Here is a 144,179-nt window from a genome sequence, read left to right as displayed (position 1 = left end):
GGTTTACCTTACCGTTGTTGGTGAATGACGCTTCGTCGCTAAATAGAAAGGGTGCAAAAAGTCTGTCATCGTCCATTAATTTCTCTTGTGCCCAGTGGCAGAACTGTACACGACGTTCAAAGTCATCGCCATGCAATTCCTGGTGCACAGAAATATGGTACGGGTGCAATCGACGTTTTTTAGATTCCCGAATCTCGCGCAATTTGTCTACTACTAATGTGCGGAATAGCCGCGAAATTAGCTAAAACACCTATTTGGGCATTATCACTTGTTGCAGGTCGTGGTTGACGTTTCACATGTGACTGTACACTTCCTGTTTCCTTAAATAACGTAACTATCCGGCGAACGGTCCAGACACTTGGATGATGTCGTCCAGGATACCGAGCAGCATACACGGCACACGCCCGTTGGACATTTTGATTACACTAGCCATATATCCACACGATATCGACCTTTTCCGCAATTGGTAAACGGTCCATTTTAACACGGGTAATGCATCACGAAGCAAATACCGTCCGCACTGGCGGAATGTTACGCGATACCATGTACTTATACGTTTGTGACTATTACAGCGCCACGTTTCACAGAGCGAAAAAAGTGGTTCAACTAAAACATTCATATTTCTTTACGTACTACACGAATATTTAACAAAAAATGGGGGGTTCCTATTTTTAAAAAACGCCGATGATACGCTTTTGACCTATGGCAGCGCCATCTAGCGGGCCATCCATAGCGCCGTCTGGTTTCCCCCTTCAAGCTAGACGAGTTGCGTTCTTTGTAGTTTTTTCGATTGATGCTTATTTCGTGAGATATTTGACACGGTCACTATCAATGGACCACCCTGTATAAAGGGTGTCCCAGGAGTTTTGCGACGAACTAGGGGAAGTGGGCCACATCATAAAGCCTGAAAGTTGCAGAGCAACCCATGGCCGTAAACGCCGTGGTACGCTGCTAGGGGGTGCTGTACACGAGGGTACTGGAAGGGAACGTGAAGATTTCCTCATTCGAGCGGCAGCCGGCATACGAGGAGCATGGGGCGGTGTACAAAGGGAGAGCCTGCAGACATACACTTAGCTGAATGGAGTGGACGAACCACTGGACTCATTTATCGAGAGTTAGTTAGTTAGTTAGTTAGTTAGTTGGTTGCGTGTTCCATTGATTAATCGCATGGTACGGTAGCCATTATGATGTGGAACGTGTCAAGTGCACAATAAATGCACATATGAAACAAAAACTTATATATATATATATATATATATATATATATATATATATATATATATATATATATATCCCATTCCCTCAAACGGCACAAAATGCATATACTATATTTATAGGTTTATTTATTCCTGTTAAAGAATTCATGTACGGTTTAGAAGAAGTTGTCAAGGAGACATGATTTCAATTTATTTTTGAAACTATTACTGCTGTCTGTCAGACACCTTATTTCATCCGGTAATTTGGCAAAAAATTTTATAGCATTATATTTTACCCCTTTCTGTGCCAAAGATAGGTTGAGTACAGGATAGTGTAAGTCTTTCTTTTTCTGGTAGTATAATCATGAATATCACTGTTGTTTCTAACTGGCCCATGTTGTTGAGAACAAATTTCATTAGTGAGCAGATGTATTGTGAGGTTGTTGTAAGGACTCCCAATCTTTTAAAAAGATGCCTACAAGATGTGCGACCCCACACATTATTCTAACCACTTTCTTTTGAGCAGTGAATACATTTTATCTAAAAATATTATTCCGTATGACATCAGAGAGTAAAAGTATGCAAAGCATGTTAGCTTACTAATTTCTATATCCTCAAAATTGGCAATTATTCTGATCGCAAAAGTTGACGAACCTAGTCGCATTAGGAGATACAAAATATGAATTTTCCAATTAAGATTCTCATCTATCTGTACAACCAAAAACTTAGTATGCTCTACCTGTCTTCTGACTTCCGTTGATATGTTATATTTATTGAAAGAACTGTACTTTTTGCAGCAGAAAATTGGATGTAATGTGTTTTTTCAAAGTTTAAAACAAGCCCATTTGCAGAAAATCAAATAATGACTTTTCCAAAGACCTTATTTCCATCATTTTCAATTGGACTTTCTTTTACTGGATTAATAATGATGCTACGGTATCATCAGCAAGCAGTGTCAGTTCAGCTACCTGTTTCAGATAGGAAGGGAGGTCGTTCACATATATCAAGAACAGAAGGGGACCCATTATTGATCCCTGTGGAAGACCTAATGTAATTTCACCCCAGTTAGATGATGTGGCAAACGTATTTAAATCACTTGACCCATATAAGGAAACTAAGAAGGCTTCCCTGACAGACATCAACCATGTCACAGTTTGTTTGCACTTCTGCACCGAAATTTGTGCGAGTGCAGGTCATTAAGAATTGGCAGGGTTAGTGAGAGGTGGTCGCGATCTGAGCGAACAGTCGTCAGGGAAGAAAGTGTGTTGGATGCCGCGGAGACTAATCCAAGCACCAGTATACGTGCTGTTGCCTCGGACTTAGGACTGTCTTTTAGCAGCATACTACTTGTTTTGATCGCCGAGTCCTTACACGCCTTTCACCTCCAAAGAGTGCAGCTGTTGGACCCCAGTGACCATCCTGTACGTGTGCGTTCTGCATAGTGGTTTCTGCAACAATGTAGCCGAGACGTGCATTTCCCAGCTTATGTGTTGTTCACTGATTAGACCTCATTCACTAGTGATGGCGTATTCAGTCATCATAATGAGCATTTATGGGCACCAGAAAGCCCCCATGGTGCGTGGCATCACACGGCACAGCATCGAATCACAGTTGATGTGTGGACTGGTTTGGTCAGCGACTGCTTAGTGGCACGTGCCTTTTACTATCCCACTTGACCGCCGCGCATTACGAGACCTTTCTGGAACAGGTTCTTCCTGGCTTGCTTGAAGATCTTGCAGTATATGTGGGGTGCAGCATGTGGTTCCAGCATGATGGGGAGCTGGTTCATTTTGAACTGGCAGTCCGTTGGCATTTGGATAGATCATTTCCACTGTGCGGCTGGTCCCGGAGGAGGTTCGAGTCCTCCCTCGGACATGGGTGTGTGTGTTTGTCCTTAGAATAACTTAGGTTAAGTAGTGAGTAAGCTTAGGGACTGATCACCATAGCAGTTAAGTCCCATAAGATTAATAAAAAAAAGATAATTTCCGCATCGATAGACTAGGCGTGGTGGACCGTTCCCTAGCACCCGACGCTCACCGGATTTATCGAGCCATGATTTATTTTCATCTACATCTACATCACATTTCCCAAGCCACCTAATGGCGTGTGGCGGAGGGTACTTTCGGTACCACTATCTGATCCCTCCAACCGTGTTCCACTCGCGAATAGTGCGTGCATGGGAAGAATGATTGTCGTTAAGCCTCTGTATTGGCTCTAATGGGTAGCCATGAAATCTCTGATGTATCGCCATCCTGTGAAGTCTGAAATGGAGCTCGTCGCAACGACCATCTGCACCTGCTCAGCTGATACAATAGTATAAACTCCCGGTGTGTCCGGGCGTGTCCGGCAATCAATGCTCCCTCGGTGTCAGGCATGCGTGACCTCTGACTGTGCAGACTTCGAGCGTCTATGCGACACTAGAGCAGTATTCATGTCGTAGACCACGTGTACACATTGCGTGCCAGAAGAGTTTGAAATGAATCATTCTCTTGTTTCCTTTCCTGTCTTCGAGCCCCGCTACCACTTACATCTGACCTCTGCAGCCTTGGGTTGCAAAGCAATTCCCAATCCTTATGTTGTGCCCCACCTGCCTAGACCTTTGTCGCAACGTTTCTGGAAAAATCTAAGCATGTTTGATAAGTACTGACTGCAGTGGCCTCATTACACCCATGGAAACAGCATTGTATTAACCTTGGTGTCGTGCAGCTATTTCTAGGCGGGTTCGACTGCCGGAGGCGCTACGTCCTTTGACGGCCACCTCCTTTGGAAACTTGTGGTAAGATCTTATGGGACCAAACTGCACAGGTCATCGGTCCCTAAGCATACGCACTATTTAAACTAACTTATGTTAAGGACAACAACCACCCACACACACTTGCCCGGAGGAGGACTCGAACCTCCGACGAAAGGAGCCGCGCGCACCGTGACGCCTTTGACCGCGCGGCTTACCGACTTTCAAATGAAGTCGTTTTGTTGTTGTTGTGGTCTTCAGTGCTGAGACTGGTTTGATGCAGCTCTCCATGCTACTCTATCCTGTGCAAGCTTCATCATCTCCCAGTACCTACTGCAACCTACATCCTTCTGCATCTGTTTAGTACATTCATCTCTTGGTCTCCCTCTACGATTTTTACCCTCCGCGCTTCCCTCCAATGCTAAATTTGTGATCCCTTGATGCCTCAGAACATGTCCTACCAACCGATCCCTTCTTCTGGTCAAGTTGTGCCACAAACTTCTCTTCTCCCCAATCCTATTCAATACTTCCTCATTAGTTATGTGATCTACCCATCTAATCTTCAGCATTCTTCTGTAGCACCACATTTAGAAAGCTTCTATTCTCTTCTTGTCCAAACAATTTATCGTCCATGTTTCACTTCCATACATGGCTACACTCCATACAAATACTTTCAGAAACGACTTCCTGACACTTAAATCTATACTCAATGTTAACAACTTTCTCTTCTTCAGAAATGCTTACCTTGCCACTGTCAGTCTACATTTTACATCCTCTCTACTTCGACCATCATCAGTTATTTTGCTCCCCAAATAGTAAGACTCCTTCACTACTTTAAGTGTCCATTCCGTTCAGCTGCTCTTCCAGGTCCTTTGCTGTCTCTTACAGAATTACAATGTCATAGGCGAACCTCAAAGTTTTTATTTTTTTCTCCATGGATCTTGATTCCTACAACAAATTTTTCTTTTCTTTCCTTTACTGCTTGCTCAGTATAGAGATTGAATAACATCGGGGATAGGCTACAACTCTGTCTCACTCCCTTCCCAACCACTTCTTCCCTTTCATGTCCCTCGACTCTTAGAACTGCCATCTGGTTTCTGTACAGATTGTAAATAGCCTTTCGCTCCCTGTATTTTACCCCTGCCACCTTCAGAATTTAAACGAGTGTATTCCAGTCAACATTGTCAAAAGCTTTTTCTAAGTCTACAAATGCTAGAAACGTAAGTTTGCCTTTCCTTAATCTATTTTCTAAGATAAGTCGTAGGGTCAGTATTGCCTCACGTGTTACAACATTTCTACGGAATCCAAACTGGTCTTCCCCAAGGTCGGCTTCTACCAGTTTTTCCATTCGTCTGCAAGGAAGAAGATGCTGTGATATACAAATGATTAGCTTTTCAGAGCATTCACACAAGGTTGGCGCCGGTAGCGACACCTACAGCGTGCTGACATGAGGAAAGTTTCCAACAGATTTCTCATACACAAACAGTAGTTGACCGGCGTTGCCTGGTGAAACGTTGTTGTGATGCCTCGTGTAAGGAGGAGAAATGCGTACCATGACGTTTCAGAATTTGATAAAGGTCAGATTGTAGCCTAACGCGATTGCGGTTTATCGTATCGTGACATTGCTGCTAGCGTTGGTCGATATCCAATGACTGTTAGCAGAATATGGAATCGGTGGCTTCAGGAGGGTAATACGGAACTCCGTGCTGGATCCCAACGGCCTCTTATCACAAGCAGTCGAGATGACAGCCATTTTATCCGCATGGCTGTAACGGATCGTGCAGCCACTTCTCGATCCCTTAGTCAACAGATGGGGACGTTTGCAAAACAACAGACATCTGCACGAACAGTTCGACGACGTTTGCAGCAGCATGGACTATCAGTTCGGAGACCATTGTTGCGGTTAACCTTGACGCTACATCACAGACAGGAGTGCCTGCGATGGTGTATTCAACGACGAACCTGGGCGCACGAATGACAAAACGTCATTTTTTCGGATGAATCCAGGTTTTGTTTACAGCATCATGATGGTCGCATCCGTGTTTGGCGACATCGCGGTAAACGCACGTTGGAAGCGTGTATTAGTCATCGCCATACTGGCGTATGACCCGGCGTGATGGTATGGGATGCCATTGGCGACACGTCTCGGTCACCTCTTGTTCGCATTGACGGCACTTTGAACAGTGGACGTTACATTTCAGATGTGTTACGACCTGTGGCTCTACCCTTCATTCGATCTCTGTGAAACCCTACATTTCAGCAGGATAATGCACGAAGAGGGGCAGCAGCCTTTTCAGTAGTTGTAGGGGCAACAGACTGGATGATTGACTGATCTGGCCTTGTAACACTAACCAAAACGGCCTTGCTGTGCTGGTAATGCGAACGGCTGAAAGCAAGGGGAAACTACGGCCGTAATCTTTCCCGAGGGCATGCTTTACTGTATGATTAAATGATGATGGCGTCCTCTTGGGTAAAATATTCCGGAGGTAAAATAGTCCCCCATTCGGATCTCCGGGCGGGGACTACTCAAGAGGATGTCGTTATCAGGAGAAATAAAACTGGTGTTCTACGGATGGGAGCGTGGAATGTCAGATCCCTTAATCGGGCAGGTAGGTTAGAAAATTTAAAAAGGGAAATGGATAGGTTAAAGTTAGATATAGTGGGAATTAGTGAAGTTCGGTGGCAGGAGGAACAACACTTCTGGTCAGCTGACTACAGGGTTATAAACACAAAATCAAATAGGGGTAATGCAGGAGTAGCTTTAATAATAAATAGGAAAATAGGAATGCGGGTAAGCTACTACAAACAGCATAGTGAACGCGTTATTGTGGCAAAGATAGATACAAAGCCCACACCTACTACAGTAGTACAAGTTTATACACCAACTAGCTCTGCAGATGACGAAGAAATTGAAGAAATGTATGATCAAATAAAAGAAATTATTCAGATAGTGAGGGGAGATGAAAATTTAATAGTCATGGGTGACTGGAATTCGGTAGTAGGGAAAGGGAGAGAAGGAAACGTAGTAGGTGAATATGGACTAGGGCCAAGAAATGAAAGAGGAAGCCGCCTGGTAGAATTTTGCACAGAGCACAACTTAATCATAGGTAACACTTGGTTCAAGAATCATAAAAGAAGGCTGTATACATGGAAGAAGTCTGGAAATACTAAAAGGTATGAGATATAGGAACCAGGTTTTAAATTGTAAGACATTTCCAGGGGCAGATGTGGACTCTGACCACAATCTATTGGTTATGACCTGTAGATTAAAACTGAAGAAACTGCAAAAACGTGGGAATTTAAGGAGATGGGACCTGGATAAACTGAAAGAACCAGAGGTTGTACAGAGTTTCAGGGAGAGCATAAGGGAGCAATTGACAGGAATGGGGGAAAGAAATACAGTAGAAGGAGAATGGGTAGCTTTGAGGGATGAAGTAGTGAAGGCAGCAGAAGATCAAGTAGGTAAAATGACGAGGGCTAGTAGAAATCCTTGGGTGACAGAAGAAATATTGAATTTAATTGATGAAAGGAGAAAATATAAAAATGCAGTAAATGAAGCAGGCAAAAAGGAATACAGACGTCTCAAAAATGAGATCGACAGGAAGTGCAAAATGGCTAAGCAGGGGTGGCTAGAGGACAAATGTAAGAATGTAGAGGCTTATCTCACTAGGGGTAAGATAGATACTGCCTACAGGAAAATTAAAGAGACCTTTGGAGATAGGAGAACCACTTGTATGAACATCAAGAGCTCGGATGGAAACCCAGTTCTAAGCAAAGAAGATAAAGCAGAAAGGTGGAAGGAGTATATAGAGGGTCTATACAAGGGCGATATACTCGAGGACAATATTATGGAATTGGAAGAGGATGTAGATGAAGATGAAATGGGAGATACGGTACTGCGTGTAGAGTTTGACAGAGCACTGAAAGACCTGAGTCGAAACAAGGCCCCCGGAGTAGACAACATTCCATTGGAACTACTGACGGCCTCGGGAGGGCCAGTCCTTACAAAACTCTACCATCTGGTGAGCAAGATGTAGGAGACAGGCGAAATACCCTCAGACTGCAAGAAGAATATAATAATTCCAATCCCAAAGAAAGCAGGTGTTGACAGATGTGAAAATTACCGAACTATCAGTTTAATAAGTCACAGCTGCAAAATACTAACACGAATTCTTTACAGACGAATGGAAAAACTAGTAAAAGCTGACCTCGGGGAAGATCAGTTTGGATCCGTAGAAATGTTGGAACACGTGAGGCAATACTGACCCTACGACTTATCTTAGAAAAAAGATTAAGGAAAGGCAAACCTACGTTTCTAGCATTTGTAGACTTAGAGAAAGCTTTTAACAATGTTGCCGGAATACTCTCCTTCAAATTCTGAAGGTGGCAGGGGTAAAATACAGGGAGCGAAAGGCTATTTACAATTTGTACAGAAACCAGATGGCAGTTATAAGAGTCGAGGGGCATGAAAGGGAAGCAGTGGTTGGGAAGGGAGTGAGACAGGGTTGTAGTCTCTCCCCGATGTTATTCAATCTGTATATTGAGCAAGCAGTAAAGGAAACAAAAGAAAAATTTGGAGTAGGTATTAAAATCCATGGAGAAGAAATAAAAACTTTGAGGTTCGCCGATGACATCGTAATTCTGTCAGAGACAGCAAAGGACTTGGAAGAGCAGTTGAACGGCATGGATAGTGTCTTGAAAGGAGGATATAAAATGAACATCAACAAAAGCAAAACGAGGATAATGGAATGAGACAGCTTACACTACACTCGTTCGTCCTCTGTTAGAATATTGCTGCGCGGTGTGGGATCCTTACCAGGTGGGATTGACGGAGGACATCGAAAGGGTGCAAAAAAGGGCAGCTCGTTTTGTATTATCACGTTATAGGGGAGAGAGTGTGGCAGATATGATACACGAGTTGGGATGGAAGTCATTACAGCATAGACGTTTTTCGTCGCGGCGAGACCTTTTTACGAAATTTCAGTCACCAACTTTCTCTTACGAATGCGAAAATATTTTGTTGAGCCCAACCTACATAGGTAGGAATGATCATCAAAATAAAATAAGAGAAATCAGAGCTCGAACAGAAAGGTTTAGGTGTTCGTTTTTCCCGCTCGCTGTTCGGGAGTGGAATAGTAGAGAGATAGTATGATTGTCGTTCGATGAACCCTCTGCCAAGCACTTAAATGTGAATTGCAGAGTAGTCATGTAGAATTAAGTCGGGTGATGTTGAGGGTATTAGATTAGGAAATGAGACACTGAAAGTAGTAAAGGAGTTTTGCTATTTGGGGAGCAAAATAACTGATGATGATCGAAGTAGAGAGGATATAAAATGTAGACTGGCAATGGCAAGGAAAGCGTTTCTGAAAAAGAGAAATTTGTTGACATCGAGTATAGATTTAAGTGTCAGGAAGTCATTTCTGAAAGTATTTGTATGGAGTGTAGCCATGTATGGAAGTGAAACATGGACGATAAATAGTTTGGACAAGAAGAGAATAGAAGCTTTCTAAATGTGGTGCTACATAAGAATGCTGAAGATTAAATGGGTAGATCACATAACTAATGAGGAAGTATTGAATAGGATTGGGGAGAAGAGAAGTTTGTGGCACAACTTGACCAGAAGAAGGGATCGGTTGGTAGGACATGTTCTGAGGCATCAAGGGATCACCAATTTCGTATTGGAGGGCAGCGTGGAGGGTAAAAATCGTAGAGGGAGACCAAGAGATGAATACACTAAGCAGATTCAGAAGGACGTAGGTTGCAGTCGGTACTGGGAGATGAAGACGCTTGCACAGGATAGAGCAGCATGGAGAGGTGCATCAAACCACTCTCAGGACTGAAAACCACAACAACAACAACAAATTCACGACCCATGTTGCATGTTCTGGGTACTGATTTCTCAGTATCTATGCACCGACATTGCGTGAAACTGTAATCACATGTTAGTTTTAGTTAATATATTTTCCCATTAAATACCCGTTTATCATCTGCATCTCTTCTTGGTGTAGCAATTTTAATGGCCAGTAGTGTATATGTTTTATACATCAAACTAGAAAGATGCGCGGTACAAAATAGGTATACTTTTGAAAAATCAAAATTATTTTTTTTAATTTTTGACGTCCTACCCTCTCAAGACGCGAAACCAGAGAAGGTACTGATTTCGGACGTTGGGGCTGGAGCCAACTCGACATTCTATCTCATACGAAAGATGTTCCATTTCAGAAAAGTTATTGTCGACTAAATCATTGCCTCAGAGACGCTGCTTTATGACAGGGTGCATTGTCATTATCATTCAGACTATCATCTTCTCCGAACCGTTGCTCTGCTGTGCGCAGTACACAGTGCTCTAAAATGTGATCACATCCCTTCCACATATAGCCTTAAGTCCCCATTCACATTGTGCTTGCTGGACCGCTACTAGTACTTTAACTCACGAGTGCTTCCTTCCTCTGATTTCATGCGATTTTGTACAACCACCGTCTGCAATGCTCGACGGTCGCTGACCTCACAAGGGGACCTCCTCATCGCACCCCCAGCAGATTTAGTTATAAGTTGACACAGTAGATAGGCCTTGAAAAACTGAACACAGTTCAATCGACAAAACAGGAAGAAGTTGTGTGGAACTTTGAAAAAATAAGCAAAATATACAAACTGAGTAGTCCATGCGCAAGATAGGCAATATCAAGGACAGTACTCGCTCAGAAGCGCTGTGGTCCAGTGGTTATGAGCAGCTGCGGAGTGAAAGATCCTTGGTTCAAGTCCTCTATCGAGTGAAAAGCTTACTTTCTTTATTTTCGCGAAGTTATGATCTGTCCGTTCGTTCATTGACGTCTCTGTTCACTGTAATAAGTTTATTGTCTGTGTTTTGCGACCGCACCGCAAAACCGTGCAAGACGAAAGAACGTGCCTTTCCAATGGGAACCGAAAACATTTCATCGCAAGGTAATAGGTCAACCTGTTCCTCCACAGGAGAACACGTCTGATATATTCTATACGACACTGCTGACGGCATGTGCGTCACATGACAGGATTATGTTGTCGACCCACGTAACTTGTACACTTGGCGAATAGGGTAAAAAGATTGTTCTACCTTGCCCGATTTAGGTTTTCTTGTGGATGTGATAATTACTGGCAAAATAGTGATGAAAACATAAGAGTTTGTCACATAAACTGCAACAAATGAATGCAACAGTTTCACAGTCGCACAGTTTTCCCTGTGCTCTGTCAAAAAATAAGTTTTTAACGTTTTCAAATTTTTCCGTGTGTAGACCGTCAAATCCTGCACATGTCCAAGCAAATCTGAACATGTCCTGGAATTTTGGAGAGCGATGTTGATTATGAATAAGTGCCTGAACTTTGATAATTATCTGAAAATAAAAAACTAAACTACTCGAGGGAAGACTTGAATCAAGGACCTCTCACTCCACAGCTGCTCACGCTAACCACGGGACCACGGCGTTCTTGAGCTCAGGCTTTCCTGGATGTTGCCTGTCTTGCGCATGGACTACTCAGTTTGTATATTTTGCTTATTTTTTTCATAGTTCCACACAACTTCTTCCTGTGAAACGTCCCCTTAGAACTATTTATACACGACTGTGCTTAAACTGACACACAATAGGTTTTAGCGCAACGCAATCTGACTTTCAATAATCCCTACAAAAGAATGGCCCTGACTAACATTAACCTATACATTCCAAAAATCACTTACCTCACAAAAATCTTCGTTACTCAAGCTACTGCAACACAGCGAGCGCCACTACTGCCAGCTAAATAAAAGATTCAAACTACGGAAGGCACTGACTACTGATAGGCACAGTTAGCAAATGAAAGATTTTAATAGAGAACAAACAATGTATTTACCTTTATAGTCATAATATATATATATATATATATATATATATATATATATATATATATATATATATATATATATCAGTTCATGACATCCAGTCTTACAAATTACAAAACTCCGCCATCTCTCTCCCCACGTCCACCAGTGCTGGCGGCTCACCTCCAACTGCGCAACGCTACGCGCTGTTAGCATCCAGCTGCCGCTGCCCAACACTACAATGGCAGACAACAATGCAGACTAAACACAGACTGCGCACGGCACAGCCAGTGATTTTTATACAGAGCGCTACGTGGCGGCGGCGTTACCAATAAAAAAACCTAAACAGCTTACTTACATAGCCCCCATGCTCCCCACAAAAAAATGTACAAATTGTTTTGGGCAGTGGCCAATACAGATTTGAAATTTTTTTTCATAATTACAATAACAAAGAAATGAAATGCACACACTTATCGATACAATGTTGGTCAAGAGCTAAAATTTTCTCACAGTCCATAAAGACAGTCCTGATCATTCATCAAAGTAAAATTGCACTGTTTTTCTCAAGGTCTGAGTAGTAAAAGAAGATGCACACGGAAGTAGTGGATTTCCATGCACTCTTGAAGAAGTAGTGTTGTCCTTCCAAAGAAAAGACAGTGCTGACTTTTGACATGCAGACAGGTAATGGGCCACAACAGAGCAAACCCACAGCAGAGTCAGTCGAAGTAGAAGACTATCGGTACTTAGGTCATCACAGAGCAGACCCATTGTAGTCCTGGTAGAGATTAGGGTATTGATGGGCCACCAGAGATGCAGACCCACTGCAGTCCTTGTAGAAATAATGGTATTGGTGGGCCATCGAAGGTGCAGACAAACTGTAGTCCTTGTAGAGATGGCCAGCAGCCATCTGTTTGACTGTGCAGGCGCACAATCACCATTGAAGAGTCTTGCGGATAATACAGCAAGTCCATAACCACCACTTGTGCACTCACAAAAATTGTTTTTGAAATGTCCTTACAACCAGCAATGCTGTTATCCAGTCCCTTACTGAATTATTAACACACGTGCAAACACTATCAGTCCCTACTTCTCACATATTGTCCATCTACTATGACCAACAGAAACGTGTGCAGTGAAATGTAATTTACAAGTTACTTAATTTGATGAACTGGTGTCAGTTACAATTTTATAACATAAGAATGCAATAACAAAGGTACAAAATACATCTTTAAAGAACATAACAATACAGATAACATTTGCAGTAGTACAGGCTTTACAAAAGAATCGAAATAGCAAATACATCAGTGTTACAAAAATTACGACATAAGTACATACATAAAAGATCAGAAAAACTTTTCAAACATCAACTTCACACATGAGCATTAGAACAAAACAGAATAAATAATGTGTAAACATCTTTACGAAGTAAATAACATGTTATTAATGCAAATTATATTTGAGGATAACAGTATTCCTCATCATAGTGAATGTAACTTAGTATTAGAAGAGAAAAAATTCTATTAAACAGTACACAGAGACAGGAAGAAAACAAATACACAAGGGTACACAAACACATAGTGGGATAACACAAAAGGAAAGGACAGGGTTTGTTTTACTGCAGTATTTTGCAAACAAAACTTTGTTTTCTTCTCGGAGATCTCCCTTCGTTCTCCATTATTTCCAAAAAGTCCTATCTATACCTGCTTTCTGTACTTTTCTCATATAACCTCTCAGTGCATTTCTTCAAATCCATCACAACTCATTCTCTTATATAGGCTACCCCCTCTCAAGCTAACTTAAATCTACTGAGCTCAGATGCTTAACTAAGGGACGAGGCAATGCAGCAGCACAAAACAATTTACAAAAACAGCAATGATAAAAAAATGGAAATTGGCAAAAAAAGGTAGCAATATTACAACTAATATAAGGCAATGCGCAGCAAACAAGAAAAAATAAATCCGTAGTGAAACTGGCTTAACAGAGTAATACAAAGTCAAATTCAGTAACATTGTGCCTGGTAAACAGCAGCAGCAAATGCAACAGCTTATAACTAAACATGACAAAGCTCAAGCAGAAAGCAGTAAAGACAACAATGCAGAAAAGGACAATGTCTATTCACATCTTAATGTCTATGCAATTAAAGTGGTGCACCACAAAAACTAATGCTACAACAAATTACCAAGTACTTGAAAAGAAAATTATATATACAGTTACTGTTATTAGTCGCTTCTTATTGCTCTTTCCTTTCCAAGAGCTCCTTTTTCGAAGAATGTGGATCATAAAATAATTATTTAATAGATCTGTAGACAGAAAGTGTTCACATTAGCAAATGCATTTAATTTTATAAAACCAATGCTGCAACACAGCTGGAAAACAGATATCAAATGAAATAAGCAACTATGAAAAGCAAAGCATAAAAATATCATTCAATAGTCATGTGACATTTCATAAGTTAGTAGAATTCTCTCAACTCTCGTAGAAAGACGTTTGTTATAATCAGGTGTCAGATGTAAGTATCTTTCTCAATAATGAGCGTGTCGTATTTGCGGTGCTTTCTACAAAGGAATGTCAATAGCGAGGTTAATAGCCTCCTTTTTTTTTACCTGTGCCTCTGAAAGGCACACACTAATGGCTTTCTTTTATCAGGTGGTTGTCGCGCAGCTGGGTGCCCATGACGCATTACGTGCAGGTGGTCACTTACCTTTCTTACTGAAAAAATTACGACAGCAGTTTCCACTACAGTGACAGTCCCATATAAAAATATTTTCACAGGTTGAGAATTTGCGTTACAAATCTGTAGAAACAATATCCTATAAATATAACAGTGTCCAAAAAAATTTCTTCGGCATTGTAATACATTCACGCATTTACATACATATATAAAACAGATAAACTGCAAAAGCAACATTGTAAATTGTCACTCATTAGTAGCGTCGTGATAAAATCGTGTAGCTGTCACATAAACTAACCACTGTATCATCAGGTATCTCACAGAAAGTACTTTAAATCCAGAATGTATTTTCAAGTAAACCAAAATGTTGCATTAAAATCCCATTAGCAATACTGGTAAATGTTCTAAGTATGTGAGCCTTATAGTCGTTACGTAATCGTGCAACTAACAAGCCAGAATGTACACACGCAATAACACAGTGATGTCTGTTCACTATAACAATGCACTCGTAAATACTGTCTAAATATGTTCCGTAGGTTCTAGACTGGATAGTAAACTTCAAACATTGTTGCATGTTAACAGTTTCTCAGTGTGACAAAGCATACTAGAAATGTGAAGTGAAATGTTTTATGGCAAAGACAAAGTTAAAAAGCAGATTATCTTTCAATAAACGGTTTTACATGTGAAATGTGGTGTAGACCTTTACTCTTCCTAGTACGCAGAGTTTCAACTTCAACGCAATTATCATGTGGTATACGTCGGATTCTGTAAGGTCCATTGTAAACTAGAAAGAATTTGTGACTCAAGTGTTTCTTCTTATGTGACAATGGATGAGCTTTAATGAGAACTTTCTGATCAATGTATAATTTCTTTGCATTTGCTTTACCGTGTAATTTTCTCCTTTTGTCTGCAGCAGAATTTATATTTTTAATAGCCAAATCAATTATGTCTTTGTGTCGAAGTTTACGTGTATTCGGAAAAGGTACAAGCTCTCTGATTCTGTTTGGTGGTTCTTTATTCTTTAGTACAAGAACAGGTGGTAAAGCAGTGGAGTCATGAGGCATTTCATTCAGCACGTTTTGAAATAAGTGTAAATATCTATGCCAATGCTGATGCTTTCTGTGACAATAGTCTGCAAAGCTTATTGATTTCTTTCATAATCCGTTCAGACGGGTTACAATGTGGTGAGTACAATGAAATAAAAACAGATTTGATTTTATGGTTACGAAGCATGCGTGACCAAACAGCAGATCTGAATTGCGGTCCGTTATCTGAAATTACTTTACTAACGTGTCCAACTTCACGTAAGAAATTTCTAACAAAGGCGTTGGATACAGACCGTCCAGTGGCTTTACGTAACGGAGTGAAAGAAACAAATTTTGAAGTAAGTTCAACAGCGACTAGAAAGTACGAAAATCCATTAGATGTTCTGACAAGCGGTCCCAAGAGTTCAACAGCAGCAAATTCTTTTAATTTAGAAGGAATGATAGGAAACAATGGAGCACGATGAGAGACAGTAGATGGTTTCGCCTTTTGACAAAGTTTACAAATAGACAAGACTCTTCGAATTCTCTTTTCCATATTGTTAAAATAACAAGTCGTTCGAAGAATATGATAACATTTTCGTGGACCAAAATGTGCATAGCTGAAATGAATGTACCAAATGAGCTTATTAACAAAATCGTCTGGAATGCAAAGTACCCATAGCTTGTCATCAACAGTGCATCGTTTGAACAGTATGTTGTTTCTAACCAGATAATAATGCCGAATCTGTGTGTGTGTCTTTTCATGCCATTTACTTTTGATGTCTTTCCAAATCGGATCTTTATCTTGTTCATGAGCAATATCCTTTAAAGATGTGGTGATGAAGTTTTCAAAGGCGACTTTCTGAATGTAAATAATACTGAAATTTCTCTCGAGGTTGCTTTCTGTGTTACTTTTCTCAAGCCCAGCCGGTGCGCGTGACAGTGTGTCCGCAACAATGTTCTCCTTGCCGGGAATGTAGACTATTGTGAAGTGGAATTCTTGCAGAAACAATGCCCAACGTTTTAACCTGTCATGATTTAATTTTGAAGACATAAGAAATTGTAATGCACGATGGTCACTGTATACTTTTACGTGCTTACCATAAAGAAAGAAACGGAATTTGTTAAATGCCCAAACGATAGCTAAAGCTTCTAATTCAGTAACGGAATATTTTTTTTTCAGATTTTGTTAGAACTCGGCTAGCAAAAGCAATGGTTTTCTGAACAGTAATGTCATTTTCTGTGGCTTCTTGAAATAAATGGGCACCAAGACCGACTTTAGAAGAATCCGTGCTAAGGCAAAAATCTTGTGAGAGATCTGGATGAGCTAGTATTGGCGCGTTAAGTAGCGATTCTTTCAAAGAATTGAATTCCAACTGTGCTTGTTCGTCCCAGTTCCAAATAGTATTTTTTCCAGTGAGAGAACAAAGTTTTGGTGTAACTAGAATTTGCATATTCAGAAAACGACGGTAAAAATTTACGAGACCTAGAAAACTGCGGACTTGTTTTTTTGTGGATGGAACTGGAATGGCTCTGATTGCTTCTAACTTTTCAGGATCCGGCTGGATGCCTTCAGAAGAAATAATATGTCCCAAAAACTTCACTTTTGTCCTACCGAATTCAGACTTTTCCAAGTTAACTGTAATTCCAGATTCTGCAAAAATATGTAACACGCTGTTGAGGATGCGATTATGTTGTTCCCATGAGGCTTCTGCTATCAGAATATCGTCCACATATAAGGTGATGTGACGTTTTAAGAGCTCAGGTAATATGGAATTTAGCCCGCGAATGAATGCTGCCGAGGAAATGTTCAAACCAAAAGGAAGTTTCCGAAACTGATAACAAACGCCGAAACAAAGGAAAGCTGTATATTTTCTACATTCTGGATGAAGTTCGATCTGATAAAAGCTGGATCTGAGATCAATGGAAGACAACACTTTTACACCATTAAAATTTTGAAGAAGTTCTTCCAACGTTTGCGGCCTGTCTGTTTCAGGAATAATGATAGTATTGATTTGTCTCGAATCTAAGACAAGCCTGATCAATCCATTTTTCTTCTCAACAACATGTAATGGATTGTTGTATGAGCTTACTGCAGGCTCAATAATGCCGTCGTCAAGCATAGATTGTATTTCTGTTCTAACACGGTCCCTATAATGTGCTGGAATTACGTATGGTCTAACACAAAATTTAGTATGCTCACGAACACGAAATTGGTATTGAAATCCCTTGATTGTTCCTGTTTTGTGAGTAAAAACTGTGGAATGTGCTTGTAAAATCTCAAAAAGGTCCTGCCTATCAGTGTCATTACAATTCTCAATTGTTTGAATTTTATTCTGAACTAACTCATTAGTTTCAAATGTGCCGTCGATATCATCCCTGTCAGTACTTGCAGAGCGACTGTTAGTGTCTAGTTCCGTAGAAAATTCCGAACTGTTGTCTAACAGAAGGTAAAGCCGATTAATTTCCTCGTCATGGTTTGAGAGCCAATCTTCAAATTTCAAAGCTATTGACTTACCTTCTTTCTCTAAACTTATTTCAGCATCGTGAAAGTTTAAGATTGCTTTGTATTCATTCAAAAAGTCTACTCCCAGTATAATTTCCGTCGACAACAATGGAACAATAAGAAAGTTCATAGAGAAGCTGTGGCTCTGACAAAAGAATTCTAAGTTGGTTTGTTGGCGTACATCTACACTTTTTCCAATGACTGCACCTTGTAATTTAATCTTGCGTAACGGAAGTGTGGGGCAATCGTTCGATTTATTGCATTTGCTAAAAGCTGTTTCACTGATTACTGAAATGGGACTGCCTGAGTCAAGTACTGCCGTAAATTTTACGTCATTTACAGTAATGTGAATCACAGGATATGCAATGTTGTTATGTTTTACGTCGTGTTCCTGGAGTAATATGTCCCTAATGTCTTCCATTTTAACGTAATTACTAGCTACGGCAGCTGCGTCGTCAGTTTCATAAGTACGTTTTGAGGCTGCCAGCGGTATGAGTCATTGCCTATTGTGTCTTTGTTGGCGCGCGTCGTTATTGGGATTTGGAGACCTAACTTCTACAAATTCACCTTGTCGAGAGGGCCCTGCTCTGTTTGATTCCCGCCTGTTCTGCTGCAATTCAGGTCTGTCATTACGATCATATCGTCTGTCGTCATGTCGGTAGATTCCATAGTTTCTTTCTTGTCGGTCACGTGGTGGAGAATTTCTCTCTGAATCGTAACTGCGCGCTGGACCGTTGCGTCTAAAGTTATTCTGTCTCCCTTGATAGTAATTATTTTGGTTCCCATATTGTCTGTTTCTCTTATTGTCTCTGTGATAGTCATTACCGCGGAGAGGTGACCTTTCCCTGTAATTATTACTACTCTGCCAACGGTTGTCATACGGGTGGTGTCTGTTTTGGTCACGATTTGTATTGTGAGAATAGCCTTGTCGTCTCCAGTTATTATTTCTTTCATCGCGGAATTGCGACGGATGTGACCTGTAATTGTTGTGTTCCTGTTTTCGCGTTCCGCGATTGTCAGTGTCAATTTCTAATTCTTGTAAGAGTCCCTGAAAAGCTTCAATGTCGTCTTTGCAACGGCCTGCCAAAATAATCTGTCGTAAATGTTCAGGCAATTTGATTAAGCAAATGCGGATGAGTTCTGACGGGCTGTATGGGTTTGACAGGTACTGATTCTTGTGCAACATGTCTTCAAAATATTTCACAAGACTGGAAAATTCAGATTGTTCGAAATGTTTCATCATCATGATGCCATGTTTTACTCAGTCTTGTGTGGCTTGGGACCAATATGCTGAGAGGAAGGCATGGTAAAATTCTCCTTCACTGTGGCAATCGTGAATGACCGATCGCATTCTTACAGCTGGTTCATTCTCTAAGTAGCCACACATAAATTCTAATCTGTGCTCTAGTGACCAGTTGGGAGGAAAACAATGAGAGAATTGATGGAGCCACGCTTGTGGATGAATGTCGTTGCCAGAATTCTTAAATGTTTTGAATTTACGTGCAGTAATGAACAGCTTATAGTCAAAATCATCGTGTCGGCGGGTAGCATATCAGTCATTGTTACGTCGTATCGGCGGTTCCATCTCAAAATTCGGTGCACCTTGCCAATTACTTTCATGATTTCCGAAATGCCCTGTGTTATTATTTTGTGGTTGTTCTGTATTGCTATGTCCCTCTTCCCATACTGGGGCGCGAGTGTCCTCTGAAATATGTAATTCTTGTATTACTTGAGCCAACTGATCTTGTACTTCCCGCATTTCTCTTTTGTACTGTGTGTTGATTTGATTTTGATTCTGTTTGAATTTCCTAATTTGTTCATACTCTTCAGTGTCAGTGAAGGCTACAGGTTTTGTGTCATTCAGATCATCATCTACCTTCGTAGATAAGTTAGTGAACTGATCTGAAAGTTCGGCTACTTTATCCGACAGTGAAATTATTTCCTCTGTGTGTCTTTCTGAACCAAGTTTCAGAGTATCTACTGTGTCCTTTAAGTTCGCTTGAGTTTTTGCAAGTTGCGTAACCGAATCGGTAGATGCAACTGAGTCAATTTTAGCTTGCAAGGTCTCATGATTTTCATGAACAATAGTTTGCAGTTCTTTTATGGCTGCTTCGTGATTCTGTAATGCATTTTCATGCCGCGAAAAAATAGGTTGGAAATGCTCACAAATTTGTGTTTTTACGTCATTACAGACTTTTTGACATTTCGATTCGATGTTATGTAACTCATTAGTTAAATCTTCACGTGTTTGTTCAAGTGTGGTGTCTAACTTTTGAAGCTTTTGCTGTGTTTGTCTCTGATTTTGTTCCATTGTGTCTAACTTTTGAAGATTCTGTCCCATTTGTTTCTGATTTTGTTCAAACGTTGTGTCTAACTTTTGAAGATTTTGTTCCATTGTGTCTAACTTTTGAAGAGTTTGTTCCATTGTGTCTCACTGTTGCTGTGTTTGTCTCTGGTTTTGTTTCATTTGTTGCATTAATTGCAATAATAATGTATTAGTGTCTGGAATCTGATCATCTATGCTTTTCGGCAGTGCATTTGCACCGGCAACATTCACAGTTTGACAAGCAGAAAATGTGTCTCGGCTTATTTGAGAAAACGGTGAGGACGCAAAACCTGAATGTACAGTATTTGCAAGATTGTGTCCTGTCATATCGGATTCCTGACGCGAGCTGTTGCCGACCAATCGATCGATAATGCTTCCCTGTTCACTAACTGTTTCACTTCCTACACCATTATTTGCAGCCCGCTCCATTTCCCTATGCACTATTACCAAATTACTAATTTGAACATTTGTGAATTCATTACATGGTGGCGCTAACACATTGCTTCCGTCTTCACTGTCATTTCTCAGTTTACTTTGTAGCCTAGTATTACGTTTTTCACACGCCATTATTGTCACAATATTTCACGATAACACAGAAACACATAGCACTGAAAATAATATCTAGTTAATTGCAAGCGCAGCTGCGAAATACTTGGTGCAACTCTACATGCATGCCACAACTGTTGTACTGTACAACAATGAAAGACTACAACTACAAAGGAAATTCACTCTAAGATTACGCGCTAGCAACAAACAAAAGCTACACTAATTACACAAACTACAAGGAAAAAATCAGAAGATTCCAGTGAGGTATCATCGGCTAAGGGTCGACATATGAAACGTCCCCTTAGAAAAATTATACACGACTGTGCTTAAACTGACACACAATAGTTTTTAGCGCAACGCAATCTGACTTTCAATAATCCCTACAAAAGAATGGCCCTGACTAACATTAACCTATACATTCCAAAAATCACTTACCTCACAAAAATCTTCGTTACTCAAGCTACTGCAACACAGCGAGCGCCACTACTGCCAGCTAAATAAAAGATTCAAACTACGGAAGGCACTAACTACTGATAGGCACAGTTAGCAAATGAAAGATTTTAATAGAGAACAAACAATGTATTTACCTTTATAGTCATAATATATATATATATATATATCAGTTCATGACATCCAGTCTTACAAATTTCAAAACTCCGCCATCTCTCTCCCCACGTCCACCACTGCTGGCGGCTCACCTCCAACTGCGCAACGCTACGCGCTGTTAGCATCCAGCTGCCGCTGCCCAACACTACAATGGCAGACAACAATGCAGACTAAACACAGACTGCGCACGGCACAGCCAGTGATTTTTATACAGAGCGCTACGTGGCGGCGGCGTTACCAATAAAAAAACCTAAACAGCTTACTTACACCTGTTTTCTCGATTGATCTGTGTTCAGGTTTTCAAGGCCTATCCACTGCGCCAACTTATAACTAAATCTGAGGTGTGTGCGATGGGGAGGTTCCCTTGTCAGTTCGTGACGTCTACATGGTCTTAGTTTGGCACTCGTAGTTTCCATTTCTCATCACCAACAGTCAACTTATGCAGCTTTAGAACAACTGAAATGTCGTGATGGATTTGTTAGATGGCATCCAACGACTAGCTCACGTTCGAGAAAACTGATCTCTCCTGACCGACTCATTCTACTGTTACTGCTTCTGTGGTGCCAACACAATACTTCCAGCCTCCTTTTGTACTGGCGGACCCATCTCTCATGACGAGTAGTTTTCAACTGCGCGTTGCACAGGTCTGTCCAGATACTATTGATCACATACTGTATACATTGAGATGACAAAGCTCATAGGATCCCGAGTCAGACCTCTATTTGCCCGGCGTAGTTCTGCAACTCGACATGGCGTCGACTCAAGTCGTTGAAAGTCCTCTGCAGAAATATTGAGCCATGCTGCCCCTATAGCAGTCCGTAATTGCGAAAGTGTGGCCAGTGCAGGCTTTTGGACACGAACTGACCTCTTGATTATGAGCCATTAATGTTCGACGGGGTTCATGTTGGGCAGTCTGAGTGGCCGGATCATTCGCTCGAATTGCCCAGAATGTTCCTCTAATTAGTCGCGAACAATTGTGGTCTGGAGACATGGGGTATTGTAATCCACAAAAATTCCACTGTTGTTTGGGTACGTGGCCCCCCAGTACCTGAACATAACCATTTCCATTCAATGATCGGTTCAGTTGGACCAGTGGACCCAGTACATTCCATGAAAACACAGCCCGCACCATTATGGATCCACCACCAGCTTGAGCAGTGTTTTGTTTGACAACTTGGGTCTCTCGAATCCTACCGTCAGCTCTTATCATCTGAATTCCGGACTGATCTGACCAGACCACTGTTTTCCAGTCGTCTAGTATTCAACCAATATGGTCGCGCGCTCAAGAGAGGCGCTGTTATCAGATGCACTGGTGCCATAGCCCATTAAGGCCAATTGTTGCCATACTGTCCTAACGGATACGTTCATCGTACATCCCACGTTGATTTATGTGATTGTTTCACGCAGTACTGCTTGTCTGTTAGCACTGATAACTCTACGCAAACGCCGCTGCTCTCGGTCAGTAAGTGAAGACCGTCGGTCGCTGTGTTGTCTGTGTTGAGAGGTAGTGCCTAAAGTGTGGTATTCTCGGAAGGCTCTTGGCGCTATGGATCTCGTAACACTGAAGTCTCTAACGATTTCCCAAACAGAATGTCCCATGCATCTAGCTCGAACTACCAGTCGCGTTCGAAGTCTGTTAACTCCCGACCTGTGCCCACAATCAAGTCGGAAACCTTTTCACATTAATCAGCTGAGTACAAATGATAGCTCCGCCAATGCTCTGCCCTTTTATACCTTGTGTACGTGATACTGTCGACATCTGTATATGTGCATATCACTGTCCAACTGACTTTTTGTCACCTCAGTATACGAGGTGCGACAATAAAGTATTGAGACTGATTTTCTTTGCAAGATGTGGCAACCCTGCAGGCTTGCATAGGCACAATATCTTTGACCTTGGTCTCTAAGCTGCTTCTAGTCCAAGCGGCTCATCGATGCAACTGATCAGTCTTGAGTTGTGCTGTGAGAAGTTAACACGTGTTTCTGCCTCTCATCATGGAAATGGAACCGCATAATACTGCGCAACGGTATGCCATTTCTTTTTGCATTAAATTAGGTGCAAACGCGACAACAACTTATGGTAAGCTTCAGAAGGCTTTTGGAGAGGAGGTTATGTCAAGAGCTGAAGTCTTCCGTCTGCATAAAATGCTTAGTGAAGACAGAACGAATGTTGAAGATGAAGACTGCAGTGTACGACCATCAACCTCACGGTCAGATGTCAACTTGGCCAGGGTGCGTGAACTCGTACAGTCAGATCGAAGATTATCCATGAAAATGATTGCAGAAGAACTGAACATCAATCGAGAAACGGTTCGTCTAATAATAACTGAAGATCTTGGTATGAGAAAGATTTGTGCAAAAATGGTCCCCAAAAATCTCACACCACAACAGCGAGAAACATGGAAAAATGTGGAAACCGATCTGTTAGAGCAAACGGAAATCAATCCAGAATTGTTGAGCCGTGTTATCACTGGTGATGAAAGTTGGTTTTTTCAGTACGATCCAGAGACAAAACTCCGAAGTTCGCAATGGTGCCCAAAGGGATCACCCAGACCAAATAAAGCTCGCATGTCAAAGTCGAAAGCGAAATGCATGCTTGTGTGCTTCTTTGATTCCAAGAGAATTGTTCATAAAGACTGGGTGCCTCCTGGACAAAACAGTTAGCCAATATTACTATAAAGAAATTTTAGAAAAACTTCGTAAAAGAGTTCTTCGTGTCAGTGCCAACACTGCTGATAGTTGGATTCTGCTTCACGATAATGCGCCATCCCATACTGCTCTGTCAGTACAGAAATTTTTAACCTCAAAGCAAATTTCAGTGCTACCACAGGCACCTTATTCGCCAGATATCGCTTCGTGCGACTTTTTTCTCTTTCCAAGAGTCAAAACGGCAGTCAAGGAACATCTTTTTCAAACATCACAAGATGTCCAAAAAGCTGTGGCGAGGGCCTTGGAGAATATTACGGAAGATGAATTCCAGAAATGTTGCCATCAATGGCAGAAGCGCTGGAAAAATTGTGTGCAATCAGAAGGGAACTACTTTGAAGGAGACAACACTAAACTTGACTAAAACGGTAAGCAACTTTTTTTCACATCAGTCTCATTACTTTATTATCGCACCTCGTATAGTACATTGAAAGCGTAGAACAAGGATAACAGCTTCATCGATAAATTATTAGGACTGTCTGACTTTCACATGCGTGTCGATGCTACGTCTAAATATACATTCTGCAAGGAAATGAAGAGAGCGTGGTTGAGGGTAGTTTGTACCGATATTATCGACTTCCTGTCTTATTCCGATAGCGTGTTGGCCGAGGGGGAAAATGAACATCCATGCGCCGCAGTACACGACCTAACCTCTATGTGTCATAGACTTTGTGAGGTACGAGTTTAAAAAAAAAAAAAAAAAAAAAAAAAAAAAATATCGGCTCTTCACATTTAATCTTTATCCAGGCTTAGAATTGGCTGTGCACGTAGAACACTGACATGTCAAAAATATGTATTTACATTTTTACCTCTTTTATTTCTACGTTACTGGAGCAGATAATTAAACGTCTTGTGTTATTTTATGAATCTTAATTTCTCACTCATTTTTATAACAAAACCAGAGATTTTAAACATCTTGTAAATCCCCTGAGTCGTCATACAGGGTGTCCCAGGATGAACTGTCAATGTTCATGGACGTGACAGGATCGATCATTCAAAACAAAAATGTCTGGTAAACATGCACATTTGAAATTTATGAGGACTTCTTCATCTCTGATACGGTTCAACAAAACTCTTCTACTCCAAGCTCTTTGCTTTCCATATTTTGAGAGGAAACAAGAAAAAAATATCCAATAAAAATAGACTCTAAAATGCATACCTTAAGAGCTGGAAATACCTGTACATCTTCGCTACTGCGCAACACATCTCTTCTATTGAACAAGCGCTCATAGTTCTTAAATTATGCATTTTAGAACCCATGTTTACTAGACTATTCTTTCTTGGTTTGGTCCATACTACCTCTTTCCAAAATAAGAAAGCGAAGAACTTGCAGATGAAGATATTTGTTTCACAGTCTCGAATATGAAGTTTCGTAATAGGTAAGGTATGCGTTTTAGAGCTCATCTTCAATAGATTATTTTTGCCTTGAAAGATCATTCCTGTCATATCCCTCAATACTGATCATTCCTCCTGGAACACGCTGTATATTCTTACAATGTCTTTTGACCTCTTGTCAAAATCTGTGTGCTTGTTCTTCTGTTTTGAAGAGACAGACCAATGGAATCTTTCTTAACTTCAAATATAACGTTTAATGCTTCCTCCTGCAGCTTAATTATCAGAAAGTTTGCTTTCTACGTTAGGATGTTTTTGATTTATTGGAGAGTTTAGTTTCTTATGCCAGCCTTTCACATCATCCGTGGTCTTGTGCCACCGGTTAAAAGCACTCCAGATTCTAGCTGTTGTGCTAGGATTTCCCATCTGTTGATTGACCATACAGTCTGCGAATTTTATGAGCTTTTCTCCATTCTGGATTTCTTCTATTAGTACCATCCTCGCTTTGTCAACACTGATTGGTGGAAGATATGGCACTGCACCAGACATGCGGTACAACAGTCGGACCTCTTCTCTATCCCTTTATTCGTCCGGTGGTTCCATTCTTGTATCGTCTTGCACAGCTGTAGGTTGAAGCTAAAATTGCAACCGAGAAGGGATGTTTCGGGAAACACAGATCTCATAGCTTTAATTGTAGCTATTTCAAAGTGTAGTACTGCAGATTTCGGTAATCATTGAGACATCTTATTTTTCATTCCAGAAAAAAAAGGTCTTTCCTGTGTGTGCGAACGTTTGTCTGAGAAAAAAGCAAACAAAACAGGAAGTACGTTCCTCTCTTCATCTGTGCTTCCGATATCAACATGTATGGATTACAATTATTTCAAATGTTTTGAACAACTGTCATGTATCCCGTCCATAAGAACAGTTCTATTTTCACACAGGATTTTCTCCGCTCCGTCACAATCGAACACCAGGTTTCTACTGTTAGGAACAGATCTATCGTCAGTTTCCATAAAACTGTTACCTTCTGTTAATTTCAAAATATCTTCCCTAGCTGAATCTCCGATCTAATGCCAGTAATTTCCTTTCTTACTATACACAGTACAGTCTTAGGGTACTCATAATCTGACATACTTGCGACGAAATATATATCTTTCAGATCTCGAAACTTCTGTTTAAAAATCTGAAAAACAGGCACTGTCTTTTCATAGTGAGTTGTTTTTCCTGCAGTTATGCAGTCGTTTCGTAATCTGCACATGCGCTTCGTCGTCAGGTAGTAAGAGTGTTGCTGTTCAACCATGATTCAGAAATTTGCAATGTTTAAAGAATCTCGGTACTCTCTCCGTTCGGAATTCACACACGACCAATTCTTATAAACTTATAAGCCAAAACTACACTAATGGCCGTTAAAATTGCTACACCACGAAGATGGCGTGCTACAGACGCGAAATTTAACCGACAGGAAGAAGATGCTGTGATATGCAAAAGATTAGCTTTTCAGAGCATGCACACAACGTTGGCGCCGGTGGCGACACCTACAACGTGCTGACATGAGGAAAGTTTCCAACCGATTTCTCATACACAAACAACAGTTGACCGGAGTTGCCTGGTGAAACGTTGTTGTGATGCCTCGTGTAAGGAGGAGAAATGCGTACCATCACGTTTCCGACTTTGATAAAGGTCGGATTGTAGCCTATCGCGATTGCGGTTTATCGTATCGCGACATTGCTGCTCGCGTTGGTCGATATCCAATGACTGTTATCAGAATATGGAATCGGTGAGTTCAGGAGGGTAATACGGAACGCCGTGATGGATCCCAACGGCCTCGTATCACTAGCAGTCGAGATGACAGACATCTATCCACATGGCTGTAACGGATCGTGCAGCCACGTCTCGATCCCTGAGCCAACAGATGGGGACGTTTGCAAGACAACAGACATCTGCACGAACAGTTCGACGACGTTTGCAGCAGCATGGACTATCACCTGGGAGACCATGGATGCGCTGCATCACAGAGAGGAGCGAAGGTGTACTCAACAACGAACCTGGGTGCACGAATGGCAAAACGTCGTTTTTTCGGATGAATCCAGATTCTGTTTACAGCATCCGTGTTTGGTGACATCGCGGTGAATGCACATTGGAAGCGTGTATTCGTCATCGCCATATTGGCTTATCACCCGGCGTGATGGTATGGGGTACCATTGGTTACATGTCTATGTCACCCCTTGTTCGCATTGACAGCACTTTGAATAGTGGACGTTACATTTCAGATGTGTTACGTACGACCCGTGGCTCTACCCTTCATTCTATCCCTGCGAAACCCTACATTTCAGCAGGATAGTGCACGACCGCATGTTGCAGGTCCTGTACGGGCCTTTCTGGATACAGAAAATGTTCAACTGCTGCCGTGGCCAGCACATTCTCCAGATCTCTCACCAATTGTAACCGTTTGGTAAATGGTGGCCGAGCAACTGGCTCGGCCCAATATGCCAGTCACTACTCTTGATGAACTGTGGTACGGTCTTGAAGCTGCATGGGCAGCTGTGCCTGTACGCGCCATCCAAGCTTTATTTGACTCAATGCCCAGGCGTATCAAGGCCATTATTACGGCCTGAGGTGGTTGTTCTGGGTACTGATTACTCAGGATCTATGCACCCAAATTGCGTGAAAACGTAATCACATGTCAGTTCTAGTATAATATATTTGTCCAATGAATACCCGTTTATCATGTGCATTTCTTCTTGGTATAGCAGTTTGAATGGCCAGTATTGTATATAATTGGAGCAGACAGGGGGGAAGAAATGTGCTGCAAGTAGGGAAATCTATTGAGATAAGCAACTTTGACAAAGGGCAAATTATTATTACGCAGCGCCTGGAGCGAATATCTCGAAAATGGCGAAGCTGGTCGAATGGTCAGGTGCTTCTGTCGTGAGCACCTACGGAAAGAGATTGAAGGACAGTTAAACTACCACTAGATGCTATGTGGTTGGACGCCCACGATTCTTCACAAAGCGTGCTCCGTAAAGTAGGAAGATGGTGATCTGTGACATCTCTGCCGAAAGAGCACAATGCTGGTGAATGCACAAGCGTTTCAGAGCACGCCATTCATCGTACACTGTTGAACTTGGAGCTCCCCAACAGACTACCCTACATGTTCACATGTTGACCCAACGACGTCGTCAGCTGCGATTATAATGGGCGTGGAATCATCGGGATTCGACCGTCGATCAATGTTAGTAAACGTGGCGCCTCTTCAAGTGAATGACATTTTTGCTACACTAGGTTTAGATTAGATTAGATTTACTTTCGTTTCAATTGATCCATAGTGATCGATGGTCGTTTCCACAAACGCCGTCATCGAGGTGAACGGCGGTTCGAAACGTACAGCGTGTCACGGAAGCATGCTGGTGGGAGCAGTATTATGTTAAGGGAGGCATTCTCCTGTTCTTGTATGGGACCTATTGTAGTAATAGAAGACACGCTGATGACTGCGAACCACCTGCATCATTTCAAGCTTGATATCTTCCCCGTCGGCGATGTCGTCTTTCAGCAGTATAATTGTCCGTGTCTCGGAGCCAGAACCGTGCTACAGTGGTTTGAGGAGCATTACAGCCAACTAACATTGATGTCTCGGCGACTAAATTCGTCTAATGTACATCTTATGGAACCCATCTTGGTCGCTACACGAATTACATGGTCTGTGCATGGACATCTAATGCTACACACCTCCAAAAAGCTATCACCAAACTGTCGGACCCCCGTTACGCAGAATCAGCAATGCATTTCGTTCCAGAGACAGACAAATAAGCTATTGAGCAGGTGGTCATGAAGTTTTGGCCCATCAGTGTACTCATCAGAGTTTCAGTGCAGCTGGTACCGATGACCATCCTTGAGAACACACGGCTGCCCTGTCGTTGTTGTAATTAGGAGGGCTGGTACCTTAATAGTGGCAACTGTTTATTTACAGCTCGTACAAAATACACTCCTGGAAATGGAAAAAAGAACACATTGACACCGGTGTGTCAGACCCACCATACTTGCTCCGGACACTGCGAGAGGGCTGTACAAGCAATGATCATACGCACGGCACAGCGGACACACCAGGAACCGCGGTGTTGGCCGTCGAATGGCGCTAGCTGCGCAGCATTTGTGCACCGCAGCCGTCAGTGTCAGCCAGTTTGCCGTGGCATAAGGAGCTCCATCGCAGTCTTTAACACTGGTAGCATGCCGCGACAGCGTGGACGTGAACCGTATGTGCAGTTGACGGACTTTGAGCGAGGGAATATAGTGGGCATGCGGGAGGCCGGGTGGACGTACCGCCGAATTGCTCAACACGTGGGGCGTGAGGTCTCCACAGTACATCGATGTTGTCGCCAGTGGTCGGCGGAAGGTGCACGTGCCCGTCGACCTGGAACCGGACCGCAGCGACGCACGGATGCACGCCAAGACCGTGGGATCCTACGCAGTGTCTTAGGAGACCGCACCGCCACTTCCCAGCAAATTAGGGACACTGTTGCTCCTGGGGTATCGGCGAGGACCATTCGCAACCGTCTCCATGAAGCTGGGCTACGGTCCCGCACACCGTTAGGCCGTCTTCCGCTCACGCCCCAACATCGTGCAGCCCGCCTCCAGTGGTGTCGCGACAGGCGTGAATGGAGGGACGAATGGAGACGTGTCGTCTTCAGCGATGAGAGTCGCTTCTGCCTTGGTGCCAATGATGGTCGTATGCGTGTTTGGAGCCGTGCAGGTGAGCGCCACAATCAGGACTGCATACGACCAAGGCACACAGGGCCAACAGCCGGCATCATGGTGTGGGGAGCGATCTCCTACACTGGCCGTACACCTCTGGTGATCGTCGAGGGGACACTGAACAGTGAACGGTACATCCAAACCGTCATCGAACCCATCGTTCTACCTTTCCTAGACCGGCAAGGGAACTTGCTGTTCCAACAGGACAATGCACATCCGCATGTATCCCGTGCCACCCAACGTGCTCTAGAAGGTGTAAGTCAACTACCCTGGCCAGCAAGATCTCCGGATCTGTCCCCCATTGAGCATGTTTGGGACTGGATGAAGCGTCGTCTCACGCAGTCTGCACGTCCAGCACGAACGCTGGTACAACTGAGGCGCCAGGTGGAAATGGCATGGCAAGACGTTCCACAGGACAACATCCAGCATCTCTACGATCGTCTCCATGGGAGAACAGCAGCCTGCATTGCTGCGAAAGGTGGATATACACTGTACTAGGGCCGACATTGTGCATGCTCTGTTGCCTGTGTCTATGTGCCTGTGGTTCTGTCAGTGTGATCATGTGATGTATCTGACCCCAAGAATGTGTCAATAAAGTTTCCCCTTCCTGTGACAATGAATTCACGGTGTTCTTATTTCAATTTCCAGGAGTGTAGATACGTGTTTAAAAGTTTTACTAACCTTCAGAGTGTCACGAACACTGTGTATAATCCGTTGCCAGCGATGTGGAAGTCGTAGGAATCTCTTAGCAGTGCCAGTTGTGTTGACTGTTCGAGCTGCGCGGTCTATTGCCCGACGAGTTCGTAGCAGTTCTGAAGCGAATGCCGTGAAGTGTTTCCTTCAGTTTAGAAATCGAGTTGAACTTACGAGAGCTTAAGTCAGGGGAGTGCAGTGGGTGGTATAGCACTTAGCAGCCCCATCAGTCAAACAAATCAGTAACAGCTTGCACTGAACATGCTTGAGCACTGTCCTGCAAAATGATGGTCAGGTCCTGCAGAAAGTGTCATCACTTCTGTATCCATGCTGCTCATTTTTCAGAAAGTGTCATCACTTCTGTCTCCATGCTGTTCATTTTTCGAACAAAACCTACGACAAGCGTAGAGACAAAAGTGATGACACTTTCTGCAGGACCTGACCTGCATTTTGCGGGACAGTGCTCAAGCACGTACAGTGCAAGCTGTTACTGATTTGTTTGACTGATGGGGCTGCTAAGTGCTATACCACCTACTGCATTCCCCTGACTTAAGCCCTCGTAAGTTCAACTCGATTTCTAAACTGAAGGAAACACTTCACAGCATTCGCTTCAGAACTGCTACAAATTCGCCGGGCAATAAACCGCGCCGCTCGAACTGTCAACACAACTGGCACTGCTAAGAGTATCCTACGACTTCCACATCGCTGGCAACGGGTTACACACAATGCTGGTGACTACTTTGAAGTTCAGTAAAACTTTGAAACACGCATCTATTTTGTACGAGCTGTAAATAAATAGTTGTCACTATTAATGTTCCAACCCTCCTATTTCCATTAGTCTCAGTGATCAGAATTCAAAGCCGTACAGAAGCGAAGGCCAGCGGCGTGAGCACTACATGACTGACGGTGACGGCACATCCGATGTTGAACGACTGGCGTGCATCAGTAGTGGTGGAGACTCTGGTCGTAAAACCCACGGTGAAAAATTGGTTGTTCGGAAGTGCCACGGTACCGGTACCAGAAACGCCACGGTCGGAAAGACCACGCAGTCGTGACTCTATGTTCTTTTATGATCGAAACGCACGATGAACGGTAGTGGCAGTAGAATGATCACATGCCGGCCGCGGTGGCAGAGCAGTTCTAGGCGCTTCAGTCCGGAACAGCGCGACTGCTACGGTCGCAGCTTCGAATCCTGCCTCGGGCACTGATGTGTGTGATGCCCTTGGGTTAGTTAGGTTTAAGTAGTTCTAAGTTATAGGGGACTGATGACCTCAGATGTTAAGTCCCATAGTGCTCAGAGCCATTTGAACCATTTGAAGTGATCACACAATCTTCCTCGAACACAGGTTCTGTAAACGTATCCTACAAGGTTTCGCGAAAACAAAGTCGTCATTTTTAGACTTCTGAACCTCAGTCGGAAAAAAAGAACCCTTATATGATCACTTTGTTGTCCGTCTGTCTGTCTATCTGTCTGTCCGACTTTTTTAGGAATCCTTTTCCTCAAAAACGGACAGACGTATCAAGTTGAAATTCCTGGCATATACTAAGAAGATACAAGAAAAGTGAAGCTTCTAAGTCAATTCGATCAAAAGTACGGCCATTTATGTCAAATATTTTGATTCTCGCAGACTCACTCATGAAAAACTACAGTGTAACTCCCGTGGACCTACAATCGCGAAATATGGCAAGAATCGAGGTTTCACGTTGCAATCCCGGGAAAAAAAATCGGAAAACTGTTAATTTATAATTACATAACACGAAAAAAAGTTTTTATCATTTGTTATCAGACTGTCCGTCTGTTAAGACCGATTTTGTCTAGCAAGGGAAACTCCCCATTCAACCCCCCCCCCCCCCCCCCCCCCCAGATTTAGTGGCAAGATGGCGCAGTGGGTAGCCCGTCAAAAACTGAACACAGATCAAGCATGGAACCTGGAAGAAGATGTACTGAAATGTGGAAAAAAGAAGCAAAATAGAAACAGAGAACGGTCCAAGCTCAAGACACGCAACATCGAGAGAAGCTCAATAGCAACCGTTTGGTAGTTATGTAGTTATGTGGTCAGAGTGTTAGACTATGAATGGGAAGATCTGTGTTCAAATCTACTTCGTGCCCCATGTTGTTTAAGCTTCCTTTAATTTACGCCTATGGTCACAAATTTTTGTGAACAGATTACCGGTTTCGGTCTTTAATGACCATCCTCAGATCTGTTTCATAAATTCATAATAACATATCTGATTATGTTCATTAAAGACCGAAACCGGTAATCTGTTAACAAAATCTTTGTGACCATAGACGTAAATTGAAGGAAACTTATTACATATACGGGTCACTGTTCTCTCGCGACAATGTCGCAGCTTGTGGCCCCATGTTGTTGTAGTTTTTGTTTCTGTTTTTTTTACACAAAATTATGAACTGTTCGTCCGGTCGTTGAAGCGTCTGTTCTGCATTCAAATTTGTGTGTGTGTCGTGGTGTAACGTTTGTTTTGAAAGATTACCTTCAAACCTCCTTGCCTAGGGACGCCAGACGAAAGTTGATATCGTCAAGCCCTGAATGAAAATTGCGCAACGGATAACTGGGAAGGGGAGCGCTACCTAGAGAGCGTGCCCTTTCTCTATGATACTAGGCAAGGGGCTGGAGGAATCACACACTGATGTGTGTGTCCCTGCATTCTATATCTTTTATTTTAAATGAATTCCTTTAACTTGACGCCTTTGTGACTTTTAGGGTATGTTAAAGATTGATGACAAATGATTACCTATTTATTTTAAACATTATCACTCGATTTTACAGCGATTGCAGCAATTGATCCAGCTTACAGATATCACAGTTTTACAACTTATAGCTCGGGTATATTATATACTAATCAGCACGCACATTTATACGGGCAAGACGGAATTGCGTTGGCCAAATGTATGCCACCAAAGTCTCACAATATTTTACATGGGACATCGACTATATGAGGAGGATAAGGGGCAAACTGGGGACCAGATAAATTAACACAAGGTGGTCAAATTTCCGAAGTTAAACGAGAACATTCATTTCCTTACATAATCCGAAGCTGGAAAAAAAAGAATTAATGCAAATATTCAAATATCTACCTCTCCCCCACTACCTCTCCTCCACGCGTGAAGATCGAGACAGACACACTGACGGCACGTCTGCTCACTTACCCGTCTTTTGTAACACTTCCAGAATGTCACGGGCACCCAGAGGTCTTCCTGGGCCCCGGTGGAGGGTATGGTCGAACCACTTTGCCGTGACCAACCTCTCCGCCCCAAATCTTGTGACACTGGAACGTCTTTGACTTTGCCCTGCCTGTGCTGTCTCTCTGATCCCCTACCCAGGAGTAAGGTTGGCACCACTGTACTACAGAACTACTTCTCAACTAAGATTTGGCCACGCTTTGTGGAAAGGTGTGAGGAGGATTAGGAAAGTTCATGTGCAGATTCACATTCACATACAAGAAATGCATAATACACGACACATATAAATACGTATTATGATGCCTGACATATTTCTTTCCACTCGCCCACATGGGTTGTGTTGCACCCGCGGCTGACCGCGTTGTGCAATAAAACTGGTGGCGGAGCCGCCTACGTTTGTATTTCCCGGAGCGAGCGAGCAGCGAAACCTGCTGCTTATGGAGCGGAAACTACTGTACTGTTTCAGTTTGCAACAGCGAGGTGTAAGGGAGGGACCTCGAGACGTATGTACCTATTTGGTCTGCACAATTACCACATGTTATGACTCTTGCATTCCGATTTGGAAGCTTTGACTCTTGAATTCCTTCGTTGTAACATAGTTCACACCCGTTTATTTGTTGTTTCCATTTCTGTGAGTGGTCTATGCACAATCTCGCCTGCTGTCACTATTCATTACGTTTTCTTGCGACGGTAATATGTTCTAACCATACGTATCACTTTATATAACCGATTTATAGTATGACAACTGCCAAGACTACAGAAACAGAACAGACACGTCAGTGACCCGAGGGAAAGTTCATAATGCGGCATCTCGCCTGCTCTCACTATTTATTACATTTTCTTGCAACGAATCATATTCTTTAACCGATGGATAGTGTGGCAACTGCCAAGACTACAGAAGGGCAACACACACGTCAATGACCGGACGGAAAGTACATAAATTTGTAAAAAAAAAAAAAAAAAAAAAAATACCCGAGCAAGATTTGGATCGGATCTCGCGCTTTGCAATCCAGCACCGTGACCACACAGCAACGACGCCGGGATTCTTACAGTCCGCTCAATGTTGCACATCTTTAACATGGACCATCCACTGTTTCTATTTTGCTTTCTTTTCATGTTTTCAAGAACGTTCTGCGTTCAGTGCGTACAGTTTTTAACGGGTTATCCACTGGGCCAATTTACCACTCAATCTGAGGGGCGCAGCGATAGGGAGTTTCCTTGTAAGAAACGGGTAGACATATCGAGCTGAAATTTATATCACATACTAAGGTCAATAGTCCTTTGGTGGTGTAAAACGGTTAATATTCTAAATTAATGCATTCAAAAGATACGCCCATTTATGTCATACCTTCTGACACACTCAAACTAACGCGTTAAAATGTATAGGATAATTCTCGTAGACGTAGAATCGTAAAATGTCCCAGGAAGAAAGGTTTCACTGCACAAGTAAAAAATCAGGAAATTGTCAATATGTAACAATACCACAAGAAAAAAATATTTGTTTTGTCATTTGTGATCCAATTTCATACTTGAAATTAAAACTTTCTCGAAAGTCTTGTAATCCCTGGGACCGACATTTCGCCAGTACCAGTGTCGACAGCAGGCAAAAAGTATCGAAATTCTCGATTCCAGGTACGGGTGAATCGTCTATATACACTATGTGATCGCCCTCCATCGGTAATGCTGGAATTCAATATGGTGTTGGCCCAGCCTTAGCCTTCATGACAGCTTCCACTCTCGCAGGCATGCGCTCAATCAGATGCTAGAAGGTTTCTTGAAGAATGGCAGCCCATTCTTCACGGAGTGCTGCACTGACGAGAGGTATCGATGTCAGTCGGTGAGGCCTGGCACGAAGTTGGCGTTCCAAAACATCCCAAAGGTACTCTACAGCATTCAGGTCAGGACTCTGTGCAGGCCAGTCCATTGCAAGGATGTTACTGTCGTGAAACCACTCCACCACAAACCGTGCATTATGAACAGGTGCTCGGTCGTGTTGAAAGATGCAATCGCCATCCCCGAATTGCTCTTCAACAGTGGAAAGCAAGAAGGTGCTTAAAACATTAATGTAGGCCTGTGCTGTGATAGTGCCACGCAAAACAACAAGGGGTGGAAGCCCCCTCCATGAAAAACAGGACCACACCATAACACCACCGCCTCCGAATTTTACTGTTGGCACTACACACGCTGCCAGATTACGTTCACCGGGCATTCGCCATACCCACACCCTGCCACTGAATCGCCACATTGTGTACCGTGATTCGTCACTCCACACAACTTTTTTTCCACTGTTCAATCATCCAACGTTTACGCTCCTTACACCAATCGATGTGTCGTTTGACATTTACCGGCTGTTTTGTTTCGCTTATGGCCAACCACTCGGCCATGGAATCCAAGTTTTCTCACCTCCCACCTAACTATCATAGTACTTGCAGTGCATCCTGATGCAGTTCGGAATTCCAGTGTGATTGCCTGGATAGATGTCTGCCTACTACACATTACGTCGCTCTTCAACTGTCGGCGGTCTCTGTCAGTCAACAGACTGTACGCTTTTGTGCTGTACGTGTCCCTTCAAATTTCCACTTCACTATCACATCAGAAACAGTGGACCTAGGGATGTTTAGGAGTGTGGAAATCTCGCGTACTCACATATGACACAAGTGACACCCAATCACCTGACCACGTTAGAGGTACGCGAGATCCGCGGAGCGCCCCATTCTGCTCTCTCACGATGTATAATGACTACTGAGGTCGTTGATATGGAGAACCTGTCAGTACGTGGCAGCACACTGCATCTAATATGAAAAATGTGTGTTTTGGGGGTGTCCGTATACTTTTGATCACATAGTGTATATTGGATCTAACAGCAATACATAAACCTGACGTCTCTGAAAATGTCCAGCTTGAACTGGTATAAGTGACCATAAGATAACTGTTGCAAACAAAGTACGACGGGCAACGAAAACAAGTTTAAAGATTGACATATATAGTAAACTGGATAAAGAGGCAGTAATGTCACATCTCAAGACGGAATTCAAATAATTTACCTATCGACAGAAGCACGTAGAACAATTGAGAAATCACTAGACGGATATGTAACTAGCAGAAGGTTCGTGATGGGAGGGACCCTCATGGTATACAGCATATGCAAAGAAGTTTCTAAAGAAGCAGCTACTATCCAAGCGTAAAACGAAGCGTAGGTCTACAGATTGAGAAAGGCTAAGCGAAACAAAATTTGGCTGTCAAAAGGGCAATAAGTGAAGCCTTCAATAACTAAATAGCAGCATATTATCGAAAGATCTCCCACAAATTCTGGTCATTCGCAAATGCTGACAGTAGCAACAAAGTTAGTATCCAAACACCCTTTGGTGACACAGCAACTGAAATTGAGGGTACGAAAGCAGAAACAGACATGCTAAGCTACATTTTAAATGTTCCTTTATTAAGGAAGACACAGAGTTACTGTCTCAGTATACTCATTGCACCCCTTTGAAGATCAGTGACATAGATATTAGTGTCAGTGGCGTTGAGAAACAGCTGAAATCGCTAGAACTGAACAAAGCTCTTGGTTCCGATGGAATATATGTTAGAAACTATGCAGCATATGCGGTTGATTTACTGCCTCTTTCAACCTAGCATACCGTACTCTAATGACCTCTATGTCGACGGGACAGTAAACCCAAATATACCACAGATCCCCACAACAACAACAAAAATGTGCCCAGTTGTTAGAAGAAAACACAGGTCACACACATCTGCACGAAGAGTAGCAGAAGTGATCCACAAAACTACCGTACAATGTCTCTGACATCTATCTTTTGCAGAATTTTACAACTGCATCTGAGCTCAAACGCAACGAGGTAGCCGGCCGCGGTGGTCTCGCGGTTCTAGGCGCGCAGTCAGGAACCGTGGGACTGCTACGGTCGCAGGTTCGAATCCTGCCTCGGGCATGGATGTGTGCGATGTCCTTAGGTTAGTTAGGTTTAAGTAGTTCTAAGTTCTAGGGGACTAATGACCACAGCAGTTGAGTCCCATACTGCTCAGAGCCATTTGAACCATTTTTTGAGCAACGAGGTATCTTGAGCAAATTTATCTGAATCATGCCGTCCGGCACGGATTGCGAAGAAATATGTGATGCGAAACCAAACTCTACTTTTCTCGCGTTACATCCTGGAAGTCACCGATCGCGGTAGTTAGGTTCATGCAGTATTTTATTGACCTCTGTACAGCAGTTGACTCAGTATTTCACAAACATGTGTAACTAAATTACGATAATATGGGGTATCAAACGAAATTTGTGATTATATTAAATATTTATAGGCGCACAAGATGCGGCTGGATATTTTAGGTGCGGAGTCATCGATAGATGCAGAATTAACTTCAGGCGTACTCCAGGTAAGTGGATTGAGATCTTTCCTATTCAAGTTGGTATATATGTATGTGAAGAAAGATGGCGTTAACTACAGAGCGCACTGAGGCATTTAAACACTCTTTCTTCCCACGCTCCATACGTGAGTGCAACAGGGAAAAGTCCTAGTAACTGGCACAGTGGAACGTACCCTCTACCATGCACTTCACAGTGGTTTGCAGAATATAGAAGTTGATTTAGAAGTAAATTAATAGCAACATCAGACTTTTCGCTGATAATCCTGTTATCTATACTGAACCTGAAATTCATAGAACTGAACAAAGCTTTTCGTTCCTATGGAATCTATGTTAGAATCTATGTAGCACATGCGGCTGATTTACTGCATCTTTCAACCTAGCTTACCGTACTCTAATGATCTCGATGTCGACGGGACGGTAAACCCAAATATAGCATAAATCCCTGCTACAAAAAACTGTGCCCAGTTGTTCGAAGAAAACACGAAACTTTTGCTCTTCACAAAAAACATAGTATCCTGTGACTACAATATCAATGAGTTACAACTGGAACCAATCAACTCATCAAACAGCAATACCAAATATAAAAATTTGTAGGAATACGAGATGGAACGATAATACAGGCTCAGTCGTATGTAAGAGAAGTGGCACACTTCAGTTGTTTGATAGTATGTTCGGAAAATACAGTCCGTCTGCAAAGGAGATTGCTTGCAAAACACTCGTGTGACCAACAATCCTGGAATATCGCTCAAGTGTGTGGGACCCTTAGTAAACGGAACTAACAGAGAATATTGAACATGTACGATGGGCAGCACGAAACGCTACAGGTTTGTTTGATACATTTCAGAACGTCACGAATATGCAGAGAAACCTGGACTGGCATACGACTGAAAACAGGCGCCATATATTCCGTGAATACAAAATTTCACAAGTAGTTTTAAGAGATGAATGTAGCAAGATGCTACATCTCCCTGTGTATCTCTCCCATTGACAACCCGAAGACATGATTATGCCCATTTTAGCGCTAGGCGAGACGTTTAAGCAATCATTTTTCCTGCAATCCACACGCAAAATGGTTCAAATGGCTCTGAGCACTATGGGACTTAACATCTGAGGTCATCAGTCCCCTAGAACTTAGAACTACTTAAACCTAACTAACCTAAGGACATCACACACATCCATGCCCTAGGCAGGATTCGAGCCTGCGACCGTAGCGGTCGCGCGGTTCCAGACTGAAGCGCCTAGAACCGCTCGGCCACACCGGCAAAGGATCGTGAAGAGATTCAACAGAAAGTACCCTTTGCTACGCATTTCACAGTGGTTTACAAGTTACACATGTACAGGGGATGGACGAAAATACGAAAACACCAAAAACATAACATATTGTCATGCCTAATACGGTAGAAGAAGACTGTTGGCGTTCAAAACAGCTTCCAGTCATCTCTAAATCTATAAATACATCTACATCTACATCTATGTGATTACTCTTGTATTCACAACAAAGTGCCTGGCTGTCTCTCTGCCGTTCCACTCTCGAGCGGCACGCGGGAAAAACGAGCACTTAAATTTTCCTGTGCGAGCCCTGATTTCTCTTATTTTATCGTGATGATCATTTCTCCCTATGTAGGAGAATGTATTCGCAATCGGAGGAGGAAAGTGGTGATTGAAATTTCATGAGAAGATCACGTCGCAACGAAAAACGCCTTTGTTTTAATGATTGTCACTCCAATTCACGTACCATGTCTGTGACACTATTTCCCCTATTTCGCAATAATACAAAACGATCTGCCCTTCTTTCTACTTTTTCGATGTCATCCGTCCGTCCCACCTGATGCGGATCCCACACCGCACAGCAATACTCCAGAATAGGGCGGACAAGCCTGGTGTAAGCAGTCTCTTTAGTAGACCTATTGCACCTTCTAAGTGTTCTGCCAATGAATCGCACTCTTTGGTTTGCTCTACCCACAGTATTATCTATGTGATCGTTCCAATTTAGTTTATTTGTAATTGTAATCCCTAAGTACTTAGTTGAATTTAGAGCCTTCATATTTGTGTGACTTATCGCGTAGTCGAAATTTAGCTGATTACTTTTAGTACTCATGCGAATAACTTCACACTTTTCCTTATTCAGGGTCAATTGCCACTTTTCGGACCATACAGATATCTTATCTAAATCATTTTTCAAGTCGTTTTGATCATCTGATGACTTTACAAGACGGTAAATGACAGCATCACCTGCAAACAATCTAAGACGCCTACTCAGATTGCCTCCTATGTCGTTAATATAGATCAGGAACAATAGATGGCCTATAACACTTCCTTGGGGAACGCCGGATATTACTTCTGTTTTACTCGATGACTTTCCGTCTTTTACTACGAACTGTGACCTTTCTGACGGGAAATCACGAATCCAGTCGCACAACTGAGGCGATATTCCGTAGGCACTCAGTTTGGTTAGAAGACGCTTGTGAGGAACGGTGTCGAAAGCCACAGATCCTGTGTGGTTTTCAAGAGAATCTTAGCCCATTCTTCCCGCAAAATAACTATCAGTTCAGGTAACGGTGGAAGAGATGGACAACGATTACTCACCCTATGCCTCAAGGGAGACCGCAAACGTTCAATATATGATTTTTGGTGATTGTGGTGGCCAAGGTTGACGTAACAATTCATCCTCGTGCTCACAAAACCAGTTCTGAACGAAGCGAGATCTGTGAACACTGCCTGTTGTCTTGGGAGACAGTATCACCACAGGGGAACAAATAATGTAACATGGGATGGATGTGATCGGCCAAAATGATTGGCGGTGATGCGATTTTTCAGAGTACCGTTGGAGCTCATGGAATATCACGATATGGCTGCCAAAATCTTCACCGATCCCCCGCCACATTTCGCACTTGGGACGTACATGAGGTGACGAAGTTCATGGGGTTCCTCCTCATATCGTATCGGATCTCCTTCTGCCCGGTTTATTGCAATAACTCGATGTGGCATGAATTGCCGAGCGCCGGGAAGTCCCCTGCAGAAATATCGAGCAATGTTGCCCTCTATAGCCGTCCGTAATTGTGAAAGTGTTCCCTGTGCCGGATTTTATGATCGATGTCACCCCTCGATTATCTCCCGTAAATAACTGATGGCATAAAATGACTTTCATCTTAATAATATGAATATTTATATACACTACTAGCCATTAAAATTGCTACACCCGAAGATGACGTGCAACAGACGCGCAAATTAATCGACAGGAAGAAGATGCTGTGATACGCAAATGATTAGCCTTGATTCACAGCATTCACACAAGGCTGGCGCCGGTGGCGACACCTACAACGTGCTGACATGAGAAACGTTTCCAACCGATTTCTCATACACAAACAGCAGTTGACCGGCGTTGCCTGGTGAAATATTGTTGTGATGCCTCGTGTAAGGAGGAGAAATGCGTACCATCACGTTTCCGACTTTGATAAAGGTCGGATTGTAGCCTATCGCGATTGCGGTTTATCGTATCGCGACACTGCTGCTCGCGTTGGTCGAGATCCAATGACTGTTAGCAGAATACGGAGTCGGTGGGTTCAGGAGGGTAATACGGAACGCCGTGCTGGATCCCAACAGGCATCTAATCCGCATGGCTGTAACGGATCGCGCAGCCACGTCTCGATCCCTGAGTCGACAGATGGGGAAGTTTGCAAGACAACAACCATGTGCACGAACAGTTCGACGACGTTTGCAGCAGCATGGACTATCATCTCGGTGACCGTGGCTGCGGTTACCCTTGACGCTGCATCACAGAGAGGAGCGCCTGCGATGGTGTACTCAACGACGAACCTAGATGCACGAATGGCAAAACGTCTTTTTTCGGACGAATCCAGTTCTGTGTACAGCATAATGATGGTCGCATCCGTGTTTGACGACATCGCGGCGAACGCACATTGGAAGCGTGTATTCCTCATCGCCATACTGGCATATCACCCGGCGTGATGGTGTGGGATGCCATGGGTTACACGTCTCGGTCACCTCTTGTTCGCATTGATGGCACTTTGAACAGCGGACTTTACATTTCAGAAGTGTTACAACCCATGGCTCCACCCTTCAATCGATCCCTGCGAAACCCTACATTACAGCAGGATAATGCACGACCGCATGTTGCAGGTCATGTACGGGCCTTTCTGGATACAGAAAATGTACGACTGCTGCCCTGACCAGCACATTCTCCAGATCTCTCACCAATTGAAATCGTCTGATCAATGGTGGCCGAGCAACTGCCTCGTCACAATACGCCAGTCACTACTGTTGATGAACTGTGGTATCGTGTTGAAGCTGCATGGGCAGCTGTACCTGTACATGCAATCCAAGCTCTGTTTGACTCAATGCCCAGGCGTATCAAGGCCGTCATTACGGCCAGAGGTGGTTGTCCTGGGTACTGATTTCTCAGGATCTAAACACCCGCCTTGCGTGAAAATGTAACCACACGTCAGTTCTAGTATAATATATTTGTCCAATGAATACCCGTTAATCATCTGTTTTTGTTCTTAGTGTAGCAATTTTAATGGCCAGTAGTGTATCATTTGATTCGATGAGTTTCACACTGTTTCCATCTTTTGGGCAGGATTTACACTGAGGAATCGAAATTCATGGGATAGCGATATGCAAATAAACAAATGGCGATACTGTCGTGTACACAAGATATAAAAGGGCAGTGCATTGACGGAGCTGTCATTTGTACTGAGATGATCCATGTGCAGAAGATGTCCGACGTGATTACAGCCGCATGACAGGAATTAACACAAACGGGGAATGGTAATTGGAGCTAGACGCACGAGACATTCCATTTCGGAAATTGTTCAGAAATTCAACATCCCGAGATCCAAAGTGTCAAGAGTGTGCCGAGAACTCCAGGCATTGCACCGAGAGCGCAGTGGCTGACGGCCTTCGATTATCGACTGAGAGCAGCGACGTTTGTGTAGAGCTGTCAGTGATAACAGAAACCAACACTGCATGAAATAACCACAGCAACCAATGTCGGACGTGGACGAACGTATTCCTTAGGATAGAGCGGCCAAATGTGGCGTAAATGGACCGTGGCAGCAGACGACCGACGCGAGTGCCTTTGCTAAGAACACGGCATCGCCTACAGCGCCTCTGCTGGGCCTTTGACTATGTCGATTGGAGCCTAGACGACTGAAAATCCGTGGCCTGCTCGGCGTTCCCTATGACCCTCCTGAACCCACCGATTACGTATTCTGCTAATAGTCATTGGATCTCGACCAACGCGAGCAGTAATGTCGCGATACGATAAACCGCAATCGCGATAGGCTACAATCCGATCTTTATCAAAGTCGAAAACGTGATGGTACGCATTTCTCCTCCTTACACGATTCATCACAACAACGTTTCACCAGGCAACGCCGGTCAACTGCTGTTTGTGTATGAGAAATCGGTTGGAAACGTTTCTCATGTCAGCACGTTGTGGGTGTCGCCAGCCTTGTGTGATTGCTCTAAAAAGCTAATCATTTGCATATTACAGCATCTTCTTCCTGTCGGTTATATTTAGCGTCTGTAGCACGTCATCTTCGTGGTGTAGCAATTTTAATGGCCAGTAGTGTATTTTTCTATTGCTACATAGCCCAGTTTCTATCGTTTTGGGAGCAAGTTTTCCTGTTCCTGCCTTTTGCATCACTGACGAGTGGTTTTGGAAACCAAGGGTTTCGGGAGAGTGATATTCAGTTCTGCGGTAGCTTTTCCAACGGTCGCCCTCTTATCTCTCGTCACAGTCCTTTTCAATGAACGTCTGTCTCGACCATTCAGCACACACTTTCTTCCTTGTGGTGACGTAACGAATGATGGTTCGTTTCCCTGTATTCCTTTACTAATCTTCGTTACGGTGCGCCTTGAACCACCGAACACTTCAGCACCTGCCATACGCGCACCAACAATTTGTCTATGTTTGAATTCACTTGGCTCTGACATAATGCGTTCACAACACAACTGACACTTCCAACTTATTGAGAACACTGCACAGGTGCGTCTCGTGGTCAAATACAACAGCGCAAACTGCAGGTTTGGTTAGCATCTGCATTTATCTTCAAGCATACATTTCTCGCGAGGTTTCCTTATTTTTGTACAACCCGTGTGTATGTAGAAGCGTGCTGGGATCCAAAAATATAATAGGGCCCAAGTGTATTGCCTGTCCCATGTGAACGAAACAGCGATAGTAAGTGAGACGAAAGAAGACGCAACAAACAACTTGGCAACATACGAAAGACGACCAACCAGTAGGATGGGACCCAGATTCGCTTCAAAAAGACAATAACACTGAATACCACTTCCGGTTGGAAAACACCAGAATGCACCATGAAAAAGACGGAAAAATTTAAATGCTTCGGGGAATGTGAAACAGGAAGAAACAGAAGCAATGAAGGAAAAATAAAAAGGATGAAGAAAATGTCAGTCTTCTGTATGGCCAGAGATGTATAGGGCAAAAATGATTTACCTACAGGCACAAAGATCAGACACTACAAGTAAAGATGTGGAACGTCACACTACATGGGCTGAAAACGGTATCACATGCAAAGCAAGTTGCAATACAATTAGAGAAATAAGAGAGAAAATTACTAAGGAAGGTACTGGGCTCCAAAAGAGGTTGTGTGAGGTGAATGTGAAGACCTATGGAAGAACTGTATAGAAGTATGAGGACAATCCGAGAAAAATCAGATTGAAAGATGCTCTATTTGCAAGGTATGTGATCACAATAAATATGGATAAAATGTCAAAGAGATTATGGAACACAACAGGTAGGTCCAGAGAAAAGTCAGGAACTAAGTGGATTGTGGAACTCGGGAAGGATTGGTCAGAATTGGTTGTCAACGTAAGGCGAAAGGAAAACCTGAGAATCAAGTATGCACCAACCAATATGTCAAAGATCAACGATGTTGAAGAAAGCAGGGAAAGGGTAGAGAGTCACCAGTGGAGCAGACGGTGTTGAATTATATAGGAATAAGAGCGGGAGAATCAGAGAAAGGATGATGAGGTTTAGGGAGGAGGAGAAGAAGAAAACGCAATTCATGAAGGGGCTAGGCGCTACCTGCGGTCCTACAGAGGCCGCACCATAAGAAGAGGAGGCGTGTGTGTCGGCGCCTCGTAAGAACTTAAGAGTGACTATTAATAACCTCTTGGCGTCCATTATTGCACGTGTTCCTTGTTTAACCCTGCACCACTTCCACTTTTGACCGTCCGAGGCGAAACGGTGATTAAGTTAGTGGACTCATACTGAGAAAGAAAGGGCTTAAAAACACGTCCTTCCCCAACCCGAGCTTCTGCTCTGTCTCTAATAATCGCGCCACAGAACAGACGTTAAATCGTAATCTTCCTTTCAAATCACCGTCAGGCCATCCTTAATCAAGGTTTTACGGTGTTCTCCTAAATCCGTTAAGGTGAACGCCAGGATCGTGCCTTAAAAAAGTCTTGACCAATATTTTGCTCATAATTATCCTTTACGAGCTGGCAAAGAATCTATCGTTTACAGGACGTTAGACCAAACACTCCAACGTTGTATCATGTTTTAGCGGAGGTTCTCAAACCATATCGCTGACTTATAAACTGGATCTCTCTTGCGTACTTTGCTTACGTACGGTAATTGAACTGCAAAGAAAGAATGGAAATGACAAATAAAACAGCACGTTTCAAAATGTCTAATCTCAGAGTTTGAGTACCATTATACAATTAATTAAAACTAGGGAATGACCTACGAATCAGTCTGTACACAAAGTGGTTCAGACATCATAGAGCAAGTACCGGTTGCTGTTTTGTTAATTGCCCTGAACCATTGCGAATTCACGCTGAGTACTTTGTAATCCATCGTTACAGACGCGAGAAAATTTGTTGCAAACGACACAAACAAATCACTTCTTTTCCAGATAACAAGGTTATTAACCTTGCTTTGGATATTCTATTAATTTACATATGGTTAAAAATAATATATTGCACGGTACTACAGGTGGCAACTGTTAGAGAATTGTTGCTTTCTAAAACAGTACTGCTAACGCAAAATAAATGTTTGTCGTTGCAATGAGAAGCAGTAATATTGATAATAAGGTCAGTTTGTGTACACGGTATACATATATATTTTTTTATTACAAGGCAATAACTTCTTTATCAGCTTCATTGGTGTTCTACGCATTTTGCGACAGTTTTCGAGAGAGAAGTTTCACCAGACTGGTGGTTTTAATATCTGTAGCGTATTTCCAGCTAAAATATAATTATTTCTGCCAGAATCTAAAAAAAAAAAACGGGAGATGTGCAACTGAGCTATGAGCGTAATTCGTAAATTGTCAGCTAATCAGAAAAAAAAAACAATTTTTCCCTTTTCTATCCAGTTCTGGACAAACGCTGCCTTTTGCCGCGGCAAAGAAAGTAAATTGTGAAAAGTCTTCAAATTGTGTGTACAACGCTAGAGAATTGTTAAAAAATATATTGTTGTCAATTCCGCATTTCTATCTTGACCTGTAAATTGGCAACAGTCCTTACTGGAATCACGGATGACGCTCCAAAGATCAATAGCTCCCGCGCATGGCCGTCTTGGGGATGACGTCACAGCGCACATTTCCCATCGGCCTGTACGGACGTTGCGGTAGTGTGGTGTGGACTGTTTTCGTTTTAGGAGAATTTTTGCAAGAATCGCTCAGTTGGCGGCGAAGTAGTGATAGTCGGCAATCGTTGCAAGTTTACCAGATGTGTTGTTTGTTTTATTTTTATAAATTGTAAATATTTTCGGTTTTAATGCGACTGCTTAGCGTAGTTTATACAGTCAGCTGTTCACACAGTGCGGAGGACCGCTGCGTACAGAAAATGGAAGCCATCTTGGGTTAGGTTGTCAATTACTTACATGGAGATTTACAAGTAGTTTTCGGTGTAATTTATGCACGGTTTTAAGTTCCAGCTTTCAAATATAACACTATAAAGTTTTTATCGACGAAAATTCACAATGTCAACCGACCAACGGCCTGAACGAGAAATTGCGGCAGAAGACAGCATAAAAGTCGTCTGCCGATTTAGGCCCTTGAATGATTCAGAGGAGAGAGCTGGATCTAAATTCATTTGCAAATTTCCTTCTGGTTCGGAGGATAATTGTATATCGATAGGGGTAAGTACAAATACATATGCTTTCTAGTTTTCTAAACCATGTGTGGTAATATATGGCTGTTTAGATTGGAAACTGACCGCTTCGTCGTGCATGAGTGAGAAAAAGATTTGTAGTGTGTTGACTGTTTCATGAATAGGTGTGTCGTGTTTGGTTGTTGTTGGCAGTGCATTGTCTGCTTCATCACTATAACATTAAGGCACTGAAAGGTGGTGAGTCATCTAACTGTTGAGTACTGAACGTTTTTGTTTGCGGTTTTGCGGAGTTCTAATTGTCAGTGCGTGACAGAGGTGTGCAGAACTCTTATACATTTTCTAGAATCCTGTCATACGCGACTTTCTGGTTCTCATTTCTTGTGCATCAAGAAAATGTTCAATAATTTTGAGCTTGAGATACTGTTTTGCAGCTGTAAGTTTTGATATAATCAGTATTGATTTCGCAGATGCGATTCTTTGGTATTTCATCACAATTAGTGTCGAAGGGCGTGAATTTATTGAACTTGTACAACTTTTCATCGTAACGCTGTCCTTAAAAAGGTAGCTCGCTAGTTCTGTATTTTAAATGTCAGTAATGTATCGAGTCATTATTTACTGTTTCCTATCATATTTTAGAACCTACACAGCCAGCACAAGAGTATAGCTTTAGAGGCTTAACCTCTGGTCAGTGCTTTCTCCTGCAGCGTCCATTGCAACTGACGTTTTGTTGCCGCAACGTGTTATTGTGCGCAATGTTTTGTGATTAAAGTATTGTCATGTCCTTGAAACTGATTATGGTCGTCTGGCGACAGCGTACATTCGTTTACATTTCACTCGAGCAATTGCAGATGCTTGTGCTGTAAAATCGCCTAACAACTAGTGCAGGTGAAGACACTGAAACTGTATTATAGTCCCATATTAGTTTGCAGTACCTAGTATAATGTATATCTTTAATTTAAGATCAAATTGTTCGCTAAAGCTCGTTCTTTATATTCTTCTTTGTGTTACTGGTTTTTTTATGTGCTTTTGTTCCTTGAATTGTCGTTCTAGAATTTTAAAAATCTCCTTTCTTCAGTTACATTTGTCTTCATCCTCCTAATCGTTACCACAGGTACTGATTACGTTTGTTTACAAGTGAAGATTAAGAATATTGACTTCAAAGTGGCATACCAGAGTAGGACTGATTTCTGTAGGCTAACTAGTAAATAGTATTGATAGGATTTTTTTTAAAAAAGATTTCTCTTGTTCGCTTCAGCAATTCATGCAGTGCACTGTAGGACTGAGCTTATCGAGCCTGTGTGTTGGACTGTGTTTCAGCATAGTAACAACGAAAAATTTAAAACCAACCAATAACCCTTTCATTATGGCATGAAAGTTATTTTGTAGAAAATTCACAAACGTGCATTTTAGCATATTATGAAGGTGTTTGTTTGTAGAACTTCCATGTTAATAAACAATTACTTTTGTTACTCTGTGGTACTATACTGAATATAACTATTTTTTATGGGCTGTGTAGTGCTTGTCAGTTATAATGCAGTAAGCTGAGGAGGCCTAGATGCTATTGAAGCAGTGTGTTATCATAGTTCAAAAATAAAAAGTTTTTGTGGTAGTTATGTAGATCTCAAGAACTACATGAAAACTTCATGCTCCATTGACCAGTCTGTGGTATAATAAAGGAAATTGTTAAAGTTTGATATTCCATTTGTGGCAAGATCCTTAGAGAAGGAGCACAAGTATGGATATTGTGGTATTGGGATGGAAATTGGTTACTTTTCAAAGGAAGAATCTTGTTTTTCACCTTAATCAGTTTAGGAAACCATGAAGTAGTAAAGCTTGTTGGCTAAAGGAAAATTGAACGTAGCTCCTCTGTAATGGAGTTCTAGAGCTTTACACCTTTGCTCAACCTAGCTCTGTTTATCGTGTAATGGAAACCACATGGAATCTTATGTTTATATTTACATTTGCTTCTCATCTGGGTTGTTAAGCAAATTGAAAGTTTATAGTGCAAGATATTTTTATATGGTAATCATGTGAAACAGGAGGGTAAAGGCAATTGTTCACTATGTGTAAAGTATTGTTTGCTTGTTTCTGAGAGTGCCTTAATATTTTAATACTGTATTTGTTTTCATGGCCTTTGCTATTGAACTAGAATAGTTTAAATCAAATAAGATGTTGCACGCAGAACTAAATGACTACATTGTCAGAGTGCTGGGGGACAACAGTTTCTCTGGACAAATATAATTTAAGATTTGATTTGCAGGCAGTATACTGCTGCTTATTGATGCCTTTGTCAGGTGGCCACAAGAAGACAGAATACAGTAAAAATTACATTACTGCTTTGGTGAATTAACTTCAATGCAAATTTTCTTCATGAGATGTAGGACATGATCTCTTTCTCGTAGCTGTGCTTTTCTTATGATAACTGGAAACAGTCTTACAGATACCAGCAATACCACAATGCTTCTTTGCATTTCCATTGTAGAAACCTTCTTGGATGCATTTACTAACAATGAAGTCAACTGAGGAAAGCTTCAACACCTTATCCTCTGCTAGCAAAGACAGGTAGGAAAATGAACATGCAGTACACTGCTGAAAGTTCATCTGCTTTAAGATAACAATATTACACCCACACTATAAAATAAAAATGAACACTGAAACACAGAGAACACTCACATGGCAGTAAACATGTGGCTTTCTATGCTTGGCAAAAAGTGAGGCTAAATAAGAAAACCCTAAATAACGGTGAACCTCAGCTAAGCAATTCACCACACAAGAACAAAAAATGCAGATTGAAACATCCCACAAAGAAGCTGTTCAGCTAAAACCTGTACTTGTAAAAAGAAGAAAAAACTCAAGATTAACAAAAAGTTAAGACATCACACTGGATACAGCTCAGAAACTGGTCCTTTGGTTGCACTATGCCAATTCCAATAATGCTGTTGCAAAGTCTGATGCCAGGAACAGCTTCTCCTATGTTGTTTGAATCAGTGACATCAGTTTTGCCTGTAAGATTATGTAATTGTACTTCAGTTGCGTAGTTCAATACCCTCTAGTACTCAAATCTTGATTCAACTATGACCTTGCACAAGTTCACTGCCGATGTATGCGAAACCTGCAACCCAGAAGTCTTTTAACTTACAAAAACAGTCATCATAACACATTGTTTATTCCTTCATATGTTTCCAGTCGAAACTAATGATGAGTGGCATAGTAAATACCAAGGTGATCTGGTAGTGAAGCTTTCCTCAGTTAACTTCATTGATAGCATACACGTGTGAGAAGTTTTCTACACCAAAAACACAAAGATGCCTTGTGGTATATGCAACATTGTTTCCAACTATGATAAGAAAAATCTACACCAAAAACACAAAGATGCCTTGTGGTATATGCAACATTGTTTCCAACTATGATAAGAAAAATCTACACCAAAAACACAAAGATGCCTTGTGGTATATGCAACATTGTTTCCAACTATGATAAGAAAAATCTACACCAAAAACACAAAGATGCCTTGTGGTATATGCAACATTGTTTCCAACTATGATAAGAAAAATCTACACCAAAAACACAAAGATGCATTGTGGTATATGCAACATTGTTTCCAACTATGGTAAGAAAAATGCAGCTAAGTGTAAGTGACCATGTCCTATCTCTCACGAAAAAAATGTGCATTTCAGTTAAATCACAAAAGTAGTAATGTAATTTTTGTTGCATCCTTTCTTCTTGTGGCCACTTGACAAAGCAATCAGTAAGCTGAAGTATTTTGCCTGCAGATCAAATCATAAATCCTATTCGTCCAGAGTAATTGTTCTCTCCAACCACTGTGTCAATGTAGTCAATCTGCATAGACACAGATGCACTTTAAGCTTCTATATTGTAGAACAGGGAGGTCTGCTCAAGATAAAATACCTGTGTAATTGATGTTTCAGTCACTTGAGTAATAGGGGACAGCTGCCAGCCAATAGTAGTTATTTCTTGAATTCCTCTTGCCCACAACGGTTGACAGTTGAGTCATGTGTTTGGTAGAGTTGGCAAATGAAGGTCCCTGACAGTGATGTTGCCAGAAAATTGCGAAGCACAGATGCCTACAGGTAAAACAGTTGTCTTCTCTAGAGCTGCAACAATAATAAGGTGTTGCCATAGAGAAGTATATGAAATCATGTTAACATGATTGGTTGGGCTAGGTGCACTAAGTAGCTGTGCCAAGCCCACCCCAGCGGTTGTGGATCTTCCGTCAGCTCCACGAGTGTAACTGTTTGCTCCGGCAACACTGCCACATGCACTGCAATTTGTCAGTCACAAAGTTATTTTATTCAAACTATACTCAGTTACATTACTAATTGTTGCCTTTCATTTTGTGCTACATATGGAGTAGGAAGAGGGAATAGATGCAGCTGGACATTATGCCTCAGGATATATACAAATTTCTCCTATCTTGTTCTCTCCATAAAATATGCTGCCAGGATCATTAATTTTCTGCGCCTTGTACATGAAATACAGGCATCCAAATTTTCCTAATAGCTTTTGGGAAGAAGGTAGTCTCCTTCCAACAACTGTTCTTTAAGTTACCTGAGTGTCTCCATAAAATATTTTACACATAACACTCGAACTTTCTGGTTAAATCAGTAGCGGGAAACATCTCAGTTGCATCAGCCTCTACATTGTTGTTGAACTGAATTAAAGAATATCCTGCAATACTTGTTAGCGTATTTTTGTGTGTGTTTATGTTGATATTGTTACATTTACTGACACTTATGATGAGTAGCCATCCACTGCTGTACTTCAGCATTATTAGGTCAGTTCTCAAAGGAAACCTATAATGTTCTGACTCTTTAGTATCAAATGTGCAACTTTGTTGGTGAGAATGTGCACACAATAGGTTTTTTAATAGCTATGACAGAGACCAGTTATGAAATGTATTACAGTGTTGGAATTTAATTACAACTCTCTGAGATTGCAAGAGTCATTATTGTTGGGTCCATTTTGTCAGATCCACAGTTGTGAAAAAGCATGCATATTGGTGCTAGGAGATATTGTGTGTTGATACTAATGACAACTTGTCAGACTGGAAGAACGTAACATGCTAGCCACAAAAGTAGCCCAAAGTGGTTTCCGATCAAGACAAAAGAGCTTTGAAACAGGTTGTACCCAGAAAGAACAAAACAGCAACCGAAATACCATCACAGGTGACTACATAGCCTATTTACAGGAAGCTGTATCCTCCAAAACATTCGGGATTAAGTGTATGCAGCAAACATTAGTGGTAGCACAGCTGTCTTAAAATCATTCCATTGGATTGGCTTTAAGTAGTGAAAATGGTGTCTTGAGGATACAGATGGGACAAACAACAGTGGGTGAATGTCATCTGATCAGATAAATCATTGTAAATGTGTTTTTCAACTAACAGACCTGTTTACATTTGGAGAACACCAGCAGAAACCTATGTAGTGGACTATATCTGTTCTGTTGTGAATCATAGTATGGGTTCAGTCATGCTGTTGGCCATCATATCACACTGTTGTCTTGGCCCAGTTGTTCTGCACAAATAGGTGATGTGTAACTTAACTTCGGCATGATGATATTTGCCATTGACATTTCTTGAAGTTTCAGCAATTGGTTTAATGCACATGCCACTTATTGTCTCATTTCCCTGATATAAATATAACTGCGCAGTATATTTCCTCCCCCAGTATACATTAAGAATTAGTGATCTTTCTTGGGAATGTTTGACCACATAGCCCTCCAATTGGTATCGCATACCTTGCCCATCCCTTGTGAAACACAAGGTCTAATTCATGAAAAAGAAGTAGGCCAACATGCTAGCTACTAATAAAGAATTTTTTTCATAGGTATTCATATTATTTTGTAAAAACCATTTAGTTATTATACTGTAACTTTATACAGATAGTAGTGTGGCCATTAAAGGGAAAAAAAAAGTGGTGTGTATTCTGTGTGATAGCTGTGTGTGTATTGATGACATCAGCACTCATGTAATATCTGTAGGGACTCTCCAATACTATCGTTATTTCTGGTGAACACTTTCCATTCATAGGGAGATAAAGAACTCGGACAAGAATTGTTTATATCAATAATGTGCTATGGGAAATGTGTGCACTGTTTAGAATAGTTGTACTATCATGTTATGTTGTTTCAATTCCCAATCAGCAAAACTTTGCTGGTTGCACACAAAATATTTGTTCGAAATAAAAATTGACTATTGCTGGAAAAATGAAAATAAATATACCCTAATGTGGTTGTGAACATGAGCATAAAATACACAATTTATTCTGATTTCTTCTTTTTCGTCATGTTTCAAATAGAAAAATTACTGAATATCGAATATTCATTCGTTTTCTCTCCATGGATTGACCTGCCTCTCAACAAATGATCATATTTTCGTTATGGAGAGGCAATGTTTTGTATTGTCAATGAAGATAAAGTGTTAATTGTTAATTTGTTTCTAATTATCTGTTAGGTTATAGATTCCAAATTGTGAGGTGAATTGAGTGTTTGTAAAAGTTCTCTTTAACTCTTCTGTGTGCTTATGTAGAATTTATAATTTAAGTCTCTATTTTAATGTTATAAATTCACTGAAGTTATTAGTTTCTAGCATTGGCATGCTTTATTGTTTCTTTCAGCTTCCACGAGTGAACTTAGTAGTTCTCCCTTTCAGTTTTTGAATTCAGTGTCATAAATTTAAGTTGAGGACCGTATATAGTGCACTGAATGGTTAAGTACCAGTGACACTACTTAAGTTTTTTTTGTTGGTACCATTGTATAGAGCAAATAATATTTATCAGTACATGTGTCCTGTGTTGTACTCAACAGTTACTTATAGTGTAGGTTGTTGCATGTCAGATGTATGGAAGGCATTGTCTTACTCAGTCCAGGCTATAAAATGTTACTTATACAATACAATATTGGGGTAATTCCACATCAAGGAAACCTATTTTAGGAGTCATCCTCACATTTTGCACAGATGTTTCTTATAGAATAAAACAAAGCTGCTGAATATTTGAACCCCTATCATAAAAAACTCTAGCTTCTAGGAGGCTTTCGTGGAGGCTTGCAAAATTTCATAGGAGCCCAATGAGTTTCAGCCAAATATTAAATGTCTTAAAATTAAAGCTAGTAGTAATGTGATATTCAGGTTGGATTCACAATTGTTTGTGTTATTAACACTGTTCAAATTTCCGTACTGTGCCATTCACCATTTCTGTGATGCTTCAGGACAGAGTTAGAGAAAAATCAGTAATGAAAGTTTTTCAATTTTTTTTACTGGTATAATTATTAAACAAGTAATAACACTGAAGTTCCTTTAGTAACCCTGCAAGGACATTATGTATTATAAATTGCACCAACCTGCAGCAGTTGTTTGACAGTATTCCAGGAGCTACTTACAGCATTTGCAAACATGCAATCAAAATCTTTGCGCCAAATCTGTGCATACATTGATGTCACATTGCTGAATATTTTCACTATTTTAATTTTTTTACACTGGAAAGAGCAAGCATTTTTGTACTACATAAGTACTGTTTGTTGTGGAGAAGCTCTGGACAAAGTTTAGAGCACAGAACTTGGAAATACTGCATCTACATACACACTTTGCGGACTGTTGGAATTTCCTCCTGTTCCAATCACACATTTAGTTTGGTACTAATGACAAATGCCACTCTGCACACTATAATTAGTCTAATCTTGTTTTCATTGTATCTACAGGAACAATACGTATTGGGCTGCAGTATATTCCTAGATTCCTCATTTAAGCTACCTCTTGAAACTTAGGAAGTTGGCTTCCACGGGGTAGTTTGCGTCTGTCTTAAAGTATGTGTCACTTCAGGTTTATCAGTATTTCTGTTAGTGAAATATATTAGAGTTTTTTTTTAAGCAGCCTGTTTTGTGGAATGACGTTTTTCTAGTATTTTGCCAATGAACTGAAGTCTGGCATCTGCATTACAATCAATTGAGCCTATGTCATTATTCCATTTCATACCCTCACACCCAGTAATTTGTGTGAGGTGACTGATTCCAATTGCGAGTCATTGATATTCATACGATATTATTTTTATTTTTCATTTTGTGAATTACATTGTTTTACATTTCTGTACATTTAAAGCAAGTTGCCAGTCTGCACACCATTTCGATAACTTCATAAGATCTGACTGGATATATGTGTTACTTTCTTATCATAGTACTTCATTATAGATAAATGCATCATCTGCAAAAAGCATGATGTTTCTTGTCTGCGAGGTCAGTATGCAAATTAAACAAGGGTTCCAGTACATTTCAGTGGGACATCCCGGAAGCTATTTCTACTTCTGTCGAGGACTGTCCATGCTACTTAACATGTATCTTGCCCACCAAGAAATCTTCAAACCAGTCATAAAGTCTGTTAGATAACATATATAAGCATGCTTTTGTTAGTAAAAGATGGTCTAGTCCTGAGACAAATGTTTTTTGGAAGTAAAGAAATATTGCGTTCATACTTGATCCAGAACTTTGAAGATGTCATATTAGAAATGGAAGAGTTGGGTTTATGATATCCTTGCTGGCTGGTATGGATGTGGTCTTGCTGATTGAGATACCTCGTTATGTTTGAGCCCAGATTATTTTGTAGGATTCCAAAACAGGTGGATATCAATGAGACTGGGCGGTAGTTTTGTGGATCATTTCTGCTCCCTTTCTTATAGACGAGTGTGACTTGTGCCTACTTTCAACCATTCAGCATGAATTTTTGTTCAGAGAGATCTGAGGAGGATTCCATTGAGCCATTTGAAATTTTGCAATTTTAGCTGCTTCTCAACACCGCTCACAATTACTATATCACTCGCCTTTTCAGTGGTGTCGGATTGAACTGTGTGGTACTTCTGTGTCTTCCTTATTGAAATGACTGTCTGAAAGTGCTCAGAGTTTCTGCTTTGCTTGGCTGGTTTAAATTTCGAATCCACTATCACCCAGGAGCGTCTGGACACTAACTTTGGTGCAACCGACAGCCTTTACACATGACCAGAATTTATTTGTATTTTGAGAGAGATTTTTTGATAAGAGTCTGCTACAGTGTTCATTGTTGGCTTCATACATTGTCCTTGAGACAACAAAATGCATCTTTATTGTCATCCTCCTGCCATATCTCTCTGCTTCATTTTACACCCATGGCGCGGAAGTTGCTGTTTCTCTAGAAGTTTCTTGAGCTCGTATACCATAGTGTGTGCCTATCATTCTCCTATTGTGAAATGTTCTTTTAAACTTGAGAAAGAGTTCCTCTAGATGGTCCTTCCCAGATGTAGATGTTTTGAGTGGCTGATTGTGTTGTATGGTGTGATTCCTTCTTAGTCTATCTTACTGAAGATGTAAATTTTAGTGGCCTTTCATACTTTATTTATCATTGTTGCTACAGCTGCCTCATGGATACTTGTACAAGTTTCAATATCTATGCCCTTATTGGTTACCATTAGATCTGATATATTACTATCGTATGTGTGTTTTCGGACAATTTGTTTCAAGTAATTTTCTCAGAAAGCAGTAGTATTATTCTACAGGATATATTGTCATGTCCACCACAGCACGGAATTGTAATTTTAACATTATGTTAAACCCCAAATCGTATGTATCAGATGCAAATATCACCATTGGATTACTGCTGGTTTAAATTCTTAAGCCATCTTAAAGTTTTGCCAAAACCACCATACAGCTCATTTGGCAGCATCCTACTGAAAGCCTTTTAAAACCATACATTTTTAATATGTTGAGCTCAAATTTTGCATATGTTAGTTGCTTCCTATTATTATGTTATTGTATTATTATTTTATTGTATTCTACTTTGATTAAAATTTGACAGAGTTGGGCACGGGCCTATTGTAAGTGAAATTCCCAAAGTAACTGTAATCAGACATTCACTTCATTTGAGGGTTTCTTGTCGAATGGAATGCTTTACTGTAATTGTGGATTGGCTCATGAAAAGCAAATAAAATAAACCTTCATTGTTATTACATGTCACAAATATGACATTGATTTTTTTCATTATAGAAGTAGGCCTGCTACTTTTCTGAATAATACCAGTAGCTCTCTAATGTATGCTGCACATATACAGAGAGAAGGTAGACATTGTGCAGTGTTCGAAGCTAGTGGTGAAGATACAGGACTGATGTATGTGAGTGGCTCTAAGACTTGTAAAGTGGTAGAACCCAAGTTCGTTATCTTCGATGACGAATGTTCATCATAAAAAGCGTATTGTCAGGAGTGTCCCAGGGAAGTGCTTGAGGACCACCCATGTTGTCTGTATACAGAAATATTTTGATGGATAGGGTGAGCAGCAGGCTGTGATTGCTGATGGTGCTGTAGTGTATGCACAGATGTCTTTGTTGAGCGATTGTAGCAGGATACAGGAAGACTTGACAGAATTTCTATTTGGTGTAGCGAATGACAGCTTGTTCGTAATGTAGAGAAATAAAAGTTAACATAGGTCATTGTGTAAAACAATCCTGTAATGCTCGAATACAGTATTAGTGGTGTGTCAATTAAATATCTAGGCGTAATATTGAAAAGTTATATGAAATGGAACGGACTTCTAAGAATAGTATTAGGGAAAGTGAAACTAAGTAACTCTGTCTCTAACATTGAGAAGACATGAAATCTCCTGTATTTCGTGTACAATTGAGGTATTGATGCCATTGCTTCCATTAGGTGTATTTGTAGAAGAGAGGCACTTGACGTGGCTAAAAATTTTATTTAAATCTAAAGAAGTTCAAAATAATGTATTTAAGCTTTTCACAGACTCCTGTATTTTTTCTGCACAGCTCTTTATTAGGTACTATACCATTGTTAAAATTCCTTGTCATGATTGTCTGAACTAAGACGAAATAAGCAACTGAATTATAATATATAAAAGCAAATATGTGAATGTTTTGGGTAAGTATATGTTTTCTACAAAGAGCATAGCTAAAAGTAGTTTTATACTTCATTCCTTTCTTTGCCTAAGTTTGGTTTTGTTAGAGGGAAGTGTAAATCATTTTTCCTTCTGGAATTGAATTTGTGAATTGCTGTATTACTCACAGATAGTAGTCAGTTATTAATGACAAAGTTTATCAGTGAATCAATACTCTGTGATACGGTGGACTATGTTACAGATGCTTAAAGAGATGCCTGCAAGATGTGTGTGAACCCAGCATATAATTCTAATTACCTTATTGTTTGAATTGAATACTTTTTACCTAGGTATGAGGTATCATCCCACAGTGTCGTCTCCGAAACTAGCGAGTGAAAATACACAAAATGGTTAATTTACTGATATAAAAATCTCCCAAGTTGTCAGTTATTGGGTTTTCCTGAAAGTTTAACTCGAAGACTTAAGTCATCAATAATGTATTTTCATTCACTGTTTACAACAGTCTGCCAACACTAGGGTAACTTTTTAACTCTGCAACTGCAGAAGTCACATGGTTTTGAGGCACAAAACTAGCCGAGACATGTTTGGAGTGCATTTTTATCCAGAAAGTAAGTTCCATGAAGATTGTTTGATAGAGAGTGGAGAAGGTGAAAATCTGAGGGCGCAAGATCAGGTGTACAAGGTGGATTTGGAATGACTTCCCAGCCCAACTCCTGTATTTTGTCGGTCTAGCAGAATGTGGGTGGGCATTATTGTGAAGTAGCATCACATCACACAATCTTCATGGTCATTGTTCTTAGATTTCATCTACAAGATGTCTCATTTGTTGACAGTAAATGTCAGCAGTGATGTTTATATCTTGGGGAAGCAATTCGTAGTACACCACACCATAATTGTTCCACCGGATGAATAATATTGCCATTTGTGGGTGCACACAGGTCTTTGTGCAGAGAGTATGGCTTTGTTTCGGTTCAATCACTCCTTTCTTCTCCCTATGTTAGCCTAAAGGCACCATTTCTCATCACCAATGACACAGGATAGGAATAGTCAGTGTTGTTCACGAGCAGGTTGATGATGAGCAAGCAGAGATGCATGTATGGTCATCTGTGATTTTTGCTTAGAGTGTACAGTAACCATACACCCTATTTTTGAACCTTCATAGAAATAGCACATTTCTTCCAGTAGTCCCTGTTGACACTTTATTGCTTGACCTGACAATACTTCTTTTATCAAATACTAAAAGGACTAATTCTGATTTCTGATTCAAATAAAATGGTGGATCACAACATAAAGCAAGAGCAATAAATAGCCCATGATCAAGCCCTTGAACTGCTCATTGTGGTTGCTCCTTATGCAGATGTTACATCCTTGTTTGTAATACTTGAAAACCCTAGTGTAACTTTCTACATCCTGAGTCTAATCAAACTAGACAAGAGATGAACCTTTTATACCTTAAAACGTAATTTCTCTAATACAATGTTATGATTGACAGTGTCAAATGGTTTCAAAAAGTCCCAGATTATCACCATTGCCGACATGTTGCCATTTAAGATTTTTAAGTGACTGTATTAGTAGCAACCTTACTAGAGCAACTCTTTTGACATCCAAACTGTATGTGGCCAAGTAACCTATTAATAACCAGGTGTAAACTGTAGAGTATTTAACCTTCCCAAAAATTTTGGGAAACAATGTACAGTGTACATGATCAGTAGTTATTGACATCTGTGGCAAGAGGATTGCACAGGAAAATGAGATGCGAAAGAGAAGTATTGAAAGAAGTTATGTTAGTTAATGTATTTCACATAAGTCAGGTAGGTGTATTTGTTGGATCACCACTTCTCATTCTGTGATAAAAGTAGTTCATTGTTTTGTCAGTTACAAAACTACAATATGTAGTGGTTTCTGGATAAAATGTGACAAGACCACTCATGTTGATGTGAATCTTAGGCTCAGCTTAAGTATGTTGTAGTATCCAGTAAACATATTCTATAGAAGCCGATGGTGAGCATTTAGGCAAAATAGATCTTGTATCTTGGAGCAATTTAAGCCTTGATAGAAAAAAGGCTGTGATCAACCAGGACATGCTGTGATCTCCTTATATTTAATTGTGATGTAATTAAGTTTTTGTCAGATCACTATGATAAAAAGAAGCTTTTAACCGCATGGTCATGGGAAGTTAAAGTTATTAGTAGTGAAGTTAGTGAGATGAGTTGTATGAGAGCAATCTGCCTGTCATAAAGCCTTAGATTAGTGAGAAAGGATTTTTATCGATGTAGACATATTTTGATATAAATATCTTGGTGTTAGAAGCTGTGATCTTCGTATCTTTATCAGTGTTATCCAGTTATACATTAGCTGAATCAGTCCCTTCTCTTATTGTTAAACTCAGTTTTCCCCATTATTCATTAAAATGAGATCATCAAGTCATGTTAATTTCCTTCCATTGAAAGTTAAAATAGAAGAGAGTAGATATTTTAAGTGGTATGTGGAATGTAATAGGGAGGCTGGACAATGTTATAGTGTCATGTGTCTATACTTTTCCCTATTTATCATTTCAGCTCCAAGTGTCAAAAAATGGAGAGACTCAAAAATATAAACTTAAAGTGCACACCTTCATTTGTGTTCCTTTTCTTTCATCTTAAAAGAATTTGAGTAACATATACTGAATGATTTTTATTTGTGTTGTAGATAAATTGTCATTAAATATTTGTGAGGGAAGTGGACAGTTCATTCCAGATAGAAAATATAATTTTTATTTCTCTCTTTGCAGAGTAAGGTTTTCCTGTTTGACAAGGTATTCAAGCCAAATGCAACACAGGAAAAAGTCTACAATGAAGCTGCAAAATCAATTGTTACAGGTATGTTGGAGGTTGCTTTTACTGTTTTTCCATCTGGACTCCTGAAGTATTTGCTTTTTGGTAGCTGCCAAATTTATCTGTCAAACAGTATAACATACATAGATATTGCTGAACGCTGGGTTTCATTTTACTGACATAGAAATTTTGTAGGAATAGTCATAAAGGTAGAACAAACGTTATTGAACTATGGTTATGATAGTTACAGTTACATGAAACATTTGCTCAGCCTGTTACTTCTCCTTCCATAGATGATTAGTTTAAAGGACACAGACCAGTTGTGATTGTGAAAACAATGCCATTACCATGTAGCAAATAGTTGCTGTAACTCGAGAGAGTAGCATTGTCTTGAGAATGCAGCAAACGGGATCTAATTCAATCTGGTGTGGTGGTCTTGTAGTAGTGTGTGTTGATGGAAACTGATAAATTGTGGGATCAAATCTTGGTTTTCACTTTTTTTACACTGTTCTTAACCTAGCATTGCTTTTCAGAGATGTGAAGATACCTATTTTGGAAAATGTTGATAATTTCAGACTGCCAAGTTCTGCCCCTCTCAGATTAGGAATCACAATTTGCACTTTTAATTTACTACAAATTTTTCAAACAGTGGGCAATTTTGAGTATCATAATAAATATGACTAATAACAAAAAGATAAACACCTCATCTGGCTGCAAAGTAAGACTTTCAGTGTGAAATAATCACATAGTTTTAACCATTAATTTCTCTGAAACTTCATGAGAATTGGGTAGTGAAACACCCTCAGAATTCAGAATATGTAGTGGTTTATTTTTTATGCTACATGTAAAACGTTTTCTGAAAAACTACTTCAGTAGCTTTGCTTCCATTACATACAGTACATTCTTTTAGCAGCACAGCAGATGACTCAATCAACTTTCAGCTTTCTTCCTTCCTTGAATCATGCCAAGGTGTTGCAACAGTACTGTTCAAATTTGCTGCTGATAAGTGGCTCTGGACGAGAGCAACATGTGGGATAATTGGCTAATATTTGGGAAATGTTTAATGATCATGCAGTTTTCACACTGCACTTCTTGCTGTTTGCTGCCTAAAAAATGGTGAAGTTAGCCACTGTTGCTACCACCAGAGATAGATTCATGAACCTCCACGTGCATCAGAGTGTTAAATAAAGCAACGAAAACACTGTTCAAAGGGCTGCCAGTATGTTATTGGACTTCAAATTATTTGCTGTGTCATTGTTCAGGGGCCAACCAATGAGTCCATTGCATTAACCCGAAATGAAATTGGTCACAAGTTTAATAAATATGCAGGAAGGAATTTGCAGTGAAATTATGTTCACTTTTCACACTGATTTATGTTTTAATAAACTGAGTTTATTGCAGAAAAAACAAGTAAAATATACTTTAACACTTTTCTCAATAACATTATTATTAACGTAATATTTGTTAATGTGAGAACCTAAGTAAGTTGACCAGCCAGCATCACAAGTTTGCTTAATCTTTCGAAAATCCATGAAAATTAAAGTGCTTCAGCACACTTCTAATTTGATGTTCTATTATCACAAACTAACGATATTTCAATTGCCGTTTACCATCAAAGTTAACTGCAGAACAGTTCATAGAAGTTTAGACTGTCGCATAGCCCAAAATTATTCAGAGTCCTCATGCTAAAAACTGTTTTGAAGTCTTTACAATCAAAATGCTTGAAATATTTAAAAGTTTCAAACAGCCAGTTCATGTGACATGAAGTTTTCGAGTGTTACCCATACATTTTTTAAAGTGCATGGCTAGATACTTAGAAAATATTCCTGAGAGCACACACACGAGATGACTTCTAGTCACACATACGTCCTATCCATTCACAACCTCCACTCCCACTGACTGCCAAAATCTAACACCGTCCTGTGCAAAAATTGGTGCCATTACTTATACCATTGCCCTGACATGAGTCAATCTCACACATTTCCGACTATCAAAAGTATTCATAAAAGTACATATCTCTTTCTCCCTCTGTCTGTCTGTCTGTCTGTGTGTGTGTCTGTCTGTCTGTCTGTTTGTGTGTCTGTCTGTCTGTCTGTTTGTGTGTCTGTCTGTCTGTCTGTGTGTGTGTCTGTCTGTCTGTCTGTGTGTGTGTCTGTCTGTCTGTCTGTGTGTGTGTCTGTCTGTCTGTCTGTGTGTGTGTCTGTCTGTCTGTGTGTGTGTCTGTCTGTCTGTGTGTGTGTCTGTCTGTCTGTGTGTGTGTCTGTCTGTCTGTGTGTGTGTCTGTCTGTCTGTGTGTGTGTGTGTCTGTCTGTCTGTGTGTGTGTGTGTCTGTCTGTCTGTGTGTGTGTGTGTCTGTCTGTCTGTGTGTGTGTCTGTCTGTCTGTCTGTGTGTGTGTGTGTCTGTCTGTCTGTGTGTGTGTGTGTCTGTCTGTCTGTCTGTGTGTGTGTCTGTGTGTGTGTGTGTGTGTGTGTGTGTGTGTGTGTGTGTGTAGAATGAATTGCTCGCCATATAGTGGATATGAGTCACGGTGAGTCACAGACAGGCACACACAATAAAAGACTGCTAAACAAGTAATCTTTCAGCCAAAAGACCACCTTCTGAATTTTACACACACACACACACACACACACACACACACACACACACACACACACAAATGTGGACAGATATTTCATCAGATTTTCAGTGCTCCTCATAGTTTTCACATAGCTTTAATGGTTTTCTCGCAGTGTCTTTGTTCATGTGGACGCCGTTTTGCATCGTTATATCACTAATAGATATTAAACAATGAAACTAATTACTGTCATACATCACTAAATACCGTTATTTATTAATACTGCTGCTACTTTCATTATTTCATGTATTACCTGCTAGGAGATTCACTTTTTCATGCGTGGAATATACATTCTGGGCTGTAATTTGAAACATGTAATATTCACAGACAATCTATGAATACAGTTAGTACATACTGAGACCTATCCATTGTCACTACATTTGTGTGAATTACTTAAGGTTATAGTGAGTTATTAAAGTTACTTTATATTCAAAATGTCTAACATTTAATAACTTCTTGTGAGGGTACATTTTCACTCACAGACTCTTCTAATTTCTGTCATTAAAGCTGTGTGGTGGTCTTCTGTCACTGATTTGGTTTAGTTTTTATTTATAATTTCTCTTTATTTCATATTTTCTTTATTCAGTAGTAACTGGCCGTGGCAGCCACCTTCCTTAGTTTATCCAACTTTCAGGTTTCTCCCACCACACGGTGTATGTCTCTGGCTGGCTGACCTGCAGTCAGGATTTCTCATACCTTAAGCTCTGCCAACCATCATGCATGAAAGGTGTTGGCACGCTCACTTGGCTTTAATAACAATGAGCTGCTTGCATTACAACTGAACACACATGCATGGCTGCATCTTTTGTTTTAGTAGTTGTTTTAGGCATTTCTGGGTTGTACTGTCTCAATACAGGCATGATTTTTTGCATTGCAGGGCAGAGAAGTCTGCCATCAAGCGTCGATAAAAAAGAATTGCAGCAACGAGTCTTAACAATGTGTACAGAACTTCACTAGAATGCTGTATCACGAGCTAAACATGCATGATTTTTTTTGCCTCAGCCAGAATGTCTGATTCTTTGTTAAACATATTACGTAAATCACTTTGTGCTCCAATCATTGCCAAGAGATGTTGCTCCAAACCCTAGTTCGATATGGAACATGCAAAATTTATGCCTCCAGACAGCTTTCCTGCTACACGTTGCTTATATACCGTAAGTTATATGGAAGTGATGATATTCAGTTACTTAACACCATTCTGTAAAATGTATTCTTTACTCAGTGCAGTGGTCGTTTGGCCACTGGTACTTGATGCTACACGGGCAAAGTCAGGCTGGGTTACTAGTAGATTTTATAAAAGAACTAAGATTTGTATTAAACGCGAGTGTTAGTGATCAAGAGCTTCACGCAAGGTGGATTCATCCAAAGCTACATGTTTCTTTAAATCCTAGAAGGTTATTTTGCAGTGTGGATGATATGTACTACAACTTGACGTGGTTTCTGCTTTACGTTGTGCTGTTCAAGCAATTCTATCATATGTGAGAGAGTAATGGTCCCTCATTCAGATGTCTGGGCAGGGACTACTCAGGAGGACGTTGTTATCAGGAGAACGAAAACTGGCATTCTACGGGTCGGAGCATGGAATGTCAGATCCCTTAATCGGACAGGTAGGTTAGAAAATTTAAAAAGGGAAATGGATAGGTTAAAGTTAGTTATAGTGGGAATTAGTGAACTTCAGTGGCAGGAGGAACAAGACTTCTGGTCAGACGAACACAGGGTTATAAATACAAAATCAAATAGGGATAATGCAGGAGTAGATTTAATAATGGGGGGGGGAATAAAAAAAATAAAAAAATATTAATGCGGGTAAGCTACTACAAACAGCATAGTGAACGCATTATTGTGGCCACGCCTACGACAGTAGTACAAGTTTATATGTCGACTAACTCCGCAAATGACAAAGAGATTGATGAAATGTATGATGATACAAGAGAAATTATTCAGATAGTGAAGGGAGACGAAAATTTAATAGTCATGGGTGACTGGAATTTGATATTAGGAAAAGGAAGAGAAGGGAACGTAGTAGGTGAATATGGAATGGGGGTAAGGAATGAAGGAGGCAGCTGCCTGGTAGAATTTTGCACAGAGCATAGCTTAATCATAGCTAACACTTGGTTCAAGAATCACAAAGGAAGGCCGTATACATGGAAGACGCCTGGGTATACTGAAAGGTGTCAGATTACTGTATTTACTCAAATCCAAGCTGCACTTTTTTTCTGGTTTCTGCAATCCAAAAAAATTGCCTGTGGTTTAGAATCTAGTGCAAAGTAAGCAGAATTTCTGAAAAATGTTGTTACGTGTCGCTGCAACTAACTTTTGCCATCGAATATATGTAGTGCCACACAGGCATGCTTTGCAGGCACAAAGATAAATACTGGCACCAAAACCTCTGTGTCAGCAAATAAATTAAAAGAAAAGGTAGGAGAATGTAAACATTATGCCATGTATTCTTTCGTGTCTGCTGCTGTCTCATTTAAATCCTGTCTGCCTAATAAACTACGAAACTAGAGTGAGACAACAGCAAATGCGGAAGAATATACATATCATGTCAGGTTTATATTCGTATTATTCTTATGTTGAATAGTGATACAGTCAGAAATGAAGCACGGCAACTGTCTAGATTTTTAAATCTAAGATGAGTCTAATTTCTATGCAAAATGTAATGTACCAAAGAGGAGCCTGCAAAGATTTTCAAACAGAGAAAACTTTTCGCTAAACTCTCGTTCAGAACATCTATCATACATAGTCTATTATTTGGTTCTTGCTGATCATTATCAAAGAAAGCTGCAGTGTAAGTAATAACAAATAGCAGTCTCTTGCCATTGTTTAGCTTATGAGACAATTCCTCTCTCTCTCTCTCTCTCTCTCTCTCTCTCTCTCTCTCTCTCTCTCTCTCTCTCTCTCTCTCTCTCTCTCTCTCTTTTAAATTGTAAGCAGCGGTAGCGCGCGAGCGGCGACGGTTCGTAAACGCTCAGAATGCGACCAACAGTGCAGGACACAGTACAATAATGCATTTTCAGCTTAGAGTGACATAAACACCTATAACAAAGATAACGGCACTTATCAGGTCAAAGCAAAATAATAAATCGATTCAAACCAGATGAAGCATGTGAAAAAGGAAGGGTACCTGTATAGATACAGACGGAGCGCCTGACACATAACAATGGTGTATCTTCATCCATTCGACCTCACTTGTCGCTCATGTTACAATGAACCAACTTTGTTTTGATTTGGAGGTGCGGTCTAAAACTTTCCTCTTCCCTTGAGTTTTCAGGTGCGGCTCAGATTAGGGAATTCCCCCCCCCCCCCCCCCCCCCCCCCCCTTGATTTACAGTCTCATTTTTCATCTGCGGCTTAGATTTGAGTATGGCTTAGATTCGATTAAATACGGTATATAATGGTAAGACAGAGATCTAGAAACCAGGTTTTAAATTGTAAGACTTTTCAGGGGCAGATGTGGACTCTGACCACAATCTCTTGGTCATGAACTGCAGATTAAAACTGAAGAAACTGCAAAAACGTGGGACTTTAAGGATATGGGACCTGGATAAACTGAAAGAGCCAGAGGTTGTACAGGGTTTCAGGGAGAGCATAAGGGAATGATTGACAAGAGCGGGGGAAAGAAATACAGTAGAAGAAGAATGGGTAGCTTTGAGAGATGAAATAGTGAAGACAGCAGAGGAATCAAGTACGTAAAGAGATGAGGGCTAATAGAAATCCTTGGGTAAGAGAAGAGATACTGAATTTAATTGATGAAAGGAGAAAATACAAAAATTCAGTAAATGAAGCAGACAAAAGGGAATACAGACGTCTCAAAAATGAGATAGACAGGAATTGCAAAATGGCTAAGCAGGGACGGCTAGAGGACAAATGTAACGATGTAGAGGCGTATGTCACTAGAGGTAAGATAGATACTGCCTACAGGAAAATTAGAGAGACCTTTGGAGAAACGAGAACCAAGAGCTCAGGTGGAAACCCAGTTCTAAGCAAAGAAAGGAAAGCAGAAAGGTGAAAAGATTTTGTAGAGGGTCTATACAATGACAATGTTCTTGAGGAAAATATTATGGAAATGGAAGAGGATGTAGATGAAGATGAAATGGGAGATATGATACTGCGTGAAGAGTTTGACAGAGCACTGAAAGACCTAAGTCAAAACAAGGCCCCAGGAATAGACGACATTCCATTAGAACTACTGATAGCCTTGGGAGAGACAGCCCTGACAAAACTCTACCATCTGGTGAGCAGGATGTATGAGACAGGCGAAATAGCTTCAGACTTCAAGAAGAATTTCATAATTCCAATCGCAAAGACAGCAGGTTTTAACAGATGAGAAAATTACCAAACTATCGCATTAGTAAGCCACGACTGCAAAATACTAACACCAATTCTTTACAGATGAATGGAAAAATTGGTAGAAGCCGACCTCGGGGGAGATCAATTTGGAACACATGAGGCAATACTGACCCTATGACTTATCTTAGAAAATAGATTAAGGAACAGCAAACTTACATTTCTAGCATTTGTAGACTTGGAGAAAGCTTTTGGCAGTGTTGACTGGAATACTCTCTTTCACATTCTAAAGGTGGCAAGGGTAAAATACAGGGAGCAAAAGGCTATTTACAATTTGTACAGAAACCAGATGGCAGTTATAAGATTCGAGGGGCATGAAAGGGAAGCAGTGGTTGGGAAGGGAGTGAGACAGGGTTGTAGCCTATCCCCAATGTTATTCAATCTGTATATTGAGCAAGCAGTGAACAAAACAAAAGAAAAATTCGGAGTAGGTATTAAAATCCATGGAGAAGAAATAAAAACTTTGAGGTTCGCTGATGACATTGTAATTCTGCCAGGGACAGCAAAGGACTTTGAAGAGCAGTTGGACGAAATGGTCAGTGTCTTGAAAGGAGGGTATAGGATGAACATCAACAAAAGCAAAACAAGGATAATGGAATGTAGTCGAATTAAGTTGGCTGATGCTGAGGGAATTAGATTAGGAAATGAGACACTTAAAGTAGTAAAGGAGTTTTGCTATTTGGGGAGCAAAATAACTGATGATGGTCGAAGTAGAGAGAATATAAAATGTAGACTGGCAATGGCAAGGAAAGCGTTTCTGAAGAAGAAAAATTTGTTAACATCGAGTATAGATTGAAGTGTCAGGAAGTCATTTCTGAAAGTATTTGTATGGAGTGTAGCTATGTATGGAAGTGAAACATGGACGATAACTAGTTTGAACAAGAAGAGAATAGAAGCTTTCGAAATGTGGTGCTACAGAAGAATGCTGAAGATTAGATGGGTAGATCACATAACTAATGAGGAGTTATTGAATAGAATTGGGAGAAGAGAAATTTGTGGCACAACTTGACTATAAAAAAGGATTGGTTGGTAGGACATGTTCTGAGGCATCAAGGGATCACCAATTTAGTATTGGAGGGCAGTGTGGAGGGTAAAAATCGTAGAGGGACACCAAGAGATGAATACATTAAGCAGATTCAGAAGGCTGCAGGTTGCAGTAGGTACTGGGAGGTGAAGCAGCTTGCACAGGATAGAGTAGTATGGAGAGCTGCATCAAACCAGTCTCTGGACTGAAGACGACGACAACAGCAATACCTCTAATGGTAAAGAAAATAAGCAGTTGTCTGTTGTTACAAAATTACTACTACTAACGACTCTAACAGCAACATTAGGATCAGAAAGGTGGTGATCTTTGTAGATTTGCGTGTGCCATAGTTGTGAAATATTGCTATAGGATGAGAGAGAATTGCTGGTCAGTACTCATCTTCAAGAGGCGAAATGTGTATTAATGTCAATACTCTCATAAAGTACATGCTGTGAATTGTATATGACACTCTGTGAATGCAGGGCATAAAATTTTAAGTCATATATTGTATAATCCACCTGAATATATTCTACTTCAATTTAGTGTATCTTCGTAATTGTCCATAGCACATAATGAAATGTGACACTTTTGAAACTACATCTCCTTGCTGCTACAAGGTTTTAGCAGTTTGTAGACACGGTATTTAGAGTGCTTCTTGGTCTTGTATCTTCACCTGGGTTATCTTGCATTCTGATTCCACTATTGACCTCATACTTCAGACTTTTCCTGGTAACAATAAACAAACTTATTCTTTTGTGTTTGCTGTGTCATGGGGTTTCACGACTGTGAGCAAGAAATATTTGTCTCTAGTTTAGTATCACATGTGCCAAGTGGGGGTCTTTAATTCTTTTTTTATAATGTAGCAAAGTGTAAAACGTGTTCATTTTGGCACAGTCGGGTGTCAAAACATGCTCTCTTGGCTGTAATAACAATGAGCTGCTAGCATTAGAACTGGACACACATGCATGCTACATTTGTTGTTGTAGTCAATACTTTGAATACAGTAAGCAGCATTGTTACAATTGTATTGAAAATTTGCTTTGTAAGTACAATGTTGCATAAAGGCAAGAGTGCTAGTGTGAGAGACTTCTTCACTGCCTAAATTTGTCATTGAAAACATTGGTCTATGATTTGTGTGTGTTTTCTGTTCCTCTTCTTAAGATGCCTCCACAGCAGCTACTGAAATGTTATGATACATTACAAGTTCAGTATATAATCGGGTAGAGTTAACTCTAGAGGTGACTTTCCTGTAATGTATACTACCCGGTGGGGTCTCTGGGACCTGTATGTTTAAACAGAGATTTAAGGCACAAATCATATGAAATTTTTAGTTTAGTTAAATAATGTTTAAATACTCCTTGTTAATCTTGTTGTGATAAAGTAAGCCTGCAGGAATTTATTTTTTATCACACACAATCATACATGTTGTGCGGATTTTAAATAGAACACATCAATAAATTGTTACGGAATTGAATTTTACATTGTGAAAAGGTATACTATCTCTGTCACAAGTAAATTTTCACATAAAACTAAATTTTAGAGTTTAAAGGTGCTCATAAGAACTGTCCTCGGGTCTGCAAAGGTGACATGTAGTGCTGGGATCCACAATTTTATCACTACAGAGAACACATTTGATTTTAACTAACACTCCAAGTATTTTATTGGAAAAACAGAGAAACCTATCACAATTGTCCTGAAGTTGTTCTTTTGAATGACCCTCCACTAGCAGAAAAGTGATCACTGGCTATTTTATCTTGATCTTTATCACTGATATCTTCCTCTGGCCATTGCAAAAAATTTCAACTAATTTAAGATCATTAAAACTGACACATTCCTGTGGGCAAATTTTGTGCTATACTGAGTCCATGTGGCACAGTCTGAGACAACAGCATATGGCAGTAAGACATGTCAACAACAAACAAAGAAGGTGACAAGGGCTAAGTATGTAATCAACCGGCTTGGCATGTATTTTCTGTCTCTTTATTCCACTTGGCTCACAATTCATGACCAATCAAAAGAAGTTAGCCCATGTTCTGTTTTATTATTATGTTTTTAATTGTACATTTGCATATTTTCAGTTTGAAGCTGAGTTAAAGATTTTGTGTGTAACAGTTCTATTCAAATAAGTTTTTTTTAATAGAATTTTTTTAGAAATTACTCTTTGTATTTAATGTTACAAGATGCAGGGATTTGCTTTTATGTAGTTGGTATTTGAACAGCTCAATCCAGTACAGCATGCAATAAATAAAATTATTAATTACTTCAAAACTGAGTGTTTTGCTCCCTTAAACAAAACAAACAAATAACTTCAAAACTGTGTGTGTTTATTTGCAGATGTACTCTCTGGCTTCAATGGAACGATATTTGCCTATGGTCAGACTTCTTCTGGCAAAACGCACACGATGGAAGGTGTTATTGGTGACCCGGTGAAGCAGGGTATAATACCTCGAATAGTTAATGATATATTCAATCACATTTATGCTATGGAAGAAAACCTGGAATTCCACATCAAAGTTTCATACTTTGAAATTTACATGGACAAAATAAGGGACTTATTAGATGGTGAGTTTCTATTTTTGCCATTGGAAATGTTTCATTTCCCTCTTTCTTTTTTGACATTTATTTTTCTGTGCGTGGTACAAGTGTCTTATAAAAAGTTCCATGTATACTGAGTAATGTATTCACTTTTGTTATTTAGCCATGATAAATGAAATGGCCGTTTTTCCTGTACTTTTATTGTTATAGTTACCACAAATTGAAAAATCTAGCAGAATACCTGTACATTCTAATGCTTCCAACCTTAACAAAGGTTATTAGTTTTGAAGAAACTGTGTGTGACACATTTTTGTTAATAAGAAACAAATTGTAGCATCTTGTTAAAACATAATTAATTACTTGAACTACACCTTGCACTTGAGAAGTTAGTTTGAACTATGAGATTGTGATAACTTTATTCATTCTAAAAATGTTAAAAATAAATATAATATTCAGGATGTAATAAAGACATTGGACATAGGAAAAACAAAGAGGCTCATTCTGTGAAAGAGCAGCACTTTATTAGCTGGTGGTTTAAAATCTTATGCAGTAACGAAGAGGGATTGCCAGTGTGCGGAAGGGCAAGATTCTTTTCCATTAATTAGGTGCTATGCAACATAACTGCCAGACAAAAAATACATGTACTAGACATGTGTACTTAAACAGAATCTGTCATAAGTAGTTAAAATACTTTTAGGCTATATTTTGCCTGTTTCTTTAATTTTACCAACGTTCTTTAGTGTTTCACTAACAACAATTAATGTCAACATCTTATGGACACATGGAATCATTACAGATTGTGTAACACACACATTGAAAACAATAAAAGTATGAACTTTTTGTTTCTGCCTGTTAGCTAACAGTGAAATGAATATAAACATTCCAGAATGAAAGTGTGTGATTTTGTTCTAAATGTTTGAATTCGGATACATCCCTAGGACATAATTTACGGTATCAGTGCATTTACAACAGTAGCTTCTAAGATGTATACAACCCAAAACTGTTCAGCTGATTGAGTTTGGAAGATATGAGGAGGAACTAGTGGCAAGTTGAAGTGAGGGGTCAGTTAGGCTCTTCAGTTGGTATTGCTTTGCCTGTGAAGGACAGATATCCTGTTTGGAGCCTAGATTCATGAACCAGTTTTAAGTTACCGCTAATGTCAGTTGTTTGCCCCTTCATTGGCTTTGTCTCAGTTCATTTATGAATGTGAGAGTGTTGATTCGATATCTGTGATATATTGGATTTTGTACATTGAAATTCATGTCTTACATCCAGAAGAATGAGATGTAGTTCCCCATCTGTCACACAATTACTTTGTTTTAGAGCTTGCAAATGTGTAAGATCCATTTTGCTTGCTTATTCACTTCACTATTAACTGACTGAATCTTCATCAATCATTTATGTGAGTCTGTTGCATTAAAGTACATTTTTTTGGAACATTAAAGTTGTGTTTCTGTTTTTTGATATGTTACAAAATTCAGTGCTGAGAAACCACCATGTTAACACACCTCCTGCGAAGACCTATCATAACTCCTGCTGCATGGTTAGTTGTGTGAGTAGGCAGATGATAGTGAATAGATTCCAAAGATTGAGTTACTAAGAGAGAGTGTTTTTGTCACCTTATTGTTTGTTTTTATCGTGGTATTTCATGAGGACATGCCAAACCACTTGATAGTGAAAGTATTTGAAGTAATAGGAGGAGGCATTGATTACAGGCACATTGTCTTGAAATCATTCACAGTGTGGTGCATTTTCGTTATTCACCACTGTAATTGTTTATTGTAATGTCACCTACATGTTTCTGATGATGACCACTGGAGGCCAGATGCAATAATATCATAGTTGAGTAGTACCTACAGGTTTTTAAATCCTTTATTAACATCAGATAATTTCTTTAAAACATTCTTGATTGTATTTTGTTTTGAAGGCTTCAGTAAATTCAACATTTTGTGTTCATTAAGCATAAGAAATGTAGATAAGTTTCTTGCAACCTATTTTTTTCTTTTTCTTTTTTTTTGTAACTTGCATGATTTTTTCTGTTATTAGTCTCCAAAGTAAATCTCAGTGTCCACGAAGACAAGAACAGGGTACCATTTGTGAAAGGAGCAACTGAACGATTTGTTTCAAGCCCAGAGGAAGTATTTGAAGTAATAGAAGAAGGCAAAGCTAACAGGCACATTGCAGTCACAAGTAAGCAGTCATAATACTTATTAATTAATGAAATTTGTGTTCTACTAATTACCAAAAGAATATTGTATAGGCAAGACTTAATAAATCGCAACTTGTCTTACTGGTTTTGTCACGATCATTCAGCACACAGTACTACATATTTAGCTTTCTTAACCATGAATAGTTATATCTTAAGCTGGATAATTTGTTTGTTTAATGAAAGTAATTTTACTGACATTAATTCAAGGTTACTCCTGTCTCTGTGAGTATTGTATCCCTAGGAAGACTTGTTTTTTAAATTGCTGGAACTGTAAATTTTGACATATATAATCTCTAAAATAAATAGCAAGATCGTTGTAGTAAACACAATAACCCCAGTAGCTTTATAATATACTGATTCTTTCCTGAAGCTTTAGTTTTCAGATAGTTAGGGACAACTAAATAAATATCTTATTTACTTTTACACATTTATTGACTAAAGCATATGAACAATTTTCTAATACATTTATTATGTGACTTGACTTTTATTTCTTCAAAAACAAGCTGTTATGATAGTCATTACCACAACGTAATTGAAGAGTGCCAGGAAATATTGAAATTCAGCTGTAATTAGTTATGGCCTGTATGGCCAGGAAATAAAATAGTATATGCAAATTTTGTCAATTGGAGAGAGAAGATACAGCAGTCAGTTGCAACTTGTGTTTATTGTAGCAGTCAGGAGTTTAGGTACTAAGTGACCATCTTCAGCGCACCATATCAAGTTAACTCATTTTAGCTGTTATATGTCATAGTCTTTCCTGGACTATACATGTCACGAGATTAGAAGAGCTATGAACTCTCGACATTCATAGTCAAACAGTGACTATGCCACATAATGACTTAAATTTAACTTTTATCTGCTGCATTTGAGAATACCAGAGAAGGAAAGTTGCTACTCACCATATAGAGGAGATGCTGAGTTACAATAGGCACAGCAAAAAGAATTGCTTCATTCCATCTTGGATTTTCCATTGTTGCATTTGAGACTAGTTACTCAGTGACCAAAATCCAGATCTGCTGCAATAAACACAACAGCGAATGATTCCTGGACCTTCTTTCACCAGTTGAAATAAATATAGTCGCTTAGCACTTCATTTCCAGACAGAGTAAAAAAAAAAAGTTTGTGTTGGGCCCCTGAAAATTTTTTACAGCAATCCAGAAGTATTTAAATGTTTAATTTGTGTGGAGTAATGTTCATAACTTTTTGTATCTATTGGGATCCTTACCAGAACTATTCAGTATTTGTCAGTTTATGCACCTATTATTTAATTGTGCTATATTTTTGTTATAGATATGAATGAACACAGTTCCCGATCACACAGTGTATTCCTAATAAATGTGAAACAAGAAAACCTAGAGAACCAAAAGAAACTCTCTGGAAAATTGTACCTGGTGGATCTGGCTGGCAGTGAGAAGGTCTGTAATTCCCTATTATCTTGTAATAAAAGAATTACACAGTGCTTAAGAAAAAGCTTGTAAAACTGTTGTATTTTTAAATTTATTTTTTAACAGGTCAGCAAAACTGGTGCTGAAGGAACAGTTTTAGATGAAGCAAAAAATATAAACAAATCTCTTTCAGCACTTGGTAATGTCATATCTGCACTTGCTGATGGCAACAAAACCCACATTCCATACAGAGATTCCAAACTGACAAGGATTCTACAGGAATCATTAGGTGGCAATGCGAGGACCACCATTATAATATGTTGTTCCCCAGCTTCATTCAATGAAGCAGAAACAAAATCAACACTTGAATTTGGAAAGAGGTAGGTTGAAGTGCATTTTATGTGAACTCATTAACAATTCTATTTTGCTTACTTCTTTTGAAGACGTCAACATTATGAATTCTAATCTTATAGTCAGATATTTTTTAAACTTTAGCTCTCATTCAGTTGTTAATCAGTCAGAGGGAAATGGTTTGTGAAAGGTACAAATCATTTAAACAATGAAAGTGAAAGTACTCTAAAAATAAGATATATATCAGGGGTAAGGTACCTATATCATTTGCTATCTTCTTGTGTTCTATAACTGAACCAGATAAACAGTCTAACAGCATATTGATATTTGTATCTGTGCAGTAACTATGAATTACAATTCTAATATTGCAACACAATAAAAATAGAACAAGTTACAGTGAAACCCCACTTTTACCCATTTGAAGGGATTTTTAAAAAAGTGGTGTAAAATGTTGGAAATAACATTGTAAGCAATAGAAGTTTCATACATGATCCCCCTCTGCATTTTTCACTCTTAATGTATTGATATATGTTCATAATAGGCATCAAAATACTTGTCAGTGACTTGTTTATTATCTAATAAAGGTTGATTATCTAATAAAAACTGCTGGTTTAACTGGAACTGGTAACTGCCTGGGAAGTAGAAATGTTTGACTTTATTTCATACATCATAATCAATGTTTTTGGACAGCCTGCAGCTGTCATCCATTATTTAGATAATGAAACACTGCACAAGTTATGTATTTTTTCATGCTCAGCAAGATATGTTCAGAGAATTTTTTCTAGTTGTCAAGTGCAAATATTTATGTAATTATTTTTGTGTATGGTATTTGCATATGTGTTGTTCTGCATCTCTTCCGCTGTCATCTTCTTGAGGTTATCATGTACTGTGCCTCCTCAATTGTGTAAAAACCACACATATGCTAACAATAACTCACATCATTGGTTTGTGAAATATCTCAAAAAATACATACATAAATATTGCATTTGGCAGTGAGAATAAATTCTCAAAACATATCTTGCTAAGCATGAAAAATATGTAACTGGTCCTATGTTTAAACCAAAAACATTTGCGTAACGCAGAGTCAGCGAATGTGTCAACTACTGCTGTTAGTGGCCAAACAACGAAACACGCTAAATGTGGTTCAACAAAGGTGTTACAAATATCACAACAGTTGCAAAGCTACTCATGTGCAGTAGACACCATTTGGAATTGCTTGTGAATAGTCAAGATATCTTTATTCAAACAAACCTAGTTACTGCCATCAGCCACCACATCGAATAGAACTTGGCAACGGCAAAAGATACGACGTGAATTGTTCCAACTTTTAACCATTTACTGGCTCAGATCTGCTGAGTGGAGTGTCCTGGTGTCAAGAAATTTAACCATGTAATGTTTGTGAACATGACTTAATGGCCAACACCATGCTAGTGTCATTTTCTGTCAATTATGTCAGTCTTTTCTCCATGAACATTTTCTCGTAAAACATAAATAATGGGAAATTTATAAATATATTAATACGAAATAAGGTGTGAATTAACATTGTGGACATAGGAAATTGGACAGGAGCAATCAAAAACGTCATAAACAGCAGGAAAATGTTAATTCTGGGAGTATGAGAAATGCTGTATGTAGAGACTAATGCGCACTACAGCTGGATTGAGTTAACCTGAAAGAGCAATGAAAATGTGACTTCATTTCAGAGGTTATACTTGTGTAGCTGATTTACAGACCGTTCTTTCATATTATTCTGGCTCATAAGCTGTTGAAGGATCCGAAACAAGTAATTATTGATTGGTGTACAAATTACGTAGTTTTAATAAACTAAAGTCTTGGAAGAAAGATGTGTGGAATAGATTACAAAACTAATGTTGTATGAAGTCTCATTGAGAACATGCTGTTGCATTACTCTCGTCTAAGAAAGAAGTATTATAAACTGGACAGTTAAAAATTATTGGCCCTCACTAGGAATTAGAAAACTCACATGAAAATGAAATTTCCAGAAGCTTCGGGGCGGAGGGCTTTGCATATTCAGTCAAGGCTGGCTGGAAGTATAGGAGAGGAATGTGGAGCCGCATAAAGCTGAGAGTGAAAGGAAGGGAGAACAGTATTCACGTATAAGTACACCCAAGGAAGTTTGATTTGCTGATACAAATGCTATAGACAACAGATAAGAAACAATAGTTGGAGGGAGTTTATAGGTATCTTTCACATTTGAAAAGTTCAGAAGTGTGTGAGAAATGTGACGTATGCTGCCTGTACATGCATACAGGAAATGAGGTCAGAATGTTGTATAGAAAAAAAGTTTTATTCAGTAAGACTGCATAGCATCTTGAGAAACAATAGAAAAACAAAACACAAAGTTCAGAAATCTGAGGCATCAGTATTTTGGGAAAAAGGCATTATTAAATTTTGAGTCAGCTATGAGGCAACCAGGAATTAAAAGTGTAAACTGAACCATATAATTGTTATGTAAATAATAGGTAGTGCAGATGAACAAAGTTTAATGTAACTGTAAACTTAATTATGTTACTGTGAATTTGATTGGGTTTTGCAAATTGTATAACATTGGATAATTTTTTTACCTTTGCTACTTTCATCACAAAAAATGGTGTGTTCCATTGTATTTGAGCAGCATAGTACCATATTCAGGTACTTCATTTTATTACTTCTCCTCAAATCACATTAATCATGGAATGGAAACACACAGCAACAGAACGTACATTGTTGGATGAATCATTCGAAGAAGTGTACCCGTGGAGGCCAGTCAGCTGCTGATAGTGCCTGCACATGCTGTACGCGGTACGGAAACAACTTGTTCTCCCGTAGCACTCTCCATACAGTGACGTGGTCAATGTTACCTTGTACAGCAGCAATTTCTCTGGCGGTGACATTGGGGTTATCGTCAACTGCACGAAGAATGCCTCGTCCATTGCAGGTGTCCTCGTCGTTATAGGTCTTCCCCAGTCGCGAGTCATAGGCTGTAATGTTCCGTGCTCCCTAAGATGCCGATCAATTGCTTCGAACATCTTCCTGTCGGGGACACCTTTGTTCTGGAAATCTATCTCGATACAAACGTACCGCACCACGGCTATTGCCCCGTGCTAATCCATACATCAAATGGGCATCTGCCAACTCCACATTTGTAAACATTGCATTTAATGCAAAACCACGTTCGTGATGAACACTAACCTGTTGATGCTACGTACTGATGTGCTTGATGCTAGTACTGTAGAGCAGTGAGTCGCATGTCAACACAATCACCGAAGTCAACATTACCTTTCTTCAATTGGGCCAACTGGCGGTGAATCGAGGAAGTATAGTACACACTGACGAAACTAAAATGAGCTCTAACGTGGAAATTAAGCGTTTCCGGACACATGCCCTCATAACATCTTTTCTTTATTTGTGTGTGAGGAATGTTTCCTGAAAGTTTAGCTGTACCTTTTTGTAACACCCTGTATGTTGTAATATTCCAACCATATCATGTTGTTTAGACATGACAGAAGCTGTGGTCTCCAATGACAGGGAAATCATTATGTATTTCACTTTTCTCAATTGTTTCAAAAACTGAAAATTGTTGGGACTGCAACTCAGAGGAAAGTATTTTTGCAAAGAAATTCATCTGGCCATTCCAATACGCATACAAATGTCGCAGAATGATTTTAAATTAGGGTACAACTAAATAACTGATTTTCTTCCATTACTATTTTAGAGCAAAGACTATAAAGAATGTGGTATGTGTGAATGAAGAGTTAACTGCTGAGGAATGGAAACGACGCTACGAGAAGGAGAAGGAAAAAGTGGCACGGCTGAAAGGGAAACTGGAAAAACTAGAATTGGAGCTCAGCAGGTGGCGCTCTGGAGAAACTGTTAACGTAGATGAGCAGGTGAACTTGCAGGTAATGGAGCATTAATGCATAGTGGATCTTTTCTTGTGTTTTCTTGTGTGCTGCTTGCAGTGGATTGAGACATCTCCTCTAAGTCGGTCTCACGTATTGAAAAGTATAAGATTTGTTTTTTATAGTCCTAAAAACTGAATTCCAACTCACCTCCCATTGTCACATCAGACTACTATTATATGGGGTTCAGAAGTGGTTTTATTTCTTTTGCGTATTAAATTTTGTCAACCGAGAGTTGGCTCAGTCATATTTCTGTTTTCTGTGTATTGTACCAAAAGGTTACTATAATTTTTCATGGTAGCCATAGAAATACTTCGTTGAATTTAACACATCCCTGTGTTTTAAATAGTTATATAAATGCTGTTGTCACATTTTACCTCATCACAAATAACACTTGGACCTTAAACAGACACTATTTAGTTTCACTGGTTAGGTTGAATAAATTATGTACAGCAACACAATAGGGGGAAAAGGCTCCTGTCTCTGATACAGCAACAAATTTATTGCTACTCACATACATTTATGAAACTTCGAATGGTGGTTTTTGATTCCTGCGTGGCAATAAATAGTACCAGCAGAATAAGAAGCAAAATGACCATTGTGAGTATCAGTGGCACTACCCTCTCTCTTTCGTAGTGTGATGAGAAGAAAATGGGTCGTGTGTTACAGTTGTAAGAAGGATATCCTTGTGTAGACAAGTCAGAGAAAAAAAACATAATTTTTGCTGCTTTACAAAGAAATGAAATTTTTGTGTAGATGATCAATATGATGAGCTGTATAAGTCAGTTATTTCCACTTGTTCTTTAGTTTTTATATATTAAGAATAGTTCTGATGATCAGACTTGTATAATATGAGTTTTTCTGTCTCTGATTGGAAGTGTGTAATAATATTGCAGAGTCTGTAGCACTGTTTTCACACCAACTCACTAAATAGTTGGTGATTAATAGTTACATGTAGGGAAGGGGAAAAAAGAGATTTGGGAGAGAGATACTAAATTTTTTGTAATATAAATGCCTTTTACCTCACTTGGTTCTGTTCCTGATATACGTGGAAACATGTCTTTAAAGTAGTATAAATTACTGTAAATGTGCAGGAACTGAATAGAGTTCAAACATGCATGCATACATGATAGTTGTTATGTAACTCTTACTATGTTAGACAGGAAATCATTTATGGTACAGGTTGGAAGCATAGTGAAATATTAAATATTGATGATGTTTTCTCAATTCATTGCTTTCATTAATACTTAGGCATCAAAGTGCCATTCTCACTCACAGAGTTATGATGATAGTGGCGGTGTTTACAGCAGTTGAATGTCAGGATATCAGACCTTCTTCATTCCCAGTTTGCAGAACATGAAGAAATTCGAAGAGGTCAGAGCTACGTATTGCCCCAAAGCTGTTATGAAATTGGTATTGTTATAGAGGAAAATAACATGAAAATAGGCAGGTATGAAGCTTTGTGTTAACAGCAGCTGAGTATTTTGGAGTTCATGATTTGGAGAAATTATATTTATTATTGTGGTCTGTCTGAAGTCTGCTTTGATGCTGCTCTATTCTTTGCAAGTGTCTTCATTGACAATTCCGTGGTTCCTCAGGATCTGTCCTTTCAACTGTCTCCTTCTTTTACTCCATTTATGTTATATATTTCTTTTCTCCCCAGGACAAGCACATCTTGATTAATTATTGATTTACCGATCTAATCGTCAGCATTCTTTTGTAGACCTTCAGTCATTATCAGTTTACAACTTTCAGCATCTATTTCCCAATCTAATTTTCTTAACATCGCCTGATTCTGTTTGACTACATTGAGTTACCCTTGTTTCAGTTTAGTTGATATTTGTATTACCACCTCATTTCAAGGCACTACCCATTCTGTTCAAGTAGTCTTCCACATCTTTGGCTCTTCTGATGGACTTAAAACGTCATAGGCAAATCTCAGGGTGTTTGTTTCTTCACCCTGAACTCTTAAGCTCCTTCCCAATTTTCTGTTTGGTTTCCTTTACTTCTTGCTTAATGTACAGATTAAATAAAACTGAGATAATATACAGAGCTGTCTCATTCCCTTTTCAACTACATCTTCCGTTTGATGTCATTGTTATAACTGCTGTCTGGTCTCGCTACATGTCATAGAAAACCCTTCACTGCCTGCATGTTAGTCCTGCCGCCTTAAAAATTTCCATGTGTATTGTCGTCAACATAACAAAATTTTAAGAGTTTTATAAATCTAAAATGGAGGTTTTCCTTTCTTCAGTCTATCTTGTAAGATAAGTCATAGAATCAGATTTCTCTCTCATGTTCCTTCTTTTTTTTTTCTTTTCTTTGGAGCCTGAACTGAATGTCCTGAAGTCAGCTTTTACCAGACCTTTCATCACCTGTAAACAATTTGTGTCAGTATTTTGCAGTCATTAATTAGTAAACTGGTGATTCTGTTGTGTTCACATCTGTCAGCATGTGCAATCATTGAAACAGGAATTATCATATTCCTGTTGATGTCAGAGGGTATTATGCTTGTCTCATATTGGGTGAGACAGTTTTGCCATGTTATGTTCTCCCAAGGATATTAATAATTCCGACAATGTTGCTTACTTCAGATGTCTTTGTTTGACTTAGGTCTTCCAGTGCTCTGTAAGGCACACAGATTTAAGCAGCGTATATATTTTGCTTTTCAGTTCCAAATGGAGGTTAGAGTTGATATTTCTGTGGGTTGTAATGGTGAACACAGATAACTGACAGTAGATGATTGTTACCTCCTATTAACCCTGTTTCACAATGTGGTGTCTGTCTGTGATCCACTTTGCAAGCATTTGATATAACAAAGAATTCAATTATTTTCATGCAACACTTGGTTTCAGGACACATTTTTAGTCATATTCAGTTGATTCTTCATAATGAAGTTAACTTTAATTTCCTACAATATTTTACTTACATTGTTTTGCTACATTCACATTATTTGTATTTAAAACTATAAGGCTCTATTTATGTAAACAAATTTTGTGGATTATTTAAAATTCAGTTGTATTGCATTTATCAAGCTATTGCTTTTGTTTACATACAGTTAAATGGTAGTAAGCAGTGATGTATAGAAATGAAAGTACTCTGCATAGGAACATTTAGTATAAAAAATGTCTCTTTCTAGGAACCTCTGGATGCTGCAACACCTATCACTCAGTCAATAGAGGTTAAAAAAGATGATGTTTTGGGCCCGGTGCCAGCAACTCCAGGTGGAGGTGTGATGATTGGTTCCCTGTCAAATGAAGAAAGGCAAAAATTGGAAGAGGAACGTGAGAAACTGTACCAGCAACTTGATGAAAAAGATGAAGAGATCAACCAGCAGAGTCAGCTTGTAGAGAAGTTAAAGGATCAGATGCTTGAACAAGAGGAGGTAACAGTTTCAGTTAATTGCTTTGATGCAATCTTTCTTCAGAATGATTGCAGTCAAAGGGTTACCTGTGGCCAGTGACATTAGAAGTTGAAAATTTCTCGCATTTTTTGATTGAAATCATACTAGGTCTGCAATTTTCTTTAGTTTCTTTCAGGTCATATAGGTTCCAGAATGCGTAGCTTTACTACATAGATTACTTGAGATAAAAGCAAACATTTTAGTTGCTGTTTGTAAGCCTATTCAGTAAAATTTATGTCCATTGATCTGTTGTCACTTCCTTGGCATTCCCCCCCCCCCCCTTTTTTTGGTATCATTATGCCTATTTGAGGAGTGCAGTTGAATCTGCTTAGCTGATGAGTTCATGTTGCTCTCCCAAAATCTCCACATTCCGAGGTATCTACAGTTTTTCAAGGTATCTGTTGCGGGGTTTATACACCCCTCAACAACCAGGAAATCATGGAAAAACAAGGCAGTTTTTTCATCCATGAAATACATGGAATTTTTTTTACAATTAAAGAATTTTTCATTGTTTTAGTTTTCAGTTCATTTCTTTTTTTTTTTTTTAATTTGTCTGGTAAGAACTGATACTCTAACGAAGAATTTTACTTTGCCTACTACTGTAGAATAATACTGCAGCACTAAAACATAAACATGAGAAAAACATGCTGGCAAGACCACATGACATGGACTAAGATTGGTTGACAAAACCTCACTACACAGTGCAGTCTCAATCTCAGTTCATCGGAAGCTATCATGCTGTATTTAGTGAAGTTTGTATTTACACTTTCATAACAAGGAAATATGCAGTGTACGTATTGCCATGCATCAGAGATCTTTCAAAAACACGTTTTTTATGGGGTTTTGTTTCCTAAAGTACAGAGAAGTTCTACACTGGTGTATAAAACCTTTACATTCAAAGCATTTGTAAATTTTACAGATCCGAGATAAATTACGTTGTCACTAAACATGGCAAAAAATGTGCTTACACCTGAGGTATAGTTTATTTTCACCCCAGAAAAGTGTATTTTGAACTCGGAAATTGGGGAATTCTACCCCCTCCCCCCGCCCTTCTCCCTCCCACGTAATCACCCTTTGTTGGCCTGCCTGAGAAATTGTGATAGTATACTTTCTTGCCATTATTACTCTGAGAGAGGTTTTCCTGTCAGTTGTCATATAAATCAATAAATGTGTGTAAATGTTAAAACACACACACACACACACACACACACACACACACACACACACACACACACACACACACACACAACAAAAAAGTAATTATTTGAGATACTTTAAAAATTTGTATAATTCCCATCATGTCAACATAAATTCCATTTTCAAATGCCCTAGGTTAAAGCAGACTAGCTGCTATTAACATCGCTAGCCATTGTACCATTTGAGGAATTGTCAGTATGAAACTCAACGAGAAATTACGCTAAAAGTATATTACATTAGAGCGGTAAAATTGAAACTTGCTTTCACAGTTGTGACCACTAATCAATGGACTTTAGAATTTGCATTCAAGTATTGACTCATGGAAAACAAAAGCTGCCAGAAATGTTTGAGGGATAGTGATAAATTTTATGTCACCTTGAAAAAATCATTCAGCAACATTGAAATTTGATGACTGTTAGTACCCTACATATTCACCCTTCTGTCCAACACATTTTTGCCAGTCATGGGTGCTTTGGTTGAGAAATTGTTTGTGTAAGTCTTCATCCTGGCTATTGAGGAAATATTCTGCCTGCCACATAATGGTTCCTTCATCTGAGGAAAGAGGAGGATGGTGGCTGGGTGTCATGTCTTGAGAGTCTTGGGGATGAGACAAAATTTGTTAGCTCTGTGAAGCAAAATGTATGTCTGCGTCCTGTGCAGAATAAAGTGGGGTATTTTCGTGGAACAAAAGTACCATGTCGGGAGATTATCATATGCTCCTCCCAACAATTTGCCACCCTTATGAGCACAATCTGTTAGTGCCGCAGTATGATAGCTCCCCAAAAAACATTCATTATCACTTTCTCTGATGATGGCGAGTTCCCCACTGCTTGCTTTGCTCCTTTGTCTTGGGTTCTTAATGGTACTTGAAGCACTTGTTCATGGTACCTATGTGGCTAAAGAAGTTGTCCAGATTAGTCTGGAACAGCTGAACATTTCAGCTGGTACTTCAGTTCAGTGGGGTTTTTGAATGGATGTGAGGTGATGTGGAACCAGGTGGCCAAATACATTTGTCATGTTTGAAATACCATGTAAAATGTTGAAAACTGATCTATGACTGGTCTTAACTTCCTTCACTGGGATTATCTGACTGTTCTTTGACACTGTAATTGCATGCAACACTAACCATTAAGTTGTGCTTTTGTAAATATCACTGAAAATTAAACTGCAACCAGGAACACATTTCGAGAAATGATTTTTTGTTGTTGTTGCTGTAACTGGTTTTGAGCCTGAGCCCATCGTGAGATGGTAGTGAGGATTTCTTGTGCAAACTTCACAGCATTACATTCTTGAGTAAAGGATTTTGTTTATTAATTACAATATAGTATTGTAAGACTGTAAAGCACAAATGAAAACCTTTCCTCGAGATCATAACAACTTGAAATTTGTACAAACAACAGATTTTCCAGGATGGCATGACAACAATTTCATCACCACTTAGCGGAGATGTTGAGTTGCAAGTAGGCCCAGCAAAATGACTACTAAACACAGAAGCTTTTTGCCAGAAGACCTTCTTCTGAAACATGCACATGCAGATGCAGCTCATACACACATGGTCTTAGATGGTGATTTTGTGTGTGTGTGTGTGTGTGTGTGTGTGTGTGTGTGTGTGTGTGCGCTTTGCCAAAAGCTTACATGTTAAGTTGTCTTCTTGCTGTGCCTGTCTGCGACCTGACATCTCTGCTATGTGGTGAGTAGATCTATCTATTTCACCATATAGCAAAGATGCTGAGTCGCAGATAGGCATAGAGCAGCAGCAGCGGCGATGGCAGCAGCGGCGATGGCAGCAGCAGGAAGTGTGGACGTATTGCCGGTGTACCTGCACTTAAATAGCTGCCACCCATTCCATATCAAGAAGTCCCTTCCACACAGCCTCTGCGATGAGCAGTCCCTTTCGAAATATACCAAGGGTCTTGCTGAGGCCTTTACAGACCATAATTATCCTCCCAACCTCGTCAAAAACAAATCTCTCGTGCCTTATCTTTCCAGTCACCCATTACTTCCCAAAGTCTCACCGTCCGGCGATAGAGGACCATTCCTCTCGTAAGCATCTGAATTACATTCTCTGCCAGGATTTCGATCATCTCTCGTCATTCTCTGAAATGAAAACTGTGCTGCCCAATATCCTTCCCATCTCTCCCACAGTTGTATTCTGCTGGCCAATGAACCTACACAATATACTCATCCATCCCTACACAACCCCTGCTCCCAACCCCTTACCTCATGGCTCGTATCCTTGTAATAGAACTAGATACAAGACCTGTCCCATACATCCTCCCACACCCACCTACTCCAGTCAGGTCACAAACATCACCTATCCCATTAAAGCAGGGCTGCCTGTGCAACCATTTATGTGGCATAAAAGTTATGTTGCAACCACTTTTCCAAATTCCTTATTGGCCTCAAGCTTATTCTGTGACAGTCTGTTTGTTATGCCTATCTGTGACTCAGTATCTCTGCTATATGGTGAGTAGCAACTATCGTTTTCATAATATTTTTACATTCCATCCTAGATGTAATATGTCCTTTTCTAATTTGCACAAGAATGCCTCGCTACCATCTGATGATGGGCTCATGCCCAAAACTAGTTATGATAAAATAAATAGTTTCTCAAAAAGTACAGCTAGCTGGAATATTTTCTTCAGTGACATACTAAAACAGCTATGGTTTCCTCATTAATCCTGGGTAAAATAATGGGTACAACAATGTGTTGTTACTGTACAGTTAAGGTCTCAGTATCAATTGTTGCAGCATCTTTCCCCTTCAGATGCAAAAAATGGTGTTATGATACTCCACTTTATTAAATGGCTGCTCCTCTTGTGTGTTATGTTACTGTGGTGTGGGAATTTCAGTTTGCACGAGACCTGCAGACTTGTACTCGCAAACAAAAGGAGAATTAACTATATAACTGTTTTCTCAAGATGCTAATTAAAACTTTAACTAAGCCCCATATATTATCTTGAAGAACACACAACATCCAAACTGTAATGTTGCTTAAACAGAACTAAGGAAAGGATTTCATTGGGTGTTCAAAAAAAAAAAAATGCATCCATGCTTACACATCAGTGAGCATTTCCAAAAAATTGCATAACTGCAGTTTTCAGTAGTGTGGAGACTTGCAACAAGATTGGCATGGAGTATCCATGTCATTATAAATCAGCTTAAGTGAATCTACATATGTCCAGTAGATGTGCATTTAGAAATCTCTCAAACATTGGTGACTGACAAATGAATTTTTGTTTTAAATACCATGCTATGTACCACATTCATTTTTAGTGGTGTCATGTAAATAAGGAATATATGTGAAATTCCATTGTTATTGTAGAGAACACTGTTTCTCACCACAAGAAACTGAACTAAACTCTTAAATGTCGATTTTGTGGTATTACAAAGAAATCCATCTCCACTACTTTTCTAGTTTGCCACACTTTAAAGAAAGTTAACTGAAGTGTGATATCTACAGATCTTGAGGCAAATATTTGCAGTAATTGTCTGAAATTTGCTCTAAATGAACAAGTAACATTCCATTGTTTGTAATAGCATTGCCATGACAAATATATCTCCATTCATTACAGCTTATTGCATCAACTAGGAGAGATTATGAACTGCTCCAGCAAGAGATGAATCGGATCCAGCAGGAGAATGAGAGTGCAAAGGAAGAAGTGAAAGAAGTCCTTCAAGCTCTGGAAGAATTAGCAGTTAATTATGACCAAAAGTCGCAGGAAGTAGAAACGAAAAACAAGGAATATGAAAGCCTTACAGAGGAACTTATGCAGAAACAGGTAAACTTCACCTCCTTTCCCAAATTCCATTGATTGATATAAAAACGTAGTTGGAATTATCATTAAAGTACTCTAATCTCTCACTGTTCAAAAGGATGGTTAGAGAGTTGCAGGTACTCACTCCAATGATTATTTTGTGGAAAAAGTTAAAGTGCTTTGTCAGTATTAAATTTGGGTATATTTTTGGATTGCAAACAGTCATTCATTATTTATTATTATTATTACAGTGCAATGCTTCCTACATTGAGAAGTCTGGCATGTTGACATGATCTTATAACTTCGCAAATTGAGATGCATTTGATAAACAATCTATATGGCTAATATTTGTTTTAGAAATTGAAATTCGTTTTTATTGCTACAATCTGTATTTACTGTATTTATCCGTGTGTAAGATAATCCTGAATATAAGACCCCCATTTTTGAAGAGGCTCCTTGAGAAAAATTTATTTTTTAACATATTCTGGCTAATCAAAACTACAAACTTTTATTGATGTTAAGTATGTGCTAAAACATTACCATTACACCTATTCTAAACATATGTGATTTATTGCTTGTCAGTGTTTTGATAATACAAGGACAAATAAAAAAACAAATTGTTTACATCAATTCCAAATGCAGGCTTGATTTTTGCCGCATATTAACTGAGTGAAAGCTGCTTATTTTTTGAAATAAGCTGATATTGTTAACAAGAAACGACAGTAAGATATATATACATATATAATAGAGGGAAACATTCCATGTGGGGAAAAATATATCTAAAGATGATGTGACTTACCAAACAAAAGTGTTGGCAGGTCGATAGACACACAAACATACACACAAAATTCAAGCTTTCGCAACCAACAGTTGCTTCTTCAGGAAAGAGGGAAGGAGTGGGAAAGACGAAAGCATGTGGGTTTCAAGGGAGAGGGTAAGGAGTCATTCCAATCCCGGGAGCAGAAAGACTTACCTTAGGGGGGAAAAAAGGACAGGTATACACTCGGTCGCCCGCGTGCACGTACACCCCCCCCCCCCCCCCCCCCACACACACACACACACACACACACACACACACACACACACACACACACACACACACACACACACACACACACAGACATATTCAAAGGCTGTCTGCCTGTGTCTGTATATATACACGTGCGTGCGTGCGTGCGTGCGCGCGCGCGCGTGCGTGCATACCCGTCCTTTTATCCGTCCTTTTTCCTTTTTTCCACTCCCAGGATAGGAATGACTCCTTACCCTCTCCCTTAAAACCCACATCCTTTTGTCTTTCCCTCTCCTTCCCTCTTTCCTGACGCTACCGTTGGTTGCGAAAGCTAGAATTTTGTGTGTATCTTTGTGTGTCTATCGACCTGCCAGCACTTTCATTTGGTAAGTAACATCATCTTTGTTTTTAGATATATATTTTTTTCCCACATGGAATGTTTCCCTCTAATATGCCAATGTCAAAATACCCAGACTTGTGAAAAGGGGTCGACAAGAGGTTTGCGAAGTTACACTACTTATTGCCCGACCTGCCCGTTTCTAAGCCGAAACTATCCTTTTAGAATGGGAAGAGTTACCCCAAAATACAATACCATACAACATAATCGAATGAAAATAAGTTAAGTAGACGTAATTTTTGTGTAGAATGGTCACTTCAGATACTGTTTGAATAGTTAAAATGACAGCATTAAGTCTTTGAACAAGATCCTGAACGTGGGCTTTCCACAGCAGTTTACTATCTATCTAAACACACAGAAATTCGAACTGTACAGTTTCACTAATCATATGCCCATTCTGTGAAATTAAAATGTTGGGTTTTGTTGAATTGTGTGTTAGAAACTGTAAAAAGTGAGTCTTTCTGTGATTTAGCTTTAGTTTATTTTCTACAAGCCATGACCTTAGGTCATGAACTGCACTATTTGAAACTGACCCAATGTTGCACACAACATACTAGTGTCATCAGCAAATAGTAATATTTTGGAGTTACCTGTAATACTAGAGGGTATATCATTTATAAAAATAAGGAACAAGAGTGGTTCCAGCACTGATCCCTGGGACACCTCTATTTGACTGTACCCCACTTAGACCCCACATCACAGCCATGCTCAACATTGTGAATAATGACCTTTTGCTGTCTGTTGCTAAAGTAAGAGGTTAACCATTTGTGAGCTACTCCTAGTATTCTGTAATGGTCCAACTTCTGGAGCAATGTTTTGTGAACAATACAATCAAACACCTTAGTTAAATCAAAAAATGTGCCTAGCTTTGGAAACTTTTTGTTTGACATGTCCAGTACCTCACAGAGAAGAGAGAATATAGCATCTTCAGTTGTTAAACGACTTCTAAAGCCAAACTGTATGTTTGATGGCAAATTGTGTTATATAAAATGATCAATTATTCTTACATACACAGCCTTTTCAATAACTTTGGCAAACACTGATGGCATGGAAATAGGTCTAAAATTGTCTACATTATACCTCCCTTTTTATGAAGCAGCTTTACAACTGAGTACTTTAATTGTTCAGTAAACTGACCATTCCTAAAGGAGAAATTATAAATATGGCTAAATACAGGGCTAACATGTGGTGCACAGTACTTTAATATTCTGCTATACACTCCCTCATATACATGAGTCCTTAGTCTTCAGTGATTTAGTTATTGACTCTGTGTCCTCCTTGTCTGTATCACAGAGGAGTATTTCAGACAATAATCTTGGAAAGGCATGTGCTAAGAGTGTTATTTGATTCCCTGTAGAAACTAAATTTTTATTTAATTCGCCAGCTATGCTCAGAAAATGATTGTTAAATACTGCACATATATCTGATTTATCAGTAACAAAAATATTTTTACTACGAACTGACTTTATACCGTTGACCTTGTGCTGCTGACCAGACACTTCCTTCATAACTGACCATGTGGTTTTAATTTTATCCTGTCAGCTAGCTATTCTATTTGTGTACCACATACTGTGTCTTCCTAATTACATTTTAAGCACCTTGCAGTACTGTTTGTAATGGGCACTGTAGCTTGATTGTGACTACTAACATTTTGATATAATTCCCTCTTTGTTCTGTATAATATCCTTATCCCACTAGTCAGCCACACAGGCTGCCTTTTTCTGCTAGTACCCCATTGAGAACGTTCTAGTGGAAAGCAACTCTCAAAGAGCAAGAGAAATGTTTTAAGGAAAGCATTAAATTTCTCCTCTATGTTATCGGCACTGTAAACATCCTGCCACTCTTGTTCCTTGAAGAGGTTTATAAAACTCCCTATTGCTGTTGGATTAACTTTGCTACATAGTTTGTAATTATATGTGACATTTGTTTGAGTACAAAAGTCTTTAAGTGCTAAAATTTGTGTGTCATGGTCTGAAAGGCTATTCATTCTTTTACTAACAGAATGCCCGTCTAGTTATGAAGGATTAATAAAAATATTGTCTATGGCTGTGCTACTGTTCCCCTGCACCCTAGTTGGAAAAAAAAACACAGTCTACATCAGATCATATGAATTTAGGACATCTACCAACATCCTTTTCCTTGCACAATAATATACAAAATTAAAATTGAAATCAGCACATACAACTAATTTCTGGTATTTCCAATAATGTGAATCAAGAACCCTCTCTAGCTTCAGCAGAAATGCTCTGAAGTCAGAGCTAGGGGACCTATAAACAACAACAATAAGAAGTTTAGTTTCACTCAATTCAACTGCCCCTGCACAACATTCAAATATCTGTTCAGTGCAGTGCTGTGATACGTCTATGAACTCAAATGGAATACTGTTTTTTACATACATGGACACTACCCCATTCTGCAAGGAACTCCAGCCAGCTAATCTGTATACTGGTAAAGGAAGCCTCTGAATTGTCAAATTATTTAAGTGGTGCTCCAAAATACCAATAATCTATAAACAGTTCACAAATTTTTTCTGTAATACCTCTTATATTGTAATGAAATATGCTAATTCCTTCTCTACTTCGAAACATGATATCTTCTGAAGGTGATTCCTTAGTTATAGGGACTTCGTTTAAGCAGGTATACCTATCAACTGACTTCAATCTAAAAAAAGGTGCACCTCTAACATCAACTACTACAGGAATTTTTCTCTGAGTGATCCCACCACCACCCACTAAACTGTCACCTATAAGCTTTGCCAGCCTTCTCTTCCCGTACCTGTTGAGGTGCAGGTCTTGCCTATTGAAACCCGATTTACTGATAGGCTCAACTGGCACCACTGCAATGTGACCCATGCCCGATGCCATCAGTGCCTTTACCTGACCCATTTGGACGCGCCTAACAGCCGCATTAAGATGACGTTGATCATGATACTGAAACAGTTGCACAAAAATGCACATATGTGCCACAAGTTTGAGTGGCTATCTTTACCAGGTCACCACCTATATCGTATTCCCCATCCCTCTCAAGACTATTTTTTGCTCCACCCACTATCACTAGCTGATCCTCCTCCACAAACTTCTTACGTAACTCTCCTATGCTGTCAGTCACATGAGCCAACCCTGCACTAGGCTTCACAGTGCTGGTGACCTGGTACTCACTCCCCAACACTTCCTGCAACTGCTGGCCCACACCTCTACCGTGCGAACTACCTAGCAGCAGAACCTTCTTCTTTCTGTTAGACTCTGCAGCTAACTTAGGCCTCCTAACTGCTGAGGTCTGCTGCATGTTTCCTACATCTACAGCTACACCAGGCTCCTCTCCACTCAACTCTGACAGTTGGTCAGATCTATTGCGTATACACAAATTAAAACTGTCTGAATACGTCCTCCCCATCCTCGCTGCCTTTTTGCCAACTGCCACTTCCTATTCCCCAGCATCCTTCACCCTCCTCCTTTGCGTATTGTAACTGCATCTGAAGGGCACAGATCTTTTGCTCCTTACTTCTATTACAGATTCTGCATTCCCAGGAGAGGATCTCACTAGAATGCCCACTGGCTTCCCCAATACATTCCCCCCCCCCCCCCCCCCGCCCCCCAATGAAAATACTTTGAACAAACCCCACACCGTAACCCACTACTCACAAACCTACAACAGAGCCCACACTTCTCAATCGTGGTAAAATTTTATAGTTACTGGAAAAAACTAAATGTCTATGTTACCTAAGTTCAGTTACACCTGTAGAACTGTGTATAGAACTAACAATAGGGCTCTTGAAATTCTCTCTCTTATAAGAAAGCAACTACTTTTATTAAAAAGTCTTTTGCATATGTTGTGATTCTTTTTAACACACAGTTTATTTTGCTTCTATACTGATGTGAGAATGTTACAGTGTCTTTCGCTATAAAAATATATCGTCTGCCTGCCACTCTCTCATTGGCTGTGCAGAACCAGCAGCTGACACAACCCGTATCATTTTGATCATAACACATCATGACCGTCGGCAGCATTGCTGCACGAAGTGTGATGTTTAGCATATCCTACAGAAATATATACTATTGTTGAAAATTTGTCATATTTTGAAGTCAGTTCAATTCTCACTACAAGTGTATTCAGGCAAACTGTGGTAGATATTCAAAAAAACCAAAGTACACAGTATAGATTCCTCTGGTTGGCGGCAATATGAAATTTGCTGCCTGCTCGCCAGTCCCCTCCCAACACACTGTTTCAGCTACGCTTGTGTCCCTGTCCCCCCCCCCCCCCTCCCCCCTGCCCCCCCTTCCAAGCCTACCATAGTGTTATGCTTGAGCAACAGTGCAACATGGATGGCTATATCCTCTAGGGTGCAGGTCATATGAAACTAAAGCAGGCAATACATAAATAAGAGCGTTATCATGATTCAGTCCTATTCTTGAACTTCTTTTGCTCATCCCACGATCAAGTGCCATTTGTTGGTACTGTCTCCACAATGCGTTGTTCCATTAATAATTTATTCTTGTGATAATTGCAGTCATTTTAATGAGATTTGTTTTGTTTGTTTGAACTTTTGATTCTGTATTAATTTTCCTTCTCGTTTCATCTGAATTTCACTGTCTTGTTCTAAAGGTGATTAAAGGCTGATAACATTTTCCTCCAGTATGCTAATATGTGAACAGCTACTGAATTTTCATTTGCAACACACTTCGTAAATCATTAGTTTCTCATAACCAAGTAAAATACTGTCTTTGGTTCAGAATAGTGTAATGGTGTTTGAAGGACAAGGCTTTCACCTTTGAATGCTACTTTTACATTAAAATCAGCATAAATATATGACTGCGGTATCCATATATGTATGAGAGGTCCTGTTGCAAACCTATTCAAATAACAATTCAAATAACAACAAAAAGTTGTGAGTTGATAGAATTTAATGCCATTTCGTCGTGTGCTTCACAAAATTGTCGGATTTTTAAGCAGAGATGAAGCAGACCCAGAATTATGTGGAGACAATCAGTTGAAGCAGAAGGTCAAAGGCAAGGAATAGGATGGGAGGAAGTGAAAATACTAGTAGAAGATAGAAAAAGATGGTGATGCTTTGCTGCAGCCCTATGCTCCACATGAGAAGTTAAAGCAATTGTTTATTATTATTATTAAAATAAATTAGATTACTGTAGGCCTAGTTCGTAGTTCCTGATGTATCTATCAGTTGCACTAGCACAAGTCAAATTTCACATGATTGATCTAGCAAGATCGATACTGTATCGAACACTTCTGTGTATCGGGAAAACTCGATCCTATTCAAACGAAAGCACTATTTGCTAAACATTACCCTCCTGAACTGTTCAAAATAAATTTGTACAAAAGCTCTATGGCCAAAACTACATCTGTAAATGTAAGGTGTCTCCTGTATTAATCTGTTAAACATTGTAAAAACATTTACCTCAGCAGTAGTAGTCTCGTCTGTAAATATAAGAAGAAACCCATGTTTTTCGAATGACGAATTTGGGAAAAAAACCTCATCTTATAATCGGGTAAATAGATTATTTGTGTTCTAGACCAAGGATGCGCAGATTGCGGACCACATGTGGCCCTGCTAGTGATCTGACAGTGGCCTGCCCCTTATCATTCATTCTTGTAATTTTTTTTGTTTTTTACTCATCTTTCATTCTCTCTCAAAATGGAGACTGCAGGCTCTTATAGAACTTCAGTCCTTTGAGCCCAATCCATCTGGCATTGGGGCAGGGGATCCCAGTTTGGAATAATAACTTACCTCTGGGCACAGTATTTTTGAGCTAATGGCCACTATGAAGTCAAAGTAAAGGGCCTTTGGTTGTAGCAATTCAGTACACACCTATTGCTGTTGTTGTGGTCTTCAGACCTGAGACTGATTTGATGCAGCTCTCCATTCTACTCTATCCTGTGCAAGCTTCTTCATCTCCCAGTACGTACTGCAGCCTACATTCTTTTGAATTTGCCTAGTGTATTCATCTCTTGGTCTCCCTCTACGATTTTTACCCTCCAGACTGCCCTCCAAAACTAAATTCATGATCCCTTGATGCCTCAGAACATGTCCTACCAACCAATCCCTTTTCTAGTCAAGTTGTGCCACAAACTCCTCTTCTCCCCAATCCTATGTCATACCTCCTCATTAGTTATGTGATCTACCCATCTAATCTTCAGCATTCTTCTGTACCACCACATTTCGAAAGCTTTTATTCTCTTCTTGTCCAAACTAGTTATCGTCCATGTTTCACTTCCATACATGGCTACACTCCATACAAATACTTTCAGAAATGACTTCCTGATACTTAAATCTATACTCGATGTTAACAAATTTTTCTTCTTCAGAAACGCTTTCCTTGCCATTGCCAGTCTACATTTTATATTCTCTCTACTTCGACCGTCATCAGTTATTTGGCTCCCCAAATAGCAAAACTCCTTTAGTACTTTGTGTCTCATTTCCTAATCTAATTCCCTCAGCATCATCCGACTTAATTCGACTACATTCCATGATCCTCATTTTGCTTTTGTTGATGTTCATCTTATACCCGCCTTTCAAGACACTGTCCATTTCGTCCAACTGCTCTTCAAAGTCCTTTGCTGTCCCTGGCAGAATTACAATGTCATCGGCGAACCTCAAAGTTTTTATTTCTTCTCAATTCATTTTAATACCTACTCCGAACTTTACTTTTTTTTCCTTTACTGCTTGCTCAATATACAGACTTAATAACATTGGGGAGAGGCTACAACCCTGTCTCACTACCTTCCCAACCAGGACTTATTAAACTGATAGTTCAGTAATTTTTGCAGCTGTCAACACTTACTTTCTTTGGGATTGGAATTATTATATTGTTCTTGAAGTCTGAGGGCATTTCCCCGTGTCTCATACATCTTGCTCTCCTGATGGTAGAGTTTTGTGGCGGCTGGCTCTCCCAAAGCTGTCAGTAGTCTACTCCCAGGGTCTTGTTTCGACTTAGGTGTTTCAGTGCTCTGGCAAACTCTTTACGCAGTATCATATCTCCCATTTCCTCTTCATCTATGTCCTCTTCCATTTTCATAATATTGCCTTCTAGTACATTGCCCTTACTGGTACAGTGTCATTAAAAATGCAATAGAAGCAGAACTATAAGAATTACATTTCTTAAGTTTCATCTTAAACTACGAATGTTTAAATTTCATGCAGTCAGATAGATTGATTGTTAATCACTCATTTATATTTTGGTGTACCTCAAATGGATTGTAAATAGCTGTTAGATTAAAATTTTAATCTTCGCCAAATGGTAAAATTCGGTGTGCATTCTGACAAAAGATCACGAACATGCACATTTTTCAGGAATAGTTATTCAAAACCATACTTCCATACTTTATCCTTAATTATAGTACATAACTGCCTTTGTAGTGTTGTGTATAGCAGAAAAATTTTGTATTATCTACTACTTACAGCTTTATTTATACACAGAAACAGCAACATTATGATTAGTATGGTGGCTGTTATTTCTGATTCTAGGTTAGACATATCGTGGATTACCTTTAAAGTTAATTGAAACAACAGTCACAACAAGTCGTAATCATTTTTATTACACATATACAATGAAATGTGCAATGTTCTACATACAGTAATAAAATACCACATGCTATTTGAAATAATTTCTTTTTCAGTCTGCACTGAACTCAACATCATCAGAACTTCAGCAACTGAAAGATATGTCCTCTCACCAAAGGAAACGCATAACAGAAATGCTCACCAACCTGTTGAAAGATCTAGGAGAAATTGGTGTTGCTATAGGAGGTGATAATGATATGAAGGTTTGTTTTAAAGTTGGTGAATTTAGTATTATATTGTTAGCACTTCTAGTTCATGATGTAAAAAGTAAAATTCACTTGAGAAAAATTTTAAATCATGAGGAAACAGTTCAGCTAATATTTACCCTTAGGTGTGAGATTGTAATTACTGTCTATTGAGACATACAAATACCTTTTCTTTTTTTTTTTTTTTTTTTTTTTTTTTTTTTTTTTTTTTTTTTTTTTTTTTTTAAGTATTGTCTTCTGGTACTGTTAGGAAAGAGGGATTTGTTAGGGAAGGTTAGAAGTGAGAGGCGGGCCACTTAGACTCAATATTGAGAGGGGTCCCACCAGTACTGAGAACAAGGGGAGCTGTAGACAAAGTGGAAGACATCAGAGTGAGAGTCGTGTGAACAGTGCTGCTAAGAAGTACAAGAAAACCAGAAAAGGAGGTGGGGATAAACCACAGAGTGTGATGTGTACACATGGAGATTAAAAAGAAGAAGTGTAACAGTAGATTACTGAGTAAATAAGAAAATCAGCCTAAAGGGATGAGGTATGTTGAAGGAGGCATTCAGGAGGGTGGCAGTATGTGAGGTTGTTTGGAAGTTCCAGTCCCATGAGTTCAAGAAAACTACTTAAGTGCTCAAGAGTTAATGGAAATTACTTAGGTGGGAGGAACTAAACAATCTACTTGGTGCAGCAAGCACTTGGGTCACTTGACTTGTGCTGTAGAGCATGCTGAGCAGCTAGGTATTGGGTGTCCCAAAGGAAGACAGTTATTCTCTCAGCCAGGTTAGTGGTATTTATCCATGTATAAAAGGCAGTACAGTTAACACACATTCAGTGGTTAGTGTGTTTATCAGTAGTATGAGGAAATTCACCTTGTTAAGATAAGTATTGGTCAGCCATTCTCTCTCTGTAACTACCATTTCCTAATTATGCATACATAACTGGCAGATATTCTTCCAGTACTAAGATGATAAATAATATGGGTTTGAGCATTATTCATGTAAGATTATACGATACATAATTTCGTTACAGAAGTGGATTGGCTAGGTTTTAAAGTTGTTTCTTTATACCAGCTGTTGAAAGGTGAGGTAATATGAAACTGGAGTAGCTAATTTACATAGCTGGTACATCGAAGCTCAAAAATATTTCACTGGGATATTGTCTCTAAAAAGTAAATAAAAAGGCAAAGCAACAAACTTGGCTGGTGCTGATCTTTGAGAGCTACAAGACTTCTCCATACTCTAACATAATTATTCTTGAATTGCTGCAGTTAGAAGTGATTAAAAGTAGCAGTTTGCTGTTTGGAGTATTCTTCTCCATTTTTTATGTTAATTGATTCCTGTATGACTTGAGATAGTGAAAGTATATTTGCTTTCACCATCTGTCTTCCACATTCATGCTACTTTTTTTTTTTTTGTAGAATCTACCTGTATTGAGACATCTTAATTAATGTAACATATGCACCTACATTGACTTGTTTGTTCTGCAAAGAGTATTAAAGTAGCACACCGATGTTGCTTATACACTGCTAGCAATGAAAATTGCAATGCCATGAAGGCTACTTGCAATAAGTGTCAGCTTGGCATGATGTGTACTGAATGCTTGGATATGCAAATGATTAACATTTCAGCACATATCACAAAGTACATAAGAGTGACAGCATCATTATTTTATATATAAGCAAAGGTTAAGTAGTGAGGTTCTCAATCAAAATTAAAATTTTAATCTTGCGGGATACACTCATCAAGTGGCAGAAGGAGAACACACCTATGAAAAGGTATTGAAATTTGCAAGCTTTTGGAGCCAGTGGCTCCTTATGGCAGAAGGAAGAGGGCTGAAGAAAAAGGACTTGGTGAAGTTTAGAAACCGGAAAAGTAACGCAGAACTGCACAGTAAGTCTCCTTTAATTTGGGGTTCTTGCTGACTTTTCCAAACACTCCCCAAGCATAAACCTCCCCAAGTCCTTTCCCTTCAGCCCTCTTTCTTCTGCCAGGAGGAGGAGCCATCAGCTCCAAAAGCTTTCAAATATCAATATACTTTTATATGTGTGTTCTCACTCGTTGATGAGTAGATTTTTTGTCTATCCAATTACATTTTAAATTTTCAAAAATTGATTTTTTTTTTTTTTTTTTTTTTTTTTTTTTTTTTTTTTTTTTTTTTTTTTTTTTTTTTTTGCTGTTGTAGGTTAGTTGTTGGATGTTGTGATAGGCATTATGTAGGAAGGAGAGGAGGCTACAAGCATATTATCAGAATTAGACAGCAGCAGGATTGTGGCCCATCAAGGTGGCGAACTATGATTCTACGACATTGCTTCTTCCGTTGATGAGGATAACACAATTGTTGGGCAGATGTGAAATTTATGGATTCTGGATTACTGTACTCAACACTGTGCAGGATCCCAGTGGCCCCATACAGCTAGGTATATGGTTTGCTCACCTGTCCAGGATCTTCAAGCCTTTTAATTTACCTTGTGTCAGGAAATATGATTGTTTGCAACAAGAGTAGTACTCAAGACACACAGTGCCAGAACGTATGGACCATCAAGGCTTTGTCAACAAAGTGATCATTGGTGTGGCTTCCCTTGAAGAGGCATCATAGGCAAGACATGAAGCCAGTAGTGCAGTGAAAGAACTGGGTACAAGAGTTGCACTGTGCCTTGTTTTCAGTTCAGATTCTGTGTAGAGCATTATGATGGATGTATTTATACAGCATTATGATGGACGTATTAATAGAGCATTATGATGGACGTATTAGTGTGTGGAGGGGCTCAGAGGAGAACAAACGTTGCCAGATTGCATCCATCATCGTAGGCATCCAGGACCTGGAATGGTGAGAGGTAGCTGGTAATTTTGGGCTATGGGCATCACAGTTATGACATGTTCCGGCCGGTGGTGTTACTTTATCATTGAGGCCTCTGTCACTCGCTTGTATCGAAGTTGTTAAATGGCACATAGGCACATAAACAAGAACTGTAACACACTAACCCAGTTCGTGGACACTTGCCTTTATAAGGCTTCACATTGTCCACAGTAACAGCAGTGTTACACAGAAAGAAAACTATATTACAGTAGTGAGCAGGCAGGTATAGATGGAATTTAGTTATGTTAAATTTTGTTTCTGAGGACTGATAATATAAAGAGTGTGGTTTGGGATATGCAAAAGTGAGAAAAATTGACCAGAAATACATGTGAGGAAAAACAAGAAGCTTGATGTGACAGAGAAAAATAGGAAAAAACTGAAAAGAAAATGAGGTAAACAAAATAATTCGTAATAACAATGGGTTTGAAAACTATTGGAAATTGAAAATAAGAGAGGAATAAAAAGGAAAAAACCTTGCGAATAGTAACAATGACTTTTCATGTTTTGTATATGTAATTGATTACTGGTGTACTTTCTGGTGTTAAGTCAAGTTGTTGCAATAAAATGGGAATGACGAGTTGGCTGAGCACCTAAGTGCACACCATTAGTTTAATAGACAATAATAAAAACACAGTAAATAACCGTTAAACAGGTTCAAAATATTTAAAAAGGAAATGTAGGCGCCTTTCATAAACCATTTTATTAAATGGCGGATCTAGTTGTTCAAAAATACCTTTGCTTACACGACTGGTTTCAGCCCCAAGGCCATTAGCCAGTGATAAATGAGTACAACAGTTGTGGACACCCTCCATCAGTGGTGGTAAATATATTTGACAGAATAAAGTACACTAGTTCTAAAAGCTCACCTTTCTCTTGTTATTTTCCCTCCTTTATTGTATTCAACCCTCACTGCTTGCAGGGACGACTGAAAAACTTTTAGGTATATATTCTTTGAGTAATGTTGTCCACTTAGTGCATTTTGTGCATCAATAAAAGGACAAGGTTAAAATTCGTTGCCAGGCACAGAAAGAACATTGATGCCATTGTAATTTATTTTTTACAGTCTGTAAGAAGTCTTGTTTCTCAAATGCTACAGTTAACAAATGTACAACCTAAGTCAAATGTGGTTGTAAATTTCTTGAATATGTTCCACACAAAGAGCACACCAAACTGTAACAACACTTGAAAACACCTATGAGATACACAATATGTTATTGTGTGAATCACAGTTATAATGTGTGAAATAGCTATCACAATAGGAATATTGAGAGAGAGAGAGAGAGAGAGAGAGAGAGAGAGAGAGAGAGAGAGAGAGAGAGAGAGAGAGAATAGTACACTTTACTTGAAGAATTAATTACAGGAATGCTTTGGTGGGTGTGGGTGCCACATTTGTTGAATGTAGACTGAAAGCAGATGCAAAAATGAATTTTTCAGCAGTGTTTGGATTGTTACAAATAGCATTCAACAACTCATGCTGATTTGTTGTTGTGTTTGAGATCTAATTCTATTTCCTCGTGCCAGAAGAAATGAAACATAGTCTTAACTTCACCTTCATTTGTTAATTTTGTCTATTGAAAAGTTTATGGTCAGCACGTCATGGGGTGCAAAAGGCGTGCTTCTTGTTGGTTACACGCAAAGACTAACAGTACTGGATTAGAAAATAAGAGGAGGAAAAAAATTCCTCATTTATACAAACAGTGTACCTGCTTGCGAACCTATGTTGAAATTGGAAAAACAGGTTTTGAGTATGGAATTTTGGTTCATCTGCCTCGCTTTTCAGGTGTGATGTATTTCTGCTTCCACTTATCCTTTCCTCCAAAGAAATTGTTGCTGGAAAGTGTTTCTGAGTTCAATGAAGAGGTTTTGTCAACTGTAGATGTACTTGGCAAGTGCATTGATCTAATATTGATGTGCATTGCAAAGTAAACTTTCCACCTAGTTGTATACAATATGTTAAGCAGCCAACTGCTTCTTAATTTATTATGAAGTTGTACAAATTTAGGCATGTGTCGTGATGAGAGAAACAAGTAAACTAAGGTCACCAAGGTTCAGGAGTGAAACCTGTTTTTACTTTTATGAGATGGGCCATTGTGTAAAAGTGTAGAATCATCTTGTCTATCAGTGTTTTATTTAATTTCATATTCACTCTGGTATCTGTGTCAAGTGATTAACTGTGTCATAATATATGTTTTTAGGTGTCTGCAGACAGCAATGGCAAGTTAGAAGAGGAATTTACTGTTGCACGACTGTATATTTCGAAAATGAAATCTGAAGTTAAAAATCTGGTTCAGCGCTGTCAAGGACTAGAAACCTATCAGATGGATTGTAACAAAAAGGTAAGTTATTGCATGATAAAATTACGCTACATCCAAACATCAGATTGGTCTAAGGCTTTTTGGAGCCGACCCGATTTATTCTGTTGAATAGTTTAAACACACAAAATTGCCAGGAAAGTTTTGAAATTCAAATTGAAGTTTTTCAGTACTTATGGGCATTTTGCAAGAAATAAGGAGAGTATGTGACAGTTGGTTGGTATTTGAGTCAGTATACAATTTTCTCTTAATTAACTTTTTTTTTAGCTGTGAAAATTTGTTTTGAGATTGGAACATGTGAATCATCAACCACAATAACAGCGGTTTGGAATGGTAACATCAAACAAAAAATAAGAGCCAAGCATTCAGCTGTAGTTGTATCATCTAAAAATGCAGTGGAAACAGACTGGTTATGGGAATTTACTTTAAATTTATTGAGGTTCAGTGAGTGGAACGACAAAAAGAAGTAAATGGAAACTCATGTAGCACTTGGAAATAGTATTTACTTAACACAAATACAAAAGCTTGACTTGTGAATTGGATAAAAATATGTGCCAATTGAATTATTACTCTGTTCTTTTGTTACAGTCTATTGTTGCATTTGTCTTTACGATGATAAATGATTTTGTTCATTTCTCAACATCTTTATCCATTGTAGTGACTAATTAGTGACTTACAGAGGTTGTGCACAGCAATAAGATTGATGGGTTGTTTTGCAATTATAGTGGACACTAACATATTCAGAATATGAATGAAACCAGTTATCATTGTAAAGACATGATAACAGGCTGTAATAAAAATATTAGAAGAGTGTGTGTGTGTGTGTGTGTGTGTGTGTGTGTGTGTGTGTGTGTGTGTGTGTGTGTGTGTGTCAGAGGGGCAGCAGTAACAGACATTGGAAGATGACTAAATTACAAAATCAAAACAGTCAAGAAAGATGATGATGGCAACAACAATGATACCACAAGGGTTGTTGGATAAAGTGAAACTGAAACTTAAGAGCTAGAAAGACCTGACCATATTAAATGTAAGCTCAATAGCAGAGCATGGTTGGTTTGTTGTGTGTACTCATAAGTTGCAACAGTTTAGAATATTTGTGGATAAAGTGTAAAAGTTTCAAATAGTATGTATGTTATGGGGTTAATCTGCATTATTTCTATTCCCCGCAACAGATAACAGAATACGAGAAAGACCTGGCAGAATGTCGTCTGCTTATTTCTCAACATGAAGCGAGGATGAAGACACTGCAGGAGTCGATGCAGGAAGCTGAAAATAAGAAGCGCACTCTTGAAGAAGAAGTTGATGCATTGAGAGAGGAATGTGCAAAAATGAAAGCAGCTGGTAAGTTGCTAAAAATTGGACATTTTTAGGCCCCTTGAGTTAAGAAATAATATTTTCCCTGCCATCATATGTACTTATGCATTCATGTATTGAATTACAGAGCAAATGCATGCAGTATCAAGCAAGGAGAAGGCAGAAGAAAAAGAACAAGCAAACAAAATGAGGGTTGCACTTGAAGCTCAAATGGACCAACTGCGAGATGCTCACCAGAAGCAGGTTGGAACATTGAGAGACGAGATAATGGAAAAGCAGTCGCAAATAAATGAACTCAAGGAGTAAGTGAATACATAAGATCATAATATTTGGCTTATGTTAAATTTGCATAAATGTACTGTAACAATTTGCGCAAATGTACTGTAACAAAGAGGAGGAGGAGGGAGAGTCATTGTATTAAAGGTAAGTGGTATCAAAGGTTACCATAAATGTTACCACAGTACCACTACCTTTTTATTGCTGTGTGTTATAAAGAGTGCTTTTGTGTTTACATTGAATGCTAACAAAATTAGTAAATCGTTACAATACTACCAAAGTGCATTTCCAAAAAAAAAAATCTGTACCTAATATTATATGATCATCATAATTAATTTTCTTCTTTCCATTTACAGCTTAAACCAAAAGTTCACCTTAGCACACCAGCAGATGCAGCAGGACTACGAGAAACTGAAACAAGAAGAGACTGAAAAGAGCCAAAAGCTGCAGGAACTTATGTACGTATCATTGATTTTCTTTTGATGACTGTATGGGAAATAACACATACAGATATGTGGGAGAGTGTCACAGATAGACTGAAGGAACTTAACTGGCAGACCCTTGAAGAGAGATGTAAACTATCCCGAGAAAGTCTATTGAGAAAGTTCAAGAACCGGCTTCAAATAATTGCTCCAGGAATATATTCCTTGCATATCGCTCCCATAGGGATCATGAGGATAAGCTTAGAATAATTACTGTATGCACAGAGGCATTCAGTCAATCATCCTTCCCACACTTCATATGTGAATGGAACAGGAAGAAACCCTTATAATTGGCACAGTGAGACATACCCTCTGCCATACACCTCACTAGGGTATGCAGAGTACGGATGTAGATTAGGTACAGCTGCATCAGTCAAATCAGTAACTGTTGGCTGATGTTGCTTCTGCTTCATTGTGTGGAACATTAAATAATTTTGTTGCATTGTTTTGCTGCTAGTAATATACCCTTGGATGTTTTCTTCATTCATTTATTGTTAATGCTAAATGACCAGTCAGTAGGAAAAACCCTGTGTTTTAAGAAATATGAATGTCTCAACTCTTTATGATCAGCTTGTTTTACAGCATTGTACTGGCTCCCTAAAATCTCTTTTTGTATATGTTTTGATAGGTTCCCGTGGTGTTGGTGAATTGTCCTTAATCATAATCTGTCTATTGTTCTTTCTCTATGAATATTTGTAGTGAAAATTGTGCTCATCTGATTGGATGTAAATGTGTTTCAAAGATGTGTAAAAATGCCTGATAGGTTTTTGGGGCCACTTTTAGCTTGATGAGTTCTTACAAACCAACAGTTCCCTTACCATTCTAGGCTATCATTGTTACAACACTGTAACTGAGAACATGTTGTCCTTCCAGGAAGAAATTTTCACTCTGTAGCGGAGTGTACACTGATATGAAACTTCCTGTTAGATTAAAGTGAAAATTTCATTCTGGAAACACCCCCACACTGTGGCTATGTCCCCACAATATCCTTTCTTCCAGGACTGCTAGTCTTGCAAGTTTTGTAGGAGAGCTTCTATGAAGTCTGGAGGGTAGAAGACAAGGTACTGGGAGAAGTAAGGCTGTGAGGACGGGTCATAAGTCGTGCTTGTGTAGCCCAACTGGTAGAGCACTTGGCCACAAAAGGAAAAGGTCCCGCGTTTGAGTCTCAGTCCGGCACACAGTTTTAATGTGCCAGGAAGTTTCATGTTGTTCTTAATCAACTTGGACACAGTTAATGAATCAGATTACCTGTGTTTAAATCAGTGGGAAGGACAGGACGGAATAACAGTAATAGTACAAAAAGGATAGGCTCCTACTCGCCACATAGAGGAGGCATTGAATTGCAGACATGCACAATGAAAAGACAGCTAAACATTTTAAGATTTTGGCCACAAGGCTTTCTTTGGAATTAGCGTGCGCACACGCACAAGCAGACACTTTCTCAGGCTGCTGTGGCCTAAGTCAGAGGAAGGCCAATTTGCTGAAAGCTTAAATGTTTAGTAGTCTTTCTCATTTTGTCTGTGTGTGACTCATTGCCTTCCCTGTATGGCAAGTAAAAATCTGTCCTTTTCAATATCCATGGTTAGGTATTTGAGCAATAGCATGTAGCATTTAATTATGTGGGAAGCAGTCTCATCATCACAATTATTTGAGAATTAAACTTGTCTTTTTCAGTCTATTAGAACAGTGACTGCAATAGCTTGAAGGTGACAATCCTAATTCTCAGAAGTGTCATAAAACAGTAAACTGTTAAACAACTTCATGTGTAAATTTCATCTGCTTGTCTGTGGTGCCTTGCAGTAATCTGTTGTATAGCTAATCTTCTTAGCAGTTGTTGCAAGTTAAATGATTTTCTCAAATTTGCAGTCTTACGAATGAACGGCGAGAGCAGGCTCGAAAAGATCTTAAAGGTCTTGAGGACACTGTAGCGAAGGAACTGCAGACATTGCATAACCTGAGGAAGTTGTTTGTGCAAGATTTGCAGGCTCGCATCAAGAAGGTAAGATTTAGAAGTGTTACCAGATTTTAGATAAATAGATTTTTTGTTGTTCAAAATCAAATATTTCATAGCAAATAATGTTTGTGTCACTGTGGCAATTACCTCCCCCCAATAAATATTGAATAGTAATAGTTCTTCAAACAAGCAACCAAACAAAATTTATTTTATGACTTAAGTCGTTATTTCAGTTTCACCGAAAAGTATGGTTTCTTGACTCAAATTAACTGGATCGTTCACATTTTCTTTATCCTGCTAGAAATAATTTATTCTGATTTACGAGATATGTCCACAAAGTAAGTTCTGTTTGGTTATATAAAACAAACATGTACAGATATAGAAAAAAGATTTAATGTACAAAAATCTACACCTGTTAAACTACTTTTCTACAGAGCTTCCGAAATTTTGTAGGCACTTTTCATAGCGTGGCACAAGTTTTTGTATGCCTTCTTCATAGAAGGTTGCCGCCTGTGTATTCAACCATGTGGTAACGTGTTCTTTCAGCTCGTTATCATTGTTGAAGTGCTGAACACCAAGGACAGATTTTAGGTGTAAGAAGAGATGAAAGTTGCTAGGAGTGAGATCCAGGCTGTATGGAGGATGATCAAATGTGTCCCAGTGAAATTCCCATAAGAGTTGTTTGGTCACATTCACTGTATGTGGTCGGTTGTTATCGTGGTAAAAAACACCACCTTTTGACAGTAATCCTTGACACTTGTTCTGTATTGTGCAATGCAATTTCTTAATGGTCTCGCAGTAACCATGTGCATTGATTGTTTGGCCTTGTGGCAAGAAATCAATCAGCAAAATGCCTTTTCTGTCCCAAAAAAATCGGTGCACTTTTCAAGGTGTCAAGATTTGCTTAGGCTTAACCTTTGTTGGGGATGAAGTGTGCATCCATTTCATTGATTGACGGTGTTTTTTCCTCCCCAGGGGTGTTTGACAGTACCCAAGTTTAATCCCCCGTGATAACAGAGAAAGAAAACCATTGCCTTCTTCATTGCAGCATGTCAACAACTAAAGTGCACTGCTCATCTGTTGTTTGTTGTGTTGTTGTGTTGTTCAGTAAGAATTTTGGGTACCTAACATGAGCCAAGTTTTCGAAAGTTCAGTTTTGCAGTAACAATTTCATGAATTAATGATCGTGAGATTTGCGAAACTTCCATAGCAAGGGCACTAAGTGTAAACTTACAGTTGTGCTTAATCTTCTCTTCAGTTGTGTGAACCGGTTGGTCAGTAACCATAGATTAGTCTGACCCATCTTCTAACCATTGAATCACTCATAGCATTTTGTCCATAAACCTCACATATTTGCTGATGAATTTCCATTGGTTTAACTTTCTTAGGATTTGGAAAATGAATTGCAGATCTGATTTCACACGCGGCGGCATTTTCAATTACGGCTGACATTATAAAGAAGCACTACAAAGCACACCTAGTCAGCAGCAATCTGAAACTTGCATACATGTCTTCTCCTTGAGTAAGAGTAACTGCCGCACTTACTCGGAACTTCAGTTATAGTAGTGCCGCGGATGGAAATAGAAACAGAACTTACTTTATGGACAACCCTCATATTTTTGCCAGCCATGTTTTGTTCTGTGCTGTTGTAATTGTCTCCATTTAACATACAGAAGTTTTAATGTGACGAATGTGAACAGGTTATAAGAAACTTGTGAACTTCCAGCATCCTGGAATAGCTTTAGTCAGCAACTTCCGTTATCAGTAGAATGAAAAACCTGTGCAAATTGCAGATATTTTATTTTTAATACAATGACTAGTGTCGAGTGAAGACAGATTTTTAAATCAATGTAACAAAGTCAAAAATGGCATTTCCAAAGATGTCAGAAAATGTACATTACACATTCGACTTCATTATGTAGATTTAAAGAAGGGTCTTAGCCCGAAACTAGTCATTGAATTAAAAATAAAATCTTTGAAACTTGTAGTGGTTTTTCATTATATTGAGTTTATTAGAAAGACAGTGACACTAACACGAAAAGAATTAAACTCTGTGACCAAGCACAATGATCAGTGATCTACCGTTCTCATAATACTCCAATAAAATTTAAAGATTTTAACTTAATCAGTCCTGATCCTGTTAATGATTAAAAAAACCATTCCTGTTCACCAATACAGTATATTAACTTTATGCAACAGCAAGCTGATAGAATAACACAGCCTAACAAAGATATATTTTCTGAATTCTGGGATTCTATAAGCTAAGTTTGCTGTTATGTTCTTTGGGAATAAGCTACTTGTTCTGTTATAAAATCATATAATTAGGAATAAAATCTCATAATTATCTTGTAATAGTCTTTCTTACTTACAGATTGATGCTGATCATTCAGAACTATGGGAGGGGTACTGCTCCTTGGGTAGCTTTATACAAACTACTGTGCCCTTTTATTAGTCTATACACCACTGCACCTAAATACTAGCTGAATACACTTTAGTATATTTCTATCACAGTAAGCAATTTTCAAGTATAGAAGAAAGCATAGATTATCGGTTGTGCGCAGAGTATATAATAAATTAGTGTCCTATAGCATTAACTACATACCATATTGCTAGACTTTCCACGTCTTACCTTTAATGGCCGTGTGCTCCTCATGGGTGAATTTTTCATTGCCCTGTTTTACTTTCTCACACAGTCCTTTAACCAGATTTTCTACCAGCCATTGTTAGTGTTATATGTCTCCTTCCCTAGCAGGGAAAGTGTGTCTGCTGTTCCATGAAGTGTCTTTATATGTCTCATGTTTGTGATCACTTGTGGTGCAAATGAAATGTTCTATGATTCATCAGTTATTCCACAATCACTGCTACACAAACCATTACCTGGAACTGTTACTAGCTACAGTATTTGATATTAGTTTTCATCATTTTGCAGCAAGTGAAAATACAGTAAAACCTGACTTTTACACTTTGCAAGGGACTTAAAAAAAAAGCGGGGAAAATGTGGGAAATATTTTCACCTGTAAAAGTTATGTTTAAGATTACCCTCTTGCATTTTTGCACCTATGTACATTTATCTAATAAAGGTTTATTTGATGAAAACCATTGATGTAACTGGAACTGATAACTGTCTGGGAAGCAGAAATGACGGATTTAATTTCATAAATGTTAATTGACGTTTTGGAAAGCCTGCAGTTGTCATTCATTATTGAAATAATGAAACACAGCACCAGTTATGTACTTTTTCATACTTAGCATGACGCATTTTGAGAACTTTTTTCTCGTTGTCAAGTGCTAATATTTACATAAGTATTTCATGTGGTGTATTCATATGTGTTGTTCTGCATCACTTGCACTGTAGTCATCTTTTGAGGCTATCAGGTACTGTGTCCCCTCAGTTATGTAGAAAACCACACATGCAAATTATCACTCACATTGTTTGTGTAAAATCACAAAAAATACATACGTAAATACTGCACTTGACAATGAGGATAGATTCTCTGACGTGTTTCGCTCAGGATGAAAAAATACGCAATTGGTGCTGTTTTTAAACCAAAAACATTGGAGCAGCACAAAGTGAGTGAAGGTGTCAACTAGCACTACAAATGACCAAACAATGAAACCTGCTTAATATGGTTCGACAAAGGTGTCACGAAGATCACAACAATCGCAAAACTGTACTTATGCGGTAGAGACAGTTCGGAAATTGTTGTGATTGGTCACAATATCTTTATTCGACCAAACCTAATTACTCCCATTAGCCTCCACGCCAAGTAGCACTCGGCAGTGGCAGGAGATATGGCATGAATTCTTCCAGCTTTTACAAATTTACCAGTCAAATTCACTGAGTAGAGTGCCCTAGTGTCAAGAAACTTAATAATGTATGTTTGTAAACACTACTTGATGACAAACATCATGCCATTGTCATTTTATGTCAGTTTTTTCTCCACAAACATTTTTTCATGAAGTGTAAATCGCAGGATGATTTTGAATTTCTTGAAGCAAAATCGGGTGCGCATTAACATTGTGGATATAGGAAATTGCACAGGAGTGATAAAAAAATGTCGTAAACGGCGAGAAAATGTTAATTTCTGGAACGTAAAAGTGGGGTTATACTGTAGAAATCTTTGGGCTCATAGGATAAAAGAGAAATTCAGGAAGCTTGCAGTTGGAGAATTATCATCACAAGTGAACTCCTGTCAGATTTAAATACCATTATAGGTGTAAATTGCTTAGGTTTTACAAGCACTGATCAAATTGGGTATGTTTCTGTTTGTCATTGCATATAAGGTTTATGAGTCCATGTTGAGCAACAATGCAAAATATCCAGCCCATCTAATTAGTTCACACATAAATTAAATATATTTGTTCTTTATAAGGTATAGTTTTTGGTGCTGTTTGTTTTTGAGCTACCTGCTGCTGTATATTGTAAATATCCTAGTTGGTTCATGTCACGGTAACAAAGTACGTATGAGAAAAGCCTATAACAATAGGATTCAGAAAATTAATTTCTAAATTTCAGCTTGTAAGAAAATATGTAATGTCATAGTTATCTAACTATGCACCATTATTTGTTCAATCTCATACTATGTAATTCATCTTTCACAATTCATGTTAGCTTGGGTGTTCCTTTGTCAGTGCAAAAGCTTTATACTCATCCTCCTCTTCTCCCACCAAACAGTTTACCGGAGAATCAAATAAGAGGGAATTTCAAAAATGTTAATGTATGGCTGCTCCAAACATTAAATTAGCCATTTTCATGTTATAGATCAAGCAAAGGCATTGCGTGCCTAGCAAAGAATCTGCCAAGTTTTACTTAAGAAGGAAATACTTGTGTGTTCTGACAAACAAAAATAGAAAACTAAATACATTCCAAGACAATTTGTATTATCAACATCAGACAAGGAATAAAAGATAACAGAAAAGGTCCCCAGAACATACTGCAGAAAAATTAGTTCCAAAATGCAAGAGTGTATTTGTAGACACTTTTTCTTTTGCTCTATTATTATTATTATTATTATTATTATTATTATTATTATTATTATTATTATTATTATTATTATTATTATTACTATTATCATCATCATCATCACATTGTGTGCTAGAACAATGAATAATTAAAAATTCTGCGATAAATATTTTGTATAAAATTTGAAAGATAGTTTCAAAAATATGTTTGCATATATACTTACAGCTGTTATGTACATCTGTAAATAAATGGTTAAAAAGTTAGAATATGCTTTTTCATGAAATAATTCAGATTCGTGGTATAGGAATTTGTTTGAAGTTGGCTATCATAGTGACAGGTTTTTTCAAATAATCTTCTGGCATTTTGCTCTATCCTGTAAGTAATTTTGAACCAGGTTATGTGTGCCCCTATGAGGTAATCTGTCTGTGTTTTATCATATATTAGTGTTTTGTGACTAATAAATATTGTTCTTTTCTCTGTAGTCTGCAAATGCTGAAGACAATGAAGATGACGGTGGTTCACTTGCACAGAAACAGAAGATCAGTTTCCTTGAAAACAATCTTGATCAACTTACAAAAGTACATAAGCAGCTTGTGAGGGATAATGCTGATCTGCGGTGTGAACTTCCTAAACTGGAAAAGAGGCTACGTGCTACTATGGAAAGAGTTAAGGTACAGTATATTCATTTTAGTATCTTTCGATTAGGTATTGAGGTAGAATGGGTCCCAAGTGTAGCTCCTCTTCAGTTTATTAGTTTCTTCTCAAGTTCACACAACTTTTGTTTCTTCTTTCAGCCAAGTGTAATCTGTGTACAGATATAATGGGCACCTCACAATTTTCTTTGAGAAGAAACTGTAAAATACTGGAAAATTAATTAAAAGGCAGAATGCTGAAGAAAGAAAAAAATCTTTTTAGTTGAATGATAATTTTTATATTGCTTGTTCCTTATGACGGGAAACTGTTATGTTGAATAAAATTAATACAAACATTGTGGTTCTGTCATTTAGCTTTAATTCATCTGATAGTCTACTAGCCACATCATGTTAAGTAGTTACTTGGAATATTGCGGCTCTTCCTCATATTTACAAAGTAACTGGTTCACTGTCTTCCCTTAAACTCTATGTAATGGAATAACTTTAAGTAAATACAGTCATGCAGGTAAATGAAGTTTGTTTAGAATTTCTTAATTTCAGGTTTTTTAATTGATTAGAAGAGGAGACTGTTTCATTAGCTTCAGTAATTTAGGTAATTTCTGACCACTTAACTGGTATATATTGATAGAGATACAGACCATCAAACATATTAAATAGTTGTTTTTTTTTCCCCCCATTTCAAACCCTCTGACGACTAAATTTCAGCTAACTTTAAACGAAATATTTTGGTTTCAGAATATATGACACGATAGTGTAACAGTATTATGAAAACAGCTTCAGTTGCCAAAGACTGATCTCTGCTTCTTCTGCTGTTTTTTAGAAACATTTTATATTTGTGAAATTTAGGACAACAGATAGTCATCTGCACTAAGGAATTTCATAGATATATTTCTTTCCAGGGACTGTCATCCAGTCTGTTTTCCTCATCAGCTTTCCGTTTATGGGGTTTGAATGACTGTATACCTAAACAATGTTTTCACAAATTTTATAAATCCATGAAGAAAATTATTTGTTATAAAGTATTGTTGCTCAGTGTACTGTAACGACTATGCAGACATTGCAGCTTCACTTAGTAGCTGGTGGGAGTAATCTTAATAAATTAATTACTTGCAGGCACTAGAATCTGCACTGAAGGATGCTAAGGAAGGTGCTATGAAGGACCGCAAGAGGTACCAGTATGAGGTTGACCGTATAAAGGAAGCCGTTCGTCAGAAGAACTTGGCAAGACGCGGACCCAGTGCCCAGATTGGTATGTCTCGTTTGAATGTTCATATAACTTGGTTGGTGCATAACTGGTGGAAATAAAAATGGAAGCTAAATGATAAATTATGTAGACCATAATTGATTTCTTGTGACTGTTTCCATTGGTGTTAGGAACACACATGACAGTTTCACTCACTCTGATTTCTTACTTAATTTTTCATTTGTCGTGTCATTTTATCAGATCTTACATTTTCACCCACTGATGTAGAAAATGCCGCACAGGCTTGTTGGATTATACGATGCCATCTACTTTCTTTACTCATGGGTTGTATCAAGCCTTTCCTTAACTTTGTGTTTAGAAAGTTAATACTCCGTGTTGTGCTATATGAGCAACCCATTGGAGGGCATTAAAAACAAAGTAAATGGTGTTCAGTGTTTAAGAACAAAAATATGAATATGTTCCACAAAATACAAACACTTGCATCTTCTGTAGTGCGCTCGATTCTTTATGCATTTGTTCATTTTTGAAGAATAAATAAAATATTAAGAGCATTGTTATATCAACACACTCACGTTAAAGGAATGTACCTGTAGCAGTATAACTACTTGTATTTATAAGAAATGTGAGGAAATTTATTTTCAGATTAATTAATCCTGAACAGTGGTTCTTTTGAAAGCATTTAAATTCACTGTAGAACTTATTAATTTTTTTGTTCCTGTGTGGTAATATAGAATATTTCCATTATTACAGCAAAACCAATTCGTGCTGGTCAGCATCATACACATCTTAGTGGTAACCCAGCTGCTATTCGAGGAGGCGGTGTTGTACAGGGTTCACCACTTACAAGACTCATTAATGACGATGAGATGCGCAAGAAGAAAGCAGTTATGGCTGGTGGCTACAGAGGTGAGTATTTGACGTTCTGTTCTTTCCCCTCCTTTGCCACCCGTCCAATCCTTTCATCATCCTCTTCCGCCTCCCTCTCCCCATCCCTACCACTTTCTCTCTTGTTCAGCAGAGCAGCATCTGTGTGAGGTGGAAACTTTTCTTCACTCAGAAGTCACAGAAACTTTTATTCACTCGGAAGTCCCAGGACGACATATCTTGATGTGGAACACATTATGTAAACTGCAGACGTGCCTAACAGAGACGGATATATCGATGCAGTTAGACCTTGAAAAACAATTTTGATAACACAAAATCAGATGTTTTAAAGTGGTCAGTAAAATGGTGTGCATCATGTACATAGTAATCATTGCAGGTTAATATAAAGTGTTAAGGGTTTTGATTTTATACTTACAAACATACTGCAGTAAGTACATAATATTTGGTGCTCTGAGACATTGTTAATTTCCTAATGAGGCTCTTGGAGTGTCACTACATAAATTAGAAGCAAAAGTAACAGCTCATCAATTAGTTGAGGTGTTGAGTTCTCAAAAGACAAATGGACAAAACTGAAAATTTAGGATGACCTGAGAACTACCATTTTCAATGCACACGTGTGCACCCGTACAACACACACACACACACACACACACACACACACACACACACTTCGCTATATTGTGTTGGCTGAATATACTGTGCTGGCAACACAGTTTTGCCAGAAAGAAAAAAGGAGTCGAGGAGAGAGTAGGTTGGAGAAGAGTGGCTGGGTGGGAGGCAAAAAGTATGAGAGATGGGAATGTGGGTGAGAAAGGCAGTAGATGCTCAGAATTGGAATGCAACATGGGCATCAGTCATGGTAATGACTCTGAGGAGTGAGTTGGGAAGGGGTAACAAAACAGAGGAAGGGGAGATCGCAGGGAAAATGCTGTGGTTGCAGGGTGAGTGAAGTTAATTTCCTTTGGGAGGGTTGAGGTGAGTGTGGAGCAGGGAGCTAGTTGCAACTGGGGCCACAAAGGTTATGGGAACAAAAGATGTGTTGCAAGGACAACTCCCAGATACATAGTTAAGTGAAGCTGTTGTTGAGAAGGAGCACCCATATGGCACAGGCTATGAAGCAGCATTGTAATTGAGTATGTTGTATTAAACAGAATGTTCTGCCACTGGATGGTCAGCTCTGTGGTCTTGCCCAAAGTTCTTGGCAATGGCCATTCACCAGATAGATAGCTGGTAAGACCACAACAAGCAATAAAGGAAACAAAAGAAAAGTTTGGAGTAGGTATTAAAATCCATGGAGAAGAAATAAAAACTTTGATGTTCGCCGATGACATTGTAATTCTATCAGAGACAGCAAAGGACTTGGGAGAGCAGTTGAACGGAATGGACAGTGTATTGAAAGGAGGGTATAAGATGAACATCAACAACAGCAAAATGAGGATAAGGGAGTGTAGTCGAATTAAGTCAGGTGATGCTGAGGGAATTAGATTAGGAAATGAGATACTTAAAGTAGTAAAGGAGTTTTGCTGTTTGGGAGCAAAACAACTGATGGTGGTCAAAGTAGAGAGGATATCAAATGTAGACTGGCAATGGCAAGGAAAGCGTTTCTGAAGAAGAGAAATTTGTTAACATCGAGTATAGATTTAAATGTCAGGAAGTCGTTTTTGAAAGTATTTGTATGGAGTGTAGTCATGTATGGAAGTGAAACATGGACGAAAAATAGTTTAGACAAGAAGAGAATAGAAGCTTTTGAAATGTGGTGCTACAGAAGAATGCTGAAGATTGGATGGGTAGATCACATAACTAATGAGGAAGTATTGAACAGAATTCGGGAGAAGAAGAGTTTGTGGCACAACTTGACTAGAAGAAGGGATTGGTTTGTAGGACATGTTCTGAGGCATCAAGGGATCACCAATTTAGTACTGGAGGGCAGTGTGGAGCGTAAAAATCGTAGAAGGAAACCAAGAGATGAATACACTAAGCAGATTCAGAAGGATGTAGGTTGCAGTAGGTACTGGGAGATGAAGAAGCTAGCACAGGATAGAGTAGCATGGAGAGCTGCAGCAAACCAGTCTCAGGACAACAACAAGAGCACAGTTAGAGGTCATAAATCATTTGCACATTAATATGATGATAACCTGATTTGAAATGCACATAATATAATTTATTTTATGTCAGACTAATTTTACAGATGTATTGTTAAAAGTATTTATTTGAATGATGAATTAAAATGAATGAGATGTTGCTGTTTCTACATTAAATTATCTTCCATTGCAATATCATTTTGTCTAAAGTGAAATTGTGATAATGACATACAATTCAACTGTAAATGGCTTGTCAAATTATGCAGAATGATACTGATGTGTGCCTTTGGTAGTCATAAGTTTTTAATATTTGCTATCAACAGATTAGGTTTATTTTTTTGCATAGTCATTTCATGCCACATATCTTTAGGTAATATTTATAAAATTTTAAGAGCCAGTACTTCTCTCCAGGAAGCAGAAATTTCAGTGCTGCCATTACACAGCTGCTAGCGTGAGGAACTGCACCTCCTATGTATTTACTATGTGGTACATCTATGTAGGCTTGAATAATGAGAATATTGAAAAGGACAGTTGCTACTCACCATATATTGGAGATGCTGAGTCGCAGATAGGCTCAACTAGAAGACTGCCAGACAAAGTTTTTGGGCAAGCAGGCCCTGTGATGCTAGCAGACAATGCCAAAGTGGCTGATCTGCTGATAGGTTTAGCCCGCAAAGGTGGTTGCTATTCATCCCTTCATGGTAGGGCTTTTTGGTGTCATTGACCGTCTGAGAGGTTGGTGGGGCATCCCTCCCCTTCTGCCCCCCACCCCCTCAAGGACCCTTGGCAGCCCTTGCTTGGTGGCAGAGCCTGGCCTCTACCCTTTCCACCTCTCTACAAGGGTTGTTTGAAACATTCTCGGAATGGAATAAAAAAATAACTTGCATCACTGAAACTTTATTTTCCAATATAATCATCTTATAGATAAATGCACTTCGTCCAACGATATTCCGGTGCCTTGACTCCATTGTGAAAATGAGTTTCCTCCTGGCCTGTTTCATTTCTAATTCTTCAGGTAAACTGTGATGTATGCTTTCACATGACATCTGGCAAGCATGAGCAGTTTGACGCACTTTTTAATTGGCACTCCTCCGTGATTATTTTGGGGACTTTCGCAATGATTTCTGGAGTAGTGACACATCTTGGCCTACCACTGTGCGGATCATCACCTAAGCTCTCCCAACCATTTGTCATTTGTCCACTTGCAAACAGTTGAATATGAAGGAGCTTCATACCTTTCTTTATGAAGTATGTAATCACTAGAAAGAGATTTTCACTCTGCAGTGGAGTGTGCGCTGATATGAAACTTCCTGGCAGATTAAAACTGTGTGTCTGACTGAGACTCGAACACGGGACCTGTACCTTTCGCAGGCAAGTGCTCTACCAACTCAACTACCCATGCACGACTCACGACCCATCCTCACAGCTTCAATTCTGCCAGTACCTTGACTGCTACCTTCCAAACTGCACAGAAGCTTAGCAGAAGAGCTTCTATGAAGTTTGGAAGCTAGGAGACGAGTTACTGGCAGAATTGAAGTTGTGAGGACGGGTCGTGCTTGGGTAGCTCAGTTCGTAGACATCTTGCCCGCGAAAGGCAAAGGTCCCAAATTAGAGTCTCGGTCCAACACACTACTTAATCACTACTCAATTCCCCCCCCCCCCCCCCCTCCCCCCCGCCCTCCCCTTCCCATCTTCGCAAATCACTACACGGGAACAGCAACAGAGCCACATCACTGCCACAGCTCTCTTCCAAGAGGACTGATGTGGCACATGTTTACAGGCAACAGTCCAATGAATATTAGGTGAGCAACTTGTTGCGCTAGCACTGTCCTCTCGTGATGATTCCAAGAGCTTTTCAAACCACCCTCATATTCTCTCTATTCTTATTCATTTCTTGGTTTTAATGCCTTGTCTTGAATGATCTTTTAATGACTTGTCTGTGCTGTCTTTTTCTGGGTTTTTATCTCAGTTTTTTTATTATTTTAATGTAAATAAAATAGAAAGAAACTTCCACATGGGAAAAATATATTAAAAACAAGGATTCCAAGACTTACCAAGCGGGAAAGCGCCGGCAGACAGGCACATGAATAAAACACACACACACACACAGAATTACTAGCTTTCGCAACCGATGGTTGCTTCTTCAGGAAGGAGAGGGAAAGACGAAAGGATGTGGGTTTTAAGGGAGAGGGTAAGGAGTCATTCCAATCCCGGGAGCGGAAAGACTTCCCTTAGGGGAAAAAAAGGACAGGTGTACACTCGCGCGCGCGCACACACACACACACACACACACACACACACACACACACATCCATCTGCACATACACAGACACAAGTAGACATATTTAAAGGCAAAGACTCTTTGCCTTTAAATATGTCTACTTGTGTCTGTATATGAAAAACAAAGATTCCAAGACTTACCAAGCGGGAAAGCGCCGGCAGACAGGCACATGAACAAAACACACAAACACACACACAGAATTACGAGCTTTCGCAACTGGCAGTTGCTTCGTCAGGAAAGAGGGAAGGAGAGGGAAAAATGAAAGGATGTGGGTTTTAAGGGAGAGGGTAAGGAGTCATTCCAATCCCGGGAGCGGAAAGACTTCCCTTAGGGGAAAAAAAGGACAGGTGTACACTCGCGCGCACACACACACACACACATCCATCCGCACATACACATACGCATATATGTGCGGATGGATGTGTGTGTGTGTGTGTGTGTGTGTGTGTGTGTGTGTGTGCGCGTGTGTGTGTGCGTGCGTGCGTGTGTGCGAGTTTACACCTGTCCTTTTTTTCCCCTAAGGGAAGTCTTTCCACTCCCGGGATTGGAATGACTCCTTACCCTCTCCCTTAAAACCCACATCCTTTCGTCTTTCCCTCTCCTTCCTGAAGAAGCAACCATCGGTTGCGAAAGCTGTGTGTTTTATTCATGTGCCTGTCTGCCGGCACTTTTCCGCTTGGTAAGTCTTGGAATCCTTGTTTTTAATATATTTTTATTATTTTAGTTACACTTAGGATTTCCAAGCTTTGTCTTTTGCCTCCTTCCTGCGATAACCACTACTGGTGTACCACACACACACACACACACACACACACACACACACACACACACACACACACACGAGACCATAGTCTCTGACTGTCATGGCCGGAGACTGTGGTCGTGTGTGTGTGTGTGTGTGTGTGTGTGTGTGTGTGTGTGTGTGTGAGAGAGAGAGAGAGAGAGAGAGAGAGAGAGAGAGAGAGAGAGAGAGTGTTGCACTTGCGCACTTGCTTGCGTGTGTGTTGTCTATTCTGGAGGAGGACTAGTTGGCCAAAAGCTTTATTTGACAGTCTTTGAGTTGTGCCCATCTGCGACTCAACATCTTTCCTTTATATGTAGGTTTAAACCTGTTTTAGTTCCTGTGGACAGCACCACATATCTGACAAGAACACTGCATGAGGCCATTTTAATTGACGAGGCGTGGTTTGCTGTGTATTTAACATCTTCTGTATCAGACACTGCACAATGTTTCTCAAATTCTGTCCATGATGGTTTCCTGCTGGGGCATGTGTACACGTGATGTCCATGTGCTTAACACCATATTTTGCCAACAAATGTGAAGATGCCTTGCATAAGGCAAAACACGTCAGTGGAGGATAAATAAAATAAAAATCCAGTTTTGCAACTAAAGCTCTTTGTTCTTTCATACTTTTCTATGTGTGTATCAGCAGTAGTGAAAATTTGCTGTCTATGGAAGTACTGGCCAGTAGTTCTGTCCCATTCTTTCATGTAATATTCTAGTGTTTTCATATATTTTACTGTTTTGTAAGTATTTTCTTTAATTTGTTCCAGAAATGAATGAGAGCTGAACAGCTAATCATTGTGGTGCTGTAGAAGAAAATTAGGATTTAATTAATTCCTGACATGACTCAATAATATTAATGGACAGTATCAATCACCGAAATATGTAATACGCAAATGTTGTAACAAGTAACCAGTACTTCTTTAATTCTTCGGTGCTTATATAAGAGAAGAGGTCATCAGCATTTTATTTCTTTGTTCACCAGTTTCATTGATGAGCATAAATCGGTTCACGTTGTACATTTGTTTTGTTATTCATGATGCTGCAAGAATCAAAGCAGCAAGTTGGCTGTAAGCAAATCATGAAACACATTGTTCCTGGTGCATAGGTTGCTGGTGTTCTGGTTTCATTGGTGTACAACATGAACTAATGCTGTACTGTGCAGTATAAATGGGAAAGTATTAGCAAAATGACATTCTTTTTTTAAAAAAAAATTGGTTGGTTAGTATTTCTGTAATATTTATGCAGTGTCAATTTACAGCTATGCTTTTTTGTGGCTTTTGTGCAACCAAAGAGTAGGGAAAAGAACTGTAATGGGGTTGTGTGCAAATTTGAAGTGGGAATGTTTGCACTACAGCTGTAGAAGACTATAAAAATATCTTGCCATGTATATTATGCTGCATTTTATTTAATGCAATACGTCACCCAAGTGATCCATCAATTCTTTCCTTTGTGACGAGGATGTGCCTATAGATTTTATATGCAAACATGTAAATAGTGATATTTTAAATCTCTTGAAGCCACAGTTTTCAGCTGATTGTAATATGCTTCATGGAGTTTCAAAAACTAATTTAACATTTACACATTCCTCATTATGAAAGCTGTCAGTTTGAAGATAAAGACAAAAGTTCCAAACTAGTCAGTATCCATAAAATTAAAAGTGCATTTAAAATGTGACTTCAGCTTGTTCTTTGTCATAGCTGTAATTATTAAAACTCGTATGATTAACATGGTTTTGTTTTTAATGCAGTGGCCACACTGTTTGAGATTCTTGGCATTTGTGCATTTGTCGTTAGTGCTGACAGCCCCACTTCATTTTATATTCCTGTACTACCAAGTTCTTTAAGTGTTAGGAGAGGGCAGTTGTGTAATAAAAGATGTTTCCATTTTGTTCCTGGCTTTTTTACACAGAAAAAAGCGAATTAATTCATTAACTGTAGGTGTAATTTTAGATCAGTATAGCAGCCACACAGCAATACTATTCTCAGTAGATGATGCAGTCATCTGCTTTTTTTTTCCCAGCTACGCAAAAATTTATTATTGCTACTTCTTAGAAAAACATTAAGTATAGGGATGGATTGAAATTCCACAAGCCTCACTTTGGTTCAGCATGGCATTCATAAGAATGTTCAAGTAAGCTGCAGAGAACTGTTTATTAGCTCCCATTTGTGGGTAGCAGGCTACATCTGGAACAGAAGGCTGGCTTAGATGTATGCTAAGCTTTGATAAGCACTTCTGTAAGGGCTAAGTTGTGACTGGGGATAGGTATTGTGGAATGCAATATGTTGTGCAGCTAAAGTTTGTTTGTGTTACTGTGCATCTGTCTCCTGGTTTGGGCCAATAGTACTATCTTTTTATTATGTCCCTCACAGAAGTGTACCTAAAAGCTTTTGCAGCAGTTTTGGAGATATAAGCCATTCAGTAATTCACCAGTTTCTCATAGGTTTGAACTCCAGAAATATTTCCTTTGTATGTACATTCCAGCTGTGAGAAAAACATCTTAAGCCAGTGCCACGCGCATAATTTGTAGTACACTATTGGATGAACAAAACTTAGAGATATGTTTGTGAATGCGCACTTCTGTTTCTAGGTCTATCAAAACACCATTGCTGTAAATTTTTGACAAACATAACTTTATTTTATTCAGTACTGTTATAAGATTATACAAAATAGTATTTATTTATGATTTGGTAATATATTTATTTAAAGTGTTTTTTTCCTTCAGAGTGTTATTTATCAGACTAATTGTTATTTATTATTCTGAGCAGCTTTGGACTTAATTTCTGACACAATTTCATATATGCAGTTAAAAATTAGAATTAATTTCTTGTTGTATATTTCAGAAAAGTGATCTCAGTAATGGCCAACATTACTATCTTTGAGGTAAACCAGTATACTGTTCTCAAGTATTGTAATGTTATGTTTAAGAAGTATATTGGAGTTGTCATAATCACACTGTTGTATCTGCAGAGTCCATGGAATCTATCAAACTTTTTAGACCATTCCCCTTTAATCATCCTTTACAAGGTATATAACAGATACCATCATCAGACAGTTGTCATTATCTGAAATTTTCACGTTTAGGAATTCAGTTAATACTGTCTAAAATAAGCTATTTCAAGCAACAGGCCATGAGGAAATTGTTAATTTTTTGTCATATTTATTTTCATTTGTAGTGATTTCCTCAATGATGGGTTGTTTGAAACTTTTTAACAGAAGGAAACAAATTTCATGTGTCAGTCAGTTTATATTTGGAATATTTGAGATCACATGTTACTGAAATGCTTAGGATTAAATTTAGTCAGTGAGCTAATTTCATTCAGTCAAGAAAGACCTGTTGTTTATGACAGGTCTTGTTAAACATAATTAATATGGAGATATTCTTAAAAAGGTCTAGTCTTGTGAGCGAACAACTATTAAGGAAATCATCAGCATCCATTTTCATCAATTGTTACAAGCTGCATTGCTGCTGGTACATTAATAAGGCCCATTGGAGCAGATGATGAAATCTTCCCATTTTTAATTAGATGTTTTAATGACCCACTAGTTGGTTGTGCTGTTGGTGTGCATACAGCTATGCAATATTTTGGTTTGTGTTAGTATTTTAGGTAATTACATCAAAGTCTACATACTATCTTCACAACTGGGTTGTGGGATACATTACATTGCAATACTTTAGCTATGAGGTATTAGTGATTATTGTGCTTTATTTATGTTATTAGTGTAATCTCTTATAGTTTGTGATATGTTCTTAATTTATTGTGCAAATAACCTTTCTTGGTTGTCCCGGGGAAGGATTTACTGTATATAAACCCTATGATCTTGAAGCTGTATCTTTGTTGAGAACCATCCGGTGTGCTTTATGCAGAATGTTATGCAATACATTTTTTATTTTCTAAAAAGAAATGTATGGCTGAGTTGTGCTGTAATTTTCTGATGCGTTTTTACATGGAATGCGTGATGTATATCTACAAATACATCATTGATTTATATATATTTTGTTTGATCAGATGTAAAAGAAATTGTTTATGCATTGAAGACTTACAGGTGTCTTAATATAAAATGCACGATGAAATTCGAAATCGTTTTATTAATTTATTATTGAGAAGTTGACATATTGCTGCATGTGTGACCCGTGGAATTATTTATGAGCTGGAATGTGTAAATGGTAAATGTTTAACTGTGCTGTTTGTGTGATTTATTTGTACTGAGAACCTGCAATAAGCTTTACTACTCATGGCATCGTTTATTATTTAGGACGCACATTGTGCTTCCATTACACAACATACACATGTGCAGGGTTGCCAACAAAATTGTGCACTGTTTTTAATGGAATGTAAAGAAGATTTCAATTCAAAAATATTGTTTTCACTTGAAACTGATAAATTATGTCCATTAAATCTAAAGCTTCACTGTAATGTTATAAGTTAGTGCATTTCAAAAATAAATGTGTAGTGATCAAGAAATGTGCAATTTAAGTTGACTAAATATATGGATTTAGTAAAAATTAATATCTTGTCAGTCTGTGGCTGACTTGCTGACTGTGTTTCAACAGAAACATTATAACTGGCTTAATTGGTACTTAGATTTTTAAAAAGACTCCTGCATTAACTTGTGACTTCTGTTTATTGCTTCCCCTTTTCAAATGATTTGTAATTTTAATAAAATGTATTTTTGCCATTAATTTGTGTAAAAAAAATGTATCAGTGGAACTTTTTATTAAAAAAAAAGGAAATTATGACCATTGCATTGTTGATATGGTGTGAACTTCATTTGTGTACTGTAAGACCTCAAAAAAGAGGTGAGAAAAATATTCATTTAGAGCAACAGATCAAAGCACAATTCATTTCCCTTGTATTTTGCTCTTCTCCCTCAAATTTTGAAACCGAAGGCAATTAATTTGGCTTTAATTGCACAAGATATTGGTTATTCACGTATTGGCATCACAGGGGTCCATATGAATCTGTTATCCACAGAACGAGAGCTATTAAATAAGACAGTATCGTTATTGAAAATTCAGTATCGCGTAATTGACTGTGCCGATACTGTATTTTTTGATAAGTGCTGTCATTGGTGTCCATTACTGTGAGCTGGGACATTTTCAGTCCAAGGGGGAAATACACCAAAGGAAAGTGGTTATAGTAAACACAACAGTCTAAAGGCAGATCAGAACACAGCTTGCACACACACACACACACACACACACACACACACACACACACACACACACACCTCTTTTTGTATGTGCCACTAGCATTAGAATTTTTGTCTAAGCTTTCACTGATCTCTACAGAAGATAGGCTTTGTGTTTGATCTGAAAGTTTTGTTTGTGTTGGGCATTCATATTGTTTACAGAAACACAGATTCTGAACTTCACTCATAGTTTATCCTGGTGACTGTGCAACATTAATTCTGGATTCAACCGAAGTACATTGACTCTCATAGCTCGAGTGCCCTCTGTTGGCTGACATGAGTCATGGACCACGACCTTACATCCTGGAAGGTTTACCAGAAGATGTGACACGAGTCTGCCTTGGATTTTGAACATTCACTGTATAAATTATTATTCACTAATAGACCACCTTATGACTACTGTCCGAAGCACTTTCTCAGTCAAGCATTTTGCATATATCACATTTAATATATCTTAGCAATGTAACACCATGCCACTCTGGCTTTAAGTGTGTGTGGTACTCAAGCTACATCTCACCCAACGGATGTTTGCTAGGGATTCGTCTAGTTTGCTTCATGGTCCATGTAATTACTAAAGCAAAAACTCGCACCACTATTGCAATAAAATAAATCAATCAGTGGGTAGATAAAGAATAAACAAATAAATCTTAGGATGTACTGCAAGCTACAGTAACTTTATAAGAAATGTGTTGCTACATGTGACTGGCAGCAGTTAGAAAATTAGGAAATTATTAAATTATTTGTATAATATTCTAGATAACACACAAGGAAAAAATTAAAAGCAGCTTTGTAAATGAAGGGAAAGTTTATATATATTAAAAACAAAGATTCCAAGACTTACCAAGCAGGAAAGTGCCGGCAGACAGGCACATGAACAAAACACACAAACACACACACAGAATTACTAGCTTTCGCAACCGATGGTTGCTTCTTCAGGAAGGAGAGGGAAAGACGAAAGGATGTGGGTTTTAAGGGAGAGGGTAAGGAGTCATTCCAATCCCGGGAGCGGAAAGACTTCCCTTAGGGGAAAAAAAAGGACAGATGTACACGCACACGCACACACACACGCACACGCACACACACACGCACACGCACACACACACACACACACACACACACACACACCCATCCGCACATACACAGACACAAGCAGACACATTTGCCTTTAAATATGTCTGCTTGTGTCTGTGTATGTGCGGATGGATATGTGTGTGTGTGTAGTAGGATGTTAATGTCAGACTGATCCCATTGTTCGAAAATGTCTTGAAAGCCTGCAGCAAGTAATTCTTGTGACAGCTGTCACATCCACTGAGTCTGACTAAGGTCTCATCATCTTCTAAGTGCCGTCTGACGAGATGGCTTTAATGGAGCCCAAATGATAATGTTCAAAGTGCTTTCAATGAACTGTTTGCAATAACTGGTGCATGTATCTTATTGTATGAGGGTTGAAATGTTGATCCAGAAAAATCACGCAAGAGGCCAGGATGTTTGCAGCAAACTTGGTGCCCAAAGATTTCATGGACAAGACAGGAACTGAAATTGAGGGTAGCAAAGCAAAAGTAGAAATGCTGCACTCATGTTCTCAAATGTTTGTTTACAAAGGATGTTGTTGTTGTTGTTGTTGTTGTTGTTGTCTTCAGTCCTGAGACTGGTTTGATGCAGCTCTCCATGCTACTCTATCTTGTGCAAGCTGCTTCATCTCCCAATACCTACTGCAACCTACATCCTTCTGAATCTGCTTAGTGTACTCATCTCTCGGTGTCCCTCTACGATTTTTACCCTCCACACTGCCCTCCAATGCTAAATTTGTGATCCCTTGATGCCTCAAAACATGTCCTACCAACCGATCCCTTCTTCTAGTCAAGTTGTGCCACAAACTTCTCTTCTCCCCAATCCTATTCAATACTTCCTCATTAGTTATGTGATCTACCCATTTAGTCTTCAGCATTCTTCTGTAGCACCACATTTCAAAAGCTTCTATTCTCTTCTTGTCCAAACTATTTATCGTCCATGTTTCACTTCCATACATGGCTACACTCCAAACAAATACTTTCAGAAACGACTTCCTGATACATAAATCTATATTCGATGTTAACAAATTTCTCTTCTTCAGAAACGCTTTCCTTGCCATTGCCAGTCTACATTTTATATCTTCTCTACTTCGACCATCATCAGTTATTTTACTTCCTAAATAGCAAAACTCCTTTACTACTTTAAGTGTCTCATTTCCTAATCTAATTCCCTCAGCATCACCCGATTTAATTTGACTACATTCCATTATCCTCGTTTTGCTTTTGTTGATGTTCATCTTATATCCTCCTTTCAAGACACTGTCCATTCCGTTCAACTGCTCTTCCAAGTCCTTTGCTGTCTCTGACAGAATTACAATGTCATCGGCGAACCTCAAAGTTTTTACTTCGTCTCCATGAATTTTAATACCTACTCCAAATTTTTGTTTTGTTTCCTTTACTGCTTGCTCAATATACAGATTGAATAACATCGGGGAGAGGCTACAACCCTGTCTCACTCCTTTCCCAACCACTGCTTCCCTTTCATGCCCCTCGACTCTTATGACTGCCATCTGGTTTCTGTACAAATTATAAATAGCCTTTCACTCCCTGTATTTTACCCCTGCTACCTTCAGAATTTGAAAGAGAGTATTCCAGTCAACATTGTCAAAAGCTTTCTCTAAGTCTACAAATGCTAGAAACGTAGGTTTGCCTTTTCTTAATCTTTCTCCTAAGATAAGTCGTAAGGTCAGTATTGCCTCACGTGTTCCAACATTCCTACGGAATCCAAACTGATCCTCCCCGAGGTCTGCATCTACCAGTTTTTCCATTCGTCTGTAAAGAATTCGCGTTAGTATTTTGCAGCCGTGGCTTATTAAACTGATAGTTCGGTAATTTTCACATCTGTCAGCACCTGCTTTCTTTGGGATTGGAATTATTATATTCTTTTTGAAGTCTGAGGGTATTTCGCCTGTCTCATACATCTTGCTCACCAGCTGGTAGAGTTTTGTCAGGACTGGTTGTCCCAAGGCCGTCAGTAGTTCTAATGGAATGTTGTCTACTCCGGGGGCCTTGTTTCGACTCAGGTCTTTCAGTGCTCTGTCAAACTCTTCACGCAGTATCGTATCTCCCATTTCGTCTTCCTCTACATCCTCTTCCATTTCCATAATATTGTCCTCAAGTACATCGCCCTTGTATAAACCTTCTATATACTCCTTCCACCTTTCTGCCTTCCCTTCTTTGCTTAGAACTGGGCTGCCATCTGAGCCCTTGATATTCATAAACGTGGTTCTCTTCTCTCCAAAGGTCTCTTTAATTTTCCTGTAGGCAGTATCTATCTTACCCCTAGTGAGATAAGCTTCTACATCCTTACATTTGTCCTCTAGCCATCCCTGTTTAGCCATTTTGCACTTCCTGTCGATCTCATTTTTGAGACGTTTGTATTCCTTTTTGCCTGCTTCATTTACTGCATTTTTATATTTTCTCCTTTCATCAATTAAATTCAATATTTCTTCTGTTACCCAAGGATTTCTAGCAGCCCTCGTCTTTGTACCTACTTTATCCTCTGCTGCCTTCACTACTACATCCCTCAGAGCTACCCATTCTTATTGTTCCCTTATGCTCTCTCTGAAACTCTGTACAACCTCTGGTTCTTTCAGTTTATCCAGGTCCCATCTCCGTAATTTCCCACATTTTTGCAGTTTCTTCAGTTTCAATCTACAGGTCATAACCAATAGATTGTGGTCAGAGTCCACATCTGCCCCTGGAAATGTCTTACAACTTAAAACCTGGTTCCTAAATCTCTGTCTTACCATTATATAATCTATCTGATACCTTTTAGTATCTCCAGGGTTCTTCCACGTATACAACCTTCCTTCATGATTTTTAAACCAAGTGTTAGCTATGATTAAGTTGTGCTCTGTGCAAAGTTCTACTAGGCGGCTTCCTCTTTCATTTCTTAGCCCCAATCCATATTCACCTACTATGTTTCCTTCTCTCCCTTTTCCTACACTCGAATTCCAGTCACCCATTACTATTAAATTTTCGTCTCTCTTCACTATCTGAATAATTTCTTTTATTTCATCGTACATTTCTTCAATTTCTTCATCATCTGCAGAGCATCCATGGATATTGTCCCAATGTAATAGTTGCACCACTGCAAAGATGAGTGATATAGATATTAGAATCAGTGGCTTTGCAAAAAAGCTGAAACTCCTATTAATGAACAAAGCAGGAGACTGATGGAATCCCTGTCATATTTTAAACCAAATTTGCAGCCAAGTTAGCTTCTCTTTTAACTACAATCTGTCATAGATACACACACAACCTACCCACCACCACCACCAAACAAAAAACAATGCCCAGTATTTGGAAAAAGTCCAGGTGATATCCATCTATGAGAAGGGCAGCAGCTGTTATATACAAAGCTACTGTCCAGTATCCTTGACATCTGTCTGTTGTAGGATCTTAGAACTTACTCTGAAATGTAACGATGATCTCAGAACAGAATGACCTCTTCCATGCAACCAAGCATGGATCCTGAAAACATGGGTCATGTGAAACCCAACTTGTATATTTCTCACATGACTTTCTGAAAGCAACAGATCGACACACTGTGGCAAATGCAGTAATTCTCATTTTCCGAAAAGCATTTAACTCAGTATCACACCTACGCTTATTATCAAAAGTACAAGCTATGGTGTATGAAGTGAAAGTTGTGACTGGATTAACGATTTCTTAGTAGGGAGGATGCAGGAATGGAGAGTCATCAATAGATGTAGAAGCAATCATACAATGCAGGCTTTCATGGCCAGTTTTTGAGTTATTGGCAATATTTGTTTTATGGGGATAATGCCGTGGTCCAGTGCTGGAGACCTCATCAGAGGCAATAATGAGGCAGAAAGCACTTAGTCTCCAACAAGCCCAGTGAGCTGAACTGTTTATACGTATCTATGCAAAGGTTGGTTAATAGCATCATCAAACTGCTACTTAAGATTGCGGAGGTGTGCCGACGTGTGATATGGAACTTTAAACAGGGAATAGTTAGCACTGTTTGTTTTATTTAGCACTCAGGTCCTGTAGTTTGTCTAATTTCAATCCTTTACTGTTAAAAAGCTCTTAGAATTTCTATATTTCCTCACTTTTGGGTTTACAGGTGCTTAGAAAACCCATCAGATCTTTAGGGCAAAAAGTCCACAGCCAAGCCCAAAAGATGAATAATCAGAACATCAGTGGACCAGACTAAAAGACTCTATGAACCACAGTACTTGGAGGATGGGCATTTAACACTTTGCTGTCTGCACGTCTTGTAAAAATTTATTCGCTTGGCACCGGCAGCACTAATTTGGATTACTTGGATTGTCGCTGGCCGCTTGTCACCTTTCCATTGATGACAAGCTTCAAACGCACTGACTTCTGTGCGTTTTAATTTTTCCAGAAATCCTCTAATTTGCCGTATCGTTCCACAAACTTGAATTTTCTTTTCAAGTAACTTCTCTGCAAGTTCTACACTGTTATAATAATTATCCATGTAGAGGTGATGCCACTTTCCATAAGGTGTCAATAGTTCCATCACTGTTTTTGCTAAAGGTTGTCCAGTGCTGGAATATTGAATGAGGAAATGAATCCCGTATTTGAATCTAACAAAATTCGAATGAGTATGCCATATTTGATAATTTTCGACGGATTGTAAACGTTAAAATTTAACTGTGAGTGCCACGGTATCATTCCTTCATCAATTGAGATGTTGTGACTTAGATTAAATGTTTCTTTAAACTTTTTGGAAAAATAATCAATTACGAATTGCACTTTGAAAAGCCGGTTGGCATAATCTGGTTTATTGTTGATGTCGGAAAAATGTAAAAATTATAACATTTGTCTGAATCCGTTATGGAACATCATTTTGTGAAACATCTGTGTGTCTATCATTGTATTTGTTGACCAGTAATAATCAATCTTTTTTTACAATTCCCATAAGGATAGCAAGTCTAAACCATTTTCTAAGTTTGGGTCCTGTAACGTTGACAGAGCTGGCATTTCTTTTATCCAGTTTCCTTCTATTGCAATTTTGATTGTAATACTTGTTGGTTTCGTTGCTAATGTATTCAAATAAATTGTTCCCAATATATAATTCTATAATATCCATGACACTGTGTATCTTTTGGAAATATGTGTGGACACGGAGATCCTTCAAATCTGTTATTGGTCCTCAGTAGATCATAGTATGTCTTCTTCGTCTGATTCATCTGAATCAGTTGGCAACAGTAGCATTTGCCGAATTCTTCTTGGATGTATTTCACTATCTTCCAGCGATTCTGCTTCACTTTAATTATTTTTTTTTATATCCAATGTCTTCTTCCAATCGGCCAAGTCGTCTGGAATGTCAGACAAGACGTCCGCGCATTCATCATACATAATCGTATCGTCTCTTTTGTCTGTCATGATGAAAGTGCACAAGTACTTATAAAAACAAAAAACCTGTTGATGTGTGTAACTTATTGTTAGCTAAACAAAACACCAACAGAATGAAAAAGATACTAAACTGCTGTCACTGGCCACTGCACGATACTATGCTCATGACACCAGTGTGGTGTCGCTGGCAACTGAGCGATACTATGCACACGGCACCCCTGCGGTGTCGCTGGCCATTGACCGCTATTTCGTACACGACACCACTGTGGTGTCACTGGACGGCAAAGTGTTAAGAACTACTTGGAACAAACGGATACTCTAGAAAGAGATAAATAAGGCATTACACTCTAAAAACCTTGGAGCTTCTAATGAAAAAGAATTAACTAGAGGGAATGTCTGCCTCCAGTTCATAAAAACTGTCACAGATCATATCAGTACAGTGCTGAGAAGACGCGGTATTGACACAGTGTTTAAATTGACACAAAAAGTGTATGAATATTTGAACATTGCTAAGGACCTATGCCTGCTGCTTGCAACAGCAGGAGTATGTAAAATCCCTTGCACATTAACACTTTCGCTGCGGCATCAGTGCAGGCACACAACTCTCCAGTGCGGCCGGGCAGTGTGTAATTGCAGGCCGGTAACACTCCAAAACGTCAGGTACCACTCATAGCCGACACTTCTAAGCACACCTGAGCTACAGGCTGATGTCAAGACCTTGTAAGATCTGTAGGATCATGTTCTATACCTACTTAATGCTGACACCTTAGATGCATTACTTCAAATAAGCTTTGACTGTATTGTGGTCATGTTTTAAAGTCTGTTTGCTGTCTGACACCTATAGGGGTGACAGGCATAATTCAAATGTTCGTGATTTCTTGATAATGTAACAAAAGATACAATTCAAACAAGCAACAAATCCACTGCATTCAGGAAAAATTTGAATTCCATGTATACCTTAATGCCGTATTTATTACGTTTGCTTTTTATGTATTGTCTAAATGACAATCTTCCACTCCAAAGAATCATCTATTGATAAATCTCTTCCTGGGTAATTCAACTGAGACATTCTCATGTTAAAATAATCCAATACAGGTCGTATCTTATATGAACGGTCGTCTGGTTTCAGGTTTCCTGGAAGTGGATTTTTTGCAAAATGCAGAGAGTGTAATATGATTAAATACCGGTCTCTGCTTATACTCATTGCTATTCCTCTATTATCAAACAGCGGTTCTTTCTTCCAGTAGTCTTGTAATTGTGGATATTTAACGTTACCCATATGTAACGAAACACCCAGGAAAACTAGTAATTTGCCTATACTTAGAAGTTCCCATTTACAGATCCTAGATCCCTCTTTTGTATTTTAGCTCAGCATTATGTTGACTGCATTATTGTTCGTTTCGTCAACTACAAGTTGCAACACTTTGTCTGTTACCAATAATCTGAAGAAATCCATAGGAGAATTGCCAGCAGGATGAATTTGCAGAACTTCTTCCTTCGTAAATGGGTGATACTGCATATTATGTGGTTCTTTATGCCAGGACTCACCTGGATTATCTCCGTGTGACAGGTCGGGCTCTTTTTCGTCGTCGATTTCCACACAATCGTCATGATCTGTATTGTCAGATTCGGAACTGTCACGAAACAGATTCTAAAGCTGTGCTTCCGTGCTATCATCACTCTGCAATTCTTCTGCAGGCTCTAAATGACAATCTCTTTGATATGCCTCGTCCCCACTGCACAGAAAGTCACTGCCGTCTAGTACACTAAGTAACTGTTCCTCTGTCAATTTAATACTTTTCCTGCTCCTTTTCACATTGGAAGGTCCAGGTGTTGATTCATTAGCCACCATTACGAACAATATACATTTGATAACTGATCACACAAAACAAAAGTTTACACGTTTTGATGCTAGCTCAGATGCTGCGACTAGACTGAGTAATCTGACAGTGAGCACGGACACTTATAAGAGTCAGCCACACTGGCTCATGGCTTGTTGTGACGCTTATAAGCCTCAGTCGCGGCAAAAGTGTTAATCAAGTGTGTTAAGGAACTACAAGAAAGAGCCACTAACATCTGTCTTAAGGAATACGAAAACATTTGCCATCTGGGCAACATGGGTAAATCAGCAGTAGCAGATTGTGCGCTGGGACCAGGGAACCACTAAATTCATTTCTCTGATACCGTGTGTTTATCAAGATCTAATCATTACTATTCTATGATGTACAGGGAGACCATAGATGACGGGCGGGGGGAGGGGCATATAAATGAGACAAGCTGTGAGCCTTAGTGCTAGATAAACCCAATAGCACCCAATTTTCCCTGTATTATCAGTATGTGTTCATTATTGAGGATTTCGTTATAATTACATTAATTCAGTAACAACAGCATCACTGGATAAAAGAAAATATTTAATTAAACTTAAAAAGTGCCATCTTTTATATAATCTTATCTGGTTAGCTAGAAATTAGTTGGTATTCAGACCATTTTATTCTGTCCATTTACAAATCTGTTGCTTCAATCATTTTCAGAGATTAATATTACTCAATTAAGGGCTAAAATAATAAGGTTCTTGACACATCCATAAGTCACTAGATCAGATATACATTAATGTCATACTCGTACTTGAAGTAAAGGGCACAAAAACCGCTGTACTTGTAGCCGTACATTTAAGGTGTTTCCTGGCAAGAAACATTATAGTGTGAAGCACCCTAGGAAATTGCTGTCTTCTTGTAGCCATATATTTACGGCGTTTCCTGGCAAGAAAGTGAAGCATCCTAGGAAATTGATTAAGTGTATGGGACTTGTACCAGATAGGACTGACATGGAATACTGAATGTATAGAGTGATTGCATGGACAAGATTAGTTTAAGACTTTCACTGCGGCTGACGCTTATAAGCGTCCGCACTCACTGTCATCAAAGTGTGTAAACTTTTGTTTTGTGTGGTCAGTTATCGAATGTATATTGTTCGTAATGGCGGCTAATGAACCAACACCTGGACCTCCCAATGTGAAAAGGAGCAGAAAAGTGTTAAATTGACAGAGGAACAGTTACTTAGTGTACTAGACGGCAGTGTCTTTCTGTCCAGTGGGGACGAGGCATACCACAAAGATTGTCATTTAGAGCCTGCAGAAGAATTGCAGAGTGATGATAGCATGGAAGCACAGCTTTCGAATCTGTTTCGTGACAGTTCCAAATCTGTCGATACGGATCACGACGATTGTGTGGAAATTGATGACGAAAAAGAGCCCGACCTGTCACACGGAGATAATCCAGGTGAGTCCTGGCATAAAGAACCACATAATATGCAGTATCACCCATTTACGAAGGAAGAAGTTCTGCAAATTCATCCTGCTGGCAATTCTCCTATGGATTTCTTTAGATTATTGGTAACAGACGAAGTGCTGCAACTTGTAGTTGATGAAACAAACAATAAACACACAAAAAGCAAACATAATAAATATGGCATTAAGATGTAAATGCTCAACAATCCAAACGGTTTCATAAATAAGTGCACTGTGTGCACTGGAAGTAGTGGAGATATGGGGAGAAAAGGTCACACTGAAAAGGTCGTTTTGCATTTGATGGCAGAAAAGCTGCATGTTGGTCATCACATTTACTTGGAAAATTATTATAACTTTTCATTTAGCTACAACTCTGTTGAACCTAAAAACACTTTCCACAGGTACTCTGAAATTAAATTGGAAATATAACCCCGAAGACATTGTATCGGCAAAACTTGGGAGAGGAGAGACAATTGCGCGGTATTCTAATGGAGTTATGATTGGAAAATGGAAGGATCGATGAGAAGTTTCCTACATTTTCACAGAACATCTAAGTGTTATGGAGCAAGTGACGGATGTGTGCCAGCAAATAGTCACGAAACCTTTTCCTGTACAGTGCAATGGCCACTGCTCTGCGCGAAAGTAAAAAACAAGCAATTTAGGACAAGACATCAATAGCTTATGAGAAAGTTCATTGTCATTCCAAACTCCGCAATATCCTTTCTTTCTGGAGTGCTAGTTCTGCAAGTTTCGCAGGAGAGCTTCTGTAAACTTTGGAAGATAGGAGACGAGGTACTGGCAGAAGTAAAGCTGCGAGGATGGGGCGTGAGTCATGCTTGGGTAGCTCAGTTGGTAGAGCACTTGCCCGCAGAAGGCAAAGGTTCCGAGTTAGAGTCTCGGTCCGGCACACAGTTTTAATCTGCCAGGAAGTATCATAATGAGGTATCTTGATCAAAATGACCTTCTCAATGCCAGCCAGCAGGGAGTCTGAAAACATTGAACATGTGATGCCTAACTCTTACTTTTCTCATGCGACATACTGTATGCTTTGGATCAAGGCAATCGGATAGTTGCAGTAAGGATCCTGATGGTACAGGCTGTGAAGCAGACATTAAGATGAAGAACGTCATGTCCAGCAGCGTGCTCAGCAATAGGTGGTCCAGTTGTTTTTTGCACACAGTTTGTTGGTGTTCATTCATGCAGACAGACAGCTTGTTGGCAATCATGCCCACGTAGAATGCAGCACGGCACTTTCAGATTAGTTTGTAGATCACATAACTGATTTCACAAGTAGCCCTGCCTTTGATGAAATAGGTGAGGTTTGTGGTGTTGGGAGGATGTATGGGACAGGCCTTGCATCAAAGTGTATTACACAGATGTGAGCTGCAAGAGAAGGGATTGGGAACAGGGATTGTGTGTAGGAATGGATGAGAATATTGTGTAGGCTCCCACTAGCAGCACTTCATCATCGCTCACCCCTGCCCCGCTATCCCTACCTCCCCCCTCTCCACCATCCACCAGCCTCCTCCTTACCCCTATTCGGTTGTGTCTCCCATCATGTGCTGCTGCGTGTAGTCTGGCTTCAGCTACCAGAAAATAAGTGTCAAGAGCCAGATTTAAATGATGACTCTAGGAATATACTACAACCCTATATGTATCGCTCACATAGGTGAGGATAAGAGAACAAAAATTACTGCACACACAGAGACATCATTCTTCCCTTGCTCCATACATGAATGCAACAGGAAGAAACCCTAATATCTAGTACAATGGAACATGCCCTCTGCCATGCTCCTCTCTCTGGTTGGCAGATTGTAGATGCAGATAACATTCACATAAATCATCCTCTTTTTATAAGTAGCAAACACAACTGAAACCTACTCTTAGATTAGTAACTGCGCCGCAATGGGACTCGAACCTGAAAAGCAAAAATAGGTTCTAGGGCTTAAAAGTACTTTAATTACACATAAGTAATGTTTTTTTACATATTTATGTCAAAAGGAAAGTTCACTGTCATCATCACTTTCAACGTTATCTTTGCTCTCCTGTCACACTTTTTTTTCATTAGTTCCTGCTCCCCCCTGCCTCCTCCCATCTACTGTTGTTGCAGTTCTTAATTACCCTATTGATTAATTGATTTCATTTTTGTTCCTCCGAACTCATCTTTACTTCTCACTCTATCGCAGTTATCTCTGGAATGAAGCTGCCACAGTGCTGACTTCTTACTCCCTAAGAGACATAAGGCTATTCACACAAGGAGTGATTAATCTAAGTCAACAACTTGTTGCTGACTAGATGGCAACCCATTCCATGCACAGCACAACTCTGAAATGAGAAAGTGGAGTTGCTATGTATGAGTGCGGAGGAAATGGAGCATTGTTTGCCACAGGGGAACAATTTTTTGTTTCGTTCCATATGCTGAGCACATATTCAAGCTCAAAATAAGATGTAGTTCTCTGTTATTATTACACACCAGTGAGAAAATGAAGAAAACTCCTGATTCAGCCATACATTCTAAGAAATGTAAACTGCAGGCTATATATAGCAGCCAAGGAGCTGCAACAGACAGGTTTGAAATTCATAGCTTTTTACAGAATGCCTAAACAGTGCTACAGTGATTTGGCACAGCTGATTTCTTCTGCAATAACACAGCATTAGTTTTATTTTGAAAACCCAAATATCTTGAGATTTATATACACAGAAATGCGGTGATGGTGGTTTGTGCTCATTAAATTATTTGTATGTCAACACAACTGTGTTTACACATATCAGAGATTTGTGTCTTCTCTGTCATTTTCCTCCTGTTTTCACTGCTTGTTTCCATTGACAATATAATTTTACAGAAAGACACAGACTGCTAGTCACACAAAAGAATACTCCAGGTACGACACATATTTTTTCATATATTTGCTCTCACTAACGTACCAGAAGTTTTATTTTAAACAATAGATGTACGGTATACTACATACACGATATATTGAATCTTTTCCTATTTCACACCCACAGTTTTTCTGTCCTCCTGCAATGACGTGGAGTTGAATGAGATGGGATGTTTTTCCTGTTCCCGTACAAAGCTAGTATTTGCAAAGTGCTTGTTCCTTTTAAATTAAAGCAAAGTTACCAAAATGTGTTGGCAACGGGTCACCCTGTGTGTGGAAAGCCTAACCCTTCATCTTTGTCACCTCTTAGTCTCACAACAGGTGGTTTCCTCTCATGCTGGGCTCTTGAGTAACCTGCCCTTCCTTTTTAATTTTCCCCAAGGAAGGAACTAGTAGTTTCAAAAGATAGAGAAAGGATAGTGTCATGTACATATACAAGCTGCTACCCAAAGTATATGAGAATTTCATTGAAAAAATCAGAAAACTATACTTACATCTTAATGTCTTCCATCATCTTCAAAGTAGTCAACTCAGGTATGTATGCAATTACCGCAGGGTAATTTACATTTTTGGTAGCACTCCTGGAAATCCACAGGGTGAAGTGCATTCAAGACTCAGTGTGATTCCACTTCAATGTCTTCAATCAAATTAAAACGTTGCACTTGCAATGCGATTTTCATCTCCAGGAACAGGTAGATGTCGCATGGGGCTAGGTCTAGTGAATGGGGTGGGTGGGGGGACAGTTTCCGTGTTGTTTTTTGCCAGGAATGCCTTCACAATGAGGAGGTGTGCACAGGTGTGTCGTCATAACACACCAACCAGTCTTTCTTTTTTTACAACTCTGCTCATTTGAGCTAAACATTTTCACTCAGTTGCCTCAAAACCTCGCAGTAAAACTACCCATTGATAGTCTGACAAGATGAAACAAACTTCTTTTGCACTATTCCTCAAATGTTGAAAAAAATTGATTCATGTTGCTGTGAAATTGTTGAGCTTTTTCGGCCTTGGAGAAGATAGCATTTTCCATTGTCATGATTGTTGCTTTGTTTCAGGACCATACACCCCTGTTGTGAAATGGATAAGAACTTTGGACACTCTAGAACTCTTTGTTGTGGCTCAGTGCACATCTGATCTGAAACCTGAAGTTTTGTTGGTAAATGCTGAGGAGATGAGAGACAAGCTTTGCTGCAATTTATCTCATGTTCAGTTCATCGGCTAGAATTCATTGTCATGTACCATACAACAGTCCAAGTCTATTACAAACATTGTGAATTGTCTGCCTTTGGTCTTTGTAAATCACATGATGCATTTCATAATTGTTTCTGGTGCTGCACATGTTGACAGTCTACCAGAATGTTTGTCATTTTCCACAAATACTCGATCTTCCTTGAAGCGCCTGAACCACTCAAATGTTCTTGCTTGACTAAGTGGACTCTCACCAGTTTCTGATGTCAGGGTGTGATGGCTTTCAGCTCCAGTTTTCTTCAACTTGAAACAGAATTTGATGCAAATCCTGATCCATTTTACAATTCACAGAAACACTGAAACACTTCCCAAAATGCACCACTACAACTCAGAACTGCATGCGCCATAGATAACACAACTTTGTGCTGCAGTAGTTAAGAGTTGTACTTCAAGACATCTGGTGGCAGAATGTTGTGCTGCTACTGGTTTGACTGATGCAATGAAATTCTTGGGTATTTTGGCTAGCACCTCGCACATGTGTGTTTTGGCAGTATTAAAAATTTTGTCTCCTGAAGTCGAGTGACGGCCTGGGACAGTTTAAGGTCCAAGCGTCGACTTTGGGCACCAAGATGAGATGCAACATTTGTATAAAGGAGGTAACATAATTTAAGTGAAAACTAACACTGTTCAGAGTAAATGACGACAGAAGCAAAAACTTTCTAATAAACATGGGTCTGCAAATGAGCCATTTGTGTGATAACTGGAAATGTGTGGTTAGAACCCACTGCAGACTTCAGTATGAAATATTTTACAAGTTGAAATTAGATTCAATTAGATGGGGACTTAAGCAAAAACTTTACATTTCAAATACAAATACCACAACAATATTTCATACTGAAGACAGTGGTGGCGCAAAACCACACATTCACAAGTATGTCACAAATGGCTCATTTATGGATCCGTGTTTACCAGAACATTTTTGCTTCTGTTATCATATAATTTGCCACATGTGAGTTTTCACTGTTAACTCTGATTAATTCGTGCACTTGGGCTTCACAGCGCAACTCGTCACTTGCCAGTGATGAAAAAATGTCTCTCACAAAATTTCATCTGGAGCAGACATCTGGCAGTTAAAGGACATTAAAGAGTGGTAATCTGACAACACTGTAACCAAATATATGGTAACTACCTCAGTCAGCATATATTAATTCCGCTGTACATGTGGTGCAGTGGATAGAGTTTTGGTTTAGGTTCAATCATGGGTTTATTTGCTAATTTCATTCTGACATTTCATACTACAGTATACACTGTTTCTTAGGTCACATGTATGTTGTAAATTTATTTACAACATTTTGTAACGCTGAACATAACAAATAAGTGGTTAGACAAAAAAGAAATATGCAGTTGAAACAAATGACCTGTTGTAGGACAGAATTAGTACAAAACCAATATCAATTTCAAGATGCTAAAGATGGCAGTACTGCACAACAACATCAACTTGTCATTTGTACTACATGTAATATGAGGTCTCAGACGACACACATTAGCAACAGGTGACAGTAATAATGTCCATATTAATGACTGCATGACCTTCACAGCAAAATACATTGGACTCAGAACAACAAATGCTCAAAGCGACCTCCCTGCACATCCAAACATTGTGCAACCTGCCAAATCATACAGCTCTGGATGCTTCGTAGCAAAGTTGCATCCACACTAACAAGAGCAGCATGAACACGTGCTACCAATTCTTCCACATTTGTCGGCAGAGTAGAGTACACTTGCTCCTTCAGGTGTCACCACAGGAAGAAATTCAGGGGATTTAGCTAGGTGAACACGGTGGCCATACAACTGGACACCCACATCCGAGCCATTTCCCTTTAAATTTTCTGTCTAAATACTGTCGCACATTAACTCCAGTGTGTGGAGGTGCACCATCATGTTGGAACATATCCTCTGCAAACATGTAGTGGAACATCTTCCAGCAAATCAGACAGATAGTTTGAGAGGAATCCATGATACCTTCGTGCAGTCAACCGGTCAGGCAACATGTAGGGGCCCAAACACCTGCCGCCCAATATTCCAGCCCAGATGTTGATGCCAAAGTTAACTTGATATCCACAGTCACTGGTGACATGATGGTTAACCTCACACCAATGGTGGGCATCGTGCATATTGAAGATACCCTCCCAAGTGAAAGCTGCTTCATCTGACTATATTATGATATTCAGGAAGTCATTGTTGGCTTCCTGTTGTTGCTGGAACTATTCAAAGAATTGCATCCACTGATGGCGATCTGCAGATGCAGGTGTCGCATGAAAGCATAATGATAGGGGTGGAGCTCATGCTTGTGCAGTGCGTTAACAATCATGTGTTGGGAGACACGCAGCTACCTTGCTACGCTACATACGCTTCAGTGAGGTTCTTGGTGTATGACCTCCAGAATAGCTTCCTCAGTAGCTGGAGTACGGCAAGTCCATGGATGACCTCTGTCATGTGATGGTGGAAGAAGAGAACCTGACTCCCGACGGTGCAGCTCCAGATGACAAAACACGTTTTTATGTGGATGGCACCAACGAGGATATCTAGCACCATATTCATGAGTGGTAACACCAGCCCATTTATTGGATGCACCAAAGACCAGAAGCATATCCACATATTCATCTTTGTGTGTGCCATACGTCTGTCACACTGGTTTAAAGGTTTACAATGAGAAAATTCGATATGTGTAAGCATGTACATTGGAGTCTGTCACGGGCATGTTATTCCACACGCAACTAGTCCCTGTCTGGTGGACAACGCATACATTATAAACACGCTTTCCATCCTGTGTGCTTTTCACCTAATGCACATTACCAATCTGACAGATATTGTTCTGCATGATTCATCCCAACACTGCTAATTGTGAAATTCGAATTACACTGTCTCACTAACGATAATAGGTGTGATGATAGAATAATATTAATAATAATAATAATAATGCATTAAGATACATGCTAAATAGCATGTGGTTACCAGATTCATTGTTGAAAGACATAATTAGCAGGACCATGGTGATAACACATACAAATAGTAACCGAGTTTGGACATTATTCACAGAGCACATTGCTAGTCCCACTGGTAATGTAAAACCCCAACGGAATGTAATGGACCTGAACAAGGCAAGAATGATAGTGGGTACTAATCTATGGGTCCATTGAAGGAGGGTAGAAAGAAAACAGGTTTCGCATCTAGTAGGGGAAGTGCCAGATACCATACCACCTGGACTACATTTACCAAATAAAAAACATGTGCCTCAACCCAGGATTGAACCATCGACCTCCTGCATGCTAACCCAAAACTCTATCCAATGCACCAACTGTACACAGCTGATATGTGCTGACAGAGGTAGTTATCATACACGTGGTTACAGTTTTGCCAGATTGCCACTCTTTAACGTCCTATTTCTGCTGTATATAGTCGCCTGATGAAATTTTGTGACAGACATTTTTTTTATTGCTGGCATGTGACGAGCCGTACTGTGATACCCGAGTGCACAAATTTCGCTTCACCCTGTATGTAACAAAATGTTTATTATATCAATGAAAATAACCTATTTTTGAAAATGTAATATAACTGGATAGATTAAAAAAAGTCTGCTCACGAAGTGGAGGCAAAAGAACACAACATACAAGGATACTAAAATCTGCAAGCTTTTGGATGCAGTGGCTCCTTCTTCTAACAGAAGGGCTGAAGGGGAAGGAAGACAGTTGAAGGAAAAGGGCTGGTGAGGTACAGGAAATGGGGAGAATTTGGAAGAGTTGCCAAGAACCCCAGGTCAGGGGAGACTTGCTGGACTGAATGGGAAGAAAAGACTGATTGTTGAGGACTGTACTGGATGAGATTTGAAAACCTTAGAGCTTAAAGGTGGATGATAGTGTAATATCCAAGACAGAGATTACTGACAAAACATCAGATGCATGAGTTAGTGAGTGTGGAGTGTGGAAAGCTCTGTGCATTGTATGTGGTAGACATGAAAGGGGAGGGGGGGGGGGGGGGTGCAGAGAAAATCAGTAATGTCAGAAAATGAAAGATATACAAAAGTAAAAGGGGGAGAAGAAACGAATAGTTACTGAGAAGAAATGCCTAGGCAGAAGAAATTAATGTAAATCAAGGACAGGTGGGCAGCAAGAACCAAGGACATGTTGTAATACCAGGTCCCACCTGCAAAGTTCTGAGAAACTGGTGTCTGGGATAACAATCCAGGTGGCACGTTTGGTGAAGCAGGCACAGAGGTTATGACTGTCATGTTACAGAGCATGTTCTACAACAGGATAGTGTGTGTTGCCAGTACACATCCTCTGCCTATGTCCATTCATCCTCAATGATAACTTGGTGGTAGTCATGCCAACAGAAAAGCTCTGTGTTTATATAACAGCTGGTATATGACAGGTGTCGTTTCAGAGGTGACTTTCCCTTTGATAGTACATGTTTTGTCAGTTACGGGACTGGTATAGGTGGTGATAAGAGTGTGCATAGAGCAAGTCTTACAGTGGGGTTGATCACAGGGTTAGGATCCATAGGGTAGGGGAATGGGTGCAGGAGGAGCATAGGGTGTGAAAAGGATGTTGCGGAGATTGAGAGGGCAACAAGAGACTCTTCTAAATATGGTGGGGAAAAAAGTCAGACAGAAAGGACATCATTTCAGAGCATGATTTTAAAACGTCATGTCCTTGTCAAAGTAGCTGAATAATAATTTCAAGATCTCGATAATACTGAGTTACTAGAGGTGCACTCCTAATTTGTCTTTGGGGGGATCAGCAGTATCAGTATTGGAAGTGATGACCCAGGAAATCTGCTTTTGAGCTAGTACGGTGGAGTACTTATGTCCAGTGAAGGCAATGTGAGAATGGTAGTGTACTGCTGTAAAGAGTTTGTATGTGCACAAATATGTTTGTCTTGAATGCCAAGGCTGTATGGGTGGGAATGTTTGACATGGAAAAGATGGCAACTGTCAAAATGTAAGTATTGTTGTTTCTCAGTAAGTCTAACATAAACAGAACTATGTAGCTGAGACTCCATGAGGATTAGGTCAACATCAAGGAAAGTAGCATAGGATCCAGAATAGAAACATATGTCACTGTACATGGGGGATATTGGAATACAGTGTGATTCTTATTAATGATTAAAAACCACAAAGTGACATATATGATGCTGAGAAAAGTAATTTAGTGTAAGACACATGGGTCTGCAACTCTTGGAAAATACCCCAAAATTGGATGAGAAATGTTGAAAATGTGACATCACCAGATGACGCATCCCATCACACATGCAGCTGTTGGGTTGTCAATCCAACTGTTGCAGCACATTGCTCCACTAAGCTATTCTGGTTTTGTAAATGTAAACTGATTCATTATAGTCTTGTATTACCACTACCGTGAGCACTACTGTATCACACTAGATGATGCAAGAACTGAAATAGAGTACCCTTGCAGACTGAAATGTATCATTGCCCCATACCAGTGAAGGTAGTGTAAATAAGCCCAACTCCTGCACATGTGGTGACATATGTCATTTGGTGATGTCACATGTTCGACATTTGTCATCCTCTTTTGAGGTATTTCCTGAAATTTGTGGGCCCATGTGTCTTAAAAAAAATTAATCATCTTAGCATCATCTACATCACTTCAGGGATTTGTTAAACAAAAATAAGAATCACGCCCCATAGGGAAATGGCTTCACCATGACAAGCACGGCATGTAGTGGGAGTGGGACAGGCACAGTATTTCAGATGATGGAGGAAGTGTCTTTAATACAGGAGGGAAGTCTTTGTACTATAGGTTGCCGGTGTTGATCAGCTAAGCGGGGTGTATGTTCAGTGGGTACTGTGAAGCCAGCAATTATGGGAGTGCCAAGATGATTGGGTTTGTGGATCTAAGGAAGAGTGTCAAACATTGAGTTGCATGGTTTGGGTGGGATAAGAAGTTC

The 144,179-nt window shown here is 39.3% G+C and overlaps 1 protein-coding gene across 1 annotated transcript; it reads left to right on the top strand.

Annotated features, from left to right (window-relative positions):
• The first annotated feature begins 47,035 nt into the window (after window positions 1-47,035).
• On the top strand, window positions 47,036-123,991 carry LOC126353836 (kinesin heavy chain). The gene is made up of 19 exons (XM_050002971.1): window positions 47,036-47,630; window positions 61,258-61,345; window positions 71,624-71,851; window positions 73,871-74,014; window positions 75,324-75,448; window positions 75,545-75,798; window positions 79,485-79,671; window positions 82,811-83,056; window positions 87,847-88,053; window positions 97,068-97,214; window positions 102,257-102,397; window positions 103,546-103,714; window positions 103,815-103,989; window positions 104,320-104,421; window positions 106,312-106,444; window positions 111,845-112,033; window positions 113,129-113,264; window positions 113,970-114,125; window positions 120,021-123,991. Exons 1-19 carry the CDS (start codon window positions 47,472-47,474, stop codon window positions 120,035-120,037), a joined length of 3,003 nt encoding a protein of 1,000 aa, XP_049858928.1. The 5' UTR covers window positions 47,036-47,471; the 3' UTR covers window positions 120,038-123,991.
• The last annotated feature ends 20,188 nt before the right edge of the window (window positions 123,992-144,179 follow it).

Source organism: Schistocerca gregaria, chromosome 3, assembly GCF_023897955.1.
Source record: "Schistocerca gregaria isolate iqSchGreg1 chromosome 3, iqSchGreg1.2, whole genome shotgun sequence".
NCBI lineage: Eukaryota > Metazoa > Arthropoda > Insecta > Orthoptera > Acrididae > Schistocerca > Schistocerca gregaria.
The sequence above is the reverse complement of the archived record's forward strand: the minus strand, read 5'-3'. Positions and strand labels throughout refer to the sequence as shown.

What these genes read in the sequence shown, in the direction of transcription:
- LOC126353836 (XM_050002971.1), top strand. Translation starts at nt 47,472, where the DNA reads ATGTCAACCGACCAACGGCCTGAACGAGAAATTGCGGCAGAAGACAGC. An exon ending in ATAATTGTATATCGATAGGG is followed by an intron (nt 47,631 to 61,257) that starts GTAAGTACAAAT and finishes CTCTCTTTGCAG; the next exon opens with AGTAAGGTTTTCCTGTTTGA. An exon ending in CAAAAGCTGCAGGAACTTAT is followed by an intron (nt 104,422 to 106,311) that starts GTACGTATCATT and finishes TCAAATTTGCAG; the next exon opens with TCTTACGAATGAACGGCGAG.